This window comes from Mixophyes fleayi, chromosome 9 (assembly GCF_038048845.1).
Source record: "Mixophyes fleayi isolate aMixFle1 chromosome 9, aMixFle1.hap1, whole genome shotgun sequence".
NCBI lineage: Eukaryota > Metazoa > Chordata > Amphibia > Anura > Limnodynastidae > Mixophyes > Mixophyes fleayi.
The window spans coordinates 13,205,781-13,340,615 of record NC_134410.1 but is presented as its reverse complement, the minus strand read 5'-3'; the positions used below and the strand labels follow the sequence as shown (position 1 = coordinate 13,340,615).

The 134,835-nt window shown below is 41.1% G+C and overlaps 4 protein-coding genes across 5 annotated transcripts in view; 1 reads left to right on the top strand and 3 right to left on the bottom strand.

Moving 5' to 3' along the window:
- Positions 1-3,589, bottom strand: part of LOC142101990 (class I histocompatibility antigen, F10 alpha chain-like) — a 53,607-nt gene extending 50,018 nt beyond the window's left edge. Inside the window, exons 1-2 of the mRNA XM_075186491.1 lie at positions 3,412-3,589; positions 1,781-2,041 (exon numbers count right to left, since the gene is read on the bottom strand). Coding sequence (XP_075042592.1) covers positions 1,781-2,041; positions 3,412-3,466 — 316 coding nt within the window. The 5' untranslated portion in view covers positions 3,467-3,589. The remainder of the gene's footprint in view (positions 1-1,780; positions 2,042-3,411) is intronic.
- A 17,291-nt stretch (positions 3,590-20,880) lies between these two features.
- LOC142101987 (antigen peptide transporter 2-like) lies at positions 20,881-44,414 on the bottom strand. The gene is made up of 12 exons (XM_075186485.1): positions 44,233-44,414; positions 36,254-36,791; positions 34,720-34,834; positions 34,440-34,570; positions 33,049-33,254; positions 31,658-31,855; positions 30,578-30,706; positions 29,281-29,469; positions 25,489-25,662; positions 21,959-22,118; positions 21,652-21,788; positions 20,881-21,573 (listed from the first exon to the last, which is right to left on the bottom strand). The coding sequence occupies exons 2-12, from the start codon at positions 36,750-36,752 to the stop codon at positions 21,388-21,390; spliced, it is 2,124 nt and encodes a 707-aa protein (XP_075042586.1). The 5' UTR covers positions 36,753-36,791; positions 44,233-44,414; the 3' UTR covers positions 20,881-21,387.
- Positions 44,415-62,598: 18,184 nt separating this feature from the next.
- LOC142101993 (class I histocompatibility antigen, F10 alpha chain-like) lies at positions 62,599-102,126 on the bottom strand. Its single transcript, XM_075186496.1, has 7 exons — positions 101,991-102,126; positions 90,009-90,269; positions 83,700-83,978; positions 74,533-74,805; positions 72,506-72,613; positions 68,329-68,364; positions 62,599-63,389 (listed from the first exon to the last, which is right to left on the bottom strand). The coding sequence occupies exons 1-7, from the start codon at positions 102,043-102,045 to the stop codon at positions 63,385-63,387; spliced, it is 1,017 nt and encodes a 338-aa protein (XP_075042597.1). The 5' UTR covers positions 102,046-102,126; the 3' UTR covers positions 62,599-63,384.
- LOC142101991 (major histocompatibility complex class I-related protein 1-like) lies at positions 95,898-131,421 on the top strand. Of its 2 annotated transcripts, none has more exons than XM_075186493.1 (6): positions 95,898-96,067; positions 123,729-123,992; positions 127,148-127,432; positions 128,621-128,893; positions 129,156-129,247; positions 130,842-131,421. In XM_075186493.1, the coding sequence occupies exons 2-6, from the start codon at positions 123,803-123,805 to the stop codon at positions 130,875-130,877; spliced, it is 876 nt and encodes a 291-aa protein (XP_075042594.1). In that variant the 5' UTR covers positions 95,898-96,067; positions 123,729-123,802; the 3' UTR covers positions 130,878-131,421. The 2 variants fall into 2 exon arrangements, with proteins under 2 accessions (XP_075042594.1, XP_075042593.1); XM_075186492.1 differs by lacking the exon at positions 95,898-96,067 and adding an exon at positions 120,794-121,249.
- Positions 131,422-134,835: the final 3,414 nt, after the last annotated feature.

The following is a 134,835-nucleotide window of genomic DNA, read 5'->3' as shown; positions in this document are numbered from 1 at the left end:
TTATGTGTGTATACAGTGTAGTGTGTGTTATGTGTATATACAGTGTAGTGTGTATGTTATGTGTGTGTATACAGTGTAGTGTGTATGTTATGTGTGTGTATACAGTGTAGTGTGTATGTTATGTGTGTGTATACAGTGTAGTGTGTGTGTTATGTGTGTATACAGTGTAGTGTGTATGTTATGTGTGTGTATACAGTGTAGTGTGTATGTTATGTGTGTATACAGTGTAGTGTGTGTGTGTTATGTGTGTATACAGTGTAGTGTGTGTGTTATGTGTGTATACAGTGTAGTGTGTATGTTATGTGTGTGTATACAGTGTAGTGTGTATGTTATGTGTGTATACAGTGTAGTGTGTATGTTATGTGTGTATACAGTGTAGTGTGTATGTTATGTGTGTGTATACAGTGTAGTGTGTATGTTATGTGTGTATACAGTGTAGTGTGTGTTATGTGTGTGTATACAGTGTAGTGTGTATGTTATGTGTGTATACAGTGTAGTGTGTGTTATGTGTGTGTATACAGTGTAGTGTGTATGTTATGTGTGTATACAGTGTAGTGTGTGTTATGTGTGTGTATACAGTGTAGTGTGTATGTTATGTGTGTATACAGTGTAGTGTGTGTTATGTGTGTGTATACAGTGTAGTGTGTGTTATGTGTGTGTATACAGTGTAGTGTGTATGTTATGTGTGTATACAGTGTAGTGTGTATGTTATGTGTGTATACAGTGTAGTGTGTGTGTTATGTGTGTATACAGTGTAGTGTGTGTTATGTGTGTGTATACAGTGTAGTGTGTGTTATGTGTGTGTATACAGTGTAGTGTGTATGTTATGTGTGTATACAGTGTAGTGTGTATGTTATGTGTGTGTATAGAGAGTAGTATGTATGTTATGTGTGTGTATACAGTGTAGTGTGTATGTTATGTGTGTATACAGTGTAGTATGTATGTTATGCGTGTATACAGTGTAGTGTGTATGTTATGTGTGTGTATACAGTGTAGTGTGTATGTTATGTGTGTATACAGTGTAGTGTGTATGTTATGTGTGTATACAGTGTAGTGTGTATGTTATGTGTGTGTATAGAGAGTAGTATGTATGTTATGTGTGTGTATACAGTGTAGTGTGTATGTTATGTGTGTATACAGTGTAGTGTGTATGTAATGTGTGTGTATACAGTGTAGTGTGTGTGTTGTGTGTGTATACAGTGTAGTGTGTATGTTATGTGTGTATACAGTGTAGTGTGTATGTAATGTGTGTGTATACAGTGTAGTGTGTGTGTTGTGTGTGTATACAGTGTAGTGTGTATGTTATGTGTGTATACAGTGTAGTATGTATGTTATGTGTGTATACAGTGTAGTGTGTATGTTATGTGTGTGTATACAGTGTAGTGTGTGTTATGTGTGTATACAGTGTAGTGTGTATGTTATGTGTGTGTATACAGTGTAGTGTGTATGTTATGTGTGTGTATACAGTGTAGTGTGTATGTTATGTGTGTGTATACAGTGTAGTATGTATGTTATGCGTGTATACAGTGTAGTGTGTATGTTATGTGTGTATACAGTGTAGTGTGTATGTTATGTGTGTATACAGTGTAGTGTGTATGTAATGTGTGTATACAGTGTAGTGTGTGTGTTATGTGTGTGTATACAGTGTAGTGTGTATGTTATGCGTGTATACAGTGTAGTGTGTATGTTATGTGTGTATACAGTGTAGTGTGTGTGTTATGTGTGTGTATACAGTGTAGTGTGTATGTTATGCGTGTATACAGTGTAGTGTGTGTCTCACCTCCAGTCTGGTTGAAGCGATTCATCAGTATCCTCACACCAGCTTTGAATACAGGCTCAGTGCCTTTACCCTTCTGTGTCTCTCTCTCCCAGTACTCCGGTCCCTCTTTATCCATCCACGGAGCCACAGGACGGTAGAGATGAGAGTCACTGTTATAATTCACAATCTGCTGATCATCCACATATCCAGCTATAGAGAACTCAGGCAGCCCCGATCCTGTACCTGAGACCCCGGTGTTATAATACCGCAGAGTGTGACTGTCTGAGAGAGACATAGAGACTGTTACATATCACATATTATACACAGGAGAACTGACAACATCTATATAAAACACATCATCATCATACACTGTACATGTATTATACACTGTCTCTGTGTGTACACTAGTATACATCACTTTACCTGTTATTACTATTAATATTCTATGTGATAAATGTATCTATACAAGTTTGCACAGGTGTATACATTAGACATGAGCGTTTCGGATTCTGAGAAATCTGATTGATCTGAATTGTGGGTTTCTGTGTCGAACCATGCCAAATTTTGATCTGAAATCGCGACAAAATGTATTTCCGGTAAAATGTCAGATCTAGTGAGTTTTGGATCAATATCTTGTATATATAGCCCTTCCCCTATTCTCATCTGCCATGTTAGAAGTGATAGCATGTGAGTAGGAGTTTGGCTGCAATTCTGTGCTAAGAAAATGGCTTGGATAGGGTTTAATAGGGTGAAAGAGACAATTTATATTGCAATAGCTGTGATTTTACTGCAGTTTATTTAGAGATCAATCTGCTACAAATGTGTACTGATTAATTGGGTGTCCGAGAGTGAAGAGTAGACAAGCAGTGGCTACTGGTTGTTGTAATAGTTATTAAAGGTAAATAAGTGGATGTCTGATCTTGTTGTGGTTCCAAAGCACAAAAGGGTTATTTAGCAAATAAAAGTAAGTTCAAAAGTCAATATAGTACACGGCTAGTACCAGCATTGAGCATTCCAGCCATAATGCCCTGCTGTCCCAGGAGCAGAGCTGAGTCATTTATACACAAGAAGATAGAGGGCAGGTTGATTATATAACAGGAGGTTCCATCACAGTTTGCACTGGTCACTTTCCTAAAGGTCAAAGGCCTATAACACAGTTCACTAGTCAGTTCTTCAGTTCTTGAGGCATGGGTCTTTCTCCATAGTAACTGTGTATGTGACAAACTGCTCATACCCCCAGATAGATACTGATTAAACATGTAATTACACTCAGGCTCCCACCTTTAACGAGTTACACACTGTCCAGCCATTATGCTGGTAATCGGCTTGTTTCTCTATAGGGAGAAGAGTTAATAGTGGCTCCAATATTGGGTTTTTTTCTAATATTTGCCATTTTTCCGTCTTATGGGCTCTTATAGTAAAGTTATATATAGTTTTACTTCCCACAGCACCAGTGACAGCTTCTACAGGAGAACAGGATGGGGGATCAGTTAATGTAACTGGTAAAGGATTGTTATGTCTCCCCTCATCCCCTCCCCATAATAAGGATAAAACATCACATTACACAATGACAACCTACATACTGCAGATATATAACATACATAACCCACATACATATTACTGTATAACTGATCCCCTCCCCACATACTCACCAGAATACACCCCTGACACCCCCAGAATAAGCAGGAAGAGGGGGGACATCTTCATCCTCCTGTGTGTGATATATTGGGGGGACCTGGAACAATAATAACACAAACTTCCCCCAGAGAGGAACTGACAAGTGTAATAGTGTCACCCAGTGACTCAGGAACTGTACACAGGGGGTGTGGCTCTCACTGATGATTGGATGGTGCCTGGGCCTCTGACCAATAGGAAAATGAGCAGAGAGATGATCAGCAGTTACCAGGCAGACAGTGAGTGAGAAGGTTAGGATTCTATGGAGGCTGCTGAGAGAGAAAGTGAAAGTGAGATGTTACAGAGATAGATCCATGTATAGAGATCAGACACTGAGGACAGATCCTGGTGATGTGTGAGGTAGAGGGGACATTATTACTACATACAACTTGGAGATGAGCAAAGTTGTGTCTAAATTAAGCTTAAATCATATATCACAGTGGAACAGGCTGAGAGCAGTATTGGAAGTTTCTGTGATACAATCTCCTTGTTCTGCATGTGATTAGTTATTACACTGAATGGCATTTTGCACCTTATTTGTGCATTTGTATTACCGGTATGTGGAATTTATAGTCTATGGGGCATATTCAATTACGGTTCGCGGCCGCGTGGGTCCCGGTACCGCAACATTCGGGTGCGCACAGAAATCCGTGAATCGTAATTGAATATGCCCCTATGTGTAATAGCCCCGTGTGGTGTTATTTAGAGTAATACGTTGAAGTTGCACCTTACCAGTATTAGATAGTTTTCTTTCTGGTTTCAACACTTCAGATTTTATATGCACCAGAGAGGTAAGGAGAATTATCCACAGAGATTTAAAATTACATAAGTGTATTCTGAACTAACTTCCTTTTATTAGTAAGAATTACTCTGATATTTATTGTAATTCTATGTCTATGGATGTTTTCTGCCAGAATAAATTATTAATTGTCACATATATATATATATATATATATATATATATATATAATTACCTAACATTAATACATAACTTAACACGATAAAGAGATGAATTTCTCAATACAACTTTAAGACCTACATTAAATATTTTAATAACTATTAGTAGAAGTGGTGCACGTGGTTGGGGCCCATAAATTTATTTTTTTATCCCATTGAACTTTATAAATAGTCACTTTATTAAGTGGTTGCAGACATTCACAAGAAGATTTTGGTAAAACACTATTTCTGTATTTTTCCTGAAAAACTGATTCTTTTTTTGTAAGCAGTTGATGTATATAGCATACTTACCAACTTGACAAAGTGGGTTTCCGGGAGAGGTGGGCGTTATGGGGGCGGCCCCCCAAAAGGCGCGTCATTTTGGACCCGCCCCCTGTGACGGAATGACGCAAACGCGTCATTTGACAGCGGGGGGGCGGGGTCAAACGCCGCGATTCACCGTGAATCGCAGCGTTTGGGAGCTAATTCTGCCAACTTCACTAGGAAGTGGGAACTTCCTAGTGAGGTGGGCAGATCCGGGATATTGCCACACTCGCCCGGGAGTCCGGGAGACTCTCGCAAAATGCGGGAGTCTCCCGGACATTCCGGGAGAGTTGGCAAGTATGTTATATAGGGATCAGTAACATGTGTCTAAGTAACTGCTGATGTGCTCAGTGTCAGTGATGTAATGGTGGAGTTATACTGATCTGTGTCTGCTTAACTGTTATTGTACAACTCCAACTTGTCTCTGTCCTCTAACACTGTCCTCAGTACATAGCTCAGTCTCTGTTGTGTATTCACAGATCTCTCTACTGCTTAGTAATTTTCAACACTTTCCTTTTTCCTCACGCCTCTCTTTTGCTCACTTCTCTTCTTACACATTCTTCTTTCCTCTGCTTATATATCACTTTGTCCGATTTTCATTCTGTCCCTATTTTTTCTCTCTTAGTCTATCCAGACACAGAGATCTCTCTCAGCGGTCCTGAGTATCACACTCCTCTCTCCTGTTACCCCCGGCAACCACCAACCACTCCCCACTGTCACCCCCGGCAACCACCAACCACTCCCAACTGTCACCCCTGGCAACCATCAACCACTCCCCACTGTCACTCCTGGCAACCACCAACCACCCCCAACTGTCACCCCCGGCAACCACTCCCAACTGTCACCCCCGGCAACCACCAACCACCCCCAACTGTCACCCCCGGCAACCACCAACCACCCCCAACTGTCACCCCGGGCAACCACCAACCACCCCCGGCAACCACCAACCACCCCCAACTGTCACCCCCGGCAACCACCAACCACCCCCAACTGTCACCCCCGGCAACCACCAACCACCCCCGGCAACCACCAACCACCCCCAACTGTCAACCCCGGAACCAACATCCACTCCCAACTGACATTTTCCCTCAAGAAATCTTTTTTTTTTCTTTTTAATCTTTATAAACACTTATAACAATTAACAAATGTAACCAAATCTAAACAGGCAGGTACATGAGTACAGATATATATTTACATATAGATACACCTCCGGGTACTCAGGTTTAAAGGTATCACATCTGCAGTACTGGGCCCTGCATATCCCTATTCATCTCAACCCCCCCCCCCCCATTCACTGAATGGGAACAGATGAACTATGACTGGCTAGAGGATAATTTGGACAAGAATACAAACAACCCCCCCACCTCAAACTACAGCCAATTCACACACCAGGATAATGTTGTTCGTAAGGGCCCCTAACAAGTGGATCCTGTAAAACTAACAAGTACTCAGATCATTCTTACTGTGCTTTGCGCAGGGATCAGACAGTTAAACAGGAAAATCTCTTATCTCATTATTACAAAGGTGGAAGTTATAACCTGCATCGAGCAGCCTGTAAAAATTCAGTTTATAGAGTGCATCATATGTTGTTAGGTAGACACATTCTGTACATGTTAGGGAGATGAGGTTGTGATGTGATATGTACTTTGTCTTTAAAACATAAAAAGTGAGCAAAAGACTATTTTCCATGAACACCACAGACACAAGAACATAACCAAAAACATCATACATCCCAACTGTCCCGATTTAGCCAGGACATTCCTGATCTGAGGGAACTGTCTCAGTGATCAGGACCTTTGTCCAGATTCCAGGACAGTTAGAGATGTGTCCTGCTGATGGTGCCTCCTGGTGGTCATGGCCACATGCTGCAAAGACTACAGCAACAAAATGTAGAAGAATCTATTGACGCACCTAAAGAGGGAGATGATGACACCATGAATACCTTCCATGTCATCGACATTGGTTCTGCGTCACCTGTCTCAGCATGACGCCCCCACCCCACCCACAGATCCTGGTGATCCTGTTAGTACAAACCACACATCAAATAGCCAGAACCCACCAACCCCTCCCCCCCCCCCTGGTATCATCTTTTCATGGGATGCACTTTGCACATTTCAGCTACACTTCTGTGAAGGAGCATTTAGCCCAAAGTTTAAAAATACATTCAAACATATATATGTCCTACATGTAATAAAGACAGTCCAGATGTCCCCTCGCTCTGATGATTAATCAAAGAGGTAAATGAAGGTGAACTGAGCAGCATTTTAGAAGAAAAACTAACAAGTCTAAATAACATTTCCACTCATTGCACCAGGAGCTTTTTCTGAGTTTTCAATGAAATGCAAATTTAGATGCATTTCTGGATTGTTGTAAAGACCGGTAAGTAGGACTGCACCTTGAAGTGCATTGGAGAGGGGACAATTAGGTGCAAGAGATGTAATGTCTAATATTAAACAGAAAAGTAGCTTAATTTTTAGCTAAATTAAGCAGTTACTTATTAATTCACATAGTACATTACATTTCTACACCTGCTCAATATTTTCACCAAAAAGAAACAAAATGCAGTACAATAAAAGACCAGAGAATAAATATTATTAATGACAATCTCACAGCAATGCCCTGCTGTATTTAAAGTCTAAGCTGACCAATCAACATTTACTCAACATGGTGCATCGTCTGTTGCCAGGTAGATGTTACCTGTACAGGTTGGAAAAAGGAAACTCCGATGGGACTGGTATGGAAATAAAACTAGTCTGTGAAAACCCCACTACTACATAGGAGCATAGGATAAAGAGCAATTGTCTTTCTGATCCCTCTTTCTTCCATTTCCCTATGTGAGCAGCTCAGTACAGGCAAGTTTAGATAAGTTTATATGAATAAAAGGCTTAATACATTGCTTTCATAATGGTGACTGGACGGCAAAGGTCATTCAATCAGCATCATCAGCACACTGCACTAAGCGCTTTAATAATGTAACATCTCCCAGTTACTGAGCTACTTACACCCCATACTTACACCCCATAGCATGTGATATAATTCCTCCACTGGAACCCCATTTCTCTGTACTTTGGAGACCCCTGATGAAATTGTGCCTTCACAAAAGGGGTCCTCATGTCAAAAGCTTAAGGTTTAGGAGCTTGCTGTGCAGAATGCACACTGTCTACAATTATGGCAGTCCAATATGTTTTAAATAGAACTGAGTTGAGTGAAGGTCTAAAAAGTTTCATATTGGAAGACATTATTTTAATTTTGAATATAAACTATTTTTATTTCAAAGGTGAATATTACATCCAGAAAACTGGAACTGCTATGGGTACCAAGTTTGCCCTAAGCTATGCCAATCTTTTTATGACGTAGTGGCAACAGAAATACATAAGCAACAGGCTTGAGGCAAACCTGGTATCCTGGAGGCACTGTCTTCTTTTGGAAGGGAAGCAGAACCTCTTTGGATTTATTCTGATTGTCTACATTTCTTAGATTTGGAGATATATATAAATGAGGGTAAAATTTAACACTAAAGCTTTTTAAAAACCTACAGACACCAACACATGTATCCTACACAACAGTCAGCATCATAATCATCATCATTATCAACATTTATATAGCGCCAGCAGATTCCGTAGCGCTTTACAATTGGGATAACTGGCTTAGGGGAATTCCTTATGGCTAATTTCTCTGTCTCAAAAATAACTTTTTTTTTCATTGATGAAGCTGTTATTGGTGAATCGTATGTCCTGTAATTGACGTCATTATTAACGTCACGACCCGGAAGTGGGGCCGGCGAGCAGTGGTTCCGCAGAGCTCCGCTAATCAGCACATAACGTAAACAGATTTATAAGGAAATTATTATTTATCCCAATGCAAAGAAGGATTGATAGATGTTTCACACCCTAATACTTTCATACTCTAAGTTTAGGGATTTAATATTGGCCGATTACCAGATGTTAGTAATACGAGACCCTGAGATAGACTTGCTACTATGTCACAATATGAGACCTAGTGAGAATTCTAGCGAATGAGATAGATTGTTGATACATATTAGCAGGCTGGTCACTCAGAGGTAGTTTGATCGTTTAGAAAATATAGGTCTTATTTATAGGGTTGAGAATATTAGGATGGAGAGATATATCTTCCCAGTGTGTATAATATTGATCTATAATCCATAATCAGTCTACATAACAATATGACACTCTAAGTGCCATTTATTTTTCTAACATTAGGTGAAAATTGGGCAATAGAACCCTATGTAAGAGAGCATTGGTAGATAATTTAGATATTATATAATAAAAAGTATATGTGCTTTTGGGATGCTCAAATAATATTGTGTGTAACATTTTCAAACTCTAATGAACAGGCAGCAATCGATAACAATTTTTTTATATATGGTTGCAAAACAGAAAATTGTGTGAAATACATAGAGGGATATATGAATGTGTAGTGAAGAAATAAGGAATACACACAAAGATTGGATTATTTCAACACTTTATTAATAAAATTAAATTCACATTTTTTTCTCCACTTATCACTTTTCTATATATTTTAACAATATTTCACCATAGCAAAAATAGATATTCAAAATGGTCAGAAATATCTGTCCGATATTTTATACTTAATAACGATTATGTTGTTCATATTATTTCCCTCATACGGAACTGCAGTGCCTTCCTGTAGTACTATTTCTTTTCCTTTTTTCTTGTTCAAAAACAACTGTACAGAAGATGCCATACTGCCTGAGCAAATTGATAAAATGCTAAATAATTTTGAAGAAAAGGGCTATAAACCACAAGAACTAAAAATAGCAAGAAGAAGGGTTATAAAAATAGATAGATGGGAACTTCTATTCCCTAAGAGAAAAGAAATCAATACAGAAACACCTTTTGATGCCATAAAAAGATTGCCATAGCTTGGAGCAAACCTGGTACCTATAGCTGTTCCAGTTTTCTGGATGTAATATTCACCTTTGAAATAAGAATAGTTTATATTCAAAATAAAAGTAATGCCTTCCAATATGAAATTTTTAGACTGTCACTCAACTCCGTTCTATTTAAAAAATATTCTACTGAGTATAATAGCTGTCACAAACAGATTAAAAGGATTACCACTAAACATTGGGCAATCCTTAATAAATACCCATTTTTATCACAAATACTTCCTTCTAAACTACATTTTATATATAGATCAAGGAATGTAAAACACAAATTAGTTAAAGGTGCTCTCGTAGAGAATCATATGAGAGGAAGAATTAAATTAATGGGTTCTATAGATGCAGTGTATGTTCAGCCTGTAAGAAGATAAAAAGTAATCGGGGGAAAGTTCAAGAATTTTTAGTTCATTATTAATCCTATAAAATCAATCATTATATATCTTGTAACTTCAGGAATGTTGAAGAAGAGTATATATTAGGGTTAGGTTTGACCACTCCTTCTGGATTATCCTTTTGAAATTTTGTGCTTCCGACTCTGCTATTCATATTGACTACGTTGCCTTTCCCCCTTGTGTATCCGACACGGCTGACATTCTGTGTATCCGACCTGGCTATTCATATATACTTCTCTGCTGCCCGTGCTCCAGTGTATCCAACCCGGCTGTGCTCCTGGGTATCCGACCCTGCGACTCTCCTATCTGTGATATTGCTTCAGTGTATCTGACCCGGTACTTCACTGAGACGTGTCAGGAATCTTCACTCACTGCTGATCTATTTCAGCTACTTATCCTGCCCTGCTTTACCACTACAGAGTCTGCTCTCTGGATCTCTCATCTACAAGCCTCTCACTATTACGTCAGAGGGCTAACCTAGGGGCCGCGACCTGCGGGCCTCCGGCAGCAAAACCCATCCCGCCTTGCTGCGGTTTTTGGTGAAGACCAGGGGGTCCATTAGACTCCGCGCCATGGGAAGGCCTGTGTCAACTCTGACTAATAGAAGTCTCCCGTGAGACGTAACACTGGGAGACAAAAGCAAGGGCTATAAAAAGTACATGCTATAACACACATTTTGTGAGAAACGAGGGACAGACTGATTAGGGTGTTATCAAACTTGTTTCGTCACAACCTCTTAAAGTAAAAGGTGCTTCCAGGTACCACCACCTTGATGCTAATTTTATACAATCTTTGATTATAAAATCAAAGTACACATGTAAACTGTCGGAACTTAAAGTTTTTGTACAGCAGATACTGTGCTGGTGGATTCCACTGGCAGGAACAGTCTTGGGGAAAATGGTGCCTGAAAGGTAGTCATCCAAAAGCCAGGGGTTAAAGCCAGAGAGGTAGTTGTCCCAGATCCAGGGAAAAACACAGGAAAGCATCCAGGTAACTACAGGATCATGATAGCTGGTTCAAGGAGACAAGCTCAATAAACTGGCAATGTGCTGTTCAAAGGAAGCTGTTTATTTTTTTTCAAAACATTTTTATTGAAGACATTCAGACATCAATTATGTAATGCTGTTCATTTCACAAAAGAAGAGAAACATTCCATTGTAAATACAGTCAATATAAATGTACATGGGTATTATTACATTTTTTCCTTGGATGACTCTTGAGGAGGTTTGACGACCATAATACAAACATTCTAGAATATGTGTGTCTGATATTAATATATTATCGCTTTGAAATATAAGACAAAGCAAAATTGCAGTAATGGTAACATTAGTGGTGAAAATAAATACGCCATCATCTCTCAATAAAAGGAGCAGACATGACATTACAATTTCCCCTCCCCCTATCCACCATCAGGGTGCGAAGGGACCAGAGGAAGATGACAGGCCCGCCCCATCATCCCCTACGAAAATTGGGGGGTCTTGAAGGAATACTCTTGTTTCATACCACAGTGTCTGGTGAAAGCATTCATATAGTTGGTTGCGTAATTGGGAGGGTAGGATATTAATATAGCTTTCCCAAGTCTCAAAAAATTAGGGTACTTTTCTGAAGAGAAGCTTCCAGCCAATCCATTCTCAGGAGAAAGTACATTTTTTCTTTAAATAGCTCAAGTGTTGGAGGGGAGTTCTGGATCCACATATGGAGAATCGATTTCCTAGCCGCAGCAGATATTGCCATATGCAACTTTCTGCCTCCTGTAGATGTTCGCGTATCAAAAGGTAAAATACCCAGTATTGCCCAATCAGTAGTGAATGGCAAATAGTTAATTAAGTCTGTAGTTGCAAACCTCCATACCCGGGTCCAGAAAGCCTTGATAATAGGACATGCCCATAGACAATGAAATAGATCTGCCTGGGTTTCACCACATTTAGGACATCTAGAGTCAGCTGAGAGACCAATAATATTTCGGCGATGTGGTGAGAGGTAACTCCTGTGAAATATGTTGAGGAACAATTCTGCATATGTAGAAGCCGGGAAAAGCTTTATCGAGGTGGCTAATCCCTTCAGCAACATCTGTTCTGTTAATTGGGGGAAATGACGCAACCAACCACTTAGGCCCGATTTTATTTTAGTGTGATCTATTATGGTTCTCAGAAAAGCATAGTTGGATGAAATTGCTCCTCTCTTGGAGGATACTTTTAATAATAAAGTATCAAGAGGGTTATCCCAATCCACTGCTGTGAAGAGTGATATCACCCCTCGGACATAGTGCTGGACCTGAATGAAGGAAAGACCGCACGGGCCCAAAAATGGAAACAGCTCCAATGGCTCCGCGTGGCGGAGTGGCCTTCTCTCAGTCCTGTCCAGCAGCTGCCCAACTGACCGCAGTCCTTCCCTCTCCCACACAGTGAAGGGGCGAGCCGCCATGCCGTTCTGAAACTGGGGATTTTTGATAAACGGTAAATGTATAGACTTATATGGATTGAGGTGAAGTTTGTGTCTTAGTATATGCCAAATTTTTTTGACCGAAAGGACAAGAGGGTTTTCAAGAATATTAGAGGGCAATTCCCGGTCATGTAAGTGAAGAAAAGCTTTTGGATTAGTATCCAAAAGAAATTGTTTTTCTACTGCTAAGTTAGTGTAAATATTCTGATCCATTATCCAATCCTTCAGGTATCACAGATGAGCTGCATGGCTGTACTGAACTATGTCTGGGAAATTTATGCCTCCATTTGTCTTGGGTTGTTGGAGTTTAATAAGGCTAACCCTGGGGCGCTTCTTTTTCCAAATAAATTTACGGAAAAGATAATTAATTTGCTGTGAATCTTTTTATGTTAGAAGGAGTGGTAATGTTTGTAACGGGTATAGTAATCGCGGAAACGATATCATCTTCAGGAGGTTTGCCCTGCCTAAGTATGATAGATTGAGTCGTTCCCAGCCCTCCAGCTCCCTTTGCATATCAATTATGACTTTACTAATATTGAGATTATAGAGAGTGGCCATGTTCTTCGGGAGTTGGACCCCCAAATATGATATTGAACCATTTGCCCATTGAAGCCCAAGGGGCCTAGCCCAATGAGGTTCTGCTGGGCCTCTCCCTAAATAAACAGCCGTAGATTTTTCAAGATTTACTTCGAACCCTGAAACTGACCCTATTTCTTTAATCTTCTCCATCAGCGGACGCAGACAAGACTCTGGATTCGAGATGTGAAGCAGAATATCATCGGCAAATGCTGTTATTTTTGTGCACTCTGTGCCAACCGAGATGCCCTTCATCCGGGGCCACTGCTGGATAATTCTCAGCATAGGGTCTATTGATAAGTTAAACAGTGGAGACATTGGGCATCCCTGTCGGGTGCCTCTTGTCATTACTATTGGGTCTCCCAGTAATGTGTTGATGATTAGGGACGTTAATGGAGTTTCATAGAAATAATCTATCATTGCTATAAAATCTTGGCCAAATTCCCTCACATTCAATACGGCTGATAAAAAAGACCAGGATACTGTATCAAATGCCTTATGAGCATCTAAGCTGAGAAGCATGTTGGATGAGCGGGAATCTTGGGAAGAGGCAATTATTGATGCTATTGCCGTACGAATGCCACGTACCGAGTGGCGTCCGTGCACAAAGCCTAACTGGTGTGATGTCAACAGGGAGGGCAATATAGTTTGGAGGCGTTTGGCCATTATACGGGAAAGGATTTTAAAATCCAGGTTTAGTAAAGTTATGGGGCGATATGAAGACATTAACATAGGGTCTTTGTTTGGCTTTGGGATTAACGTAGTGTATGCCTGGTTGAAGGATGGGTAATGGGGACGGTGCCGGTGGATTGTCCGATATAGTTCCAGTAGAGTAGGGACTATCTCTATTTTTAGAAGTTTAAACTATTCACCTGTGAATCCATCAGGGCCAGGGGATTTATGGAGTTTCAGATCCGAGATAGTGTCCAAAATCTCTTGAGATGAAATCTCTAAGTTTAATAATTCCTGCTGTTCAGGAGATATTTTTGGTAAATTGGCTTCTTGCAATATTTCATTCAGGAGTGCATTGTTGGATGGAGTAGCCGTATATAATGTTTGGTAATATTTTAAGAAGGCTCCAGCTATTTCTTTGGATTTAGTGAGGGGCAGTGAAGATTCAGGAGTTTTGATAGCCACTATATGGCTTTTTCGTCTGAAGGGCTTTGAGAGGTTTGCCCAAAGTCTTCCAGTTCTATTGCCCCACCTGTAGTATCTGTTCTTAGTGTAGTCTATTCTAGATTGAGCTTGGGCCAGTAAGAAGTTTTCTAATGTTAGTTTTGCCTGCTTATAGCTAGCGTGTGTTATATCTTTAGGATCAGACAGATAGGCATTATACTGAGTTCGCATAGTTTGTGAGAGGGATTGGTAAATTTTATTTGATTCTTTTTTCCGATTGGCCATATATGCTATTATATTCCCTCGCAAGACTGCCTTAGATGCCTCCCAGAATAGTATAGGGTTGTCAAAGTATTCGATGTTATTGTCCTGGTAATCCAGCCAATGGTATTTAAGATGCTGTTTAAAGTTCTCTGAGGTATATAAATAGGATGGGAATCGCCAAGTAGAATTCCGTTGCCCTTCCAATGGCAAACGGAGCGTTATTGTTACAGGGGCATGATCAGATATAAGTATTGGGCTAATATCAGTTTTGATGAGTTCAGTTACCAAAGAATCAGCTATTAGTATATAGTCAAGTCTAGAAAAAGAATTATGCACCCCTGAATGAAATGTAAAAGATTTGTCAGAGGGATTTAGCAATCTCCATGGATCTGTGAGATTATGTGCCATCTTTAGGGTAGAGATTTGAGTCCATAGCTCCGATCTGATATTTTGGGGAATAGGGTTTTTGTCTACGGTTGGATCATCTACCACATTAAAATCACCCCCTATTATTAGATTTGGCGTTTCTCTTGAGGTGACCAATTGGGATATAGAGTGAAAGAATTCTTTTTGATTTACGTTAGGGGCATATATGTTTAGAAGTGTATATTTGTAATCATGGATTTGGACGTCAAGTAATATAAATCTGCCATTTGGATCAATTACTCTGTCTGAAATCGTATATGACACATTCCTCCCGAACAACACGGCCACTCCCCTGGACTTATTTTTGTATGGGGCTGATATACACTCAGCAATCCAAGTATCTTTAAGGCTAGAGTCATCCCCTGTTTTCCAATGTGTTTCCTGCAAGAAGATGATATCGGGCTTATGGCGCTTAAGGTATGTTATAACTCTTTTTCGCTTTATAGGGGTATTTAGGCCATCTACATTCCACGAAATTACCTTCAGCGGTGGAGGAGGACGAGGAGGGGAAACTATGTCAGGATGTGTAGACGACATGGCTAGCTCGCCCCCCCCACCCGGGGATTGGCTACTTACGAACTGCAGTCTTTCTTGATGTAGTTTTAAGGTGACAGGGGCTTTTACATTGTTTCCTCAAGTTCCAGCGCCAAGGGAATCAGAACACTTAAGTAATGGGTAAGTTGTTGACCCTTGATTGTCTCTGGGATACCTATGAAGCGGAGATTGTTTCTCCGGTTCCTGTTCTCCTGGTCATCAATCTTATCCATTAGTTGTTGTAAAGTTTGAGTGTGACCATCCACCTTGCCCTCTAACGATTGGTTTTTGTCTTCTACATCACTAGTTCGTTGTTCCAATTCGGCAATGCGGGTTGTATTAGCCGCAATAGTCGATAGGACACTTTCAACCCTATTATGCAGAGCCTGAAATTGTTTATCAATCTGAGGCATGAATATGGCCGAAAATTCCATTGCCGAAATAGAGGGGGAGGCACCCTGCGGTAAGGCCTCTGTGGGGTCAGGATTATTTAATTGAGCAGTATCTGACAATGGGAGGGATGGGGGAGAGGGAACGGGTTTGTTGGTTTGTGATTTTGGCTTTCCCATTGTGGAGAGGGAAATTTTAGGTGAACTTGTTCCTATTTTTTGTTTATGTAAGTATTTTTCCATGGGATGGACAAGATAACTGGAAAAGGGGAAGCCCCCGTTAAGGTGGTGTGCCTAGGTTGTCAGTTTTCAGGTAAGAGTTTACATTTACTTCTCTTCTTAAAAGATTACATTTACATTTATTTGAGTGAGTGGGTCACTTAATATAGTTGAATTACCTTTTAGTATTGTAATTTACATTGCCTTTTTCTTGTCAAGGGGCTGCATACAGAATTACATTTATATTATTTAGGTAAGCAGTAGGTATACAGAAGTTATATATTTATATATTTATTTTTTTTTGCTTTCAGGTTATACAGTTGCTAATGTAATTAAAACACCATATACTAACTTGAGGATATTTAGCGACTATTGCCACAAGGTGGCAGCAGAGTCACAACTTATTTTAAAATTGTAGCCTGTTTAAGGCTGCCTTGCAAGAATTTGTTACGTTCTCATTGTAAATCTTCGTGATAATGCAAACTAAACAGCTTTTCAAACAAATATTAGAATCTTGGAAGGCAGAATAAATTGTTTTATACTGGCTATATCAAAGGGATAGTAGAGAGAGAAAAAGACAAAGTTTTCTAGTATACAAATTCTACTCAATTGCAACAGAGATTTTTCTGAGGCATATGCAGTCAGCTACACAGAGTAAACCTAGACCTGGTTATCCGGGACTCAGCCAGAGGATGCAGAAATGTCTAGCGTCTCCAACCCTCACTGCCAATTCTCCTCTCCGGTAAGCTGATACATCTGGTAATATTAAACTAGGCAAGTTGTTTGTTTCTGGTATAGCGTTGTTCTCTGCTATCACGATGCAGGACAGGCTCTTTCTTCTCAATATACCGCTATAACCGTTGATCTTGCCCTAGAAAACTGTCTATCTCACTGCCGACCAGCGCTCCTGGGTTCTCGCTACTCACGGCTGCCGCCCAATCTCCGTCAGGATCTCCAGCTCTTTCACAGTGGCCCAATCTCCTCCTTGCGGTCTTCCCGAGTCTGTGTCACTGCACCTCCGCTTCTTCTAGCACAGCCGCCTCTCAGACTCCGTTGTCCACATCAGACCCTCCAGCGCGGATGCCAGTTAGTCTCTCCTCCCGCCACGCACCTTCTTTTCCGCTAGGGCACTCTCCAGGGCACAGTCCCAGCTCAACAGCCTCCGCTGGTGGTCGGATCCCCGACGCTGTTATCAGGTAGAGGAGGGGGGTGATGGCGCTCCTCACTCTACGCCTGACCCTCGCAGGTCGCTATCTGGGCAGCGCCAGACTCCTCTTTCACGCTCTCCGCTCGTAGTACTCCTGAGGGACCAAGCTGTGTGGTAAGTTTATTGTTTTAATGCCTTGGAGTTTTTTATTCGGTTTCCGCTTGCAATTAGAATTTGCTCCAGTCTGTGGGGTTCTGTTGCCGAGTGGCGGGAAAGTTGGTGTGGCTCTCACTTGGAGCCAGACTCCGGGGAAAAAGATATGCTCCGTGCCGTCATACAGACCCCAGAGAGATCTTCACACTCTTGAGCTTGATTTAAGCTTAGTTCTGTTGTTTTTTGGTGTGTTCTGATCTCCTGATGGTCTTGGATATCGAGCAGTTATACAGAGCCGGACTAAAAAGCGGCCATTCCAGATGCCCCGCCCACCGGAAGTCCAAGGAAGCTGTTTATATAGGTCTGAACCTGTGATAACGAGCCTCAGGTAATGGCAACTCATTACTATCAATAGCTTATTAGGCCATATCCTGATGCTGGTCTACACATAAAATGAAAAGAATGCAACAGGTTATTAACTGAGTTTGTGGTTCATTGTGCAGGGACTGCACTGCTGCAACTGAAAGTTGGCAGTTCGAGTCCAGAAGTCATGTCAGGTGGACTGAATGACCCTGTGACAGCGGAGCAGCCATTGCACATCAGAGAAGAGACATGATCTCAAATGGTGACCACTGTGTGCTAACAGTAACGCCTTCATGGCATTTGAAACTCATATTTTAAAGATACTAATTTTATTTATGACAATAGTCACAAAACATTGGTCACACAGCAAGTATTCCCAGCCATGGGATGGTGAGCATTCCCAGGATACAATTCTACAGTCACCAGCTGCACCTCCTAGGGCAGTATTTCTCAACTCCAGTCCTCACGCACCCCCAACAGCTCATGTTTTCAGGATTGTGTTTATCATGCACAGGTGACTTAGTCTACTTGGCTGGGTCAGTATTTATCCCACCTGCTTCCACAGACAGAAATCCTCAAAACATGAGCTGTTGCAGGTGTGTGAGGACTGGAGTCAAGAAACACTGTCATAGGGAATTAGTTTATTCCAAGAAAGACACCACCATGCTGCTTTGATTAAATATGGAATGATTGGAGAACAGTAAAGAAAAAGTAGACTTGTTTATTAAAAATTAATTAAAATAAGTTGCACTTATAAATACCAGGAATTAATTGAACAATTGGTATATCAATGATGTCCAAGCGATGCGGATCAGGTTAACCATGACCTGTGTCCCTGCTATGCGCTTTGGGGTAGCTCCCTTCAATAGCCAATGTGTATGACCTCCAGTTATAGGAGACATGATCAGAAATAGCTCTGTTTCCTATGTGAGATTATGTAAGTAATGAACTAGTAGCTAATTCTAGTGGAAGTATTGTGAGGGAAAGAGTAAAAGGTGTATTGTTCTCTAGTGGGTGTTGGTAACACCCTGGATGTATGAGTTGTAGAGAGTTTACTAAGCAGTCAGTAGCTATTGTATGGTATTGTGGATAGTATAGTGGATGTATTTACTTAATTAAATTATAACTCCGTTGTATAAGAGGCTGTTTATTGTCTTATCCAAGTGTCTCTCAATAGGCTAGGATTTCCTTCCACGCCAGTGAGATTCTTGCAGTTGGGCAATGTCAGGATTATACCATTTAAGTTTTTGTGGTATTTGTGGCTTTTCTTTCTTGTTTATTATATTGAGCCAATGAACATTTCAAGAAACAGATGATGCGGTTTGTTAGCCAATGCCATAAGTGGCAGCTACTTAATTTCCACATTATAACCCTTATATGATCCCTGAGAGTGAGGTCTTGGGGCAGATATTGTTTTTGTGTTACAACTACCGACTACTGACATTAACTTTTAGAACTGATAACAGATGTCTTCACCTATAACAGCCGCCTTTCCCATAGACTTGGTAGCTCTCACAGGTACTCAGATGCCCCCAGGACTAAACTCTAGTGTAGTAAAAGCTTATGCGCAGTTGCCATAATGCAGAGGTAGAAGGTAGTGGAACCAGCGACACAGCACACAGATAACCAGGAACAGGCCAGAGGTCGTGGGTCAGAAACAAGCCAGGGATCACAACAGGAGTCAATCAGAAACTGGCAGAGTATCCACAGGGAACAGGAGCAGGTTAGCAAATGTGTGGCACAAATGCTATAACCAGGAGGGAGGCTATGCCCTTCCTGCCTTAAATACTGAAGATGACCAATCAAAGGGCAGAGCAACAGTGACCCTAAACAGCTGCTGGAGGCTGTTAATTAATGATTGCGTCCCAGCTGTTAGGTTAAAGGCTTGGTCGCAACGGGGACAGAGGAGCGTCTCGGTTGTCCTGGCAATGACTGGGATGATATGGACGGAAGTGACGCGGCCATTAGTGAAACCAGCTGAGTCGTCGTGGCTAGAGCGGCAGCTCATAACATTTTGTGGTGTATTTATGTTTAATGAGCTATCATATATATAAATATAACCTTAGAAAATGTTACAATAAAGAATGGTGCATATGAGGTAACCATAATCTTAGAAAGTATAATGTCTTAAAAACTTGTAAAAATCATAGCATAGAACAATACGGGATAGTCATTATCTTTAATTAGGTGGAACTGGTTGGGAATGTCCCTACATCCTCTGGGTCCTCTGGAGAAGACTGTTGATAATAGTGTAGCAATATGTGAATCAAAGAAGATGAGTTTTCCATTATATATAACTGTCAATTTGGTTGGATATAACACTGCAAATTTTAGACCTCTAGCATAGAGCTCTTTAAAAATTGGAGAATATTTCATCATCTTCATCACTGCTTGGGAGGAGAAATCTTGAAATAACAGGAGCTTGTTGCCTTGATGTTGAAGATGTCACAGAAGGCTTCCATTCAATTCACTTTGGAGCACAATTCAAGATTCTTATGATGACAGTTCTGGGCCTGTGTTGGTTGTTTAGTTTCCTTCTATGGCGAAGTCTTTAAAGTATAGATGGTTCTGTTAGCATGTAGGCCTAGCTCTGTGGGAAGTCCTTGTGAGTTTTTTTCGATTGACTCTTGTTCTGAAGGCCTTAATTAGGGGTAGATAATTATGATATAGGTTATATTCTTTCAGCCCTGTCGGCTTTTTGGACAGTAGTGGTGATATAATTTTTGTAATTTCTTTAGATCTTTTGATGTTTTTGTGCTATTTATAACTGGGTCTGCTGTATATCTATAGGATTTTCTCCTGTGGATGAGGGTGGAGAACTAGCTTGTATGACTTTTATCCTACCTTCCCTTACTAGGGTAACTTCTGCATCTGCTCAGTTGTAGTTTATCTAGAAATTTGTCTTTTTCTATGGCGAATAAGTAGAGTTTTCAAATAACGTTTCTACATTCATCATGATGGTTGTCAAGGGAAACCTCCATTTTGCAGTCAAGATGCCAAAAGTGCATCTCACAAGGCACCTAACTCTGGTAAGTCTGCATTGGAGACTCAACGTCATACATCAAGATCACATTTGGAGAATGGTTTTGGTAAATATTACTGATAATACAAAAGTCTTGTCGGCTCTAAACCCACAAGGAAACAGTTCCTCACTCGTTCCTGGCACTAGCTCTGATAATGGCAAATTTAATGTACTGGTTTACCACCTATGCTGTTCTTGTTTAATAAGCGATATCCTACTGGTAAGTCAATTACATTTATTGCAAAAGGATTCAAAATACAAGAAAACAAATTGTACATTTTTCACTATGAATATCTCTCTTTATAATCAGGTCTAGTCAGAGCCGTTCTGAAGTAGCTCAGTGTCTTTTCTTTACTTGCTGCTAGCTGAGTACAGGGGAAATAGATTGTACAGGAGCAAATGTCTGTGCGCAGATCTCCTAGAATGTACAATAACTTAATATCAACCAATGAGGAACCTCTGAGGGTGGAGCAGCAGGACGGACAGAGCGGGATTTGTCAGTGCTGAGAACAAGATGGAACCAAGATGAGGCTACAACTGGTTACCTCTAATAGGATCCACAGATCCTGTTTTGAAATATATTGATCATGATGAAATCATTTTTAAATTTCTAGCGCTTGTCATGTATTAGTTTTACTAGGTCTTCCTCTGTTTCATATCGTCTCCTACTTTCCCTACTTTCCCAATCTGTGCCTTATTCTTCATGTGTCCGGTGGATAAGTGCGTCTCAGTCGCCGTTCTGCAGGAGCCTGTGATAAGCTCCTCTCTTCCTTACAAGGTCATCATGAGTCCCGCGCTCTACTATCCGGCCTCCCTCTAGGACTATAATCTGATCTGCGTTCCGTATACTGCGGAGCCGGTGAGCGATGATCAGCACAGAGAGACCCGGAATACTCTGCAGAGACCGCTGGATCTGTGAAAGAGACATAGTGAGACAGCACAGAAGAGGCACGAGACAGGAAAACAGGATAAAAGAGAGGTAATACTGTACCTCATGCTCTGTGTCTACATCCAGACAACTGGAGATCTCATCCAGAATGAGCAGCCGGGGTCTCAGGGCGAGAGCGCGTGCAAGAGCGACGCGCTGCTTCTGACCTGCACCCAACTGATTCCCGCTGTCACCGACATCTGAAGAGAAGGGTACAAGCTGGATCTCTCAGCTCATTTTTTAACTCTTCCTTTTAAAACTTTCTATTACAGTACAGCACATTTGCTGCAGTTAAATGCTCAGAATAATGATATAGTTGTGATGAAATGATGTGTGACCTGGGGGAGGCTGCCCCACATCATTCTCTCACCTGTGTCATATCCCTTGTCCAGGCCTGTGATGAAGATATCGGCCTTCGCCACTCTCGCTGCTGCTATCAGCTTCTGTTCATTAGGGTCCTGGAGTGCGTAAGCGATATTTTCTTTTACCGTCCCGGAAAATAAAACGGGATTTTGAGACACCAGCGCCACCTGGAAAGAATGTCGTCATCAACTCACTTTTGTTACAATAAGTACACTCTAAGGTAAAGGGCCGCTAAGCCTGAAATATAAGTTGATCCAGTATCAGGGCCGGCTCAAGGGCAGGACAACTACAGCAATTGCCTTATGTCTCATGTTGTTAAAGACTTCAATTAGTATATCAATAAGTTTAAATAAATTAATAAAAAGATTTAACACTTTGCTGTCCATATAATAACTAGTTCTTATCACATGAGAGGGTGGTAATATGACTTTTCAGCATCATAAATTAAAGTGTGTTCCTGTTCCCATGTATTCTGACATTATAGGATGAATAGGTTGCCTGATGCTTTATAGTTTTTGTCCCAGACACTGATTTTTTGTCCAAAATGAAAGGATATATTCTGACATCCAAAAAGACTTATGTATTACATCATTATTGTGCTCCTGGCCCATAATGAAAGAAAAACCCTCAGCATACTAAGAATTGGTTTTAAGTCCTGATAAAATTGCAGAAAATGTCAGGATACAAACTGACTACTCTAAAAGGACATTTATAAAAGTAAATACTCTGCAAACATCCAAACCTGTTCTTTATTCTTCTGGTCAGATGAAGGTTTATGTCACATTCATTTAGATTTTTTTCATACATTAAATATAACATGTATTGCCAAATTTTTTTTTCACCAGTAATATTTTAACCAAAGCCACCTCCCCCCACATAGAGGAACAGAGTACATTATAGATGTGGATCATCATCACTTAATGTACTTTATAAGGATATTTTGAAGCTACAGAGGCATTTTATGATAATATGCTGTGGTATATTATACCATCAAATATATACATTTTCTAGGCTTTATTTTTAACAGGTGTATTTATTTGAGTTAAAGATAATCATTAAACCATGAACTTAGTTTGTAAATAAATAGGTTGTTTTTCTTATCTTTTTAGTTTGTTGTGACATTTCTACACTTTAGAATTTGCTTTTAAACCAGCAGGTGTCACTATTGTAATACAAGTATAATATATAATGTAATAACAAAACTATAAATAGCAGCAATGCAGTATATTTTACTAATTAAATAAACTGCATTTTTAGATTATATTAATTTCACATCATTTTAAAATTTCAAACTGTTCTCCTTTAAATGGGGTTTTCCACATTTTGGAGCAGTTTTCACTTTTCCCCTTCATCCTGCAGAGTATTACACTGTATGTAAATCCTGCCATTTACATACTTCATCTGTCCCCTGAACTCCGTTGCATGGTCCCTGCAGGAAGTGCTGGAGGACAGAACGCCAGAAAGCTCCGGGATCCAATGCAGTGGTTGAAATAACCAGAGGCTACTGATTGGATGAATTCTGCAGCTCTCCGATCAGGAACCAGCTGCCATTACAACCAGTGCATTGGACCGCAGTGCTTTTATAACATTGTCCTGCAGCCAGAGAATACACGTGAATTAGGTAACAGCAGCATTGTGAAAGCAGCTGAGGAATGAGGCCAGGACTAAAACCTGTATAATAGTTTTTGGGGAAGAAGATAATGTTAAAACCTCATTTCCAGCCTAGGGGGAGAAATGAAAATATAACTATTTCAATGCTGAAAAGACTTTGCATACAATGGATGTATTGCAACAGGAGTAGATATATTCAAGATAATTATTATTAATAACTTTTCTGGCACATCTAGGGTCATTCCTTCAATGACACTAGATGAGAACCTTGTGTAAGGCAGCATTGTCCTAGAGGCTGCTGAGACGAGACTCTTACCACACTTCCTCTTCTCCAACATGCCTCTCCCCTCCTTCATGACTCTCCTATACAATCACTGTAGTGTGGAGACTGGCAGCATAAGAGGAGGGGGGTAAGGACAGGAGAGAGTGAGGAAATGTTCAATTTTCCTGCCCAACTCCTCTGATTGTGTCACCGCACTCATTCCTGTGAGTGAGCTATATAAGGCCAGAGAGAAAGACAGGTTAGCAATGCTTCAGTTGGCAGAAGATGGAAGAATACCCTTGAGCAGGCCATTGTCAAAGGTAGTTTTTGGATGAATCCAATATATTAGCATTAAATATATATGCATTGTTTTTTCTTATTTTATTACTAATATTTTATGTGATGTGGTATTTTTTTTCTGCAATTATATTTATCTGTGTGCTGAGAGATGTGAGCAGCCGTGGAAAAGTTATTTCTAAGAACAGATGTCCCCTATCAGTATTGCTGGTCAAAGAAATTTCTCATTTCTTAAAACTCCCATCGCAGACTTGGGACCTCAAGAGACTATGGAACACCTATATACTACTGCAACCAATTGTAATATGACATTTCAATTGTAATACAACCCACTGTTCACTGTTTATAAAATCAACTGTATTGTTTTTAGAAGGCAGAATTACAGACTTGAAATTTGATGATAATATTATCACAACACTAGCTTTATTTTGTTAATAAAACCTTTTATACTTTTTTTTAAAGTTATTTTGTTGCAGAAATTCAATTATTGCTTTTTCACCCTGTATACCCAAATGACTCAGTAAAGGCTAACTCCAGCTAAAATTTAGTTTTTGACTTATACCACTTTCATACTGCCGCCCCGGCAATATCCCGGGTAGTTAACCCGGGATATTGCCGAGGCACAGGGCAGTATAGATAAGAAGATTCCCGGGTCGGGCGGGTTCATACTGCACCTGCCCGACCCGGGTTTTAAAAAAAAAAAAGTGTAAAAAAAGATTTTAATTAATAAAAAGTATATAACAAATGTTTACTTACCTTATTTTCAGCCAGCGGTGTCTCCGGTGCGTTGCCGGCTGTCAGGGGGACCTCTGGGTACTAAAATTTCTAGTCCATTAGAAATTACGTCATTTTAGTACCCAGAGGTCCCCCTGACAGCCGGCAACGCACCGGAGACACCGCTGGCTGAAAATAAGGTAAGTAAACATTTGTTATATACTTTTTATTAATTAAAATCTTTTTTTTTTACATTGGAATTTTTTTTTTTTACAGTATGAATGGTGAGACCCGGGTATTACACGGGTTGCACCATTCATACTGCAGGCGAGCGGAGTCCAGCCCGGGAATTACCCCTCGCAAAATCCCGGGTCTAAGTCCCGGGATTTTAGACCCAGGATTTTGGGATTGGACTATTCATACTGCACCAAGACCCGGGTATTTCAGCGTGCCCCTGCAAAAACCCGGGTGCAGTATGAATGGGTATCATGCTCACCCTTAACAGAACGGAAATAAACAACTGGGAGAAGTTCAAATTAAAAAAGCACCTCTGTGGCTTCTGACCTTTTGACTGCCGCACAATCCCCCCGTTGGATTGTGGGTAAATATTACATTTTAGCTGGAGTTACCCCTAAACTTCCTCCTAGGATTACCGTGCTATGAAGATACTGATGCTTATAATCAGCTATTGGTTTTCCATCAAGCAGGATTTCCCCACTCTGTGGCTCGTAGAATCTCTCCAGCAGCGACACACAGGTTGTCTTACCACCTCCGGAGGGCCCAACAAGGGCAGTGACACTGCCAGGGGGAAGGGTGAAGGACACATCCTAAAGTGAGTATGAGTAACAAAAGGAAATTGGATGATAAGACAGAACATGGACATAGTCTGTGATGCAAATCAATGAAGAAAAACAAAAGGAAATGCCTCAAACTAAAGTCATGTCTACAGATTACATCATACACCACCTATTGTTCTCAGGATGTAGATCAGGACCAGAGGTAAGACCAATGAAGTCATTAAACCACCTGCTGGGACAATGAATACAATATATCTCCTGCTGTGCTATCTACAAAGGGGGAACTGCCACTAACCAGCTCCTCTCCCAGATATTCCAGGACCAGTTCCCCCACACAAATGAAGAGTGACAAGCTAGGACTCCTACTCTCCTACTTCTAGATAAATAAATTACCTATTTAAATGATTCCCCCAACTGTATTCCTAGTGGAATCTCCTCACAAATGCAGAGTGTATTAGTGTTAGCTCTGCGCGAAAATCTGGATTTGTGGTTCTTCTGTTCTTCTTTTTATGGCCATACTAGGGATACAGGCTCTCCGCCACGCCCTAGAGGGGAGTGCTGATATTGTGGATAGTTAAGCTTGAGGTTAACTGAATCCGTGGACGGATTTTTGTACTTACGTCAAATCCATTTCTCTGAATCTACTGAGGCAAACTGACAATTAGGTATAGAGATTCCTGGCAGGGGTTTGGTGCTTTTAAACTTCTATATCCCATCCCTGCTTTTTTGTATTGCATTTATAAAACAGAGAACTAGGTGGCTGCAGACACAACAGCTCAGCTGAGGCTCCATGCCATGCCTTCCAGTAGGCACTCAGATCTGGTACAATATGTGAGGAACAGGTTTCCTTGTCCCGATGATAGAAAGTTAGATTATTAAAGCAATCCATCTAGCAATTGTTTGCTTAGAGACAGACCAACCACTCTCGTGGGCAACAGATATGAACCCAGAGATCATCAGTTTCCTTAAACTCAAAAGTCATATAAACATAAATAGTCCTAACTACATCCAAAGGAGTGAAGAAATCTGCACTTCTGGTAAAGTGACACCCTCTCCTAAAAGAAGACAAGTGACAATGCTAGAACATTTAGTTCCACCCAATGGATGATCTTGTTGGTTCCTGCCATTGCTAAAGAACCCCTTGTTCCTCCTGATGGTTTATGAATACCACTACTGTGGCATTGACTGGCTAAGTCTTTATGGGCTTTCCCTGCAACAGATCATGTTTTCTGAAAAGAGCTTTTAGCACCACTCTTAGTTCTAGCTAGCACACCTAATTGCAAGCCTGGCTTGGAAGACCTTGAACCCACATAAAAGAGTGACAGCTCTCAGCACTGGAGGCTGGAATCTGAGGTCCGATTGTCCAATACCAAATTAGAGCTCTTGAGGCTGTCTACTCTGAGCAAGCAAAGGAGTGATTGGTGCATCTCTGGAGACAGTTTGATTAAATGGATGGCCATCTCTCGCACATGAGCTTGAAATAAAGCTCTGGACCCTGCCTCGATCAAGAGATCATCCAGATAAGGAATGATTGTTAGTCCCTTTGGATCCCAAAAGAGCGGACATGACTACCATGATCTTTGTGAAAGACAGAAACCTTGGACCTCGTACCTAGAGATTTTGACTGTCAAAAAATAGCTTTCTAGCTCCAATGAGCTCAGCATCCAGAGCTGCATCCTCCAAATATTTTGACACCTCCTGAATTTGTTTAACAAAGATTAATATTTCAGACCTGGATTTACCAGATTGCAAACCTTTCAAAAGCTGCACAGAACCATTTACCACCACCTTTTTAAACCATACAGAGGCTAAATAGGTCCTAGAGAGACCACAGCCGCAATATACATCAAACATCCCTGAGAGCTGCAGCATTTAAAATAGCAATAGTAGTGGTGTTGGACAATTGCACTATGGGGTGGGGATTCCTGTATATATTTGTCCACTCTAGGGAATGGATAAAGAGTCTACAATTTGCATGATAGCTGAAATCTGGGTTCAGGTTTTCCCCATGGTTTAGTAGTAAGTTCCATAAATGACGGAAATAAGGGAAGGAAATAAACAGTTTTTCTTCATTTTAAGCAGGGTATTGTTGGGCAGTGCTGACTCCTTGCGGTTTTGATTGTTTAATGCAACGTACAAAATTATATACATTCTGCTGTCTTGTGGAATCTTTCAAGTATGAGGAATCCTTATTGTTCGAGTCCACCTCGTCTTCCTCTTGAGAGGAGAACTGGGAGTCTGAGCCATCACAGGATTGGAGTACCAGAGGTCTCTGATGTTTCAGAGTCGTAGCTGGGGCGGTCGAATGTTGAATCCTCTCTAAAGAGGAGGAAACTAAGGTTCTAGACTGACATCCCTAGACATTGGGTCCAATCTGGCTTATCAGGTGGAGACAATACAAGGCCTTTTATGGGTCTTCAGATGAACTGACTCGTTTGCTAAGGTTTCAGTACAGGAGGCAGAAGGGAGGTTCTGTTCGCATACCCCACAGGAATGTGTAATGAGTGGTGTGAGTTCAGCAATAGGCTGGTTCAAAGATTTAGCCCAGGATGGTTTTGCCATATTTGGGAACTCCCTTGCAGGTGTGCAAACTGCGTAGAAAGACATTAGTGTTTGATAAACATGAGCTAATTTTGATTTACATTTGAACACTTATAAAATGTAACAGATGCCTCTATTCCAGATTCAATGCTGAAATTGCTCACCTTATCAAATAGACACAACCCCAGCAAAAGAGTGGAGGCAGAACCCACATAGAAAACTCCTATTACTCTAATACGTCCCTCTGAAAGATATAGAGGATGAGTAGGAACTGCAGATGTCTGTGTCTGACAGTTTTGGCAGACTTTTCTCAGTGAGGAAAGGAGGATGTGCTAGGCTGTCTGGAGTTTTGCACATCCCTCAGGGTCAGCACTAAACATGGCCACTGTCCAGAAGACAGACCCCTAATAGCCAAACTGTGGCTAGTGAGAGTCTTCTGTATACAGCAGCCCCAATCTGCAGGCCCAGTTGTTGCAGGTTGACCATGACCGTGGGCTGCCATGTCCCAGACAGGAGAAGGGAGTTCACCTCCAGTGTGTGTGGTCTGGTGTTGAGGTGCTCAATGGTGCGGTAGCAGCTTATGGTCTCACGGTCAGTAACTGGGGCAACAGTAACTCAAACCTCCTCAGAGGTAGTACCTTGTAGGGAGCGGGGAACAGCATGAGGAGGCATCAAAAGGGTACCTTTCCAGCCCACTCCTGGCACTCTGCATGAGGCTGTCAGGATTCTGCTGGCCACATTGGCTATAAAGAGATTAAATTAAATAAATAATATAAAATCCGTTGCTGCCAGAGGCAGCCCTGATGAACAGCATCCTACTCCTATGGGCACTTAGAAAAAATCTTGCAGGATTATCTTGGAGTCTGCACACTCATTACACTGTATGGATTGTATCCAGAATCCTATATATAGCTGATTTCCTGTTCCATGTATGTCTGAGATCAAGTGATCTTATACTGGTGTAGCCTATAAAACCATGAATGAGAGAGAATTAGACAAGACTGAGACCTCCTGAGTGACTTAGTGTCATGATTTTTATTAAAACATCTCTCAGTCTCTACCAGTTGTGTTTCAAGGTAATCTCCTACATAAGGTTAGTACACTCACCTTGAGGATGGTGGTATCTGGACGGGAAGGGTAGGAAAATGTCACATTCTTGAACTCAAATTCACCATGTAAATTTTCAGGACAGTGAGATCCAGATGTGGAAACCAGCGGCTCCCGATCCAGATAGTGAAAAACTTTGTTGGCAGCTCCAGCTGAATGTGTCATCTCACTCAGCATGTAAATCAGGGACTACGAGGACAACAGAGAAGGGTTTATGAGGATGAATATAGAGTAACATGGATCTATGATCATACACATGTGACAAATATTTGATAACAATGATTCCCTCTGGGAGAGCTCCATGATTCTCTCTAAAGAGCTCCATGACCCTCTATGAGAGAACTTCATGACCTTATCTGGAAGAGCTCCATGACCATCTCTGGGAGAGCTCCATGACTCTCTCTGGGAGAGCTTCATAATCTTCTCTGGGAAAGCTCCATGACCCTGTCTGGAAAGCTTCATTAGACTCTCTAGGAAAGCTGGATGATTTTCTCTGGGATTGCTCCATGTCCATCTCTTAGAGAGCTCCATGACCATCTCTGGGAATGCATCATGACCTTGTCTTGAAGAGCTCCATGACCATCTCTGGGAGCGCCCCAACACCATCTCTAGGAGAGCTTCATGACTCTCTGGGATTGCTCCATGCCCCTCTCTGGGAGAGCCCCATCACTATCTCTGGGAGAGCTTCATGACTCTCTCTGGGATTGCTCCATGCCCCTCTCTGGGAGAGCCCCATCACTATCTCTAGGAGAGCTTCATGACTCTCTCTCAGATTGCTCTATGACCCTCTCTGGGAGAGCCCCATCACTATCTCTGGGAGAGCTTCATGACTCTCTCTGGGATTGCTCCATGCCCCTCTCTGGGAGAGCTTCATGTCTTTCTCTGGGACTATGGTTCATGTTTAAATTAATAATTTATTTTCATTTAACACATTTACAGGCAGGGTCAATGGCACATGTTTACATGGATCACTTTAGCAGATGATGGTCACCACTAATAGAAGGGAGGATTAATAAGCAGTGTGATAATCACTGTATATAGCAAGTATGTGGCTGTATTGTCATTAACTTGGGCTTATGCGACCATAACAGAAATCAGGAGGGAAGAGAAAATATTCATAGTGAATGAGGACAAAGCTGGCCACTTGCAATGGGATTCTATTTTCACATAATGACATGTAATTATAAGTTTGTGAGGTGCAGCTACTGGGCCATGTACTACTGCTTGCCCCCCAGGCCAAATGTACTAGACTTCCCCTGTTTACTATAAAAGTTAGGCAATCTGTTTTGTCACTTACTCGTAAATAGTCTCCAGACTCCATCTGGTACAGGATGAAAGACACCATCGCCCCACTGCTCATTCCTCCACTTTTTATTAAATTGTGCCCAAGCCATAACATTAAAACCTGAGTTCCAAGATTAATGGTCTAAAGAAGAAAAAAACATGTTATTAATACATACACGTATAGATCCAAATAATTTAGTTTTTATTCTTACAAACATCCTAATTAATGTCTTATGTGAGGTCATAAATCTATTTATGACCACACCATGTCAGGAGTGCTTGCTCTGACACCATGCTACTGGGGCCAGCAAATAAGATAAGTTTAGCATTGGCAAACCGAGAGGGGGTCTCCTAGTGCCTGGAAACCCCCCTCCAAGCCTGGGGCACTGTATAATTGAAGTGGCTGGACCCTGCCCCCGCTTCACACAAAAAAGGGAGAGCTGCGTGCACCTAACAGTAGTGCACGCAGCATTGCTTTTATATAATATGGGGATAGGAAGAGTTGGAGAGCAGCCAAGCACTGTCTAAAATTATAGCTACGCCCCCATGCATGCTGGTCACGCCCACTGGCGGCATGGTTTGGAAACCCCCCTCTACAAATCCTGCGTTTGCCCCTGGGTACTGTGGTGAAGGTGAGACATGGGGTGAGGGAAAACAAATAAAAATAATAAGTGTGGGATTGTGCAGATATTTAGTAAGAGGTAGAGGGTGGGTGGAGTGACAGATGAGGCAGATATGAATGATGGATTTGAACAAGTGAAGGACAATGGGCAGAAAAGACATGGAGCCCACAAAGGGGAAGACAGGGAGAGGCAGAGATGTGGCCAGTAGCTTATTTGACTCAATGAAAAATCTGTGAATTGATTTTATTTTCCTTTAAAATCTTGGAAACATAAAACAAATATGTCTACTGAAAATGCATATCCCACTCTAACAGTGGTTTAAACTTTAGAACTGATAGACATATAGTACATATATACATATATATACATTATATATAGATTGAAATATTTCCTATTATTTCTTTTTCACCATTGTAATATGTCCTGTGGAGCTACAGACACAACGTGCATCGTCTGACAACCCTCCTCACCCTTATCGCCAGCAGATACAAAGCTCTGACCAGGTCCCTACGTGTCTGGAGATCATGTGTCTTCTTCAGAGACTCCTCGTATCTCTTCACCTCTTCTTCCTCAGCTGCAAAACATTGCACGGTCTTCACCGACTCAATAATCTCTTTCGCCAGATCACTGGAGCTAGCAATGGAATCCTGCACCTTTCTCACCAAGTCCTAGGTGACAACAGATTCAGTTATTCAGTTATTGTGTCTAAAGCATAAATATTAGAGTGTTAACTATTTACTTAAAGAAACCTCATAGAAACAAATATAGGTTAACAACACCTTGGGCCTGTTTGGAAGGACATAATATATGTATACAAAGTAGACACAAAAATACATCTGCAAACTTTCGCTGTGTTTGTAGTTTGTGTTGACCTTAAATCCATCGTATAAATGGGGCTGGTGCATAAAGATGAGGCTCAGAGTAAAGATACAAGATACACCAGTCATAATCAACTTCTTGAAGACATAATTAAACATGCGTAGCTCCTCCCTAAACTTTTAAACCAGCCATAGTACTAAACAGGCTGTACTGGGGTCCTCTTGAAAACTGGTATCCAGCAACAGGTTAGGACAGGCTGGTCTGGTTCCATTATAACAGGGAAATCTGCAGCATCGGGTCCCCTGACATAGTGGGAACCAGTCCAAGCCTAGTCAATCTGGGACTGGAGCTTTTATGGGGAGCAATAACCAAATGAGTGCCCTTTCCCTCCAGAAACCACCAGCCTTGGGCGGCATAGTCCCACTTGGGAGCAGAAGCTAGGGCACCCCAGTGGTCCCAGCTGCTGTGGCAGTACACGTGCCAGCATGCAGTGGCAGTCATTGACTATAAGTGCATGGTGTTGCTTACTGTACTACAAACACCAGCATGCCCATGACTGTTGGCATGGGCTGTGGAACATGCAGTTCCATTCATGTATTAAATAAAATTGACTAAGCAATTAATTGTGCCCCATTATATAAGTAATGTTGGCCCCTTAGTCAGTGAACTAAATATGGATTTGTCCCCTTTCTTATTTTTTATATTATTGGTCTCATACAGTTTTCTGAAGTGCAGTGTCTCTAATAAATACTTATCTTCTTCTTCAAAAAATGTAAAACCCTCATAGAAGAAGCAGACTGTTCCAGAGGAGTTAATGTCTGGTGTTACCCCCATTGCAGGACAGATAATAAATATGCATCAAGAGGTATCCACCTAGACTGTAAAACTTAACTTTTGCCTTCTCTCTATAATTTTAAGTGTCATTTAGCATAATGGATGGTGGCACCAGGCCAAAGGAAGGGGAAAGGTGACAGTCACAGGTGGTTATACAGTGCACACACACCATGGCACATACACATAATGCAGGCAGACACATACGTACCTGGTGGTATTTATCGTATAGGCTCTGTACAGCCCATATAAGAGGAGTGCTAATAAAGGTGAGAAGTGTCAGTCGCCAGGACAAGGTGATCATGAAGTAATAATGCCCAATACATTTCACCAGCATTCGCAGAGTGTAGTTCACATTGAGAGCAATAGATTCACTCGTCAGTACTGTGTCACGTGACAGTCGAGAATTTATGTCACCTACACAAGACCAATAATAGTATTATAACATAAACACCTAGAGTTGCGCTTTAATAACTAACAGTGACTTACTCAGGTGAGATGGAGAGATGTGGACTCACGTGAGATTGAGAGATGTGGACTTACATGAGATGGAGAGATGAGGACTTACATAGGTGAGATGGAGAGATGTGGATTTACTCACGTGAGATTGAGAGATGTGGACTTACAAAGGTGAGATGGAGAGATGTGGACTTACATGAGATTGAGAGATGTGGACTTAGGTGAGATGGAGACATGTAGATTTACACAGGTGAGGTGGAACCTTACACAAGTAAGACAGAGAGACGTGAACATACACAGATGTGGTGGAGAGATGTGGACATAGGTGAGGCGAAGAGAAGTGGACTTACTCAGATAAGATGGAGAGATGTAAACTGAGGTGTGGTGGAGAGATGGAGATGTGTGGGCAACCCTACACCTGCTTCTTTTTCCGAAACTCATATCTATATTACTAAAACTATAATGTGCAGTAAAATGCTGAAACCTCTTTTTCATGATCTTCCAAACCCAATGATATAACAATGTTATAACCCATCTAAACACACTGAATTTGGAGAAAAAAATAATATTATATAAATATTGCCCTCACCCATATAGCCAATCCTCTCATATCATTTCACATAACTCATACCACCACATTGGGTCCCCCACATGACACAGAGTACCCACATCAACTATTCAGGTGGGTCCTCAGGAGCAGTGTCAGCAGTAGGTCATTCTGTTGCTCCTCTTCAGTTATCTCTGTCAATTGGCCGGACAGTCTCAACTATTTAAAATAAATGTCACTGTGGGGCCGTATGACTTTGTAGTTTTGAATGCGTTTCTGTAATGTTTTAAAAAACAAATATTATATATTTACCCATGCTTTGCAATGGAAAACACTGGAGAAAAATATTGATTTCCTGATCTTGGTTATGCCTCTGTGCAATTAATAACCTTGGTACCAAGTACCATTTTTATGGCCCAGGTGGGAACACTAATAGGCATAAAAATATTATGGTGAACCTGAGCAAGTTATTTGGTAAAAAAATTACTATGTATTCCTGTTTGTGGCCCTCTGCATATTGCCATATCTATGTGAAATCTATTCCTCTTACCTGATTTTAAAGATTGTAAGATAATAATTGTAGGGCAGTCCAGTACCTGTTTTAGTAGCTTCAAAGAATCCAATGTCCTGTTTAATGAGAGCACGAAACAGATGGACCCGCAAACGTTGAGTGAGACGAGCCATACAGAACGTGAATAGTCCCCCTCTGCAGCCTGCGGAGATAGAGCTGTGCAGGGAGATACATATACATCAATATCCTTTAAAACTGTGCACATTACTGAAACAAATTTAAAATTGACGCTGCCTCCATCATTAGTATTGAGTATTGCCCAACCCACCCAATTATGTCCATTTATATACATGTAGATTACTGACCTTGTAATAGAATAAATGGCCATAAAGAATATAGTGAGCAAGAAGTCTGTCTTCTTGTAATTGGTGGACAAGATGTCAATCACACGCCCCATGTAGTAAGGGATCGACATTTCAACTGTGGAGGATAAAACAATTACAGCTTGTTCTTCATCTTTCCATATATCTGCACAAAATTACTTTCTATATCTCTGACTATACCTTATCACATGCTTTCTTTAAACATCTACTGTACTGTAAATACTCTTATTACAGACCTGCCTATTCCTATTGTGTAATATATTGTTTGGGAACATATCACAAAATCACTGGTGAAAGATCTCACCAGTAATCTAATAATACAAATTATTTGGGGCTGTTACAGTGTTAAGGTTGCACTTCCGATACTGAACGTCAAAGAGTTCAGAGTGCAGGTTGCTTCCCATTAGATTTTAAATTTTAGCAATTGAATAGCAGCATCATGGTGACCTTCAGATGATCTGTTTGGCTGAGTATGGGTTATGCTGATGTGAATGTGACGAGATCAGGCTGAAAATTAGTATATGTATGATGATCGTGGGTCTTCTCTGCCACACAACATATGTATTTATATAACGTGTCAGGATGGGATAATCTGCCACCCTATTGGTTCCCCGTATGAATGGGGTTTCTCTATCAGCCATCAATCTGTTGTCACTGACAACTCCCACTGGCGCCACTTGTCCACCAGCCACTAACTGACTGTGAGGGTCAACTGTGCACTAACTTGGTGCTCCTAGTGATGAAGAGTAATCTTAACAATCAAAAGCCCCTTCACCAGCACAAAGAGCTGCTTCGGTTTGTGGAGTTCTATGTAAGAAGTGCTGGCATAAATGCAAATAAGTACTTGATTGACTGGACCAATCTTATAGGTTGATGTGAGCAGGGTGGCCAATCTGGGAAAAGGTGTAGACTGAGCAACCCAATCAGGAATAAAATTGACTGGGCCAATGGGCAGGGACTTTTTGCTCATGTGCAGGTCATTTACCCTCTAGCCAGGCTTGAGGACAGAGCCTTCCACTTGGAAGCAGAAAGGCTTTCTACACAGCGATATAACATACTAACCATAGGCACCATGTTTTCTACCATTTCTGTCTCTCCAACAACGAAATCTAATTACACAATTAGAAAATGCGTATCCTTTCATTAGCCCTTCATACACAGGAAGAACTCTGCCTTAACAATGTGGTTGTCAGGAAACGCAATGTTTTAGACATGGTTAACATTGTTAAGATTTACCAAAGCTAAGTATATTAATTATGACACAGATTTATTATGTTACTATCTATTGTGAATTTGCCTGGAACATGTTATTTTTGGAACCCCTTCCTTACCTCTCAGGTTTGTTTATAAGTATTCAATCACATTGTTTTAGCCCTCTTACTTTGAAACTAAAATCTTGGTCTACAGAAGCTGCTGTAGATATTTCTGTCCAACTCATAAAATCACGTTGTCTGTGTAGCCATAAAACCACCTAGATTAACAGGATGACACTTATAGGAAGTTGTGTTAAACTCACATATCAGAGCCAGCGTCAGGAAGGTAAAAGCCAGGCACAGAGGCAGCCAGTCTGGTTTGGAATATTTTAGGAGCCTGATGAAATTTTTTCTGTCGCTTTGTTTTCCATTTCCGTCTTTGGATGAAGTCTCTCTTGGGAAAATAAGAGGTGAGACCAGATCCCAGAACAGACAGGATAGGGACAGGGGCAGGTGAGAGAGCAGAGTGTGGGACAGACCTGAGTGTAACTCCGGAGCCTGAGACGTGAGGAGGAACCTTAGATTCTGGTACAGAGGTGGCACCAGGCAAAGGGTCAGAGTGTAGAGAAGAGCAGATGGGATCCACTGTGGATGGGGCAGTTTAAGAGATATTACTCCAAGTACAGGGGCTTTAATGAGGTACACCAGCCACACAGTGTCCAGGAGATATATAGGATAATATGTGTATACAAGATAGGATGTTATATAACTTAGTGATGAGTCAAGTAAGAAGACGATGAGAGGGAAACATAAAGAGATCATTGTGCAGGCGGAGGAATATAGCAGATGCTTCTGGAAATCCTGAAAAACAAATTGAAGATTTGTAAATGGCCAAACACATAACATAACATTAGTTATAATAGTAGATGGGTGATGTATATTAGGCAGATATGTAAGAATATATTATAATAGATTTGACAAATCCACTGTAAATATTTTTAAATTATATTCCTAAGAGTCCTCAGGGATCATGCATTGTATTTTCAAAGAGCTGCAAACCCCATTGCAATTACAAACCCTAAACTGTTTGATGTCTCCTGATTTCACCCTCCAATCGCAGCTGCTGCACAGAATATGGTGAACACATCATATTAGCAGATTGTCGTTGGGTTCACCTAACAGAGGTTCTCTTGTGGGATGGCATATGCCCCCCGGCCAGTGACGCCATCAGAAATGAAGCAGGCAGGCATCCCCCCCATGAACCAGGGCCATCTTTCCGACTGGGCACGATGGGCAGGTGCCTTGGGGCCCAGGGGGAAAGGTGGCCCAAGGCAATGAAAAAAAAATCCTGTAGAAAAAAAAACCTAAAAAAAAACTTACCTTTTGTGGTCACGATCCGGCTCCCTCCCTGGTCCTCTCTTCCATGAAGGGGGTCGGACTTAGGCGATTGAAAGGTTAGTTAAGGGGGCCCCTAATATATATATATAATCACTTTTTACACATATATATATATATATATATATATATATATGTGTGTGTGTGTGTGCGCGCGTGTAAACAGTGATTTTATATATATATATATATATATATATATATATACATATATATACATATATATATATATATATATATATATATATATATATATATACATATATATTAGTATTAGGAGAGAGGGAGGGAGAGAGACACTTCAGGGCTTAACTCCCGCAGTGCGTTCCACCAACAGGAAGTTCTGCATTTGGAGCTTCCTGTTGGAATGCACATGCGTTCCACTGCGGGAGTTAAGGCTGAAGGTACAGTCCTTCAGCCCTGGCGTCTTCGCTGCTGTCTTCAGTCTGGCTGTCACAGTGACAGCCAGGCTGAAGATAGCGGGCCCCCTTGTAAGAGTGTGCCACCGGGCCCCCTGGTGAGCCCCGGGCCCGTTACAAGGGTACCTCCTGTACCCCCCTGATGGCGGCCCTGCCCCCGGCCACCTACAAGCATGCCCTGGCAGCAAGGGAAGCCTGGAACACAAACCTGCCTAATAGAAAAATAAATGAACATTGACTTTGAAAGATTTTTAATTGAACAATAATTCCCACAAAGGAATCCACAATCAAACCGTAATCCAAAGGGAAATAAAATTAAAAATCTTAGAGATAAATGTAACTGCTCTTTAGGAAACCCTGGTTATAAATGCCATAGACCTGATTAGACATCTATTTGTCAGTGTCTAGAACACAATATAGTACAATATTACTGTATGGTTTTTTTACCTGAGTGCAGTGTTATTTATGTGTTTATGTATATGCGGCATTGTCCATAACTGCTGTTGTGATATCTATTTGCTATTGCGTTCAGTATTCTGTTATGCATGTGATGCATTTCTCATACCTACTGTACCTAATAGGTAAATTCTGTAGACCAGAGTGGAGCCAGAGAAGCATTATACATGTAACAGTGCAATGTTATAACTACGTATGATGCACGTTTGTGCTGGACACATTAATACACCAGCATCTAAAATATGGTGTACATGACAGTATGTTGTTTTTTTTTAACCTGTGTGCACTATTGTTTTGCCTTTGATGCATTTTCCATACCTAATGTATCTGATAGCTAAATGCCATTGAACTGAATGGAGCCATTTACCGATACATGTATGTATGCATTTATTTGCAACGAATGCAGCAATACGTCAATATCTAAAACACAATATGGTACAATACTATAGTGTGTTTTTTTTTTTACCTAAGTACACGTTATTTGTATGACACATTTCCATATCTTCTGAGTCTATTGCACAAAATAGAGCCAGAGAAGCTTTATGTATCTTAGAGTGCAATATTATGTATCACATATGACGAATATTCATCAGCATCTGCACAGTGTGTTATTTTACCCAAGTACACTGTTGTGCTATTCATGTAACTCATTTTCCATACCTACTTGATCTTCTAGAGTACCGTGTTATCTATCAAAAAACATTACAGTGTAATATAAATATTTTACTGTGAAATAAAAAACAACTCAATAATACTCAATATTTAACATGAGATTAGGATGGTAAAGTTTACATTAGTTTTAGAAAAGAAACATAGGGAGTTATGCCCACTTACAATCTCAAATACTTGCTTAGAATTACTGTTGGAACCCTTCCCCTATGTCCTAGATGTCTATTGTCATTCAATTCATCTACTGAAAATCAAATACAACAGTCACTTTTGTGGATTCAAATTAAACTAAATGGAAAAAAGGTTTGTTACTAAATAGTTGTCAATGTAAATTACCTGCACTATTTTGTGTTGTATATGAGACACTTCCTATACTTATATTATGAGTATATAACATTACTACTGTTATTAACGAATGTCAGCTTACTGCTGAAATTTGGGAAGAAGATGTGATATATGTAAAATAATAATACATCAGATTTTGAATGAAACTAGAACTTTTATTAACAAACAAATAAATTATAAAGAACAATAATTATAGTAGTCATAAGATAACATTTATTTCTGTTGTCTTCCAGTTCCCTTATGGTGTTTCCTGTCTCCATCTGTCTATTACAAGATGCAACGTACTTTAGTGTAACATTATATATCATGTAACATGTATTAATACACCAGCATGAGCTTTACATATATCATGTACAGTAGTACTGTATTTCTTTAAAAACATGTCATAAATCTAGTCTTCTTCCAGCACTGTTTCAAAAGTTTCTAATGTTGTAGAATATGTAATTTGTAATTATGTAAATATTGTTTTATTCTTCGCCACATATGGAATGATTTTCTGTCTTCCCTCATTGCTAATTAATATACATTTAATATAAAGGCACAAATTGAACATGTTTCTTTGCAAATGCTCACTGAAGTTCTAGGGATAAGAATGTTTTTGTTCCACAAGAGCCGTAATCATTTTCACGACATTTACAGCTATAAGCATGTGCAATACAGAATCTAGTACAATGGCATTTTTAAGTGATTCAGTAAAGAGTTTTTGTGTAAATTACACTTGAGAGCAAATGTAGGAATGAGGGCAGAACATTGTGCTTTTGCTTCAGGTAGAGGGTAATAATTACCGAAGTTGCACATATACACACATATAGAATAAGCAATATTAAACATGTGAGCTTTACATTGTATATTATAGCTAATGTAGTGAATGTGTTTCTTATGTGTGAAAAGTGGAATTTACAATCTACATATTTATTTACATATTTTACATATTGTCTCATTTATAATTATATTTTAACTTATTTAATAATTTACACATATTTTCATACCTAATTCAATCATTTTGGGAGTATAAAAGTCAATTGTTAATTAAAAAAATACACATACAGGATGTAATATCAGTTTTTAAAAAAATAACATGTGACATGAGAAATTAAAATTAAAATGTTCATATATTATGTTACCCAGAGCAGTTAGCACGACAATGTTCCTTGGGGGAGGAGCTAGAGCACTTGGAGGAGAGGCCAGAAGAACCCAGAGCAGAGGTGACAGGACAGGAAGAGGCAGAGGTGGAACAGCAGGAGCAGGGGGAAGTGGAGGTCTTACAATAAATATTTTGCTGCTTCTCATACACAGGTGCTGGACACGTGAAGAGAGGTCAGTGTGTCCAAAAGCATAGAGCGCCTCTCAGGTATTTGGTCAAGTAGTTAGGGGCTGTGATATATACTCTTGGAAATATAACTAAGTACATGGAAGAGTTGGTTACATGCCAATTTTGTTACATATATTACTTTAATTTTTAATAATAAGTTAACATAGTTGTAATACACATAGTCATAATAAAAGGCTAGGAAGTGTCAGATATACAACACTGAATAGTATAAGCAAAATGTCATCTATTTATTTACAATTGCTACAACCTTCCCCCATTTCAGAGAAAAACTATTGTTTTATTTGTTTTTCACTTGATTAATAAATTAATTTACATGACAATAGATAGGACACATGAAAGGTACCAACCGTAATTCTAACATGAGTGTGAGCAAAAATGAGCCTAACACCATATGCTTTAATTCCTAAAACTTTTATTCCATGGACTAATGTAAACTTTACAACCCTGATCTTATATTACTTTTATAAACAATGAGTTCATTTTTATTCCACCTTAAAATATTTATGTTATATGGTTTTTTGATAGGTAAAACTGTACACTGTCAGATTCAGTAGTTATAGAAAATGCACCATATGCATAACATGTACATAGGTAAAAAGAAAAACATACTATAATATTGTATTACATTGTACTAAGTATGGTTGTGTCCAGCACATACTTTGCCCTGCGCTGTATATAACATTACTAAGGTTACATGTTGCATACAGGAAATATAACATACACTTTATGGATACGTAACAATTAATGAATAGTACAGTCATTGCTTCTTCTGCATCTATACAACACAACTGATACAAGTCTTTATACATTGTTAGTGTCCACGTCCCAGCCCAGGGTAAATATCTGTCACCAATCTTCTGATCTGTGACTTTTATCATCAGCCATTTTGTGTTCATCATAATTTCCAGCAACTGTATAAAATGTCCGACTACAGCAGATGAGGGGGAAACTGAAAGTTTTATACAAGCTACAAACTGGCGCAGAGCCAGCATCAGTAATAACGTGACTCATATACTTATGGGATGGTAACGATTGTATCAGAAGCAGGAAGGGAGGGAGGTGGGTAATGATCAGTCTGACTCATTCTATATATTAAACTACAGTATAACTATGACCCTGTGATCCCTCTTCCAGTACCGGCCGTCTGTAGGTGACACCTGCTGGTCTGCTAATCTCCTCTATGCTGCTGATACCTGGACGGGATCTGTGTGAGTTTTGGGGGCGTCATTTCTCCCACAGAAAATCTCTCTTGTGACATCTCAGACCAGACAGTAACATCAGTCAGATTATACTCTGTGTAAGCCCTGTGGAAGCTGGGAGATCACTATCAGGCCTGGATTTAAATTTATTCCCCTCTAATTCACATCCTCATCACAGCTCCATGTAGGGCAGCAACTCCCCCAATTTCCATTTTTATGAAGTCAATAAAAATTATTTACAGACAATATTACATACTGCAGGCGATATATAAACACCAGAACAATATGAAATAATATTCTGCATAAAAGTAAGATGTACAAAAATATATTTATAAACATGGAGTCAGGAGATGTACAGGTCTTCCCACCAGAGGCGGAACTAGTGAGCTGTGGGCCCGATGCAGGGAGGCGGGGAAGAAAGAACTGGGGCCCCTGACACTCTGCATCTGCCATGCATCGGGCCCCATTATCTCCATGGGCCCCGGTGCACTGTTTCAGCCGCACCAATGGTAGCTCCGACACTGCTTCCCACATATCTGGAGGAATAGCAATGTCAGACCTTAGACTATAATAGAAGAGCTTACAATCTAATTAGAAGCAGATTTGACTTTACCAGTGATCTACAGCAAGCTTTAAAAAAAATCATTAGGTTAACGCAGGGGAGGAACAGTGCAACACCGGGGCCCTTAGCCAAATTTGGGTTGGGACCCAGCCATCCTGTTCTTTTCTCCTGGGCACCCCGTTCTGGTCTCAATAGAGCAGAGCAGGATCCTCTTCTGAGCATGTGTCAATGGACTCAGCACATACTCAGAAGAGGCCTCTGTTTGGGGCCTCAGGGAGGAGCAGGGCCTCAAGGGGGAAGGGGCACTCCCTGCACCCACTATAGCTCCACCCCTGGGTATACGCTCACATTACGGATTTGAGAGCTGCCCCCGAAAAATCATTCTGCTTTACAATTGGAGATTTTGGATGAGACTGGGAAAGGTCATTGTGGAAGGAGTGAAAATGTCTCCTCACTGTAGGATTCTGTTCAGTTTATCCTCATTTACTGTAGGTCTTAAATTACCGAGAGTGAGGGGACCTCGGAACTATCAGTCTCTGTGACGTCATGCAGACCGTGACTTTTGATTGGTCCTTCTCCCCCCTCAGCAGCCAATCACAAGTTATTAATATAAATAACCTCATCCCACAAAACTAATTCTTATTGTTACACGTGGGAGCATAACGAGGCAGATTCATGAGCTAAGCAGCCACTCAGCAAGGAAAGGTCCTGACCCTCCTGCTCCTCCCAGGCAGAGTTGCTAAATATTGCACCTCGCAGACACCGCCATTTTTACCTACAGTATATTTGCCTGTGGGTGTATTTGCACGAGTCATCGCATGTTTTGCACTTTTGTAAATTAATATTTTACCTTATAATACAATAAACAAGTCCTACTGCAGCAACCTGTGATATATTTGAAGCGATCTAGCAGGGAAACAAAATTTAACAGGATCCAATATTATATATTGAGACTATTCATTATTTGTTGTTTACTAATAATCTACAGTTTAATAGAAGGTATCAGACCTCTTTATAGAACTTTTTGCCCCCTTTGTCTGTTTTTAAAATGTCAGATTTGTTATTAAAGTTTATAGCATCTGAGTTTGAACTAAATATTTTTAGCCCAGTGAGTAATTAATAAGTAAAATAAAACGTACTAATAACTGTTTCAGTGAGTGTGAACTGAAGTCTAACAGTAGCTGCCACTTGTCACTGAGGATCTGCTGCCACCTAGTGGTTCTTTCTAGGAGATTTCATTCATAGTTACAGCAGAAAGACACAACACATTCTGTACTCTGAGATCAATATTATACACTGTAACACATAACTAACCAACACACAATGGTACAATATTATACACTGTAACACATAACCAACACACAATGGTACAATATTATACACTGTAACACATAACCAACACACAATGGTACAATATTATACACTGTAACACATAACCAACACACAATGGTACAATATTATACACTGTAACACATAACCAACACACAATGGTACAATATTATACACTGTAACACATAACCAACACACAATGGTACAATATTATACACTGTAACACATAACCAACACACAATGGTACAATTTCAACAATCCAATAAAGTGAAATTAATATTTTTCTGGTGAAAAACAGATTATCAGCACAACACAACAAATGAAATGACAACTATTAAAACACAAGCCCTTGAAAACAATACAAAGATAATATAAAAGGTGTCAGTCTAGAAAGATATGCGGCTCTTCAGCAGCTGTGAATCCATGCTTGGATTTGTAGTTCCACAACATCTGAAGACCCACAGATTGTCTTCCTGTGATTTAGGAGTATAACTTTAGAATGAAGAGAAATTATGAAACTGTAAAAGCAAAAGTCCCCGAGAGGGGGGATATGTTTACTCCCCCCCCCCCCCCCTCCCTCCCTCCCCATTCTACTCACCTTCTATCTGCAGCGTCCTTTTGGATGAAACATGGGAACAGTTTGAGCTCGAACTTCTCAACACTATTTGCTGGAAGAAGTGGATATAATTTGGGATGTCTTTATTTAGAGGTCCTCAGAGCTGATACCAGTAATCGTCCACAGTTTATATCTGCAGCATATACAGAGTCAGACAGAGCTGGGGAGGGGGGAATGAATTACACATGAGTTCCTTTCACTTTCAGTTTACTGTAAATAAGATACAAGGGGATTTCTGGCTCACAGAAGAGCAGAGAGCAGCAGAAAAGACAGATATATTTATAAGGTTACTAACAACCCATACTTGCCTACTTTCCCGGAATTCCCAGAGTCCTCCTGAATTTCCCGGAGTCCTCCCAGACTCCCGGAAGAGTAGGCAAACCTCCCACATTCGCCGAAATTCTCGGCATTGCATGGTGGTGGCAGGGCTTTATCGCATCATTAAGCCCCCCTCCCGCTATTTAATGCCATGAATTTTTTGGGGGCGCCCCCTCCTACTGTCTGTCACATTAGTTGGCATGTATGTAACACCCTGTATAAATTCTCCCTATGTCCACTCTCTCATACCGACCTGGTCTCTTTATCCTGTCCCTCCTCATCCCGGTTTATCTATCTACACTGAGGAGCAGGACCTGAGAGAGGCATGAGGCAACTTAAACCTTTATACTGGTGATGAGTGACACATTGTGTACCGTATATACCATTCACATATACAATATAGGACCCTTTCCCATTTCAGCTACTTTGGCTCCTTATACGTCCACCTTGCACTTTTTTAACCATTGTCTCATTACATAACTTATTCATTATGTGTCATTTTGTAGCGGGTCATCCCTGTGCTCGAAGCATCAACCTGTGAAAAACTACTAACCTGACCACTGGAGCTTCAACAACCAAGAAGTCTTCACCAAAGAGAAACAGGTGAACATCTGGAAAAGCCGCACTGGGTGTGTATGGGCCGTGTAGCTGGGTTAAGGCACCTTGGCCAATCCCCATTTCTACTGTCCCGGTTGCTCTAGCCTGGACACAGGGGCTACAGGTATCCACCGTGGAAATTCCTTACTCGCAAAAATGCAAGAGCAAACCGGTAGCAAATGCTGCACAGGACCAGTGTTCTTCTCTGTGAGTTGCATCAGTTGATTGAAGGTCACCACCTCTTTCTGTCTCTCCAGCAACCAACACAGAACAAACGCTCCCACAGTGTGCTACACTTCTTACCCGGATAGTGTATACCACCCACACTAATCTAACAAGGCTCAATGACCCTGACTATAACTATGTGGTCACTGTGTTGAGCAGCTAACAACTACAGACTAGGTGTAGTGTACCCTAACTACTCCCATAACACCCTCACAATGCACAACTGAACAAAACTGTAACAAACAGCAGAAGTATAAGTAATCAATCAATGGATTATCACCTCAACCTACTTAACCACATGACACAGGGAAAGTAGGGAATTACAGGAAATGTCAAGCAGTGGGAAGCTCTTAAACAACTGCACAGGTTTGGTGGGGAAAAAAACTTAAGGTGTGGTCTCTGTAGAGGACCAATACCTACAAGACTATGGTGTTAAAGGACTTTGTCCTGATGATCACAGGTTTAAGGCCTGAATTATCTATGCCCCAGCCTCAAGGCCTGATTTCTCTGATGGCCGCAGACTCAATGCCAGATTTAATGTGGAGCCACAGGTAAAGTGCTTGATTAATGCGTTGGTCTCTGGCTTTAAGCCCAAATTACACATACCTTTGTCTGGCAGCTTTTGGCGGAACAGCTCCTAGACATCCTCCTGCTGTCTTCTGTTATCAGGTCTGGGGTTGTGGACACAACACCAGCTAAGATTAATACAGCCGGAGAGTTGTGGTGCGGAGTCTAAGTTACTAGCAGTATTCACCAGAGCATGCCCCAAAGCAGGATGGATTTGGCTACGTGTAGTAATCAGGTTGTAGTCCACTGAATTGGCCCTTAGTGTGGTGGGCAGAGCACTCAGGTTGTAGCTCTGGAGGAAGAATAGTCAGACAAGCCAAGGTCAGCAGGATGCGGGTAAACCAAACATAATCAGCAAATAGAGGAATAATCAGGAAAAGCTAAAGTTCGAGACCAATCTTTCCGCAGTACAAATTCAGGATCCAAGTTGTACGAAATAAGGAACAAGCCAGGTCAATAATCAGATATCACGCAGTAAACAGGAGCTCAGCACAGCAAAGCTGATACTCTGGCAAGAAATGACAGGCAGAGCAGGTTTATATACTGTTTGGAAGTTAATTCCCTGCCTCTGTGATGTCAGCAATCACCAGATTGCAACTCAGTAACTTGCATCAGTTGTACATACTATGCCATTCAGTGAGAATTAAATACGGAATCCTACATCTAAATACAGGATTCCTGGCATCGGTCTGTTCTTGCGGGCTGCTGACATCTTCTAGCTTGACTCGGCCTCTTCCTCTCATCTCAATTACTTTTTTTTTGAGCCCGAAGTCTTCTTGCTTGACTTGATAATGGGCTTCACTGCAGTTTTCTCTCTGGAGGTCTCTCTTCATCACTAGGGGGCTGGGTGATGATGCAGTGCTCCATTTCAAAGGTCACAGAATGTGGAAGTGAAGTAATTGGATGAAGTAAACTAAATTGATTAATATTGTTATACCGTGCGATTGCGATTAGTACACCACATGTAATGACGCAATCACATTGATTAATAACGCACATTTACATTTACACTTACACTTGTAAATGGCACATATTTATTAAGGTTCCAATCCACATTTATTTATTAGTAAAATGTATTAGAGATTATTTATACATAGATAAAATGATAGTAATGGTATTTATGGTTCAGGTCATCTAAGAGTTAAAGAGTTTGGGCTTATATCAAAGCTTATTTCACCAGCATAAACCCGGTTTCAACAGAGTAGCAATCACTTCTAGTGCTCCCAAGTTATGAGTAATATGAAATTAATACTCAAAATTACTTTGTTTATGGGTCAGTTTGAACTGGTTATTCGGCGGGAAGACACGTAGGCAACAGTTGGAGGAAGTTGCCCCCACCCTTGAAAAAATAACAATGTAACTGATAATCTGTATTAAGTGTGTAACTGTTCAGAAAGAGACAAGTAACTTATATGTATTTTTCTTTTATGTTTTGTTTCGGTTTGTGTCAAAATCCTGCAATAGAAGGGGCACTGATTGAATAAAGAAAAACATCCTGCAATAGAGGTACAGTTAGTGCAACATAGGCAAGACGAAATGGCAGTAATAGGTTTCTATTCCATTCAAGCTCAATATGTAAAGTGACATTCCCCACCTTATGTGGATAATTGCTAAAGTGCAGCCAGGGAAAAGAAGTGTGCCATGTATTAATACTACTAAAATAAGTTTGTAATGACTTGGTTTCAGAAATCCTAAAAGGAAAAATAAGGTTTCACATGTATGTACTATTAGTAGGTGAGAGATATCTATTGTGCAGAGGCAATGGTTTTATCTAATTAACCCTGGTTGCAATAAGGCTATAGAGTTAGAACAATACAAAAGACTAGAGATAACAGTTGCTAGGGAATTATTTACTTAAAGAAACAGTTGCTGTCAATGAATGGATACAGTCTGAGGTTTTTTTCTGCTGGTTTTTTGTTTTCTGATACTAATTAGACTTTGTTTTTGCTCTTCTTTAGAGAAGGAGAATCCAGAAAGAAATATATTTATTAACTATGGGGGTTGCAAGAGAAATACAAAGGATAACTTATTTGGCTGAGATTTATTATTTAAAATTAAGTGTGTATATACTGTGCTTCAAATGGTGTTTTTTATGTTTTCCAGGAAGACACATATGGGAGATACAGAGTATGCATCACAAGGGTTAATTTTTCTCTTCACTCTTATAGCTACAAGTCCATCACAGGTTGTATAGTTATTGTGATCAGAGATACCAGGCCCCTTGAGAATTAATGATGGACGAAACTGGATTAGATGGGTAATGTAACTCCCTGTTAGGTTTAAAAAGAATGGGGAAAGGGTATTAGATTAGTTAAGATTTAAGGGGAGTAGTGAAATAGTTGAGAGTCAATTCCCTGTAGTGCCCAATCCAGTTGTCATCTCGCTGTAAATCTCCTTTTCTGTTTTCCTGTTGTTCTGCCAGTCACTTCAGTATTATTATTATTCTTTGCTCTCTTATTTCCCGTTCTTACACTTATGACTGTCAGTATCTAATTCTTTTCTTATAAAGAGGTACAAAATATGTAGACACTGTCCCAAAGGTTTATAGGCAACCTCAATATACAAGGATACAAGCCTGGCCTGACTGTTTTCAATCTTTCCAACCAAATAAGGGATGCAGTATGAAAAATAGTATTACTTTGTCCTGATTTGTTTATATCATCAGTGTTAGAAACTAAATACTTGTTCATTCATTTCTCGGTAACAGGACATGAGGTTGCAAAAGGATGGATCACAGCCATGCCAGGCAAAGGTCCAATACTTGAGATTTTGTCTCACCCATGGGGCTAGGATATTTTTGACAAATGGACATAATTAGGGGTACACACACTACACTGACATAGTCACAAATGTTGCTAAAGGTTGTGTTTTTATGTTTATATAAGATGCTGATTTTTAAGCAGGAGTTTTGTTGTGAAAATATTATTCAAGCCTCTAGATGCACAAAGGATGGAAGGAGAAGAGGAGACTAGCTGAATATGAATTAGGCAGACATACAGATATGCAGGGTCGGACTGGCCCGCTGGGGAGCCGAGGTATCCCCCCGTAGGTCCGGCCCTGATGGCTCCCCTCTTCATTGGTGGGGGGAGTGGGGGTACCTGTGACAGGATGGACCGCCTATGCCACCCTGTCTGTTGTTGCTGGGAACCGGCTGGGCTTACTTTGCCACCGTTCCCTTTCGTTATCCCAAATGAGCCCTCTTGCCGCAGTAGGAGGGGCTTATAATGCTGCCACCACTGAACTCCTTTATGGCACTCAGAACCACGTTCCTTCTGGTTAACTGTCACTGCTAGTGTACTCCTGTGCTGGTACACTTGGACTGGTAACTCCGGACCTCTTAGTATGGATCCGGGTTGCTGTGGATGGATCCTCCCTGGCCTATCACAATGACCAGAGCTGCAGGTAGCAGACAGAGCGGTGGTACTGGAAAAGCTTGGATCCAAACCTCAGAATCAGCCGGAGAACGGATTAGATTTTAGGGTCTAATCGGCAGGTGACAGGATTACAGCGATATTGAAGTTGTCAAGCAGGTCTTTGAAGCAGAGTGATGTTTATTGCTCAAAAGTCCTGACAAGGACAGTCCCACTGATTTAAGGTATCAGTGGTCAAGTCAGATGGAACATCAGAATGATACATTTCAGTGTACGAGTCAGTGCATTTATACCTTTAAGACACATGCTATTTTTAGCATCAGGATATAGTCTATTTACACAACCTAGATTTAGCTGCATTGCAAAGCCACTCATATTTATATTTAGCTATGACATTCTGAAAACCCTTGCTGTGATTTCCTGGATCTTATTTCAGAAGCAGGAGACCCACTAGCAAGTCAAATGATCTGACTGGCATGAATACTTCAGACAGTCGCCGAATACCGATTCCCACAGAACAAAAAAAAAACCCAAAACAAGCTACTTCCCCACATCACAATATACCAAAGGCTTGGTAAACACAGGCTCATTGTATCAGATATATACATCAAAAATAGGCATATCCTATAGCAAAGTTAAACAAGAGACGTATTTCTTCCCCTGGTCTCAGAAATAACGATTTCCTATCTCACAATATACACAATATATATAAAAAAAAAGAAGTGCACGTGCAATTACATAAATAAGTGCCCTGCGCTATTTGCTTTAAATACATTTTTACCAAAAGTTATTTAATAGTGATCCAGTCACAGTACCTAAAAAAAATAGTAATAAAAAAAAATACTCACGTGATCACGGCACTGGTGCCCTCCTCTCTGCTCCGCTCGCACTGAATGTCGGGCGTGACGTCATCATGCCCAACGTTCAGTGAGGAGTGGCACAGAGAAGAGTAGGCAAGAAGACAAAAGCCAAGAAGAGAAGAAAATAGAAGAAAGAAGCCGACAGAAAAGATAAGTGAAGGAACGGAAGTAAGGATGAGCAAAGGCAGCATGGCAGAGTGTGAAGGGGGGCCAGAGCAGAATGGCAGAGTGTGAAGGGGGGCCAAGGCAGCATGGCAGAGTGTGAAGGGGGGCCAGAGCAGAATGGCAGAGTGTGAAGGGGGGCCAAGGCAGCATGGCAGAGTGTGAAGGGGGGCCAGAGCAGAATGGCAGAGTGTGAAGGGGGGCCAAGGCAGCATGGCAGAGTGTGAAGGGGGGCCAAAGCAGCATCGCACAAGGTGATGAAGGGGAGCCAGGAGAAGGGGGGAGCAAAAGCAGCATTGCTCAGGATGATAAAGGGGGGCCTGGAGGATGGGGGAGGAAAAGCAGCATGGATGGCGCAGTGTGATCATAAGGGGGCACAGCATGGTGATGAAGGGGCACAGTTATTTGTGTGTGTGACGGCACAGAGGGCTTGTGGAAATTTAATAGGTGGTGGCTAACTAATGGGTGCTATTTTGTATGTGGGGTGATAGTGGGGCATTTTAATTTTATAGTGGGGACTATTAGTTTAAGATGGGGTGGTTTGGGGGCTATTAATTGAATGTGGGGCTGAGTTTGAGGAGCATGAGGTCTATTTATGAAATGTGAATATGAATTATTTAATGGCAGTGATGGTTCCGGGGAATAGGTTTATTTATTATACGTAAATGCTATTAATTTATTGCTGAGGCTGTTTGGAGGGAGGGAAATAGGTTTATTTATTAAATGGGAATACTATTATTTTAATTTTGGGGCTGGAGGAAGGCCTAAGTATTATTCGTGGGTCCTATTGATTTAATGTTTGGCCTGGTTGGATTTTTCTAAATGTACCCATTTTTTTTCCAAATCGGGCCCCCAACATTCCAGGAGCCAGACAAGCTGTAACTAAAGAAACCAGCAGCCACGGGCAGTGAAAGTGACAAGAACAGGTAGGAGAGAGCAGGACAGTCTGTCAAATGTTCTGATTCTAGTGGGACAATCCCGATTTTTGGTGACTGTTCTGCCCAATCTAAGGGACAGGTTAAGACTATGCACCCTTTATATACACACTGCATTCTTTATATACTACACTATGGTGCTAGCTGTCCTTTGTGGGCTGACCACTCCCCCTCTAGTGTCTGGTCTCGCCTCTATGATGGCAGGCCACACCCCCTCTGATGGGCTAGTGTTGCCCTTCATGCCCCAGTCCGATACTGGAGATATGCATGACTGTGTGGAACATTTGAATAAGACTTTTGCCACAAGACCTGACATAAGTGACACCCCTTTAGAAAATGTAAAATGTTCATGTTTTTATATTTTTCATAGTTAGAAATATGTTCTGTATATTGTTATAAATGACAAAGGTGCTATAAAAACTGACCCCTTTGCCCTCCTCACTTAGCCAAGTAGCTGAACCTGTGGAATTGAGAATAACATGTGAGTTAGCAGAGGGTAAATCAGTTGCTATACACTGGTTTTAAGTACTTTTCTAGGATAGGGGGCGATGTTGAGGTGACAGAGGAACTTTTATGACAATAGCAGGACACAAGTACCACTCACATTACATGAAGGACTTGGGACAATGACACAGTTATCAAATGAAGTAGCTGTTATTTAATTTAAAGCCTACACACGTGACTTTAATAACAGTGCGGATGAAGTTGTCAAGTGGGCAGCAGGTTTAAATATGACAACCAACAAATAAATGTTTTTTTGTTTTTTTTCTAAATAATAACACAAGAATTAGTTAAAATATAATATTTGTGTGACCTGCAGATAAAAGACAATCTGGAAGACGAAGGGATGTGGTCAGGAGTCCTTTGGACTCTGGAGAGATGGACAAGGTATGCCATGGCTCCCCGAAAGTATCTTCCAGGCCTAGCTGAGGCACCACATGGTCTGACTCATCTGGGTAGAGAAGGTATGTGCCAGCTGGTAAGAGCATACTGGTGTGCACCAGACTTTTCTTCTCAGGCTAGTAGGAAGGCAATGTCCTGTCTTACTTGATTGAGGAAAAATGTTGGAAAAACAATACCAATAGAGCCATCCCATTTTCCTCCTACAGATGGACTTTTTCCAGGTAAAACAAATCAACTTCATCCAATTGCCACCTTGCAGGATGTTGGCGACCAGCATCACATCTCTAGGAGTAACAGAGAGACACTTGGACCCATTCCACCTACTGCAGAGGAGTCAACACCAGGAGAAGGTTCAAATTACAGCCGAGAATAACACTTGTGAATCTGTGCCGGGAGACCCAAGGTCGCAGTTAATAACATTTGAGCCAAGGACTTTGCAAAAGACTGTTATCCAGCATGGAGTAGCGGTTTTCTCTTTCCAGTGTTTCTCTCATCCTTCTTCTCTTTCCAGGACATTCATTTCTTTCATTGGTGATCAGGTGATGGAAACTGGTTCAGGTGGTGATACTGAGGATGTGGGGATGAAGAAGTTGTTAGTACAATCGGTCCAGCCAATTACAATATTCAATTCAGGGGTAAAGAAAAGTTTTGCTAACCTTGGAGCTCGGAAACAGTGTGAGTGGCTATTGTCTGAAGAATATTGTGTCTGTATGTACTGTGACCCAATATTTGAATATTTGAAGAGAGGTGCATCTAGTGATGCCAGTCCAGTAATATTCGGACTTGAACGAGCATCCATGACAATGATTATCATTCTTGGATCGGTTAGGTTTTAGACCAAACTGAGTGCTGGGTGTGCTCTCACGTGCCTCAAAGATTCTATCAAGTAGGACTAGTTCTCTTTCCACTAAATATTTCTGAGGTACTCGAATTATGGGGTGGGAGGCCAGTAGAGGGAAGGTAATACAGCTAGATCATGTAGTTTGAAGTCTTCCAATATTCAGCAGACCCATCACCGTTTCACGTACAAAAGAAATTTGAGTGTTGGGAGACTGGACAGAATGAACTGACAATAGCCATAAATGGTGATGAAAAACCCGTTGATATAGAGTGCATTTAACTCCTCTCGACTCTCTGCAATCAGAATTCTAAGGGTAATTACCCTCTTCTCCTACACACCCTTCACTCTATTGGCCTTCGTGACACAGTCCTTTCCTGGTTCACTTCCAACCTATCAGTCCGCTCCTTTAGTGTTTCTACCTCGGGCACATCCTCCCCTCCACTCCCACTATCTGTTGGGATCCCACAAGGTTCTGGTCTTAGCCCTTTATTTTTTGCATTGTTCACCTCTTCTCTTGGGGCACTAATTCACTCATTTGGCCTCCAACACCACCTCTACACTGATGACATCCAAATCTATATATCTTCCCCTGACCTCTCTCCTGTACTATCTCGTGTAACCAACTGTCTTTCTGCTATCTCCACATGGATGCCCCAACACTACCTAAAGTTCAACATATTCACAACAGAGCTTATTATCTTCCCTCCTGCCAGAGTCACCACCTGCCCTCAAATCTCCCTCACTGTCAATAACACCACAATTTTCTCAGTTTCCCAAGACCGCTGCCTCGGTGTCACACTTGACTCCGCCCTCTGCTCTATTCCTCACATCCAGACTTGGACCCAGTCCTGTCAACTCCACCTTAAAAACATTGCCAGAGTATGCCCTTTTCTAATTCAACATGCTACCAAAATGCTTATCCCTTCTCTCATCATCTCCTGCCTTGACTATTGCAACCTCCTGCTATCTGGCATTCCTGACACCCATATATCCACACTTCAATCCATCCTAAATGCTGCTGCAAGACTGATCTTCCTCTCTCACTGCTCCACATCTGCTGCACCACTTTGCAAATCCCTACACTGGCTCCCTGTGTCCTCCATAATCAAATTCAAATTACTCACCGTTACCTACAAATCTCTCAGCAACACCACCCCTGCATACATCTCAAACATATCAAAATGCTCTCCCTCCCGCCCTCTTAGATCTACCTCTGACCTGCGCCTTGTCTCCTCTCTGGTAACCACCTCTCACTCCCGCCTACAAGACTTCTCCTGTGCTGCTCCCCACTTATGGCGTTCCCTACCACACTCAATCAGACTTTCTCACAGCCTTCAAATCTTTAGATGCTCTTTGAAAACCCATCTCTTTATTAGAGTTGACCTTATCCCCAATAACTAATAAATAATCATCATTGACAACACATTTGGACTCTAGATATACATACATTAAATAACATCTTATAAAGAACCTATTTGGATCTCTAATAAAAACCATCTAATCTATATACTTCAATATATTGCATTATCAGCCTCACACTTGGATCAATTCTATATTCCAATACGTCATGTCTGAATTGTATTTATGTTTTTTGTGTCATCTTGTCTGCTTATCTCTGGCTCTTTCTCTATTACCATTTTTATTACTAATTGCATGCCTGTGTAATTATCTGTTTACTACATTCATAGCCTGGGATCATAAACAGCTATAAAACTGCCGATATATATATATATTGTCTAAATAAAATTTACACTAAAACTCATTTCATTGGTTGAAACTTATGCCAATCAAATTATGAAGTACCTATTGGTGGATAGTTACTTAAATAACCAGCCCGCATTACACACTGGTTGCCTCACAGTAGAAGCAATTAGTGAAACATATGTCAGGTGTTGTTTTTAGAAGGAGTCTGTGAGTCAGGTCAAGCAGGGAGTCCAGCATCTAGCTGGTTATAAGAGAATCATAGATATATCAGAATATAATTTTTGCTCTCTTAAGGAACTTCTCTATATGAATCTAGTGGTAGATAATTAAAGATGTCATTAACAGAAATTAAAGCAGATATACTGTGATGAAATTCTTAAAGGATTTTTTTATATAAATCAATCCAACTAGGTCTCTATTGTCTGTGTCAGAATGCTAGAAACACAAAACAAATTGTGACAGTATAAAAAACATCCCATAAAAATTATAGGAAAAAGATACGAAAATATTCATATAATTTAAGATTTATCTATCAGTCCTGGCTGCCAAACATCTGAGAACTAGCATTAGAACTGTGATTTATATAACTAATTAACCAGCTGTGATGAATATCAGCTGTAGAAAAAGTCTGTGTTTCTAACTGAATAGATACCAAATGGAACAGGGAACATGTAGCTAATTATGACAGTTTTGTCATTAATATACTAAAAATGAATTTTTTCCTACTATAATAAAATATTTTGCTACACTATCCCTTTCCTGACAGGCACTTATTTATTTATATACTATGATTAAGAAAGCATAATTGGTATACTATAAGGTGCTGTTCCTAGAAGGAGTCTGTGAGTCAGGTCAAGCAGGGAGTCCAGCATCAAGCTGGTTACAAAAGGATTCATATATATATATATATATATATATATATATATATATATATATATATATCAGAATATGATTTTTGCCCTCCAAAGGAACTCCTCTATATGAATCTAGTGGTAGACAATTAAAAATGTCATTAACAGAAAACAGATATACTGTGATGAAATCTATTCCAATCTAAGTCTCTATTATTTGTGTTAGAACACTGGAAACCCAAAATAAATTGTGACCATATAAAAAATACTCCATAAGAATCATAGGAAAAATATATGAGAATACCTATACAATTTAAGATTTATCTATCAGTCCTGGCTGCTAAACATCTGAGAAATAGCATTGGAACTGTGATTTGTATAACTAATTAACCAGCTGTGATGAATGGCAGTTGTAGAAAAAGTCTGTGTTTCTGAGTGAATATATACCAAACGAAATAGGGTATATGTAGCCAACTATGATAGTTTTGTCATAAATATAACAAATACGAACTTCATTTTACTAAAATATTTTGCTACACTACCCCTTTTCTGACAGATACCTCTATATATATATATATATATATATATATATATATATATATATATTTACTAAGATCAAGAAAGCATAATTGATATACTATAATCACATTTTTATAGATTCTCCAGTTCTTAAAAATGTTTTGAATTTCAGCTATGCGTGTCAGAACACTAGAGACTTTACCCAATTTGTGGCCACATAACAATGAGAATTAATGTGGGATATACAGCAATACTGCTTCAGCAGCACAGATGTATATATGATACCATTTGTATACAAGAACACATGTAGAATGTCCTTAACTGATGCTATACGTATTTAAACTCCAAAAAAAAGGAGATATACTAGCCTTGTACTGGTACAGCAGAACAGGTGTATACAAACATAAAATAATTTGCCATCTATATACCAACGTGGCAATTCGTGTGATTTGAAGATTAACACAGTAATACACTTACCAGGACTGTATATATTCCTTATTACTGTGGATCTCTTGGTCGTTACTGACATATTATAGTGACATACTCATCAAAGTGACACTGCCCCTATACCTCATCTGTGTAAACCACACGTGACTGTATGATTCTCATGTCCATATGATGGAAACACAATACACTTACCTTATATGATCACTATTCATGAATTGTTGGTATTTTCAAGACCCCATCACAAGACATCTGTATAATATAACTACCATAGATAGAGACTCCCGGTATATATTTACGGAACCAATTAAAGTGTATTGATCTTCTGAATATACGTTCCTGACCAAGACTCCGAAATTTTAATATTTCGCTTTTTAACCATACAGTTTTATTTGCATGACTAATATATAGTAGTTTTATAGTGTAGTGTCAATTTATTTTCTTGTTCATTTCTATCCACAATGAAGTGTCCCTTCAACAATACAGTATTTTCTCCATGAGTGTGCCTACCATATAAGTAGTACTTCTCCTTCTCTCCTATTATATACAATACATCACTACTGGAAGCAGCACCTCATACTATCAGACTAACATATTAAATCATATCTTGAAAATATACATTAATTGGAAAGATTTTTTCTTGTGCGGGAAATCATATGTATCCCCAATAACACAAATCACACTAATACACCCTCACAACTGTCCCAATCTCCACTCTGAGACACATCTGTTCCTCTTGTATCAGCTGTGCCCTCTTCCACTTAGAATATAAGCTCTCGTTGTGGCCCGGCAGCCAAGATGTTTGGTTCTCTTTTCTAACGGCTCTGCACAGCTATAGCATTCTCCCTCTGATATCTAACCCGCATCTAACCTTGCCAGTATATAACCTACAGCATCTGGTAGCGGACCCTCCACACCATCCCCGGCTGGGGTCATTTTGGAGTTTGCTGTCCCGGGGAATTACAATCTGCCTCTCTCTATACCCCTGCGAAGACCATTCTGCTGGCTCCGGTGGAGATTCTCTCCTGTGTATCGTCCAGTTGCCCGGAGCCCGTGCTCACCCGATTACTCAGGTTCTCTGGACTCCCTTTTGCACATTACGCTGCTTGAGGGGGGAGGGGGGATGAATGAAAGGGTTCTGAGTCTGCAGCGCTGAACAGACTTGCTCCAGTGCTGGTGGTGCCCTGACAGCCGCCCTATGGTGCCTGCCCTTACTTACCCACAGCAGCGGATGTCCTGGAAGTCTGTGTGGAATGGTTCCCTTACTGCCTGCCGCAGTTCCAGTGGACGCTGACCCGACTCCAGCTCCCTCCTGTGAGGTGCCCCTGGGGGGAGAGGGGTGGGGGGGGATGTCCGAGCACCCAAACGCCTCAGGGGGAGAAGGCCCCTGACTTCGTGTACAGGGCACTCGTTTTGCTGTAAGGGAAAGGGAGAATACGGGAGGGACAGCTCCACAAGGTGAGTGTACCCAGGGAACAGTCCTCGCCGCGGCTATACTCACGTACGCGACTCTCCGCGGATACCCCTGGACTTCCGCCTACTACCTTGTCTTCCGATCAGCGCCTGCAAGACAAGAAAGACAACACAACAACAGCCCTTCCCCAACACCTCTGTTACTTACCCAATCCCGAGGGAACGCTATGGACCTCACCACACCGTACCTACCTCGGACTGACCACTCTCGTGTCCTGAGACGCTATGCCCCCACAGGCCTACGCCCGAGCCCCGGCCGTTAAGCCCGCCTTGTCCTGGGGCTCAGGACTTAGGTGCCTTTCCGGACGGATGGAGGGGTTCTAAACACCGCTCCAGGACTCTACTTCGTACCTATGTAGGAACCAAGTGTTCCCTACTCTATGTCAGGACCTAGCATCCTGCTAGATCGGGGCCGAATGCCCACTGCCAACTACAAGGGCCTACTGCCCGCTCACCATCAGGGACCTTATGTCCCTCTACCAACAAGGACCCGGAGTCCTTGCTAAGCTACAGGGCAGCCGCCCTGCTAAGCTCACGGAAGCCTATCGCTTCCCTAACCAGAGGCCTATGCCTCTCTGCACTAGAGGGCCTTGTGCCCTTCTACCGTCCAGAGCCTTGCGCTCTGCTACGCTCAGGGCCTTGCGCCCTGCGGGGGAGCCGAGCTCCTACCTATTCAGGCCTACAGCCCGAAGCTACTTAAGGGTCTTGTGCCCTGTGGGGGTGGAGCCGCGCTCTTACCGGAGGGCCTTCTGCCCTGTACCCACCTGAGGGCCTCCTGCCCTGTAACAACTAGGGCTTCGTGCCCTCTAAAGACCAGGGCCTGGTGCCCTTCTAACTAACTAGGGCCTGGTGCCCGTTAAAGACTAGGGCCTTGTGCCCCACTAACTAAGGGCCTTGTGCCCTCCTAATGACTAGGGCCTTGTACCCTTTAAAGGAACTAGGGCCTTGTGCCCTCCTAACAACTAGGGCCTTGTGCCCTCCTAACAACTAGGGCCTTGTGCCCTTTAAAGAACTAGGGCCTTGTGCCCTTCCGAATACCTACAATGGCCGCCCCTACCTGCGCCACAGGCCTAGTGCCTGAAGGTGCCCCCGGGCCTTGTGCCCAACCTAAAAGAGTAATTGATACTCACCTGCTCCGCGCAGGAAACTCCGCTTGTCCCGCCGTCTTGAGTGAAGTCTTCTGGCGGCAGGGTAGCTCACAGCCCTTACAAGGGCTCCCTGCCGCTTCAGCCGCTGGAGCTCTGGTTCTTCTCAAGCAAAAAAGCATACCCTACAATCTGATTTGAAGTATCTGAAGTTCTTCTTTTGCTCTGATGCCATCATGTGGTCATTTCACAAATTGCATCATCCTTAATTCTTTTACCAGCAGGACAGCACCACCTGGTGCCTAGTTTGTATGCCAGATTGTATTAACTCTTTTTCCAGGAAAACAGCACCATCTTGTGTCCGTTAAATATATTACACAGATTGTTGTCTCTTATAGGGACTGCATCTTCTAAGAGACAAACTCTTACAAAACAGCGACCAGAATTCACCCTCACAGAGCTGTGTGTTTTGCTGGACCAACTCTGATTGTCCACGAGCACAGAACACATAGGCAACTGATCATATACAATTCTACTCAACCTGTTATTTGCTGCTATTACAATCACAGCATCTTGTGCTGATAATTCAAAATAAACGTGCTTTGCTACTCATACCTTGCCTGTATCACGGGACACTCTGTGATATGGCTAAAAAAATGTTATAGAATGTAAGCTCTCTAATGAGCAGGGTCCTCCATACCCTTTGTTTTTATGTCTGCATTTATTTTGTCTGCCTTGTATGTCCCTGTTTTATGTATGTCCTGTTTTCCCTGCTGTTCGGTGCTGCGGAGCACTATGGTACCTTACAAATCTACGATAATAATAGCAACACTAGTAACTCTCTGTAAGGTTGGCAGCTTTCTGTTAAAAGCGCAGTTTGCTCTGTGAGACTTACAGCTCTAAGGGATGGCCCTTCTCATCTTCTATATTTTCTCTATGCAGTCAACTCCTTTCATATATCTGTCTGGCTCTGTAGCACTTGGTCCCACAGTACTCACTTTAAAAGTGATGAACTTCTCCTCTGGCAGACTCAATGCCTGTAGCTGCACTGCTTCCCAAGTGTTTGCGGATTCTCAGGTTATTTTGCCAGTCCTTTTAATGACCGCGCCTACATCATCATCATCACCATTTATTTATATAGCGCTACTGATTCCGCAGCGCTGTACAGAGAACTCACTCACATCAGTCCCTGCCCCATTGGAGCTTACAGTCTAAATTCCCTAACACACACAGACACAGACAGAGAGAGAGACTAGGGTCAATTTTGTTAGCAGCCAATTAACCTACCAGTATGTTTTTGAGTGTGGGAGGAAACCGGAGCACCCGGAGGAAACCCACTCAAACACAGGGAGATCATACAAACTCCACACAGATAAGGCCATGGTCGGTAATTGAACTCATGACCCCAGCGCTGAGAGGCAGAAGTGCTAACCACTTAGCCACCGTGCTGCCCTACATCCTCTGCCTTTGTACTCCTGCACTACTTCTTCACTCTCTCTGGTACCATAATCCATACGTTTGACGCGCTCTGATGTAATATTCTGTGTCTTTGCTTCGCGGGCATGCTGGCACTGTAATTTCCTAATGCAAATTAGCATTGGACAATTCTATATTGCCGATGGCTCATCCTTCCCTATCACTAACTCCAGGGATCTGGAGATCTGCTAGACTGAGGGACCCTCTTCCCCTCACATATGTTTCTCCCTGTCCTCACTACTCACACAGACCATAGTCTACCCTATATTTAATATACACCCTCTCGACCTGGATACTCATCATCTACCCAAAAACAAGAGTATGAGGGAGAGTGTAGATGCATTTATAATTAGCCTTTATAATTTAGTTTAGTTGTAAAGCATTTATCAAGTTACTTTATTGAGTTAACTTATGTTATAAATGATAATCATAATAATTAGAAATAATTGAAGGACGTTCTTCCTAGTGCAAAACAAATATGCTAAATATTATTATTAAACAGAACAGTTTTGTTGTTGTGATGTACAGTATGTGAATAATGGGGAAAAAAACAAATAAACAGTTTATTCCACATTGTCTTTATTGTAACTTGCACTGTTCAATAAAAAAATATTTATATAGAAATAAAATAAATAAAGTCAATTCTATTGCCAGCGACCCAGTCCTATCCAATACTACTCACATGTAACAGTCTTTATGTTATCAATCTAATTATTTGCATTTTGATTATATCTATTGTTTTGCAATATTGGCATACACAGTACATAGGATTACTAGTCAGACATATGTATATAATTTTAGTTTTTTTGCTTGCTTTCAACCATGAAAGCAACAAAATAAAATAAAATATTTGTGAGGAATGTATAAAAAATATGTGAATTTGCATTTAAAAACGCACAGAACTTGAGCCCAATTTCATCCGTATTCGAGTCTGTGCTGATCTCAAGATGTATTTTTATTTGAATCTGGGTGTAAGTGCGCCCTGCCTAACGGTTACGTGCAGGATGATTACAGACAGAACACAGTACAGGATACACACATACATATGTGCAATGTAAAGTCACATGAGAATGCATTAATAATTATTAAAAAAAAAAAAAAAAGTGCCTAAAAAAATGTTTTTTAACTTTTTTTTACATTAGAACTTACAAGATACTCAGAATGCCGTCTGCCTGCCCTTACTGTAAATTGCCTTTGTTAGTCATCTCCTTCCGTCCCGGTTCTGTCCTTGAAGTTGTAGGTAGTTGTAAGTGTCATTTGCTTTGGTACATGAATTGCATTTATTGGCATAAGTCCAGATCTGCGCATGCGCAGAGCAAATTCAAGTAAGGTACGGCACACAAATAAGCTTATGTCCACAGATGAACCAAGACCTAAGTATCCATTTGTAGATTATTCTGCTCCAGCTAATAACAATGTATGTATGTATGTATGTATGTATATATATATATAGATATATATATATATAGATATATATATAGATATATATATATATATAGATATATATATAGATATATAGATATATATATATAGATATATAGATATATATATATAGATATATAGATATATAGATATACATACAGTATATATAATATTTGAGAGGCAGAACATTTTTCTAATGTATCCTGAAGAATATGACTCTTTCCCCTGTCTCCAGGGGGTGTTCTTAGGGGAGTGGAGGGAGATTAGGGGCAGCCTGTTGCTTCAGAAGTTAAGCATTCCCCTTGGGGGTGTAGCATACTCCAACCTGTCACGGTTACATACACTGCATGGTACGACCACACTCCCCCCAATTTCCACAATTACAATGTTGGGAGGTATGTGCTTAGCCTAACAAATTCATCATTTGGTGATATCACAAGAAACCATTTAAACAAAATATGCTTAATGACGTAAAAGATTAAGGTTATACATTTCAGTACAAAGTATTGGCCCAACGTAGGAGATTCACAGCATATGTCAGTGGACACCCAACAGGGGTCAATGGAAAAGGACACACAACACGGGTCGATGGAAGGGGACACCCAACACGGGGCAGTGGAAGGGGACACACAGTAGAGTCTCTCATTTAATTTATTAAAAGAAATAAAATGCTGTTCAATAAAGTAAAAATGTTTTTCGGCGAAACTGGGACCATATAACAGCTTTTGAAGTCTCTCCCTAAGGCCAGGTATGTGCTGGTGTTCGATTTGCATTTTTACTAGTACCTGGAGCTCACTAGAAGTTTCCCCAATCAGAGTATCCACGGTAAACACATTAAACAGATTAAAATACACAAATGGAATTCTACCAAGATGCTAGTACCAGCAGCAGAGGCTGCGGTGACAGTAGAAACAGTGGTTATATGTGTTGTACTAGTATTAAAAACACCAAGAACATGCATATAATAAACATCAATGGGTATGAATCCTACGTTGTAGCACAGGGGAAGCTTACACAGATATATTAAAATATAATATTTCTAATTTTTATATTATTTCTATCTACAACAAAGGGGAGAGATTCAATTGGCTGCGATGTACCACCAGACATCACAGCGGTGTCCAGCTGCGCACATTGCCGGCCTTTACAGTAAGAATTTTGCGCTCATTTTGCCTTGCACCTAAACATCGGAGCAATGTGTCTCCATGGACTGTGAATCACATTGCGCTGAATTGAATCTCCCCCAAAATGTCAGGAACAGTGTTGAAATAACTCTGTATAAGTCAGGTTCACTTTAAATCAGCAATAAAGATAAACATAAAACAAGTAGACAGAAGACGGCGTCTCTTTAGTTTCCTCTGTGATGCTCCTTAATGATTTCTTATGCTGTAAAGAAAGAGGATACATTTATATTGCTGGTATTTCCCTGTATGTACTTGTTCTGCTGCTCAGATGATAGATGTGATTACAGTAACCTGGACCTCACCATATTCCATCTGAATAACCCATCTATAGTGTCCTGTACTAACAGTGTGATGTCAGCAATGTAATGTGGACCTTCCATAGTCTCACACATCTCTGTGTACGGACAATGCAAATACTGGAAATACTTTTCTGTATACAAAGACTACAAATAACCTTATTACATTTCTCTCCGGATGCAGACGGTCATTTTATTTTTTACATTTTTACTTTGTTTTACGTTTTTCAGTAAACACATTTAGAAGCAATGCCCACACATGACCTTTATATCCACAGATATATGTAAAAGTATAAAATAACTGGTATGGAGAATGTAGTGTATTCTTACAGTGTAAATGTCACAAAAGGAAGAGGGTAAAGAATATAGGATACAGCAGATCCCGGCACTACAGAAACTCACTACACTACAGAAAGGAATAAGTATTCTATACATTTATGTACAGATATATATTATAATATTGATTTAATTATTGTTTATCTAATCTTATTATTGCTCTTACTATTACTATACATTCATATCTGGTTTCACCATTGCTTGCTATACATTAACTGACGTTTACTAAACCTTATTAAAGATACTTGTATAGAGAAAACAGAGTACAAGGATAATAAAGAGGGAACTATTTAGTGTAGGGAATAGAAGCTGGTGAACATAGGGTTAATGTAAGGCAGTGGTCAGTGTTGTCTGCATTCTGACATGAATTGACTGTAATTGCGCTCATTGGTGTAAGGCCCCTGTCAGGGCAACAATTTACGCAAGATATGTTATGTAAAGGGACTTACATCCAACATGAATCAACCTCACAGTATCCGCACACTTTAAAGACGAAGATAATTGCATACTTGCCATACTTTTGCGAGAGTCTCCCGGACTCCCGGGCTAGTGTGGCAATCTCCCGAATTCTGCCCACTTCACTAGGAAGTGCCCACTTCCTAGTGAAGTGGGCAGAATTAGATCCCAAACGCCGCGATTCCCAATGAATCGCTGCGTTTAGCCCCACTCCCCGCTGTCAAATGACGCAATTTGCGTCATGTTGTCACAGGGGGCGGGGCCGAAATGACGCGATTTTGGCTGCCCCGCCCCCTCACGCCCCCCTCCACTGGCTGGCTCCCGGAAGGGAGCTGAAGAATGTAGGTAAGTATGGATAATTGTGAAGTTACAGCTCTGAAAGGTTTTTGTGGAATAAATATGGTTAAAGGACAATGGAGAGAAAAAGATAATGGTGAAGATTTAGTTCAAATTAAAATGGGTCTTTTTTGTTAGATACTTTCTGCCCAAAAGTACTCAGTGCTGACTTTAGGTGCAGGTGGTTCTCATAGTGGCGTACAGCAGGATACCATGTATTGCAGAGAATGTGCATTTTAGATTTTTGTTTTATACGTTTCCATGGGAATGGGCTTAATGTATAATACGTATAAAGTGTCACATCCACAACAAAAGTAACATTTAGAACAAAGTCTTGAAACAGTGGACACAGGAATTCTAGTTATACTATATCGATAAGCACTTTTAATAAAGAGGAAAAAAAAATTTGTGTGAAGAATGGATTACCCAAAGTCATAGTTGTAATTGCAGTTGTCTGTGATTGGACCTGTGTATTAAAAAGGGGACTCAATCTGAATCTCCCACCATCTAGAAAGAAGTGGTAGCGGAAGCGCATCAAAGGATTGCAGAGAGTAAGGAAGGATCGACCTTCATACCACCTTCTATTCAGACTGTGTCCGGGACAATCCATCCTAGAAGTTCTGTATTGAAATGCACAGTATTGCTGGATAGTGGTACGATACTGGCAACACTCATGGGGGTTATTCGTGAGTGTTTTTATTAAGCAGAAATTATATGTTTGAATGTGTTGCAAGTGCATTGGAGGAATAAAATTGGTGCTTTTAAAGTTAATATACTGAGAGGGTTTCCTTTTTCTCTCCCTATTCAGTTGTGCCATGTAGGCAGCCGTATAATTGGAGTCATGAAGTTCATCTAAGTATGTTGAAGATTTCGTGGAGACAGAACATTTTCTGGGTTTTCGTCATAAAAAGAAATTAATATAAAGACTTTGTTTTTTTCACTAAAGCGTGTATAATATGAGATATATTATTGGATGCACCATTTAAAAATGGAACTTCACTTTATATGTTTTGGTCTTTTTATATTACATGAAAATTCACGTCTGGAAATCTCTAATCCTGGTTGCGATTCCTTTACAATATCTTCAGCACATAAATTGTGTTAAGCATCTGGGCCATTATGCCAGCTCATATCTTTTCTAAAGCTCCAACGTGGCTAATCTCCCGGGTAGGGCCTCCAGAGACTCTCTTCTTCCTCTTTAGGATTGCTGGTGTTGTGCTACAATGTTAATTCTATATGGTATAATGTACCACCAACTGTCCACCGAAAGTGCATTAGAAGTCACTGGAGAGTTCTGTGACCAGGCCGAGGGCTTTTATGCAGATTCCCAAACTCCAAGGTCACTTTTGTGAAAGAGTTAACTTGGTTTGTTCTGAAAAATATTGTTCAGGGTTCAGATCTACAGCTTTGCAAGTCACAATAGGCTTCAATTCTATTAACAAGTTCCATGGACATGCAAGAACTGCAACTATGATTTGTAACAGTTATGTCCAGTTTCACAGGACATGTATATCTTTCTTTGTTCTTTGTAATATTTGCTGATGCTGGATTTTGTGTTTCATGCTTGCGCAATGCTAAAATGTCTATGTGACTGAAACATTATTAATAGTTGGTTATTTGTCCTGATAAACTCAGCATATACTACACCCCACCTATGTGTGTATTTAATGTCTCACTGGACGTTATAATATAGCTTATCTGATCACTGACTACTTAAGTAATATCGCTATCATTTGTTATCCTCATACTGCAAAGTGTGGGGGGAGAAGCATTATTCTTATATGAGCAATCTTTTTGTCAAGCAAAGTAACACATTTTAATATTTTAATCATCATTCTATTAAAAATATTTTTAGTTTAGTATATACATAATTAATCTGAATATGATCTATTTTCTTGATTGCAATGGAAGAAAGGAAAGTTGTCCGTCTGTCACAAAGCTGAGTATTGTGAGATGAATCTATGACAGTTTGCTGCATGGGGAAGGATTCAATGCGGGACCAGGTGTAGGGGAAGAGATCTGTGAATTGTGAGCAGTATAATGTATAACTGTGGTAAATATAATGGAAAAAAGAGGAATGAAGCAGAGAAGCTGCAGGTATTGTTCTGTTCTAACACAATGTAGATCATTTATGAAGCGCAAAATTGCCAAGATGCAGCACAAAATGCTCTTTGGTTTTGCTATGTGCCTCAATTTGTATTAAAGCACATGGGATTGTGAAACAAGATGGAGCCATTTACAGAGGAGCAGAAGTTTGCACAGACAAATGGGAGACGTGTGGCTGGGTAGGGGCATTACTTGCAAAGTAGAGAGTAAGTGCACTGGTCCTTGTTGAGAAATGCAAAATATTTAATATTTCAGACCAAGATTATTGAAATGAGATAAATTGATGGGAAAGGCTTATTTTTAGGGGCATTTCTTGAGGTGCAGAAGAACCCATGGCCATTTTTTCGCTGGTGTCTTCCGGTCTACTACTATATTATTAATGGGTTGCATTTTGCGCTTTCACATAAAATTTCACTAGAGAAGTGCATTTATCACTCCGAGCAATGTTATAAAAAGCTTTACACACACAAAAGAGATACAGAATAAAATGGTCCCAATTTAACCTCATTCTGGCATCAGCAGGAAAAATGTCTGGATCTGTAATAATATATGAATGGAGCAAGCAGTCTAAGCCCCTTTATATGGGCACAGATATAACTCGCTTATTTCTTTATATTATTATTATTATCGTTTATTTGTAAAGCGCCACAAGGTTTCCGCAGCGCCGTACATGGTACAAACAGTAGACTATACAGGGTAAGACAATACAGAACAATAAACACAAAGTACCAGTATTTCAGAAACTCCAGGCCGGCAGATACAGTAGAGACGGAGCGGAAGAACAGGTGAGGAGACAGGAGGGAAGATGGGCCCTGCTCATACGAGCTTACATCCTAAGGGAGGGTAAACAGAATCAGGTACATAAGGGAGCCAGTGAAAAAAACGGGGAGAGAGAAAGGGGGCAGGGGAGAACCAGAAGAGGTGAGAGGTTAAGTGGATGGTTGGTAGGCCTTAAGGAACAGGTGAGTTTTAAGAGCCCGCTTGAAGGAGCACAGATTGGGTGAGAGACGAATGGAGCAAGGGAGGTCGTTCCAGTGCAGGGGGGCAGCACGGGAGAAGTCTTGGATTCTAGAGTGGGAAAAGGTGATCAGAGTGGAGGAGAGGCGGCGATCATTGGCTGAGCGCAGGGAGCGGGCGGGAGTGTGAATGGAGAGGAGGTTAGAGATGTAAGGAGCAGTAGACTGAGAGAGAGCCTTGTAAGTGGTGGTGAGGAGTTTAAAAAAGGATTCTGTAGGGGAAGGGGAGCCAGTGTAAGGAAAGACAGAGAGGGGAGGCCGAGGAGGAGCGGCGTGAGAGGAAGATGAGTCTCGCAGCCGCATTGAGTATAGAGCGGAGGGGGGCAAGGTGGGAGCAGGGGAGGCCATTAAGGAGAAGGTTGCAGTAGTCGAGACGGGAGATGAGAGCATGGATGATAGTTTTGGTGGCATCTTGAGAGAGGAAGGGACGGATGCGGGCAATGTTACGGAGTTGGAAGCGACAGGCTTGTGCAAGGGATTGAATGTGGGGGGCAAAAGAGAGAGAGAAGTCGAGAGTGACACCTAGACATAACACCTATAGCTCAGACACATGATACAATGCAGATGGGACAGCACAGATAACAATGTTACTTACTGGGGGTAGGAACATAAACATGGCCAGGATTCCTCCCTAAACAAACACAAGAGACTGAGTTAGGAACAGGAATCAGCAACAAACGTTTCTTCAATCCCTTCACATATGAGGTGTATGAACAGTGTCAGTCAGGGCTGTATTTCCAGCTGAATTCAGTCTTACACAATAATTGTCCTCACATGCTCAAACACTTACATCCAAATCCCCAGAGCTGGATTAAGGCTTTGGGGGGCCCGGGGCACTTAAGATAGGGGGGCCCCTAAGATCTAAAATTAATGCAGTGGTTCCCAAACTTTTGCAGTTTGCGGCACCCTTATAGAGTCTCCATAATTTTTTCAAGGCACCCCTCTAAAATAATTACCGAGCAGTACCGTTTTTTATAATTAGTCGGGTCAAAATAACGTAATAAGTATTTAGGTCAGGACGGACATACTTAGTAAGTTGTTGGCAAAAATAATACACATAAATCCAAGGGAAAATAATATTTTTATATATTTTTTTCTATTATATTTCTGTCAAAGAATAATTTACAGCTAACTCACTCTGTGCCCCTGCATCATCTCCACACACACTGTGCCCCTGCATCATCTCCACACACTCTGTGCCCCTCTGCGTCATCTCCACACACTCTGTGCCCCTCTGCGTCATCTCCACACACTCTGTGCCCCTGCATCATCTCCACACACTCTGTGCCCCTGCATCATTTCCACACACACTGTGCCCCTGCATCATCTCCACACACTCTGTGCCCCTCTGCGTCATCTCCACACACTCTGTGCCCCTCTGCGTCATCTCCACACACTCTGTGCCCCTCTGCGTCATCTCCACACACTCTGTGCCCCTCTGCGTCATCTCCACACACTCTGTGCCCCTCTGCATCATCTCCACACACTCTGTGCCCCTCTGCATCATCTCCACACACTCTGTGCCCGTGCACCATCTCCACACACTCTGTGCCCCTCTGCATCCACACACTCTGTGCCCCTCTGTATAAAACGCATGTAAAATAACGACATTGGGTATAAGGCTATAAGCCGGTGGTTCCCAAACTGTGCGCCGCGGCTCACAGGGGTGCCGCGGCGCTGTCTCAGGGGTGCCGCGGGCCAGCCATAATAAAAACAAACAGAAACACTTACCAATCCACGCGGCGCCGGGACCCACCATCCTCCTCTCTCACGCAGCTGTCATATCAGTGACAGCCGCTGCGTGAGAGAGGAGGATGCTGGGTCCCGGCGCCGCGTTGATTGGTAAGTGTTTCTGTTGGTTTTTTTTATGGCTGGCGCGCAGCAGAGGGGGCAAAGTGAGAGAGGGCAGAGGAGAGGGACAGAGGAGGCAAAGTGACAGCGTGACAGGAGAGGGACAAAGGAGGCAAAGTGACAGCGTGACAGGAGAGGGACAGAGGAGGCAAAGTGACAGCATGACAGGAGAGGGACAGAGGAGGCAAAGTGACAGCGTGACAGGAGAGGGACAGAGGAGAGTGACAGGAGAGGGACAGAGGAGAGTGACAGCGTGACAGGAGGGGGACAGAGGAGAGTGACAGCGTGACAGGAGAGGGACAGAGGTGGCAAAGTGACAGTGTGACAGGAGAGGGACAGAGGAGGCAAAGTGACAGTGTGACAGGAGAGGGACAGAGGAGGCAAAGTGACAGCGTGACAGGAGGGGGACAGAGGAGAGGGACAGCGTGGCAGGAGGGGGACAGAGGAGAGTGACAGGAGAGGGACAGAGGAGAGTGACAGTGTGACAGGAGGGGGACAGAGGAGAGGGACAGCGTGACAGGAGGGGGACTTAGGAGAGGGACAGCATGACAGGAAGGGGACAGAGGAGAGGGACAGCGTGACAGGAGGGGGACAGCGTGACAGAGGAGCTGGGACAGCGTGAGAGAGGGCAGAGGAGGGGGACAGCGAGAGAGAGGGCAGAGGAGGGGGACAGCGTGAGAGGGCAGAGGAGAGGGACAGAGGGCAGAGGAGGGGGACAGCGTGGCAGATGAGCTGGGACAGGGTGACAGAGGGCAGAGGAGGGGGACAGCGTGACAGAGGGGGCAGCGTGAGAGAGGGCAGAGTGTCTGGATGCAGTGGGGGCAGAGTGTCTGGATGCAGAGGGGGCATTTTTGCATACAACTAAATAAGCATTTCTGTCCTGACCTAAATATTTATTACAATTTTTTGACCCAACTACTTCTAAAACAGGACTGCCCGGTAATTATTTTGGAGGGGTGCCTTAAAAAAATTATGGAGACTCTAAGGGTGCCGCGAACTGCAAAAGTTTGGGAACCACTGCTATAAGCATTGACACATCTATATCATCTACAGCCCACAGTATGACACTTACAGCTCTCCCAGAGGGGCTCGCCTAAGTTGTCTGCATAAGACAAATCATTACTTACACAAACTAAAATACTGTACATTAAAGCAATCATCAAAAGCCCACATTAAAAATACCATTGATAACGTACACTAAAACTAACAATTATACCGCACGCTAATACTAGCACTGATACCGCACGCTTAAACTAGCACTGATAATGCACGCTAAAACTAGCACTGATACCGCACGCTAAAACTAGCACTGATACCACACGCTAAAAATACAATTTATAATGCACATTAAAAATAGCAATGATACCGCATATTAAAAATAGCAATGATACCGCAAATTAAAAATAGCAATGATACCGCAAATTAAAAAAAGCAATGATACCGCAAATTAAAAATACCATTGACAATGCACATTAAAACTAGCAATGATACCGCACATTTAAACATAAAAAATAAACATTGATAACGTAACACCAATTTTGACTATATATGTGTGTGTAGCTATGTATATCTGTGCATATTTATGTGTCATATATATATATATATATATATATATATATATATATATATATATATATATATATATATATTGTAATAATCATGCAGGACCCTCTATTTTATTAATCATTATTAAAGTTATTATCGAAGCCTGCCACTTATATTAAAGCTTTAATTAGACTACATAAATGTGTATATAAATAAATATAAATATAAATTATACATAATGTATTACAATTGTATTCGAACTTTAATATAACTGGACGGCATCAGTAATTACTTTACTAATGATTAATAAAATATAATCTGCAACTCAATTTGCTCTACCAGCCTAATATTAATGTTTAATGTATATTTATTAAACCACTACTGATAAAATAAATAATCATATTTAAGAAGACCCCTCATAGCATGATTATTGCTTGATTAAATATGTAAAATGTAGCCAGAAGATAGATTTTATATATATATATATATATATATATATATATATATATATATATATATATATAATGTACTCATACTATTATAGGTGGCAACATTTTACATATTTAATCAAGAAATACCCATGTTATTAAGGGTTTTGTATATATATTTAGTTTTAGACTAGTATAATTTTTTTTCACTCACCTGCTGTCTCTGGAGTCTTCATGCCGAGGAGGAGCTGCTGCATCTGCACATGTGCAGCAGCTCCATTTCGGCCATTTTAGATATTACAGCAGCCGCGGTGCTGCTAAGATAGAGTGGGCGCACATCGCGAATTGTCAGCTGTCAGATGGCCGTGGTTGCTGTCAGTTGCTGTTAGACAGCAACTGACAGCTAATTATCAACAGGAGAGGTAATGTGGGCGGTGAGGGGGGGGCGCCAGCCGCGGAGAGAGGGGGGCCTGGTGCGATTGCTGTCAGTATATTACTGACAGCAGATGAAGTCATACGGGCGGCGGGGGGCCCTCAGAGAGAGGGGGGCCCGGGGCACATGCCCCCTGTGCCCCCCCCTTAATCCGGCTATGCAAATCCCCCCTCTTATAATTTTACTGAAAAAGTAGGTGGTTATAAAAGACTAAGCAACAAAACTAAAACTGAAAGGAACAGAAGCTGCCTGCTGAACAGTACTATAGTAGATGTGTGTCTCTGTATGGCTGTAAGCGCGCATCTCTGTACGGCTGTATTCACGCATCTCGGTATGGCTGTAAGCGCACGTCTCTGTGCGGCTGTATGCCCGCGTCTCTGTACGGCTGTATGCGCGCGTCTCTGTACAGCTGTATGCGCGCGTCTCTGTACTGCTATAGATATGAGTCTAGTTTGCCACTAAGGTAAATACATCCCTGTTGTTTCTGTTTATCATCCTGTAAATGTCACACTCACCTGAGTGTTTCCTGTATAGAATGATTCCAATAACAGCAGCCAACACTAGAAGAACAGTAATAACGCCACCAATAATCCCAGGGTATGAAGGGCCATTGTCCTTAGGATCTAAAAGTGAAACATGTAGGAAATATGAGATGTGAGAATCCTATCTATTTAGGGATGGTAATCAGACATTTATATAGTAACACAGAAGGTGTCTTGTGGTATCTGGCACCAAGACATTAGCAGCAAATCTTTTAAGTTTTGTAAGGTGCGAGATGCGGCCTCCATGGCTCCTACATGTTTTCCAAGCACATCCCACAGATGCTCGATCATATTGTGTTCACTGGTACTCAGTTGACCCAGGTCTTGTACACGTAGATATAATGACTCACCAATATGACTACAAATGGCAACCAAAGTAAATATGAGAGGTCAGATTGGCCAAATAATACACAAGGGACAAAACAGTACTAAATCATCAGGAAAAAACTGAAGTCAAAACAATGGTCTGTAACAAAATGGTCATCGTGCTGGCAGCTCTCAGGAAAGAATCATTAGTCTTGAGAGGACTGGTTGTGAGATACAAGCTGAAGTCAAAGGATTGGAGAACGTAGAATAGTGATGGACGTAACCAAAGTCAAGGGATTTGAGAGGTAGAACAGCGTGGGTCGAAGCTGAGGTGGAAGAATTGGAAAAGGTAAATGTACAGTCAAACAAAACAAGTCTTCTTCAAAGTACAAGCAGAGACCTTTTCACTGACAGACTGATTGTTGATTAAAGATAGCTGTGCAGCAGTCCAGGTGAGGTGACAAGCTAGATTGCTGTTCTAGCAGAGTGCTGATTACGGGAATTGAAAGAAGGTATTTATAGCTGTCATTGTGAACAGTTTTCTGACAGCTGTCACCTGGAACTAGTGTTATGAAACCTTACAGTGAACCCAACTTTAAGAACAGACTGTCAAGCACAGGACCCACTGATCACCTGGTTGGGTCCGGCGCTCCCACCTACCTCTGACCGCCACTCTCCTCTCTCGGCGGATCCCCGGATACCCTAACAGAGGATTTTATATATCCTAATACTGTAGTTCTATTTCTATTTTGGCAGATGGCTCAGATACCACACTCCTGCAGTTTGGCAGGTGGCTCAGATACCACACACCTGCAGTTTGGCAGGTGGCTCAGATACCACACTTCTGCAGTTTGGCAGGTGGCTCAGATACCACACTCCTGCAGTTTGGCAGGTGGCTCAGATACCACACACCTGCAGTTTGGCAGGTGGCTCAGATACCACACTCATGCAGTTTGGCAGGTGACTCAGATACCACACTCCTGCAGTTTGGCAGGTGGCTCATATACCACAATGCTGCAGGTTGGCAGGTGACTCAGATATCACAAAGCTGTGGTTTGGCAGGTGACTTAGATGCCACAAAGCTGTGGTTTGGCAGGTGACTCAGATACCACACTCATGCAGTTTGGCAGATGACTCAGATACCACACTCCTGCAGTTTGGCAGATGGCTCAGATACCACACTCCTGCAGTTTGGCAGATGGCTCAGATACCACACTCCTGCAGTTTGGCAGATGGCTCAGATACCACACTCCTGCAGTTTGGCAGGTGACTCAGATACCACACTACTGCAGTTTGGCAGGTGACTCAGATACCACACTCCTGCAGTTTGGCAGATGGCTCGGATATCACACTCATGCTGTTTGGAGGCTCAGCTCTCTTTCTACATTCCATACTGTGAAATCCTATCTGGGCTAGGAAGAATTCAATTGCAACTAATCAGGACCAACTTAAAACAAATAAGAATTAGAATTAACTCAGACAGAAGCATATTACAGTAGGCAGAATATTCTAGAGGGAAACTCTACTACACCTGTATGAAATGAGCATTTTAAAAAGCATTAATACAGTAATATATAGAGATCTGACAGATTGTTTTTATTGTTTTGAGTGATAACTGGTACAATACAGAATGTAAGTACTGGGCTCCAATTCAGAGTTGCCCTAAAATTGCCCCATGTATGGCCGACACTCACCCCACAGGACACTGAGCATCTCCTCCAGGCTGCTGTGATCCACATAACAGGAGTAACTGTCCCCATCCCTGGGTATCACTTCCACAGTGACTCTGGTCTGATAGGTGCCGTCAGGGTTGGGGAGGATCTGTTGAACTTCATCTGAGAGAACCTCGTCTCTCCCATTCCTCATCCACTTCACATCCACATCACGGGGGTGAAACCCATAGACCAGACATTGGAGCTTTGTGTTATCACCTGACTGGTGACCTGAGACCTTCACGTCTGGGCGAACTGAGAGGAAGATACAAATATTACAGAGAATGATCTAGTGACAGCGTCAATCAGTGTTCTACATGTGAGAGCGCCGTGTGTACATGTGAGCGCTGTGTGTACATGTGTGAGCGCCGTGTCTACATGCGAGAGCGCCGTGTCTACATGCGAGAGTGCCGTGTCTACATGCGAGAGTGCCGTGTCTACATGTGTGAGCGCCGTGTCTACATGCGAGAGCGCCGTGTGTACATGCGAGCGCCGTGTCTACATGCGAGAGCGCCGTGTCTACATGCGAGAGCGCCGTGTCTACATGCGAGAGAGCTGTGTCTACATGTGAAAGCGCCATGTCTACATGTGAGAGTGCCGTGTCTACATGTGAGAGCGCCGTGTCTACATGCGAGAGCGCCGTGTCTACATGTGAGAGCGCTGTGTCTACATGCGAGAGAGCCGTGTCTACATGTGAGAGCGCCGTGTCTACATGTGAGAGCGCTGTGTCTACATGCGAGAGAGCCGTGTCTACATGTGAAAGCGCCGTGTCTACATGTGAGAGTGCCGTGTCTACATGTGAGAGCGCCGTGTCTACATGCGAGAGCGCCGTGTCTACATGCGAGAGCGCCGTGTCTACATGCGAGAGAGCCGTGTCTACATGCGAGAGCGCCGTGTCTACATGCGAGAGCGCCGTGTCTACATGCGAGAGCGCCGTGTCTACATGCGAGAGAGCCGTGTCTACATGCGAGAGCGCTGTGTCTACATGTGAGAGCCGTGTCTACATGTGAGAGCGCTGTGTCTACATGTGAGAGAGCCGTGTCTACATGTGAGCGCTGTGTCTACATGTGAGAGCGATGTGTCTACATGTGAGCCTGAAGTGATGGACGTAGGAAGTACACTGGCTGCATCTTATTCTCTCATGTGGTGCGAGTCGCTCTTCTGCTTCCCACTCAGTCACTCACATATCTCTCACTGACCCTGTTCTCTATCATGTAACTGGATACATGTTACGGTGCTGGTAGTTACAGGTCTGATAGTCAGAGCAGGCCTGTACACGACCAGATGCTGAGTCTACTAGGTTCAGAATAGGGAGGCAAGACACGATGTAGTTCTTCAATACTTCAATGAAAAACATATATATATATATATATATATATATAAATATGCAGATGATGATATGCAGATGTCAATTAGCCACGGCGGAGCGTGACAAGGTGGTAAACACAATAGCAGTCTATTCACAGCACAGATGATAATATGCAGGTGTCCAATAGCCACGGCGGAGCGTGACAAGGATAAACACAATAACAGTCTTGTTATATGCACATGAACAGACTTGCAGCAGGCTGTGAATCAGTAGAGGCACAATAGAGAGAAAACAAAGTCTTGGTAATATGCACAAGATGATACTTGCAGCAGGGAAATCCCAGTAGAAGTGCTCCAGCACTAGATAGAGAACTGAAACTCATACACAGGAAGACACAGGATACACAGGAGTCCAAGGAATCAGGCTAGCAACAAGTTGCACTGACAGTCAGCAGATGTCAGTGCTGAGTTTAAATAGAGCAGGTAAAGTGACCACGCCCTGAGGGTGAGTCATGTGATGCACAGAAAAACAGAGCAGACAGGGAAAGTAACAAAACCTGGTCATGATTGTTACAATATTCCCTGTGCTCTGCTTCCATTAGTCTTATACTATGTGATACCACTGACCTGTTCTCTATCATGTAACTGGATACATTCCCTGTGCTCCGCTTCCTTTAGTCTTATACTATGTGATACCACTGACCTGTTCTCTATCATTTAACTGGATACATTCCCTGTGCCCCGCTTCTATTAGTCTTATACTATGTGATACCACTGCCCTGTTCTCTATCATGTAACTGGATACATTCCCTGTGCCCTGCTTCCATTAGTTTTATACTATGTGATACCACTGACCCTGTTCTCTGTCATGTAACTGTTATGGTCACCAGTGCGGCATAAACTTGTAGAAGGGGTAGAGGTGTTCACCTTTAGCAGTCACCTTTCCTGTAGAGACTGGTTATGCTCGCAGGTACTCGGATGCCCCCAGGACTTATGCTCAGAGTAGTACAAGTTTATGCTTACACGGCGGCGCACAGGTACAGGAGATAATGCACAGAGTAGGATAGGCTAGAGATCTGCGGACTTGACAGAGTACTGGTGGAGATGTCAGGTACCAGCAGGGTCAGGGTCACAAGCACTGGTTCAGCATCCGGGTACAGGCAGAAGGTCAGGGTCACAGGCAATGGTTCAGAGTTCTGGTACAGGCAGAAGATCAGGGTCACAGGCAATGGTTCAGAGTCCGGTTACAGGCAGAAGAACAGGGTCACAGGCAATGGTTCAAAGTCCCGGAACAGGCAGAGGTCATACACGTGAAAGCAATCCAAGGAATTAACACCAATTCAAACACAAGAGCAGTTAGCAGTACTGTGGCAGAATGCTATAAGCGGCAGTGAGGCTCAGTCTGACTGCCCGCCGTGTGACAGTACCCCTCCCTTTAAAAGGAGGGCATTGCACGCCCAATGTTGGGCTTCATGGGGAACCTCTTGTGAAATCTCTTCAACAACAGAGGCGGAAGAATTTCGGAGGTACGCACCCAGGAGCGTTCTTCAGGGCCAAAACCCTTCAAGTCCACCAAATACTTCATTCCGCCTTTGTAGTACTTGGGAGTCCAAAATCTGCTTGAGTTCAAACCCCTCCTTCATGAATTTTGGGAATGGTGGAGGAGGATACAGATGAGAAGCGATTAATAATCAGTGGTTTCACCAGGGAAACATGGAAGGAATTAGAAATATGGAGGGAGGCAGGTAGCCGTAATTTAAAGCAAACAGGATTGATGACTCAGGAAATACTGTAAGGGCAAATGAAACAAGAAGCGAGTTTCATACAAAGCACCTTGAGATGTATATTCTTGGTGGATAACCACACCCTATCTCCGACATTGAAGACAGGAACTACCCGTTGCCTCTTATCTGCCGACAGTTTGCAGCGGTTGGAAGATTTCTTTAGACAACTCCGTACTTGGCTCCAGATGGTGGAGAAACTCCGGTGTAAAGCATTAACAGCAGAGACCTGGGTGGGAGGGAGGAAGAGAAGGAGGGCAGCACAGTGGCCTAGTGGTTAGCACATCTGCCTCACAGCGCTGGGGTCATGAGTTCAATTCCCAACCATGGCCTTATCTGTGTGGAGTTTGTATGTTCTCCCTGTGTTTGCGTGGGTTTCCTCCGGGTGCTCCGGTTTCCTCCCATACTCCAAAAACATACTGGTAGGTTAATTGGCTGCTATCAAAAAAAATTGACCCTAGTCCCTCTCTGTCTGTCTGTGTGTGAGTGTGTGTCTATATTAGGGAATTTAGACTGTAAGCTCCAATGGAGCAGGGACTGATGTGAATGAGTTCTCTGTACAGCGCTGCGTAATTAGTGGCGTTATATAAATAAATGATGATGATGATCCATAGACAACAAAAAAGGGTGAAGTAGTGGCAGACTCATGAAAGGCATTATTATGGGCGAATTCGGCCCAGGGTAGGAGGGCAGAAGAAAACATCCTGAGGTAAGTCTCTAAATCTTGGTTAACTAGTTTTGTCTATCCGTTGAAATGAGTATGGTAAGAGGAGGATAGATTCAGTTTAATCCCTAGAAGTTAACAGACAATGGTCCAAAACTTTGACATGAACTGGACGCCTCGGTCTGAGACTATTTCGGAGGGACAGCCATGCAGCCGAAATATCTCCTTAATGAAGTGAGATGCCAAAACCGGAGAGGACGGAAGGATGGAAAGAAGGATGAAATGGGCCACTTTAGAAAACCGGTCCACCACAACCCAGATGGTGTTACATTTCTTGCTGGGGGTAGAAGATCCTTAATAGAGTCCATACTGATATGGGTCCAAGGTTCCCATGGAATGAGTAAAGGAAGGAACTGGCCGAAGGGAGTCTGGCGAGAAGACTTATGTTGAGCACAAGTACTACCGGAGGAAACAAAATCCTTAACATCGGAGTGTAGACTTGGCCTCCAGTAGTTTGGTAGTTTTACAGGCCCCAGTGTGATCAGTGAAATGAGAAGAATGGAAGTACTTCAGGAGTCTTTTGCAGAGACCAGGGGAAACAAAGGTCTTTCCAGGTGGAGGAGTAGTAGATTTGAGCAACGTGGAGGATAAGAGGCATTTGGGGTCCAGGATGGGGCGAGAAGGAACGCCCTCCAATATAGTGTCCGAAGGAAACGCACGAGAGTGCGTCCGCTTTCTTATTCTTCTCCCTAGCATTGAAGGTTATGCAAAGGTCAAAACGGGAAAAGAGACTGACCACCGAACCTGCCTGGGATTAAGGCATTGTGCTGAATGTAGGTATAATAAGTTCTTGTGGTCAGTGAAAATAGTAACCGGGTGTCAAGCACCCTCCATGAGATAACACCATTCGGTAAGTGTTGCTTTGATGACAAGTAACTCTTTGCCTCCGATGGCATAATTCCTTTCTGCAGGGAGGAAATTCCAGGAGTAGAAGGCACAAGGGTGAAACTAATATCGGGGTGAGTTCTGCAAAAGGACTGCCCCAATGCCCGCATTAGAGGCATCGAACGCCAGAAAATATGGTAAGGAGTGCAGATTGTTTGAGGACAGGTGCTGAGGCGAAGGCGTTCTTGAGAAACTTGAAGGTCTCCAAGGTGACTGAAGACCAAGATTTGTGATTGGAACCCTTCCAGGTGAGTACCACAATGGGGGCCACAATGGTGGAAAAGCCTTTGATGAAACACCTATAATAATTAGCGAAACCCAGGAAATGTTGAATGGGCTTGACGCCAAGCGGAAGGGGCCAATCCAGATTTGCACTAACTTTATCTGGGCATTCGTAATCCAGAACCAGACACAATGTAACCAAGGAAAGGCATTTGTGGAAGTTCGAAGAAACACTTTTCAAGTTCACAAAAGATTTGGTTTTGGCGTAACCTGGAGAGGACTTCTGCTACATGGAGACGGTGGGAGGAGATATCTTGGGAAAATATCAAAATGTTGTTGAGGTAAACGACTGCACACACATGGAGGAGATCTCTAAATATTTCATTTACGAAACTTTGAAATACAGCGGTGGCATTATAGACCAAACGGCATTACAAGGTATTCGTAATGGCCGTCGCGTGTAATAAACACCGTCTTCCACTCATCCCCCGATCCGATTCTAATGAAATTATAGGCTCCACAAAAATCTAGTGTAGGGAAGATTTTGGCTCATTTGATACTATCGAAGAGCTCCGTGATGAGTGGAATGGGGTAACAATTTTTGATGGATATAGCGTTGAGCCCCCGGTAGTCTATACATGGCCTCAAAGAAACGTTTTTCTTCTTCACGAAAAAAAAAACCTGCACCCGCCGGCGAGGAGGGTCTGATGAAGCCCCATTGGAGATTTTCTTTGACATACTCAGACATGGCCAGTGTATCGGGTAAAGACAAGGGGTAAACTCGGCCTCGGGGAGGAGTCTTACCCAGCTGTAATTCGATGGGACAGTCCCACGGTCAGTGAGGAGGTAGATGATCCGAACGGATTTTATCGAAAACGTCCAAAAACGAAAGGTACTGATTGGGCAGCCTCGTGGACTTAGATTCGGGTAAGGTGGAGATGGTTCCGAGGGGTTGGATACGGGTGTGGCATCCACGAAAACAGGCAGAACCCCAAGACAGAATCTGGGAAGTGGTTCAATCCATTCGGGGAGAATGCCGTTGGAGCTACGGCAAGCCCAGGATGAAAGGAGTAGTGGTTAAAGGCAAGACATGGGGGTATATTTACTAAGCTGCGGGTTTGAAAAAGTGGGGATGTTGCCTATAGCAACCAATCAGATTCTAGCTGTCATTTTGTAGAAAGTACTACATAAATGAAAGCTAGAATCTGATTGTAAATCTAGCCCATGGAAATCTCGATGACTTGGAGAGTGATAGTTTGAGTACAAAATTCTACTGTTTCATTAGCTATGCGGAACCCATCGATGGCCGTAATAGAAACAGGAACCTCCAGGGGTACAACGGGTATGGAGCCCTGCAAAATTAAGGAGAGTGAAATAAAATTCCCGGCTGCTCCAGAGTCTAAAAGAACGGAGGTGTGAATGGAGCCTGAAGGCCCGTGGAGAATGACAGGAAAGAAGCAGATTTTAGGAATTTCAAGAGAGGGAGAGGTTTTAGAGACACCTAATCTGATTTCTCTGGAGCAGGTTCGGGCCTGGCGTTTCCTGATCTCTTAGGACAGGCATTTAGCAGATGATCAGGATCAACGCAATATAACCATAATTTGTTCTTAAGTCTCCTGACACCTTCTTCTGGGGTCAGATGAGAACGCTCTATTTGCATGGACTCATCTTCAGATAACGGGTGAAGAAAGCGAGGTGCTAATTTGACCACAGGACATCGGGAAGTATCCTTTTCAGAAAACCTTTCACGAAAATGGAGGTCCACTCGATTACATAGGGATACCATGGCATCTAAGTTGGTGGGAAGTTCCTGCGAGGCTAGGGAATCTGTTAATTTTGTCCGAGAGGCCTTGCCAAAAGGTGGTCACCAAAGCGTCATTATTCCAGCGAAGCTCAAATGATAAGGTCTTGATGTGAATGATGTATTGAGCCACTGAACTGGCTCAATCCTTGACGGAGAATACTGGATGCTGCAGAGGTAACTCGCCCGGGCTCATCGAAAATTTTATGAAATGCAGCAATGAAAGCTGCACTGACTGCAAGAAGTAGGTCATCCCGCTCCCAAAGGGGGGTGCCCAAGCTGCCACCTTGGATCTTTGAGTTGGGAAATTTTGTGGCTGTAACTCAAACTGTAGATTTAGAGTCCCCATCGAACTTAGAGGGAGCAGGAATCCGTAAGATAGAGGTAGAAGCTGAGGGCGCCTCTGGAGCAGGAGGATCTCCCACAGGGGCAGCAGGTGGCGTCTGCAAAGAATCCATGTGAGCAGAGAGGGTCTGGAAACACTGTTGATGTTGGACTGTGTCTTGCTGTTCTACTCGGTTGACCAAGTGCTGGAGCATATCTTTGGCTGGCGGTTCCCCGGCCGGATCCGACATGGCATGTTCTTGTTGTCACGGTTCAGGAGTTTGGATCCTAGGTTTGTCTAGATTTGCACTACCCCTAGTGAGGCGATATTCACCAGGTACCGCTGCAAGTTGGTTTGGCCTTAACTGTGTCTATTAGGCAGGTCGCGGCCCTCACTAAGAGTACCAGGCGAAACCTTTTAGGGAATATACAGAAATGGTCAGTGATTACAGACCGCATAGGAGAGGAGAACACGCTAGGAGATAAGATTTGATGGCAGCAGGTAACACAGGAATGCAGATACAGCTAGAATGCACGGAGGCATATAGTCGCGAACTTCAGGTAACACAGGAACGCTGATACAGCTGAGTGAGGAATAGTCTGCGGACTGCAGAGTTACCACTGGGATGGTGGAGAGTACATGGAGTTATTACAGTTGCGGACTTCAGGTAACACAGAAACACTGATACAGCTGAGTGAGGAATAGTCTGCACACTGCAGAGTTACCACTGGATGGTGGAAAATACATGTAGGTATTACAGTCGCGGACTTCAGGTAACACAGGAACAGCTGAGTGAGGAATGATCTGGGGATTGCAGGATTTCCAGTTGCAGAAGGGAGCCAGGTTCACCACCTAAAGGAAGGTAACTAAAAGAACAGGCACCGGATGTTAGGAGAAGGCGCCTTATAAAGTTGGAGCCAAAATGAACCAGCCAATAGGAGGAGAGCAAAGGAAATAAATAGATTGGGTCTGCACATGCGCAGATCCGAAAGGAAGATGGCGGCGGCCGAGACAGATTGCGGCAGTCAGCGAGGACCAGGTAAGTGTGCTGGGCGCCTGGTGCGCAGTGCGACTGCCCGGTGTATGACAGTACCTTAGAGAAACGCAAAGATTAAATCGGACGCTGCTGTGTGCGCTCGAGCTTGGCACACCCTTACTGTACATTAACTACGTGCATACGATAATTCCCCCTCCCGTTCCAGACCTGAAAGTATAGGCTGTAGTAAGGGTACTTTGTGCTCGAAGATTAATTGGTTGCTGCTGCGTTCTCTGGCGTCTGGTTCCTGTCTGGGCAGGCGCAGTGTGATTTTTCGCGAAATATGGCACGTATCGGAATTTACATGCCCCAATGAATCAGGCCCGTTGGATGTATGTGCAGGTCTGGAATAAGAGTTAGGAACTGTAGGCTGTATCTAGGGAAGCAGAGACTATGGCTTTTCTCTGCACAACGTGTGACAAACGTTGTCAGTAGAAAGAAACAATGAACTGAGGAATTCTGAAAACTAAACTGATATGGGTTTAATTAGGTTGTGCAACTTTTAAAGCAAACTGTGGATAGGGGGATGAAATGTAGGTGAGTTGATAAAGACAATGGGCCTGATTCATTAAGGAAAGTAAAGCAAAAATAATAAGTAACTTTGCACCTTTGCAAAACCATGTTGCATTGGAGGGGGAGGCAAATTTAAAATGTTATGGCATATTTATAGTTGGGGTAAGGCATGTTCTAAAGCAACTTTAAATTTCAGTGTACAAATAAAGCTATCAAGTTTGTGTGCTACATGAAAAAACAGCCAGTATTTAACTTATGTGCAAAATAATAAACTAATTTGCACCCCTTACATTGTAACATGGTTTTGTCCAGGAGAAAACTTACTATTTTTTTTTGCCTTACTTTCCTTAATGAATCAGGCCCACTGTGTATACTGTGTGGTGTCACCTCTCCTCTCTAGATCATCTCTCCCATTGCTACACCACTGAATACATGCCATTATAATGTAATGAGACACATGAGGAAATGATCAGTATAACTGATAGGAATGTATGATGATGTGTAATATAATGTAATACAGGTATAAAGATACTGTGTATAATGTGTGGTGTTACCTCTCCTCTCCAGATCATCTCTCCCATAGTCAATGTATTCCTTCAGCCACTCAATACAGATATTCTCCAGATACTTCTTGTGCAACTCCACCACTTGTTCTCCTGGGCTGTTCCATGTCTGTGTACTGAACTGAGCCTCATGCATGGTGGGGATATAAAGCCATCTCTCGGTGTCCAGGGACAGAAAATCTCTCCCGTCAAATCCCATCTGATATAACACTCCGATTCCACCGTCATCTCTAAGCTCACAGCCGTACATCACCTGGACAAAATGGAAACCTGCACACAGCACAGGAACATGTTACACAGGAGTAAAATGTTCGGTGTACAGCAATTTGTGTGTCACTTATAAAATATGGTATGTATGACGTCACACTTGTAACATTTTAGTAACACAGTAACAGATCGAAAAGGAGCAAGATGGGAACGGGGGAGGCCAGTGAGGAGAATGTTGCAGTAGTCGAGACGAGAAATAATCAGTGAGTGGGTAAGAGTTTTGGTGGCATCCTGGGAGCGGAAGGGTCCGATATGAGCAATGTTGCAGAGCAGGAAGCGGCAGGATTAGGCAAGAGATTGAATGTGAGGGGCAAAGGAGAGGGCGAAGTCAAGAATGACACCCAGGCCACGGAGGTGGGGAATGGAGGAAAGAGTGGAGTTGTCAACAGAGATAGAGAGGTTGGGAAGGGAGAAGGCTCTTGATGGAGGGAAGACAATGAGTTCAGTTTAGGCCATGTTAAGATGAGAAAGCGTACGGACATCCAGGAGGAGATGGTGGCGAGGCAACTTCCCTCCCCAGTGATGTATTTTGCCGCAGCGGTGAAAGACATCACTTCCATGACTGACCGGCTTGTATATACTGCGTATGTGCAGATTAAAAGTGCGGAGAGATTATGCTTAATGCCATCTTTGAGCTTTTTGCTGCTTGATAAATAGCTTTCCAGATAGATATCTGGACAGCTGTACTAAGCACTAAGTTAGTCGAATAAATCTATGACGTTATTGCTTTGATACAAGGACCTGATACTTAAAGTTGCCATATTCAGGCGGAAACAGAGGTTTCCATATGATTTTGGGTAAAAATATGCTTAATAAATATGCTTAATAAATAGACCCCTAAAACACAACTAAAGAGAGCAACTTGAGCTTTAATATGGTGTAGGTATTCTTAAGAGACAATTTATTGAATTGGTATTTATTAATATAAAAGTATATTAAGTGTTCATAAGATGATGGATGTTTCTACAACATGCAGTATCCCACATGCTTGTACTAATTTGTACAGTCATGTGTTAGGATGTATATTAGCAGAGGGTGGCTGGGCTGGGGGGCACCTGCCCCCCGGGCCGGTCCCATAGTGGGCTACCTTGGGCTGGGTCACCTGCATTTTTTTCCCTTTATAATGTCCCTGATAGGCTGCTGAGTTGAGTCTTGGCCCCTTGGATAAAATTTGTCAGCCCTCCCCTGTATATTAGAAATTTGTAGAGATATATCAGAGGCTGTGACTCATGGATACTTTATGTCCTTAGACCTACAATAGAAGCCAGCACAGATGACGCTTCCAGCTTAATAAATAACAAGGGATGGGTAGAATGATGTAAGAACAGACTTGTCTCTTTAGAAAACTATTTTGTTAAAAAAAAATCAATTACAAACGCCCAGATCAGTGCAATAAGTGTAGTGTGTATACAGTGTAGTGTGTATGTTATGTGTGTATACAGTGTAGTGTGTATGTTATGTGTGTATACAGTGTAGTGTGTATGTTATGTGTGTATACAATGTAGTGTGTATGTTATGTGTGTATACAGTGTAGTGTGTATGTTATGTGTGTATACAGTGTAGTGTGTATGTTATGTGTGTGTATAGAGAGTAGTGTGTATGTTATGTGTGGATACAGTGTTGTGTGTCCGTTTTGTGTGTATACAGTGTAGTGTGTATGTTATGTGTGTATACAGTGTAGTGTGTCCATTTTGTGTAATGTAGTGTGTATGTTATGTGTGTGTATACAGTGTAGTGTGTATGTTATGTGTGTGTATACAGTGTAGTGTGTATGTTATGTGTGTGTATACAGTGTAGTGTGTATGATATGTGTGTGTATACAGTGTAGTGTGTATGTATTGTGTGTATACAGTGTAGTGTGTATGTTATGTGTGTATACAGTGTAGTGTGTATGTTATGTGTGTATACAGTGTAGTGTGTATGTTATGTGTGTATACAGTGTAGTGTGTATGTTATGTGTGTGTATAGAGAGTAGTGTGTATGTTATGTGTGGATACAGTGTTGTGTGTCCGTTTTGTGTGTATACAGTGTAGTGTGTATGTTATGTGTGTATACAGTGTAGTGTGTCCATTTTGTGTGTATACAATGTAGTGTGTATGTTATGTGTGTGTATACAGTGTAGTGTGTATGATATGTGTGTGTATACAGTGTAGTGTGTATGTATTGTGTGTATACAGTGTAGTGTGTATGTTGTGTGTGTACACAGTGTAGTGTGTATGTTATGTGTGTGTACACAGTGTAGTGTGTATGTTGTGTGTGTGTGTATACAGTGTAGTGTGTATGTTATGTGTGTGTGTATACAGTGTAGGGTGTGTTATGTGTGTGTGTGTGTATACAGTGTAGTGTGTGTGTGTTATGTGTGTGCAAAATGTGTATGAATATACAGTGTAGTGTGTGTTATGTGTGTATACAGTCTAATGTGTATGTTATGTGTGTGTATACAGTGTAGTGCGTATGTTATATGTGTGTATACAGTGTAGTGTGTATGTTATGTGTGTGTATATACAGTGTAGTGTGTATGTTATGTGTGTGTATATACAGTGTAGTGTGTATGTTATGTGTGTATACAGTGTAGTGTGTATGTTATGTGTGTATACAGTGTAGTGTGTATGTTATGTGTGTATACAGTGTAGTGTGTATGTTATGTGTGTGTATAGAGAGTAGTGTGTATGTTATGTGTGGATACAGTGTTTTGTCCGTTTTGTGTGTATACAGTGTAGTGTGTATGTTATGTGTGTATACAGTGTAGTGTGTATGTTATGTGTGTATACAGTGTAGTGTGTATTTTATGTGTGTGTATAGAGAGTAGTGTGTATGTTATGTGTGGATACAGTGTAGTGTGTATGTTATGTGTGTGTATAGAGAGTAGTGTGTATGTTATGTGTGGATACAGTGTTGTGTGTCCGTTTTGTGTGTATACAGTGTAGTGTGTATGTTATGTGTGTATACAGTGTAGTGTGTATGTTATGTGTGTATACAGTGTAGTGTGTATGTTATGTGTGTATACAGTGTAGTGTGTATGTTATGTGTGTGTATAGAGAGTAGTGTGTATGTTATGTGTGGATACAGTGTTGTGTGTCCGTTTTGTGTGTATACAGTGTAGTGTGTATGTTATGTGTGTATACAGTGTAGTGTGTCCATTTTGTGTGTATACAATGTAGTGTGTATGTTATGTGTGTGTATACAGTGTAGTGTGTATGATATGTGTGTGTATACAGTGTAGTGTGTATGTATTGTGTGTATACAGTGTAGTGTGTATGTTGTGTGTGTACATAGTGTAGTGTGTATGTTATGTGTGTGTACACAGTGTAGTGTGTATGTTATGTGTGTGTGTGTGTGTGTGTGTGTATACAGTGTAGTGTGTATGTTATGTGTGTATACAGTGTAGTGTATGTTATGTGTGTGTATACAGTGTAGGGTGTGTTATGTGTGTGTGTATACAGTCTAATGTGTATGTTATGTGTGTGTATACAGTGTAGTGCGTATGTTATATGTGTGTATACAGTGTAGTGTGTATGTTATGTGTGTGTATATACAGTGTAGTGTGTATGTTATGTGTGTGTATATACAGTGTAGTGTGTATGTTATGTGTGTATACAGTGTAGTGTGTATGTTATGTGTGTATACAGTGTAGTGTGTATGTTATGTGTGTATACAGTGTAGTGTGTATGTTATGTGTGTGTATAGAGAGTAGTGTGTATGTTATGTGTGGATACAGTGTTTTGTCCGTTTTGTGTGTATACAGTGTAGTGTGTATGTTATGTGTGTATACAGTGTAGTGTGTATGTTATGTGTGTATACAGTGTAGTGTGTATTTTATGTGTGTGTATAGAGAGTAGTGTGTATGTTATGTGTGGATACAGTGTAGTGTGTATGTTATGTGTGTGTATAGAGAGTAGTGTGTATGTTATGTGTGGATACAGTGTTGTGTGTCCGTTTTGTGTGTATACAGTGTAGTGTGTATGTTATGTGTGTATACAGTGTAGTGTGTATGTTATGTGTGTATACAGTGTAGTGTGTATGTTATGTGTGTATACAGTGTAGTGTGTATGTTATGTGTGTGTATAGAGAGTAGTGTGTATGTTATGTGTGGATACAGTGTTGTGTGTCCGTTTTGTGTGTATACAGTGTAGTGTGTATGTTATGTGTGTATACAGTGTAGTGTGTCCATTTTGTGTGTATACAATGTAGTGTGTATGTTATGTGTGTGTATACAGTGTAGTGTGTATGATATGTGTGTGTATACAGTGTAGTGTGTATGTATTGTGTGTATACAGTGTAGTGTGTATGTTGTGTGTGTACACAGTGTAGTGTGTATGTTATGTGTGTGTACACAGTGTAGTGTGTATGTTATGTGTGTGTGTGTGTGTGTGTGTGTATACAGTGTAGTGTGTATGTTATGTGTGTATACAGTGTAGTGTATGTTATGTGTGTGTATACAGTGTAGGGTGTGTTATGTGTGTGTGTATACAGTGTAGTGTGTGTGTGTTATGTGTGTGCAAAATGTGTATGAATATACAGTGTAGTGTATGTTATGTGTGTGTATACAGTGTAGTGCGTATGTTATATGTGTTTATACAGTGTAGTGTGTATGTTATATGTGTGGATACAGTGTTATGTGTCCATTTTGTGTGTATACAATGTAGTGTGTATGATATGTGTGTGTATACAGTGTAGTGTATGTTATGTGTGTGTATACAGTGTAGGGTGTGTTATGTGTGTGTGTATACAGTGTAGTGTGTGTGTGTTATGTGTGTGCAAAATGTGTATGAATATACAGTGTAGTGTGTGTTATGTGTGTGTATACAGTGTAGTGTGTATGTTATGTGTGTATACAGTCTAATGTGTATGTTATGTGTGTGTATACAGTGTAGTGCGTATGTTATATGTGTGTATACAGTGTAGTGTGTATGTTATGTGTGTATATACAGTGTAGTGTGTATGTTATGTGTGTATACAGTGTAGTGTGTATGTTATGTGTGTATACAGTGTAGTGTGTATGTTATGTGTGTGTATAGAGAGTAGTGTGTATGTTATGTGTGGATACAGTGTAGTGTGTATGTATGTTATGTGTGTATACAGTGTAGTGTGTATGTTATGTGTGTGTATACAGTGTAGTGTGTATGTTATGTATGTATACAGTGTAGTGTGTATGTTATGTGTGTGTATAGAGAGTAGTGTGTATGTTATGTGTGGATACAGTGTTGTGTGTCCGTTTTGTGTGTATACAGTGTAGTGTGTATGTTATGTGTGTATACAGTGTAGTGTGTATGTTATGTGTGTATACAGTGTAGTGTGTATGTTATGTGTGTATAGAGAGTAGTGTGTATGTTATGTGTGGATACAGTGTTGTGTGTCCGTTTTGTGTGTATACAGTGTAGTGTGTATGTTATTTGTGTATACAGTGTAGTGTGTCCATTTTGTGTGTATACAATGTAGTGTGTATGTTATGTGTGTATACAGTGTAGTGTGTATGATATGTGTGTGTGTATACAGTGTAGTGTGTATGTATTGTGTGCATACAGTGTAGTGTGTATGTTGTGTGTGTACACAGTGTAGTGTGTATGTTATGTGTGTGTACACAGTGTAGTGTGTATGTTATGTGTGTGTGTGTGTGTATACAGTGTAGTGTGTATGTTATGTGTGTATACAGTGTAATGTATGTTATGTGTGTGTATACAGTGTAGGGTGTGTTATGTGTGTGTGTGTGTGTGTGTGTGTGTGTGTGTGTGTGTGTGTGTGTGTGTGTGTATACAGTGTAGTGTGTGTGTGTTATGTGTGTGCAAAATGTGTATGAATATACAGTGTAGTGTGTGTTGTGTGTGTATACAGTCTAATGTGTATGTTATGTGTGTGTATACAGTGTAGTGCATATGTTATATGTGTGTATATACAGTGTAGTGTGTGTGTTATGTGTGTATACAGTGTAGTGTGTATGTTATGTGTGTATATACAGTGTAGTGTGTATGTTATGTGTGTATATACAGTGTAGTGTGTGTGTTATTTGTGTACACGGTGTACTGTGTGTCTCACCTCCAGTCTGGTTAAAGCGACTCATCGCTGTCTTCAGTCTGCGCTGGTATGCAGTCTCAGTGCGTCTAGCAATCTTTGTCTGTCTATCCCAGTACTCCGGTCCCTCTTTATTCATCCACGGAGCCACAGGATGTAAGATATGAGACTCACTGTTATAATTCACAATCTGTTGATCATCCACATATCCAGCTATAGAGAACTCAGGCAGCCCCGATCCTGTACCTGAGACCCCCGTCAAATAATACTGTAGAGTGTGACTGTCTGAGAGAGACAGAGACTGTTACATATCACATTATACACAGGAGAACTGACCACATCCATGTAAAAATCATGATATTACATTTATGTTATACTATAATAATAATAACCACAACAGGTAACGTAACATATACTACTGTAGAGAGAGAGAGTGTCAGGCATATAAATACATATACAAAATAATGTAGATTAGTCTTTGTGACATTCGTGGTATAAATTAATTGTATGGTTAATAACCAGTGGCAAGCACTGCAGAATGTATAATACAAACAGTTCACTGCCACGTGAGCTTACAATCTACAGGGTCTATTTATTAAGATGCGATCAACCATAAAAACGAAGAAAACTGCATTTTTCCGTAAAACATCTATCGAATAATTTATGAAGGGTTCAATACTGGAGAAATCATAGGCTGCCAGTAAATAGCAAAATCAGTCCATGGAGGAGTGGGGTCTGCGCTGGGGCTCCCAGAATAACCCGTCATGGTAAACTGCAGCGGTGATTAAATATGTATCCCTGAGGTCTGCATATTAATTGACATGACAGGACTTTAATAAATAGACCCATAATGGAAAAGGGAAACCTGAAGCTGTTGGTGACACATTTATAGATCAAGCTGCAGCATTTATATATATATACATTGGGTGTAAAATAAGAAAAGCATTTCTATGTAATTTTTTTCACATTTCAGAATGGCATCTTTTTATTTATCGTCAGACTTTGGAAAACATCATATTGTGATCTAATTTCTTTGGAAAACTGTCTCAACTTATACAGCAACTTTGCCCAAAAAATATTCAGAATTGTTTATTAAATGTCTTCAGTCACAAATAAATGTCTATAGAAGTGAACAAGAGTCTGCAATGAGAGAATTTACATAAATGAGACTGAGACAACAAATAGCTATTTAAGGTCCAGCAGAAATTGAAAATCAAACCTTTCAAAAAAAGAGACCTGGAGCTAGATTTACTAAGCTGCGGGTTTGAAAAAGTAGGGAGGTTGCCTATAGCAACCAAACCTTGTGGAAGGTTTTGGAGGTGTTGCGTATAATACTGGTCATAAATTCCATTCAGTGAACCTGTCAAATCCTGGCGACCACGGTGGAGAAAGGGGAGGGAGAGACTTGCTTCCAGTCAGAGGCAATTTGGCATGTGGCATCAGAGAGGATGTGGCGAGCCAGTTTGTTTTGATGTTTGGAGGTTGAAGAGAATCCAAGGGGTAGATGGATGAATTTGTGTACAAAAGGAAGAGAAATTTGAACAAGGTCTGGGAATTCAATACCCATCCCCCTTTACCTAGGCTGTACCCCCCTCCTCTCCCTAAGGCTCTAATGGAGGTTTCTGCCACACCATGCCACAACTTTCTCCTTTTCCTCTCTTCCTTCATCGCCTCCTTTACGTTTTTCTTCTCTTTCTCATTCTCTATTGTCTATTTTCTTTTTATTCCTTTCACAACTTTCCCTCGCTCCTTTTTCTTTCCCCTTTCTTCCTCTGAGACTTTCTTAATTACATGAAAACCAACCGGTCACTCTATCCTCTCTTTTACATGGAGAGTATTGTTCCTTCCATTGTCTGAAGCAACCCTTTAATTGTATATGTCATGTCATTTACAAAACACCTCGGATTTCTGTTATTTCATACTCTTGACCATTAATGAAAACTTGGTTTAAAAAAAAAAAAGTTAATTATAAGAGATGGCAGAGATCAGTGGTTAACAGAGAGAAAGTTATATGAACATAAACTCACCAAAACGGGATAACCACAGCAAGTAACAGGAACGGGGCAGTGCTAGCTCCATACCCAGGGAAAGGATAAGTAAGGAGGAGGGCTGGACTTCTGGGTACAGTGGGAGGGGAAGTTAGCAAAGGAACATACGTGGGAGAGAGGATCTTGTGCTTTTTCTCCTGTTGGAGGCATTGTGCTTCCGCGGCGCACTTAGCAATATCACGTGGCACACCGGTGTACCGCGGCACACTGGTTGTGGAGCACTGCTCTAAATTCACGTGAGCTGCTTAGCCAAAGAGGAAGCTTTGGCTGGGGATGTTCCTCTCCCCTTCTCTGTGCTGTCTCCAAAATCTCATTTTCCTGCAAAAGACCAAATAACAAATTCCCAATCATCCACCCTCAAATTAATTACATTTGAAGGTGTTTAATATAGACCTTATTAGCCTGCGTAGACCAATGGCTGATGTGTATGCTAATCACGCCTGTACAAGGCAGCGTGTCGAGTCTGGGGATTTTTTTTTTAGCCCAAATCGTGGCGCTTTTAAAAATTGAATCTTCATACATACAGAGCTTTCAATGGTTAGAATGGCCAAACATTGGGACGGTGATTTGTAGCAATTTGTAGAATGGGTGTTTGGGTAAACACACTTTACTGGCGATTTACTTTCAGCTCGCACTTTCACACATTAGCGGGTTCAAAATCACCCGAGAGAATCACTGAAAAAGGCAAATCACAGCTTGATACATTTTGCCCCTGGAGTCTACAATACAATGGACACAGTTAGAATTTTTCTTGTTTGGATATTGTAAATGAATTTCATTCTGTCCCTTTTACACTCAAGGGATCAGAATAGATTTCCTTCGATTTTCCAGAATAACCATACTTGTATTGAAGACTCCCAATGGGATGGCTGAACAGTCCTCTCATTTGTTTTTTTAATAACATCTTGGCAAAGAGTCTGGTACCTTTCAATGTTAGTCAAGCAGTTTGTCAGTATGTAGATTATATATTAACACACATTATAACAGAGCAGGAACATGTAACAATTTTGGAAATGGTATGTCAGGCACTACTGGAAGAAAGTCTCAAATTAACTTCAGTTAATGAAACCTTCTGTATGAGTTACCCATCCCTACCACAATTTGTGTATTAATGAAATTCCTGCAACTGGTTAATTTCTGTAGAGATTTTATTGACAGTTATACTGAAAGTAAAATCAATTACAAACGCCCACATCAGTGCAATAAGTGTAGTGTGTATGTTATGTGTGTATACTCCATCTGTGTGGAGTTTGTATGTTCTCCCCGTGTTTGTGTGGGTTTTCTCCGGGTGCTCCGGTTTCCTCCCATACCCCAAAAACATACTGGTAGGTTAACTGGCTGCTATCAAGATTGACCCTAGTCTCTCTCTCTCTGTCTGTGTGTATGTTAGTGAATTTAGACTGTAAGCTCCAATGGGGCAGGGACTGATGTGTATGAGTTCTCTGTACAGCACTGCGGAATTAGTGGCACTAAATAAATAAATGATGATGATGATGGCTGTTCAATGGTTTGTAATGTGCAACATATTGTGGTATTCTCACCTATGATAATACAGACTCCACATACACCTCTAAATTTATTGCTAACAGAAAGACAAATGGGAATATCTCCATTAAGGTATGCCAAGTATCTTATAGGATTACAAGATAGAAAAAAGTGCAAGTAGGCGAAAAATATTACTTTCCACAGTTAATACAGTACGAGCGACAATTTCATGACTGTGAAGGAAGTCTCGTTGATTTTGACATCCCCTTATTCAGTTACTCTGTGTGAGTTTGGCATAGCAGTCTATGTAGGTGGGGCTAGATTCTTTCAGGAGGGACAATATCACACTGGCTATTGTGTGCGGGTACCTGTAGAGAATAAACTACTTATCATGTGTCTGCCGTCCTATATGTCGGCTGAGAGAGCAGAATTAGAAGCTGCGTTACACACTTTAAAAGCAAAACCAGGCAAGATTCATATTTATAGTGAGAGTATGTATCCAGTAACATCTCTTCTGTATCACTTAATGATATGGGATAAGAGGGACATGGTGGATTTATAGAATAAACCCGCACTGCATGCTGTAATATTACAGAAAGCTATAGATTTGGGGAAAAGGAAGAAGGGGATAGTTTCTATTGTTAAAATGAGAGAAGTGTTGCTATCAGACTAAACGTAGTTAAAATCATGCGGGTGAGTGACTTGCTGAATCACCTATAATATGTGGATTCCTAAGAGTGTCAGCCAATAGAGGCAGGAAGGCGATGGGACTTGTACACAGTTATAAGTCAGTGCAGACAGGACAGGGGTGTTCCTGCTTCCGGATTCCTCCCTCCCTCCCTCCCTCCCTTCAAGTTGTATGGGTGAGGTTTTTTACGTTTGGATCAGTGTGTTAGAGAGTAGGAGAGCAGTGTAGTCGGTAAGTGTGCATATGGTGCTCGGATGATCTTGTCATAGGTCACTACCCCTCTGGGGTTATGGTGTCATACCATGGTTGGTCCGCCTGTGAGGAGGACCCTTGGGCCGGTATTGTATGGTTTATACTGGCGGTTATAAAAGGGGGCGTAGTCTTGCCGTTGGACTTGATTTATAGCACCGGCCAATAGATAAGGTATGATCCTGGGTTGGTGGTACTATGGTCTGACCTTTCCACCTTTATTGGTTTTGCTGTTGCTGACTGCCCTGCTCTCGTCCGCCTTACAGTCCTCTTTAGTTTAAAGTTCATATTCCAATTTAATAAATCCCGTCATTCATTCCAACTTTAATTTGGTGTCCGTGTCTTTATTGGGTATGGTATAGGGTTATGCCACAGTTTTGGTGTGATTCGGGGGAAACTTCCCCGCTATGCATTTTAAAGCTCACCAATCATTAAAAAACAGGAGACCCTCATATGAAGGAAAATGCCATAACAGATGAACATGCAAAATGGGCTTATGTTAATGGCTCCCCTCGTTAGCCATTGCAGCTTGTCTTTTTAATTGCCAAAATCATAAAAGTTACTGTGAGCAAGAAAAATGACAATCACCTGTCAGATCTGACTGAATACCAGCAGCTCTCACTCTCTCTACTGCGGTGTAGAGAGATAGAAGGATAATGATAACAACTTTATACCTTACATCCTTAAACAACTTTAAAAACCAATGATTAAAATTAAACAAACACTCATGTTGCAAAAAAAATGATATCACAAAGATTTATGTTCATAGTGCACAGAAGTACAAGATGAATGTTTAGTTTTTGGCTTATACTAATCCCACAGTCACTGATGGCCATGATGGTGTCATCCCCATACCTGGAATAAAATCCTATAAGGGATCGAAACGCGTTGGTTCCAAGAGAATTAACGCAATTGGACTTTTCATCATTTTTGGGGATAATCAGATGACAGAGGTCTTGGGATCTGATCACTGATCCTTCCGTTTACAATGTGATCTGTCCTCAGAGTATCTGCCTAGGAAATCTTGGTGCACTTTTCCCTGAGGGGTTAGATATGCTCAGATATTGTGTTTGAAATGTGAGCGTATTTTTATACTAAAGTGTTTATGAAGTTTTAAGGACAATGCAGCCAGATCTTGGTTTTCTCCCTCTCCCCTTGGAGTTTTGATGGTATATAGATAAAAATAGATGCAATAGAGGAGTGAGGACAAATGTGGAAGTGCATCACCAAGGATAATATCTCAGAGGTGTTTGTACTGTAAACATGGGCACAAAAGGGGTATATAGAGAATATTGGATACTCACACTCCATGTGATTATTGGTGTACACATATCACAATAGGAATGAAATTGATTTGAGATTTTTTGTTACAGACATACTTCACCGTATGAGTCTATTATCTTTTTTTTTTTATATTTCAGAATCTTGTCTGTTTCGGATGTTTTTGAAGATGAAGAAGAGCATACTTACCAACTTTTGACAAATGTTTTCCGGGAGATGGGCATGACTGGAGGGCGGGTGGGGGCGGGGCATTGCAAACGGGTCATTTTGCCCCCCCCCCTTCCCGCGACGAAAATAGCGTGATTCACCGCAAATTGAGTCATTTTGAGAAGGTAATTCACAGATGCGGGAGACTTGCCAACTTTCCCGGGAGTCCGTGAGACCGACCCGAATTTCGGGAGTCTTGGCAAGTATGAAGGAGAGTATATAGATTATTGCTTAAAGAACTTGTTGTGGGACATTGAGTTTTATAAGATGGACTTATGAAATGTATTATTGGTTATACCATTAGTGACTACATAAGCCTTATGAGATACGTTATAGTGCCTAAAATTTCTGCCAGTATTTATTTATATTTGTTATATTGTCAGTAAGTTAGAACTCATTGGTGTGATCAGGCTGCTAGTTCTGAGAACTTAAGCCCTCTATGAAGTGTTATATTTCTAAGAATGAAAAAAAATTGTCTGAAATTCAAATAGATTACATTGGGCCACTTCCCATGGAGGTTACAAATATGATCTGATGGTAGTCAGGGGTTTCACTGAATGGGTGGAAGCTTTTCCTACTAGTAATAACACTGCTCTTATAACAGCACAGATTTTATAAGACCTAGGGCCTGATTCATTAATCAAGGGGTGCAAATTAGTATTCTGTTTTGCACATAAGTTAAATACTGACTGCTTTTTCATGTAGCACACAAATACTTGATAGCTTATATGTACACTGAAATTTAAAGTTGATATCTGTGTGTTACATGAAAAAACAGTCAGTATTTAACTTATGTGCGAAACAGAATACTAATTTGCACCCCTTGCATTGTAACATGGTTTTGTCCAAGAGACTGAAATAAAGGGCTAGATTTACTAAACTGTGGGTTTGACAAAGAGGAGATGTTGCCTATAGCAACCAATCAGATTCTAGCTATCATTTATTTAGTACATGGTACAAAATGACAGCAAGAATCTGATTGGCTGCTATAGGCAACATCTCCACTTTTTCAAACCTGCAGTTTAGTAAATATACCCCAAGGAGTTTCTTCAGTTAAGATCCTTAATGAATCAGGCCCCTAGAGGTGTTGAAAAATAGGTTAGGTAACTTAGCTAGAAAAATAGGAGAAGGAGTTAAAACACAACTTGCTGTAAACCATGTCCTAGAGAATGTACAACATGCTCACATTTATAACACTGCACCCTTACCGAAACTGGTTTGAGCCAGTACAGGAAGAGATGCAACGTGCTTTCTCTTGTACCCAGGTGCAGGGGGAGTTATCGCAAGATCTAAAACTAACGATTGCATCACTGTTAACTGGAAATTTTCCTTTCATTTAAGGAAAGTAGCAGAAAAGACAATGTCTGATTTTGCTAGAAGTCATATAAATTGGTGACTGGTACAATATCATGGTTTCCGTGGTTTAATCTGGGGTTTGGAGCAAATTTTTAAAACTTGTTATTGGACTATGGGAAAGGAGTGAAATCATGAGAATCCTAAAACCTACAGAGAACCAAGCTACACTACGTCTTGAACTTGATAAAGAGAGATTATTAATATTAATGCTAAGTAATCAATTATACACGCACTTCATTCATACACTTCACGATTTGAAGAAATTAACTTGAAAAAATAGCTAATGCTGTCACAAAAATACAAACAGATTTAAGCGTCTACTTATTAATATGCAGAGATAAGGCTATTTATTTACTGTATTGTACTGTTATACCATGTACTGTCTTGCTGTTTGCTCTCTGTAAGGTGCTGCAGACCTCGTGTGGCAATAAATAAATAAAAATCACCTTTAGCTGAAATTGTTTAATAATGATGGGGCCAGCTGAGCGATACTAATCTGCCTGGGTGATAGTGACCCGGCATAATTTACTGATTTGTCAGGCCAGTTGGAGGAGATACAGCATTCATGAACCAGAATAAGGATTATAATCTGACAATTCTACAATCATGACAAACTAAAATATTTTATTCTAATGTTTGTGGATTTAGAAGTTTTGTCACATTTTAGAACAAGCACTGACGTTTTCTGCCTCTATTTAAAAACTGTTCATTCCATGCAAGGTTATGTACCACCCTCTTGTTTCTTAATAAACGTAATAAAATAACATTAATATGCAATTTATATATATATATATATATGCAGTGGTCAAAGTGGAAATTTAGAATTGCTGGTATGGAAAATGTTAGTGAATGGAATTTGGCAGAAGAAAAAGTGGCAGTATGGCATACCCCAGTATACCAGCCCACTTCCACCCCTGCATATATGTAATATAATATGAAGCACAGTGGTTAGTATTGCTGCCTCACACTGCTGGGTTGATGGGATAGATTCCAACCAGGCCAATCTGTGTGGAGTCTGTATGTTCCCCCTGTGTTTTTGTGGGTTTCTTCCAACACTCCAAAAATTCATACATGGTAGGTAATTGGCTTCTGACAAATTTAACCCTAGTGCTCATCTGTCAGTACGGTATAGAATATAGACTGTAAGCTCCACCACAGCAGGGACAGATGTGAATGATTAAATATTCTCTATAAAGTGCTGCATAATATGTTGGCGCTATATAAAAAAAACAACCTGTTAACATAAAACATTTAATGAAATACACAGCTATCACAGGGTATGGGTGAAAACCGGAATTGCTGGAATGCCGAAATGATTTGGCTCCCTGCAGTGTCCTCTGCTGCTTGGTGTCTTGTTGTCTTTCCTCTGCCTCTGCATTCTGTTCTGCTACACAGATATGTTCTCTGTAATATATGCAACAACTATTACACATATTATATTGCATTGTGTGTGTATGTATACATAAATTATATATATACAAACACACACATTTGTAGGTATGTATATATATATACATACACACACACACACTATATTTCTGTGTATCATAGCTTTATATTCTAGTTATCCGTTCTACCTGCCTGAATGTATTTTGGAATGGAGCGCTGAGTGCATTGCACATCTATTCCGGCTGCCGGAATGGAGCTCCGAGGACCTTAGCCATTCATTCCAGCTGGCGGAATGGGTCTGCCAGTACCGTAACCATTCATTCCAGCTGCCGGAATGGAGCTCCGAGGACCTTAGCCATTCATTCCAGCTGCCAGAATGGGTCTGCCAGTACCGTAACCATTCATTCCAGCTGCCAGAATGGAGCTCCGAGGACCTTAGCCATTCATTCCGGCTGCCGGAATGGGTCTGCCAGTACTTAACCATTCATTCCAGCTGCCGGAATGGAGCTCCGAGGACCTTAGCCATTCATTCCAGGTGCCGGAATGGATGCCCGAGTACCTTAGTCATGCATCCTGGCTGCCAGAATTAGACTCTAAGTATCTTATACAACTATTGCAAGTGCTGAAATGGGGATCTGAGTACCTTAGCCATCCATTCCAGGTGCCAGAGTAGATGTTTGAGTATCTTAGCGATCCATTCCGGGTGCCGGAATGGAAGAGTAATGTACTGTCGGACCCAGTCTGGCAGCCGGAATGAATGGCTAAGGTCCTCGGAGCTCCATTCCAGCAGCGAGAATGAATGATTATGGTACTGGCAGCCCCATTCCGGCAACCGGAATGAATGGCTAAGGTCCTCGGAGCTCCATTCCGTCAGCAGGAATGGATGTGTAATGCACTCAGCGCTCCATTCTCACATACATTCAGGCAGGTTGAACAGATAACTACAATATATAGCTATGATATACAGAAATATATATAAATATATATTTACACACATACACACAATATAATATATATCCAATATAATATGTGTAATAGTTGTTCCATATATTACAGAGAACATATCAGTGTAGCAGAGTAGAATGCACTATACAGGCAGAGAAAACACAGCAAGCATCACTCATGACACCAAGCAGCAGAGGGCGCTGTAGTAAGCTGACTCATTCCGGCGTTCCGGCAGTTCCGGCTTTTACCTAATCCCGCTATCACATTAGCTAAAATATAAAATTAAATGAATTAATGAAACTTACACACATTTTATAGAATAGATGTGCAAACATGCAGCTAATATCTATATGTAAAGAAAATATTAAATAAAATACAGCTACCACAAAGACATGGAACTAAAGCAATTTATGAACTTACCTATACCAAAAGGAGTAATGCCTTTCTCTACATCACATTAATGTCGCCCTCACTCTGGTGCTCAAAAAATAACATATATGCAAGCTCTGCCTACTTGTAGACTCAAGCAGCCTCCGGCAACAGTGTGACTACATATTATGGGCTTAGCAACATTGTCAAGGTTCCTTCTAAACACAAAAGTGGTTGTCATGGATGATGAGAACAACCAAAGCGTTCATCTTATTAGACACACTGGCCCTGAGTCATTAAGGAAAGTAAGGTAAAGAAAGGAGTAAATATTCTCCGGGACAAACCATGTTACAATGCAAGGGGTGCACCTTAGCTTATTATTTTGCACATAAGTGAAATACTGGCTGCTATTTCATCTAGCACACAAATACTTGATAGCTTTATTTTTACACTGAAATGTAAATTTGATTTAGGACATGCCCTACCCCAACTATAAATCTGTCCCCACATTTTAAACTTACCTCCCCCTCCAATGCAACATGGTTTTGCCCAGGTGCACAGTTACTTCTTTTTTATGCTTTGCTCTCCTTAATGACTCAGACCCAGTCCCTCATTATCTCTATAGTGCACTGATCAAGGGAGATCCAGAGGGTGTCACAGTAAAGCAGTGTCTTATTAAGTGCCATATTAGTATAGCAGTCCCCCTGCAATGATGGGACCCTTGAGATCCTTAGCAGCCACATTGTCTGCTAGGGCCATAGATATATATATATATATATATATATATATATATATATATACCATCATCATAATCACCATTTATTTATATAGCGCCGCTAATTCCACAGCGCTGTACAGAGAACTCACTCACATCAGTCCTTGCCCCATTGGGGCTTACAGTCTAAATTCCCTAACACACACTGTGAGGATACCACCCTTAGTTGGGATGGCAGTTACCCTCTGTGGAATTCAGCTCACTCAGGTAGACCAGAATATATCCAACATAAGACTTTATTATGACATCACAACACCACAAGAGGTTCACAAGATACAGGGTAAATGGTAGCATGTATCCTCCAGCAGCCTCTTGCAGTCAGCACTCCAAAGTAATAATCTCAGTCTCTTTCAGGGTCTTATCCTCCCGCAATATTATCACTACCGATTAGAAAAACAATTATGGTGTCGTCCAGCCTGGGTTACTGGCTCACACCGACCCTGTACTGGTAGGGTTTCCACCACAATGCCTGGCCCAGAGTCCTTTTCGCTGATGTCTTGTACATCAGGATCCTCCAAGCTAAAATAGCTCTCTTGGCATTCTCTTCTCCCTATATTCTTCGCTGTATACACAGGGAGTCGGGTCAAATGTCTCAATCCTCCCCCTTACAGCAGGGGTCTCTCAGTGGACACTTTAGCTGCTAGACATACTGTCCCTGTTACCTTGATTATACAATGAAATGGCTGGACTCAATTAGCTATTTTGGCTTGATACACTAAACATGGGGTTACAGTATTACAGCAGGGAATGACACTGTACCTAATAACATGAAATAATAATACACATAATACACTGATGCTCTGGTGTATATACTTAGACTGGGCCAAGGGTTAAAAAGTACATTAAAACCGTGAGAAACGGGTGATGAATACAAAGTTCTCAGTCCAGTAGCACCCCGTTTCCTCACATACACTAGGGTCAATTTGTTAGCAGCCAATTAACCTACCACTATGTTTTCGGAGAGTGGGAGGAACCCAGAGTACCCAGAGGAAACCCATGCAAACACAGGGAGAACATACAAACTCCTCACAGATAAGGCCATGGTCAGGGATTGAACTCTTGAAGGCACTATACAAACAGCATGTCACCACCTAATGTGACAAAAAACAGAGCAGGTGTGAGCAGATTCACCAGTGCCCTACATAATGCAAAATATCTCTTTCATAACCCACATACATATTACTGTATAACTGATCCCCTCCCCACATACTCACCAGAATACACCCCTGACACCCCCAGAATAAGCAGGAAGAGGGGGGACATCTTCATCCTCCTGTGTGTGATATATAGGGAGAACCTGGAGCAATAATAACACAAACTTCCTCTCGAGGAAATGTATGATAATGATTACTCAGTGAGTCAGTAACTCTGTGTGCAGGGAGTCTGGTTCTCCCTGCTGATTGGATGGTGACTGGGTCTCTGTCCAATAGAGACTGACGATCAGCAGTTACAATACAGACAGTAAATTGAATGGAAGAATAGGAACACAAAGAGAAAGTGAAAGTGAGTGGATTCAGAAATAAAACACATTTATAGTGATCAGACACTCTTAAAGGCCACATCCTATGCAAGGTTTAATGTAGGAAATGATAGGAAATTCTTAGCACATATTAGAGATGAGTGAAGTCTGATCCGAATTAAGAAAATGCCGTTTTATTTTTAATGGTAATTACTACAGCCTTATTGCAAGTTGTCCTTTCACTGTTTGTTTGTTTAAACATTTTACTGCTAAGGTTTGTTGGGGGGGGGGGTGGTTTATTGAGGGCTTGATTGAAGTACTCTGATCACATGTGTCTGTTAACCAGATATATTCATAGTAGAATGGCTGCAAAGCCAGTGATGGCTGCATAGGTAGTGTGTATAGCTCTAAGTGTGTATAGATACAAGTATGAAACATAAAATTTAAACAGCATAATTCGGAGTTATACTAGAGTTGAACAGGAGGAAAACATTCTGCCTATTAACTCAGCTTCACAAGGACAACTGTCAGTATTCACCTGAAAATCCATATTCTACCTCTGATGTTTTCAACTCACTCTGGCTACAAGCTACATGCAACATGCAACATGAGGACTGTTTTGGACTCTGATCTCATTTTCCTCTCATCTCATGAAAGTTTGTTCTATTTGTCAGTTTGTTTTCAATGCAAAATCCACTCTTTTTAATCAGACTGCTGTACTACTTGCTCAACCACTCCCTACCCATGCTACAGTTATTTGTGTCCCCTATCTCACCACTGTACTTCAATTCTATTTAAGCTTTGTCTCTCTTTACAAGTAGGAAGAAATTATACTGTCTTTCAACCAATCTCCTCTCTCATGAGTCTGCAAAATCTCAGCTACTCAATTACCTGCTCTTTATTACTCTCCATTCAACACTTCCATTCCCCCACATGGCTCCCCACATCATTACACTGGACATTGCAATTAGGCAATTCCTTTAACTCCTAATTTTTGCTATTTGACTACTAGTCCCAATGCTTGCCAAAATATTTTTCTTTCTCTCTTTTCATGGTATTATCTTTAGGACTATATCATCCCTCACCCATCCTGCAACACACACCTCTGTCCACATTGTCCCTTCATAACTTCACTCACCTCTAGTGAACACTCATGAACTCTTTTGCTATTTAAATTCAATAACTTTAACAGCCTCACCCTGCCGCCAGAAACTAAAAGGACACACATCTTACAATCATCTTTCCTACCTTTCTTCCTCCCTGCTTCTATTAGCTGGTGATATATCACCTAATCCAGGTTCCCCCTCACTGAGCAGGGCCATCTCTCCTCCTGTTTCCACCACTCCTAACTCTGCTCTCCAGCTACTTAGCCCTCCTCCTCGAGGACCCTCCACCCCCCGTCCCCTCTGGGGGTCTCCATGTCTTCCACACCCTCCTTCTTGGGCTCCGTTGTTTGCGGATCCTCCCTCCCCCTTCCCTGCCCTCTCTAGATGTGCATTGAGCTTACTGAGTTACTATGCTTACTGTTTACTGTACTGTGCTGTCTCACCTTGTACTGTAACTCGTTTGTCCCTGTATGGCGCTACGGACACCTTGTGGCGCCCTATAAATAAAAATTAATAATAATAAATAATAATAGGGCCTGATTCATTAAGGAAAGTTAAGCAAAAGTAAGTAAGGCAAAACCATGTTGCATTGGAGGGGTAGATAAATTTAAAATGTGATGACAGAGTTATAGCCGGGGTAAGACATGTCCTAGATCAACTTTAAATTTCAGTGTACAAATAAGCTATCAAGTGTTTGTGTGCTAGATGAAAAAAACAGCCAGTATTTTCCTTATGTGTAAAATAATAAACTTATTTGCACCCCTTGCATTGTAACATGGCTTTGTCCAGAAAACTTGAGTAGGAAAACTTACTCAATTTTTTGCTTTGACATTCTGGGAGAGAAGACAAGTATGTTGAAAAATATTTTTTATAGTTTAGTAGCCCTTAAAGGGGTTAAAAATATTTTCCAAATAATTTTAGATCTGAAACATAGCTTTTAAGCAGAGGTGTGGGGGGGCAGCAGGTGCAGGAGCAGGAGCCTGGCGTGCAGAGAAGTTGGAGAAAGAATGTAATACCAACCTGGAAAAAATATCAGATGATGAAGAGGCAGAATTAAGATCAAGAAAAAAAATAAAGTTGTTGGGGTATCGGGGTTCACCGATACTTCTATCAATCACCTTCAATGTCAGTCAGATCTTCAATGATTTTCAGTCGACTGGTAAACAGAAATATACCCAACGCATGTACGATATAATGCTGAGTAATTTTGATTGTGTTCCAACCAGAGCTTACTTCAGGGCCTTTATTTATACAGTGGAATATTAGAGGTATAGAAGCTTAACAACTAATTTTAAGACAGTAGATTATGAAAACAACATGAAAACAACAAGCTAAATATACATTATGCGTACTCTGCAATTTGTAAGTTTAAACAAATCTTTCTTGTTTATGCTTTTATCTTCTCAGGTATTCTGCCACCAGTCTTGTTGTTACTTTACATAGAATGTTCAGCTGTGCATCCTTGGATTGTTCATGTTCTCGGAGAACATCTTGTTGTAACATTTCTCAAGGCTTCAATCTTTTTCTCTTCTGATTCTGAGTAAAATATCTGCTAATTTCTTTTTTAAGGCTATAGCATAACATATTCGTTTCTAAAGCTTAATACATGATAGATATTCAATCAATAATCATACAAATTTACCCTTACACTCCCCTCTTTTGATTAAATATCTACTTCTAACTCCTACCTATCAGTCATGATGATAATCAGCAGAAGAGAGTTAGCACTTACCTTTACACTATATGGTATTTTAAGGACCCCACATAGTTAGAATAATAATTCATTCAGCATGTATCTTTATCACCATAACTCTTCTTTCCCAATTTAATGTTTTATCAAGGTGTATAGAGGGGAATAATTTGCTGATATCTATTTAGAATTTTCCTTATATTACATGTAAGGTAATAGTTCCACATAATCATTATAGTCAATGCAAGAAGGATTAGTAACAATGGATAAATCAAGATATTCATTGTTTTCTTCATGGAATAAGATCCATTAACAAATATGTCCCACTAATGATGTGACAATCCATTTTTCAATTCCATCCCACAATTGTTTGGCCATTCTGCTCATAGGTTTTTTTAACCAACTTAGTATCTGACCCGGGGTCCACGTCTGCCTAGGACTCTCATCAATCCTATCACAAAAAGGATATAAATTTTCAATCAGGTTTCTCATTGGTCACTGTCAATCTCTTGTTGCAGACTGTGCAGTTTTTTGGTTTGATTGCTGACCATTGTTCATAATGTTCACTGTTTGCCTCAGGCATTAAACTTGTAGAAATTTCTGTGATCATTACTGGTTCAAGAAGCTCATTATTTTTCCTGCAGGAACAACAATCAAGTGTCAGTAATTTCTTAATCAGCCATATAACAATTTTCACTACCACATATACGATCAGGATTGCCAAACCCTTTGCTACTAATGCCAATATTCCCAATATCCAAAATGAATCATTACTGACAACTTTGCCAATGAGGTTAAGCATCTACACAAAGGCATTTTCAGAGTTTACTCTGCTATGAGTGCAAATTTTTGAGCACTCCTTCCCCTTCTGCATAGAAAATGTGACACTTATCTGTCTGTTTCACACTGGGTTAGGGAGGCCTTGATCCCTACTTCAGTCACAACTATTCTGGTAAGACATATCAATACCATAAGACAGTACATTTCTATTTATCAGAACAAGACTGCCCTGATATGAAGACTTTGCAGTGTGATGCGTAAATCCAGGTGTCTATTTTCCTGTACTTTCACTACCATGGGAGTTGTCAACAGGACTTGATAAGGACCCTTCTATCTGGGTTTAAGAATTCTTCTGACGTGCTTTCTCATGACCACCCAGTCCCCAGGTTGCAGTCTTGCGGTACCTGTATCAAAATTCGGGTCTGGAATGGAAGAGAACACTTGATCATGTATTTCAGTGAGTTGTTTCTGTAATAAGGCAACATATTCAACAAATCACCATGTACATGGAAAATAACAGCCTGTTCTGTGTGCTTTGCCAAACAGAATCTCATATATGCTGTTAAACCTGTGTCTTTACTAGGAGTGTTTCTTACCGAGTGCAGGGCCATAGGTAAACATGAGATCCATGGCAGGCCTGTTTCAGCCATTATTTTCTGCATTTGCTTTTCTGCATGCCCACGTCTCCACCCAGCAACTGAAAAGGTTGAGACACACAAGTACATTTTCATACCCTGAGCATTTGGGAAGCTGAATAAAATCTGAATCCTTTGAAAAGCATACAGTGTCTGAGGGGTGCTTTTCTGTGGAGTTGGGACAGACTTACCCGGGTTGTTTTGTGCACAGATTAGGCAACCAGCCACTAATACCTGCGGTGCTTGGGCAAACCCTGGTGCTATCCAGTATTTATTTGTTAGTGCTACCATAGCATCCTTCCCCAGGTACACTTTCCCATGTATTATATTGGCTATAATCGGGTAAAGTGTGTTTGGCAGACATAATTGCTGACCTTTACACCATTCTCCTTGAACTTCTAGTGCACCTAGTCTAGTCCAAGCTCCTTTCTCATTCTCTGTTGCTTGCTTTTGCATAGCTTGGTTCGGTCAAACTTGGGGTCTGGGGCTACCACGTAGGCAACTTTCCCTTCTGGGATTGGTGTTACAGCAGCTTCTCGAGCAGTTTGGTCTACCAGTCTATTTCCCTCTGCCTTGGGCATTGTTTCCTTGGAGTGTGCTTACACCTTAATCACTGACAGTTTGGCAGGCATCTGAAAGGCAGTAAACAATTCTCTTATGTGGTTTGCATGTTTTATGGGTCTGCCCGATGACCCCATAAAGTTTCTGCTATTCCATATTAGGCCATAGTCATAAGCTATATCATAGGCATAGCGTGAGTCTGTGTAAATGTTGACTTTTTGTCCTTCAGCGTATATACAGGCTAACGTCAATGCTGTTAACTCAGCTTCCTGTGCTGACATATGCTGGATCAATTTGTGTGTCTGTGTAGTAACAGCACAACCTGTATACGGTGTGCCGTTTATGTAGTAGCGTGAGCCATCTACATATAGATCTATGTCAGCATCAGTGAGTGGTGTATCATGTATATTTGTTAGGCCCAAAGCCTCCAATTACATGAGTTAAATACAATTTAACAATTATGAAATAAAGCTTTTTGTTTGTGTATTTCTTCAGTTTCTACATTAGATGCTTCATTCAAGTCCTCATATCCCCTGTCTGATGATTCATCTCCTTTGTGACTCCCCTCTTTTGAATCATCAATGGGGAGCAGGGTTGCTGGATTGAGGACTGTGCATCTGGTAATTGTTACGTGTGAGGCGCTAAACAAGGCTACCTCATATTTAGTTAGTCTAGCTGCAGACAAATGTTTTGTCCTTGTTTGATTGAGAATTTCTGTGACTGCATGTGGAACTTGAACAACAAGTACATTATTATTATTATTATTATCATTTATTTGTTAGGCGCCACAAGGTGTCCGCAGCGCCGTACATAGTACAAACAGTAAACCATACAGGGTTAAACAGTACAGAACAGTAAACACAAAGTACCAGTGCTTCAGAAACTCCGGGACAGACAAATGGAGTAAGGACGGAGCAGAAGAACAGGTGTGGAGACACGAGGGAAGAAGTGCCCTGCTCAAATGAGCTTACATCCTAAGGGAGGGTGGATGAAACAGACACAAGAGGGAGCGATGATACCAGGGGAGAGAGGGAAGAGCGAGCAGAGTAGGTGAGGGGTTAGGTGGATGATTGGTAGGCTTTAAAGGAACAGGTGAGTTTTAAGTGCTCGTTTGAAGGAGCACAGCTTGGGAGCGAGACGGATGGAGCGAGGGAGGTCATTCAAATGTAGGGGGGCAGCTCTGGAGAAGTCTTGGATTCTGGAGTGGGAAGTGGTAATGAGAGTGGAAGAGAGGCGACGGTCAGTGGCAGAGCGCAGGGATCGGGCAGGAGTGCGAATGGTGAGGAGGTCGGAGATGTAGGGGGCAGTAGACTGGGAGAGATACATGGTCCAATACCATATCTGCTACCTTTTCTTTCAGTATTACTGCTGCTGCTACTGCTTTAATACATGATTGAGAGCCTCTTATAACTGGGTCGAGTTGTGCCGAATAATAGGCCAGTGGCCTTTGTTTCGTTCCATGTTTCTGTGTGAGGACCCCTAGAGCATGTGTACTGACTTCATGACAAAATAATATGAAAGGCCTGTCAAAATCTGGCAAAGTCAGTGCTTGCGCTGAAGTTACTTCAGCTTAAAATTGTTTAAACATTTGGTTCTGCTCAGAGGAGAGTGCAAATGGCTTACTATCATCCAGAAGTGCTAATGCAGGAGCACGGATGATAGCTCAAAAAGTTTTAAGTCTTTTTTCATTTATGTGCAAACATTGAATTCCCATCAATGTATTACCATACCCACGATACAAAGATGTATTTACAGTATATGATGATTACAGTATAGTAAATAAGGGCAGTGAATGTGTTTACAGCACTTGACTGACTCAAAACTATTATGAGGATAAAATAAAAACTTTCTGCTATCTACCATAATTTGACATTACATTGCATTACTTTCTTTCAAACCATCTAATATAAAATATGGTTAAAAAACAAAAATAAACCAAAACATCATTTCATATTCAACTATGTTAGTCCATTTCTCCTTTTCTTTTCAAAAACATACCTTCTGACCTTCTACAACATACAGAAAAACTACCTAGTTCATGCATTTGCTATGCGAATAGGCCATAAAGTCTAATATATTTTCTAAAACACAGTAGTCATTACTCAATCGAGTCTATGTTATATAAATCCTTCACTAGTTTTTACTTATGTTTGTTGTAGCTGTAGACCAATACATATTGCAAACTTCTATTCATTGGAAGTTGGATAAATTCAATCTGGATTGCCTAAAGGGTCTTTCTCTGTAGCTGGAGACCTTCTGTGAAGAGAAAAAAACTTTTGCATAGTGATTAACATTTATTCACCAGGAATTACTGTAACTGTAACATGCTTGTCAGTATCAGTACACCATTATAAGGTAACCAGTAAACATTTTTGTGCAGTGAACAACTGCTAATAATACACCTGTTTATGTGTTTCTCTGTGTAGCTTTACTGTGACACTATGCATTCCATGTTATGAAAACATGATTTCCACAAAGGGGCAGTCCTTAATCTCACAAACAGGGAATGTCATAGTGATGTGACCTGGGCAAGTGTTCAAAGCCCCTCCTTTCTCATCATCACCTAGTACAGCCCCCTTGAATGACTCTAATGTGTTTTCCGGGTTTACAAACATTCAATGAAAAACAGCCCTCTCTAAAGGTTCCAGACATTCAGCCATTTTGAAAGCAACACTGCTTCTCTCATAAATCAGAGTACTCTTGTTAGACACCTCGCATTGTATCTGAAAATCACTCAGTATTTTCTCAACAGAATCTCCCATCACCAAATATTCAAACATATTTCCAGATTCTGTGATTTCTGTGTCGAAAGTGCAACTATATTCACTTAAACAAGTCTCGCTCACAGATGGCATTTTATCTCATAACATTTCTTTATGGGCATAACATACCCCCCTGATTTCTGAGAACATTCATCAGCGCCATTTTCACACAAATTAAAACCGCTTGTAAAATCTACATGCAAAAGCTCACTACCACCTTTCTCTTTTAACTTAAAGTGAAAGCTATTTTTCCTCAAATTCACAGATAAAATTATTTTGTTCAATTACAGAAACAACTCGCTGGACCCCAGCCAACTGGAGGTCAGTGTTTTCTTCTGACACTATCTGTACATTATTTACAATTTTGCCCGTTCACTGAATCGTGCAGTGAGGAAACAAAGATTTTAGAACCTTTTTTTGCATCTCTTCAAAAGCTTACAATTAAGCAATGCAGGCATTACATTTACAAATGTACAACTTTTTCAACCTTGAAACATGTCTCTTGTAGAACAGTCAAGACAGACAAACACGGATCTCCCTCGCACGCAGTAAGACGGAGACAAAACTCACATACAGGAAGAAAAATTAACTGATATCTTCCAGCCTACTGCTGTTGAACTACAAGTCCCAGCATTAAACTAAATACAAGTCAGCTTCTCCCCATATCTGTACGGATATGGGGAGAGCGATTTACAGTTTTCCCGCTGCTCATAGCCCCCTTCTTATCTCAACACACTGAAATCTTTTACACAGAATAATGGGGGGGGGGCACATTTCAATCTTTCAGCTGTGCAGCATCAAACATACATTTGTAGTACACAACCTACTTGATTCATTATATCATTCAGCTTCTCATGCATTTAGCATATCCACATATTGACCTGATCTTCATAGCCAAGCCTTTTTATCCATTCTTTATAATTCAAATAAAACCAAGACCATTGCTCCAAGTCTAATGTCCTTTCTGAGGGAAATCCTTCTCTTTTGAGTACTTTATGAATCCCTTTAAGAGCTTTACTACCTTCTCTTTCCCACAGAGATCACCCAGCACACTGCTATAGCCAGCAACATAAAGTAGAAGAGAAACTCCTAGGCGCTGTGACAATCAAAACAAACAAAAAAACAAAAAGCCAAAGCAAATAAAAAACGGGATAAAAACATGTGTATTGCAGCAAACAAGTTATATCTAAAACATTAAACACAAAACGCTTCTGGCCAGATAGCGACATAAGTCATTCAAATGTCAATATCAGCATAAAAAATGTAATAATGAAAAAATAGTTCAAAAAAATATAATAGAAAAATATTTGGCTCCTTCGAAATAAAAAATTGACTCCATATAAAATGACTAGAAAGTCACCAATACCAATCCACAGAAGGCTTTCCCGTCCTTATCCAAAACCACAGAGGGGGAACCGTCACTCCAACTTTCCAGCGAGAGCAAGATAAAGAAGCATAAAGGTAAGTACTTACTATACCTATATGGAAGTCCAGCGTTAAAACAGTAACCAAAACAATCAGCTACTCCTGCGGCTGTGATGGATTCCTGTATGAAGTTACCAACCATCCGGCACAGCTGATATCGTAGAGCTTCAGCGATCTAGTGCAGGATAGTTCTATGCAAGCAAAAAAAACCTGCCGTATATAAAACTTGTATATCAAACCCCTAAAAATGTATAAACGTATATAAACGTATATCAAACCCGTGACTGATCTCTCCTCTGTATCATAGTTATATTCTGAGGTCATTCTGAATATTACCCCCTGACTGATCTCTCCTCTGTATCATACAGTTATACTCTGAGGTAATTCAGTATATTACCCCTGACTGATCTCTCCTCTGTATCATAGTTATATTCTGAGGTCATTCTGAATATTACCCCCTGACTGATCTCTCCTCTGTATCATACAGTTATACTCTGAGGTAATTCAGTATATTACCCCTGACTGATCTCTCCTCTGTATCATAGTTATATTCTGAGGTCATTCTGAATATTACCCCTGACTGATCTCTCCTCTGTATCATACAGTTATATTCTGAGGTAATTCAGTATATTACCCCCTGACTGATCTCTCCTCTGTATCATACAGTTATATTCTGAGGTAATTCAGTATATTACCCACTGACTGATCTCTCCTCTGTATTATACAGTTATATTCTGAGGTAATTCAGTATATTACCCCTGACTGATCTCTCCTCTGTATTATACAGTTATATTCTGAGGTAATTCAGTATATTACCCCCTGACTGATCTCTCCTCTGTATTATACAGTTATATTCTGAGGTAATTCAGTATATTACCCCTGACTGATCTCTCCTCTGTATCATACAGTTATATTCTAAGGTAATTCAGTATATTACCCCCTGACTGATCTCTCCTCTGTATCATACAGTTATATTCTGAGGTAATTCAGTATATTACCCCTGACTGATCTCTCCTCTGTATTATACAGTTATATTCTGAGGTAATTCAGTATATTACCCCCTGACTGATCTCTCCTCTGTATCATACAGTTATATTCTGAGGTAATTCAGTATATTACCCCTGACTGATCTCTCCTCTGTATCATACAGTTATATTCTAAGGTAATTCAGTATATTACCCCCTGACTGATCTCTCCTCTGTATCATAGTTATATTCTGAGGTAATTCAGTATATTACCCCTGACTGATCTCTCCTCTGTATCATACAGTTATATTCTAAGGTAATTCAGTATATTACCCCTGACTGATCTCTCCTCTGTATCATACAGTTATATTCTGAGGTAATTCAGTATATTACCCCTGACTGATCTCTCCTCTGTATTATACAGTTATATTCTGAGGTAATTCAGTATATTACCCCTGACTGATCTCTCCTCTGTATCATACAGTTATATTCTGAGGTAATTCAGTATATTACCCCCTGACTGATCTCTCCTCTGTATCATAGTTATATTCTGAGGTAATTCAGTATATTACCCCTGACTGATCTCTCCTCTGTATTATACAGTTATATTCTGAGGTAATTCAGTATATTACCCCCTGACTGATCTCTCCTCTGTATTATACAGTTATATTCTGAGGTAATTCAGTATATTACCCCCTGACTGAGCTCTCCTCTGTATCATACAGTTATATTCTGAGGTAATTCAGTATATTACCCCTGACTGATCTCTCCTCTGTATCATACAGTTATATTCTGAGGTAATTCAGTATATTACCCCCTGACTGAGCTCTCCTCTGTATCATACAGTTATATTCTGAGGTAATTCAGTATATTACCCCCTGACTGATCTCTCCTCTGTATTATACAGTTATATTCTGAGGTAATTCAGTATATTACCCCCTGACTGATCTCTCCTCTGTATCATACAGTTATACTCTGAGGTAATTCAGTATATTACCCATGACTGATCTCTCCTCTGTATCATACAGTTATATTCTGAGGTAATTCAGTATATTACCCATGACTGATCTCTCCTCTGTATCATACAGTTATATTCTGAGGTAATTCAGTATATTACCCCCTGACTGATCTCTCCTCTGTATCATAGTTATATTCTGAGGTAATTCAGTATATTACCCCCTGACTGATCTCTCCTCTGTATTATACAGTTATATTCTGAGGTAATTCAGTATATTACCCCCTGACTGATCTCTCCTCTGTATCATGCAGTTATATTCTGAGGTAATTCAGTATATTACCCCCTGACTGATCTCTCCTCTGTATCATAGTTATATTCTGAGGTAATTCAGTATATTACCCCCTGACTGATCTCTCCTCTGTATTATACAGTTATATTCTGAGGTAATTCAGTATATTACCCCCTGACTGATCTCTCCTCTGTATCATACAGTTATATTCTGAGGTAATTCAGTATATTACCCCCTGACTGATCTCTCCTCTGTATCATACAGTTATATTCTGAGGTAATTCAGTATAGGACCCCTGACTGATCTCTCCTCTGTATCATACAGTTATATTCTGAGGTAATTCAGTATATTACCCCCTGTCTGATCTCTCCTCTGTATTATACAGTTATATTCTGAGGTAATTCAGTATATTACCCCTGACTGATCTCTCCTCTGTATTATAGTTATATTCTGAGGTAATTCAGTATATTACCCCCTGACTGATCTCTCCTCTGTATCATAGTTATATTCTGAGGTAATTCAGTATATTACCCCTGACTGATCTCTCCTCTGTATCATACAGTTATATTCTGAGGTAATTCAGTATATTACCCCTGACTGATCTCTCCTCTGTATTATACAGTTATATTCTGAGGTAATTCAGTATATTACCCCTGACTGATCTCTCCTCTGTATTATACAGTTATATTCTGAGGTAATTCAGTATATTACCCCTGACTGATCTCTCCTCTGTATCATACAGTTATATTCTGAGGTAATTCAGTATATTACCCCTGACTGATCTCTCCTCTGTATCATACAGTTATATTCTGAGGTAATTCAGTATATTACCCCCTGACTGATCTCTCCTCTGTATCATACAGTTATATTCTGAGGTAATTCAGTATATTACCCACTGACTGATCTCTCCTCTGTATCATACAGTTATATTCTGAGGTAATTCAGTATATTACCCCCTGACTGATCTCTCCTCTGTATCATACAGTTATATTCTAAGGTAATTCAGTATATTACCCCTGACTGATCTCTCCTCTGTATCATACAGTTATATTCTAAGGTAATTCAGTATATTACCCCTGACTGATCTCTCCTCTGTATCATACAGTTATATTCTAAGGTAATTCAGTATATTACCCCTGACTGATCTCTCCTCTGTATCATACAGTTATATTCTGAGGTAATTCAGTATATTACCCCTGACTGATCTCTCCTCTGTATCATACAGTTATATTCTGAGGTAATTCAGTATATTACCCCTGACTGATCTCTCCTCTGTATCATACAGTTATATTCTGAGGTAATTCAGTATATTACCCCCTGTCTGAGCTCATGAACCGGCTCAAGTCTCTATTATTTGGCCCCTCCTCGGGGACCCACCTTTCATCATTGGCCTAGGCCCCTTCTCCCCTATCTGTGTGGCTTGTCACATGGGACACGCACCTGTTGAAAAAATACTGACTGTTTTCTCATGTAACACACAAATATCAACTTTAAATTTCAGTGTACAAATATGCTATAAAGTATTTGTGTGCTACATGAGAAAACAGCCAGCATTTAACTGCAAAACAGAAAACTAATTTAATCAGGCCCCTTGTCTGTGCCACACAAATAGTAATACACACATTGGAAGTTGTTTAATCAATGTATAAGCCGCAGGTGCTACAAAAGGAGGGGTCACCTGGAAAGGTAACGAACAACAATCCCCCAAAACAATACCTTGCAACTGTGCCGATTTTAGTGGGACATCCTGATTCGTGGGTTGCAAAAGGGGTGTGGCTTAATAGGAAAATTGAAAAGTTCTGCCCAAGTATATCCATTTGGGGATGGAGTTTGAGTATAATTGGGGCATGGTTTATGTTGTGTGGGCACATGCCTATGCAGACTGGCACTTACGCCCACCTGTGCTGAAACACATTAAACTGCAGAATAACTATCAATGTGCTTGTATTTTGTTGTATTGCATGTCCATGTACAGCATGCTGTGTAAGGGAATACTGTGACAAGGTGCATGCGCCCTTCAGTGGTTTGGAAATGTTATTTATTTTGTACCAGTAATATATTTTCAAGTCTAGTATCTTGTACTGTTTTATTATATAAATGTCTGTACATGATTAATCTAAAGTGGTTATCTCAGCAACTTTTCACTGTGCGAGGGCAATTTTCAGGGTGCCAACTGAAGGCAGATAAAGAGTTAACCCTGTGGAGTGTGAAACTGTATATTAATAAGTAGGATTTCCTGTGTGTGCTTAATGATGTTTGGCCTGTACACCATCACTGGAATAAAATCTTACCCCACAATAAATGTATTCACAAAGAAATAGACCAATCACAAAATCGAACCTCCTTTTCTTTATTATTCATAAAATATGTCTTAACGCAATCAATTTTATGAGTCACCATTACGTATAACACTGAAATATTAGAAAACAAATGACTTAAAATATAGTAAATGTGCTTCTGAAAAAAGAGACTTAATATGTATTAATTAAAAAAAAATTGTGTGGGACCCTATCCTTATAACCAAAAGTATTCAAAAAGGAATTATATATATTCATTTAGTTTTATCATAAGTTTAGTGCCCAGATGTATTAATTTATATTATATACATATAGGGCCTGATTCATTAAGGAAAGATAAGCAAAAAATTGAGTATGTTTTCTTACTCAAGTTTACTGGACAACACCATGGTACAGTGCAAGGGGTGCAAATTAGTTCATTATTTTGCATATAAAGTAAAAAGTATAAAGTAAAATACTGTCTGTTTTTTTCATGTAGCACACAAATACTTGATAGCTTATTTGTACACTGAAATTTAAAGTTGATCTATGACATGCCTTACCCCAACTATAAATCTGCCATCACATTTTAAATTTACCTCCCCATCAAATGCAACATGGCTTTGCCTTACTTACTTTTGCTTAACTTTCCTTAGTGAATCAGACCCATAGGGCCTCATTCTTAATCAGACACAACCTGTACACAAGTTGCGTTTTAAAAAAAGAGTAAATGCAAGCGTATCTCAAGATACTTTTCAATTTCTATCTGGGTGTAAGTACACTCTGCCTAAGTGTTATATCCCATATGTAGACAGACAGAACAGACTGCAGTATATACACAAGCATCCAATAAAAGGTCACATCAGAATACATAACAACAAATTTCTATTTTTTATTTACATTAAATAGATGAATCAAAATCCTTTTAATGCGTACTGGACATACAATATGTTTTTAAAATCTATCTTCCTTGCACACATGTGTTCTGTGCTGGCTAATTACATGCATATGTGTAGTTTTTAATACAAGGACTGTGACATGTCAGTCATCACTATCAGTCTGCACTTACATCTGCCCTGTAGCTGGTGCAAGTGATACGGCTGGAAACGGATGTTTAACCGGTCGCATCCACGTCGGCAGCCCTTAGTGTATATGGCCTATGTTAATGGACCCCTTACCTCTCCCCCTTTCTGCCTCTCAAGTCGTAGGCAGTTGTAAGTGTCAGCTGCGTTCAGACATGAATTGCATGCATCTGCGTTCATTGGTGTAAGGTCTCTTTCTGGGCTTACTCAGACCTATTTCACACAAAATACAGCATGGAAATGGACTTACATCCGATCATGAAACAGGTCCATAGTCTTTATATAGTCTTCACCTAGAGAGTTAATCAGAGAAATAGATTTATTGCAGTGAAATGTTTAACCAAATTTACTCAGATTTGGCAGCAGATCACTGTGTGATTAGTAAGAGGGTAGTAAGAGATTTTCTTAATATTCATTGTATTATTTATTTATATTGTTCATAAACCTATTGTTTACTCCCAGCAAACAGTGGATCTTTGAAATGCACAATATAGGTAATTGCACAGTAGCACCGTATCAGTGTTATATCTCTAATCCTATTTTATATTTATACCTGTCACTGGGTCTGGCAGATGTGTAGTGTTGTGTGTTATAATTTATTTGAATGATTGTATTATTTCCACTTTATTGATATTATTCTCTTACCAGATTTACCACAGATCGTTTTAATCCTAATTCTCATATCAGTTCATTTATCACTACCCACTTCACACTGACTTGTATATATTTACCTTATTTGTATCACTTTCTATCAAACCACCAGTTCTTATACCATAATTATCATCCCTCAGTGGTTATAACTGTTACAATACAAGAAACTCAACTTGTTACCCCATTCCACATTTAACACCCTGTGAAATTCATTTTGCCACAAACTTTGGCAGCAGTGACCCCATCTGGTGACTAGAGGCCTCAGATCCACACATGTAATGACAAAACCTTTATACAAGAGACGTGCAATATATAATAGATCACAGACGTGCTAGGCTTGCAGGTCTGTACATTTGATAGACAACCTGCACTTGGCCTCCAATGGTGACCTTTGCTAGTAAGATTCCTTGTCCCTAAGCAGGGCCGTATTAAGGCAATGGAGGACCCTGGACTAGGGGTACTGTGAAACCCCCATATATATATATATATATAGCACTTTCCTGGTCCTCTTCCTGCTGCCCATGCGGACAAGGTGGGCAGAGCACTGCTTAGTGAGGAGATCTAGTGTAACTATGAGTCACAGCCTCACAAGATCTTCGCTCTAGCAGAGCAATGTGCCCCGCCGCCGCCGCACTGACAGCAGGGCAGCTAACAGCATCAGATTTGCTGTTAGCTGCGCCTGTCTAGAATGAATGGGAGGCCGCCCCGACCCGATTGCCAAAAATATAACATAAAAATATTTGTTAGGGCCCCATAGCTGCCCGAGATCCCTGGGCTATAACCCACTAAGACCATTAGATTTATCTGGCTCTGTCCCTAACTAGCTGCCATTTAACTCCTGATGCTTGTTCTACGCAGAAGCACTTATTAGTATCACGGACGGCTGACATTGCTGTCCCGACGCTGAACTCCGGCTAGAGTCCTGTACTGATGCACTCTGGAAGGATTACTGTTGCTTCAGAATCAATGTATTTTATTCTGAGACATCTAATCTGTAGGACATTTTTACTAGCGCTATTTTAATACAGTGACTGTTTCTCTAGTCTCCATCCTGTCCCTCCGTTTGGAGATTTACCAGAGTCCTTTGGGAGCTGTGCCTGGAGGTTTCTGTGCTGTTCTCTATCGAGGAGACTTCAGCATTATTAAAATACCAGAATATTTCTGTTCCATCTGGATGTAAGGCCGCCTCTGTTCCAGACCAACCTTCACCCTCAGATCAGGTCTGCATTTCTTATACACTTACTATATAAGTATATTGTTGACCGGGGAGGGCAAGCAAATTTTAGATTTGACTCAGTAGCCTATCAGGAATATTTTAAAAGAAAAAAAAATGCAGCCCAAGGTAGCCCACTATGGGACCGGCCCGGGGGGCTGATGCCCCAACACCCCCCAGCCCAGGCTGATTGTGGATCTATACAGAGACTGGGTACTTGGGCATCAGGCGTTACCAGCCATTGGGGTCTCATTCTTGTGATCCCATTAACTGGCAGATCCCTGACACCTTTCATGGGCTCAGATGCGCTCCACAGTGTACCTACCTCCTCCTTCCCCAGGTGCACGTTTGTCATGAACGTCTCCAAGCATTTAGGTAGTGTGATCAGGACTGCACTGTAGCAAATCACCACAGGGGGGCCTGAGTCACTAGGAGCCTCCTGATTGGCTCCCCGCACTTTATAGTGCAGAAAGCTTCATACTGCAGTGTTGCTATTCCTGTGAAATGTCGGCCTGTCAGCTTGCCTGTTTTCTTTTTAAATGGAGATGTAAAAATAACTGCTTAAGTTGAATCTGTTCAGTATTTAAATTTTTTAAGGCATTTGGGACTTGTAGATCAACAGATGAATGATGTAAGATAGGCATCAATACATGGACATAGGACACAGTTTCTGAACTGTCATCATGCCACAGATGGCGAAGCCAACCACGTCTTGTACTGGCTCAGCATCAGGGAGAATGCCAGACTCTTCAGGGAGTGAGGGAGATCACCCCTATTTCAGGGAGTCTCCCTGACATTCAGGGAGAGTTGCCAAGTATGGTAGTGACCCACTTATCAAATACTCCACTTAAAGATCAAGCGATGGTTCCTGTACATGTCTCTCTTCCACACACCCAAAATATACATGAATTAATTAAACTATTATCAATGCACTGTCCTTTAGTTGGTGCACATGATGCACCTAGCAGGGCTGAATGATTCTTCTCACAGTGAAATATAATTATGGATCTTGGAAGTGGGAAACCTTTTTCAGCATTTCCTTATAATGCTTTCAGTCTTTTATTGTGTTTAATATCTCCCAGTATGTGAATAATGTCTTTGTGCTTTGTGTAAAAAAGAATTTTGTATAACTATGGTATTTTACTGATGGTTACGATAAATTAGCTCTCTTGAATGATAAGTCTCTTCCATATATTCCATATTACACAAAGTTACGGAACAATATGACAGTAGTACTATACAGGTATAAAGGTGACATACTTGCAGGGGCTGGCTGGGCTGGGGGGCATCTGCCCCGGGCCGGAACCATAGTGGGCTACCTTAGGCTGGGTCACTGGGCCATGTGAATTTTTTTTCATTTAAAATAGGCTGCTGTGTTGAGTCTTTTGCCCTCCAGGCTGAAATTTGCCAGCCTTCCAATGCATACTTATCTGCGGTGTAATGTTTGCAGCGTTTACTTATCTGTTTGTCTTTTCCGTATATATCTCTCCTGGAAACACACAGATTTTTTTTTTAATCGCTAGATTTCACTTCAGTTCTGTTTCTGTCACGGTAAACACTGAACACCAGTATATGTAAAGCATACTTGCCAACTCTCCCGGAATGTCCAGGAGACTCCCGCATCTTGCGAGAGTCTCACGGATTCCCGGGAGAGTGTGGCAATCTCCCGGATCTGCCCATTTCCTAGTGAAGTGGGCAGAATTAGGCCCCAAACACCGCGAATCCCGGTGAATCGCGGCGTCTGGCCCCGCCCCCGCTGTCAAATGACGCGTCATGACGTCACGGGGGCCGGGTCCAAAATGACGCACATTTTGGAGGCCCGCCCCCATCACGCCCACCTCCACCGGCAGGCTCCCGGAAAACAACTGTAGAAAGTTGGTAAGTATGATGTAAAGTTAAAGTCCAATAATAATTCTTCGTTTCCATTCTGCTTTCTTCTGTTCTTGTAGTTGTTCTTTATTATATAACTCTCGCTGCTGCTCTGACAAGCTTTATAATCTTTATTAATACCTCGTTACTCTTATCCTTACCCTTCATTCACTCTCTCCTCACTGACGTCTCCTTCCAGGACTTCACTCTCCAACCACATTTACCAACTTCCTCCAATCAACTGCCCACAACTGAGCTCTGCATACTCACTAACTGCCATGGCTCATGCCAGCTCCTTCCTCCTCTCCTCCCTCAAAGCATGCTGGGAGTTGTAGTTCTCAAAATGCACAAGCATGCTATGTCACATGGTACAGACAATGTTAAGTGATACCACAGTTCCAGGATATTACATCCCCCCTCCTCTTTATGTGAGAACTGGGAACAGGGAAGTTAATCAGCTGAAGCTGCACTGAATGAAAGTGAAAGTAAATTTGCAGCCAGAATGTTCCCTTCTTGTTCTCTCCCATGATCCCAGTTTGGTCCCAGCTGATTGGTCAGTGCAGCACTTAGACGCCCACACACATTTCCTCAGCTGCAGATCTGGCTTGTTGTATATACTGTACATATAGGGCTCTCAGCATCACTATTGTCTTAGATGCTTTCAATGGAAAAACTGAGAGGGACAGTCTGGTGTACGGTGACAAGACTCATTTACTTTCTAATCCTGAGGCTGCACATGACATGCTCCTCTGGTGAGTATGTCATTTACTGTATTCAACTTATTTTTAAACTGTATCTACTTCAGATAGATTAAGCCACTTTGTGTGCTGAAGCAATGTTTGTAAGAATATAGCTAGTGACATCTCTGTGACATGAGACACAAATGAGAACAGATACTGAGAATTACAGCCAGATAATAAAACTACAGAATAGTAACAGAAAGGGATAATAATACCCTGAAAACAGAACTAGGAGAAGTGGCGCTGTGTTGTTGTTCATGAATACAGAATAAGAACAGATACTGAACATTATGTCCCTCATAGCTCACAAGAGAAGTGCTCTTGTCCATGCATACAGAATGCAGCTCACTTAGAGTTGGACGCATTTCCATATTTGTGCACATGTATTATATACACAATAGAATAGTGTCTTCACATTTATTAATAAAAGTCTCATTATCATATAAAATGTAATGAAAAACAAACACAAATTAAATGAAGTTAAACTAAATACAAACATCTGTCCTTTTCCCCTTTAAAACTCCAGTCACAATCTTCTTACCTGCAGTAGACCAAATAGAAATGTCAATTAAGTATTGTTAGCAGATGACTGTGACTTCATACACTATAGCCACAACGCTGAGCAGCCGGAGGGGTCTATACGCAATTAGCCAATCAGAAGCAGCTGATTTTGCTCTATAGATCTCTAAAATGTTGCCAATTTCCACCTGACAAGTATTTGTACATGTGATGTGAAATGAGGGATAAAAGTACTGAAGAGGCTTTGAACTGCAGTGTTCTCTGGCTGAAAATATTCTTCTCTATAGTCCTCGTCAACTGGGCCCATTTGGGCTGATTGTTGTCTGTAGAATCAGTGATTTTTTTTTTATTAAGGCTTTAAAATCCATGCGTGAGTTTGGGCTAATTAAAAGGCCTTTGATAAATAGATCCAATTCCTTAGTGAGGGTTCTGGTTGTCACCCGACAATGACAATCCTGCCGTCAGGTATTATTGTCTATGTATGGGAGATACTGATTTATGGATTTAAGGCAAGAACAGTCTTCATAAGAGAAGGATGAGTCTGAGAACTCATGGAATATCAAGTCCAGAGAATAGGCAGAGTCCAGAGCTAGAGAAGTAGCCCTCTGAGAGCCAGCCTAAGAGACAGACAGGTAGTCATCTAAGATCCAGAGGTCAGAAGCAAAAGAGTTAGTCATCTGAGAGCCATGGGTCAAGAACCAGAGATGTAATCATCTGCAAGCCAGGGGTCAAACAAAGAAAGATAGTCAGGAATGTACAGGATACAGAATGCTGGTGTGATAAACTGCGCAATTAGGTTGTGCAGTTTGTGACTTTGATGATTAATCCTGATGGCTGGTGGCCACTCTATGACAAACACTGGGTTCTAATAGTAAAGAGTTCAGTTTAGTACACAGGAATATGATGAGGCACCGTAGGCAAAGCCAGTGGTCTGGTACACTGGAGAACAAAGGTCTGGTCAGGAGCAATAGTCAGGGTCAAAGCCAAATATTCAGTACACAGGAATGAGCTTAAGATGTTAGTCAGCACCGCAGGGGTTAATACCCTAGACTCAGTACATACTAATATAGGGATACAGCAGGATTTGTAATCTGGCAACCCTGTAACCGGGTTTGCCGAGTTACTATAGTGGATGAGGTACACCAGACGCCAATGATGATGCAACACCTGGGTCATTAAGAACAACTTCGCTTCATCCTAATACTTGTCTGGTATGCACAGCTAATTGATAAGTGTCGTTGGCCGCTACCGGCAGCCAGGACCCACAGCACCTTCTCTTCCTGCTCCACAGCCTGGACACTTATCAACGAGAAAGTATGTGATTTGTATCTAAAAAATAGCTTGTTATGGAGACCACCTTTGAGAGCTTAAGTTACTTTGGCCTGCAAGACAGAATTAGGCACAACTAGGGCTACAGTTTGAGACAGCTGGTTCATAGAAACAATCAGCATAAACTGGCAATATTGTCACAGGAAGCTCCTTATATAGGCCTGAGTCTGTGGTAACAATAGATGTAACCAACTCATTACTAACAGCGGGTCATTAGGTCATTCCCTGACGCAGGTCTGCACACATGTACTGATAATAAAGGATAATAAAACGGGTGCAGTAGGTTGTTAACTGAGCCTGTGGCTAACTGCGTAGATGCTGCCCTGTTGTACACCAGAGTTCGCCGTTTGAGTCTCACCATCACCAGACTCTTCCTGGGTATTGTTGGTACATAAAAGTCTCTGTCTATGGCATTGGATAAGCTGCACAGTGTTAGAATAGAGGCTTGCTAACAGAGGGCATATGAAATAGATAGAGGGTAAGTCTGGGACTGAACATATGCAGGGATAGGCTTGAGGGTAAGTCAGTTAAACATGTCTTTATAAATTCATGCCAGATACTTATGTATTACAAACATTTAACATGTATACATTACCACTTATCATTCTGATGTTTACTTCTTGTCATTTCATCTTGTCTTTAGGAAGACACACCCTTATATACTATTCTACCACAGTCCCTGCCCCCAGTCCTGGGCTGCCTGTGTATGCATATGATATGTATCTGGATGATGTAAAGATCATGGCCTACAGCAGTGACACGCACCGTATACAGCCCATGTTCCCGTGGCTGGAGAAGCATGTTAGGGCAGAGCACTGGGAAATGCATAACATGTTTGGACAACGCCATGAGATTGAAAACCAGCAGCATGCAAACCTCATACAGGATCTTTTCAACATGTCACATGGTAAGGATTACCTGTTCCCGCAACATTTCCTGAGTCTGTAATACGGTAACACATATACATTTGTTCCAACACTTAAAGCAACAATCATTCCTTAAAAGTTTTTACCGTGGATGTGAGCGGAAGAAGCATTAGTAAGCTAAAAGCCATGTGCTACTTCATTATGGTCCAGACAGCCACGACCCCCCTTTGTAGCTTCACATATACCCAGCATTTGGCCGGAGAGAGCATGAACCAAAGGTTGATGTTGGGGACCGGATAGAGTGATAGATTATTTTCACCGTAATTGGGAATGTGGTGTTAATTATTTATTCTCCTTTTGAAATTTATCACCGTCTTCACATATGCTTTGATTTGATGCCTAATGGTGCAAGTTTAAACAAATGGGAAGATGAAAACATACCGCAAACCTTCAAAAAGTTTTAAAAAATGTTCATTGCAACAATCACAGAGGAACGAAGAGATAATTACAGTATTGTTGGTGTTTTTATACTCAGATTGACAGTTTTTTTTATATGACAGTGAAAAGTAAAACTCCAAAACTGCAAGTAAAAATATTATTTAGAGAGAGAACTCTTTTCCCAACTAGTAGAACTGAGAGGGTCTCAGATTTGGGACTTTACAACTTGGAGATATCTAGTCCACCAGTACTGCATCTGGCTCATGGAAAGCGTTTGAATATAAACCACCTTTATGTTTGGTATAATGTTTTTTGTAAACCAAAATAAAAGTCTGAGTTTTTCTATGTTTCCTCCAAAAAAACAGTATGTGCTGTATCCATTAACCTTTCTAAATGTAGGCATTTTATTTACTATATAGCCACTATGGTGAGCTCTGTACCAGGCCTGCCAAGTTAACGGAATGTTCTAGTAGAAGAGGTGTGGCTAGCGTGTGGGGTGGGGCTTAGGGCGACAAGAGTTGTGTTCCTAAATGTTCCAGTCATATACATTCAGTCCTGCCCCATTGGGTTTTTTGCATGGGACAAAAAGGAGAAGCATAAATTTTAGCAAATTGCATGAAGTTGTAACGTATGTCACCAACTATTAAATAAACCTATAGAAAAGAAGGTCTGGTCTTCACCTATAGTAGTCCCTATTTCCCGTAGGGCTGAATATGCTCACTGGTATTCACCTGCTCCCCGGTCTTGTGCGATAATATAGGTTTATATTTATAGGCAGGTGCATACAAATATAGAAGAAGGTTCCTTGATAATACTAAACAGCAAATTAGAGAATTGCAATATATACACATGCTATGAAAACCAAGGTATAACCAAACAGAAGTCAGTGTGAGTAATAAGTAGGGATAACTGTAACAATCTGAAGTCCATGCAAGGGCCAGAATTCCTGTAAGAAGCTGAAGTCATGAGAACAGCAGACAAGAATAACTGTAACAATCTGAAGACAGTGCAAACAGCAAACCAGAGTAACTGAGAAGAGGCAGGACAAGTCAGGGCAGGCGGCAGATCAGACTATCCTATAACAATCTGAGGTCAGTGCAGGCAGCATTTAAAGAGTAAATGTTAAACAAGCACAGTGAGTACAGGTGGCAGACAGAGTAATCATTGAACTAGCAGGGTTAAAACATGAACATACTATAATAACACAGAACATGAACACCAGGGTAGCAAACTCTATAACTGGCAATTTATGAATTGCACTGAGAGCCTAATAAAGCTACCAGATCATTAGGGGTCTCATAGCATATAGGTTACTGTGAAGAAACAGTGTCTCCCGAGGCTGAACAACCGACCGAGTTCCCCTGTATGTAGGTGAAGACTCACACCCAGTGTCACGACTGTTAGTGGGTGTATGACTGGTAGAAGGTACCTGCTGTTGTTGGCGCAACTCAGAGGAAGGCGCGGAGTCTAACGTGCCCCTGGTATTCACCAGGAACCCCCGCAAGGAAGTATGGACTCCGCTGCAGGGACACGCAGGTCGCGGTCCTTCCTAGAGTCCACAGCGAGATACAAGGGGGTGTCAGACAGGCCGGTTCAGCAACGTTCAGGTAGAGGAGGTACAAAAGGGAAATCCAGAAGAATGGTGAGGCAAGCCGAGTCGGTAATCTTCAGGGAGCGCAGTACAAAGGCAGAATCCAGATAGGGGTGGTCAAACGGTCCGGGTCAAAAGGGTCACAGGCAGCACGAGGAAGGTCAGGAACAATATAGCAACTGGTACACAGAAACGCTGGAGGCAGGAAGACCTGATACTCTGGCACTGACTAGAGGACAGGAAGGGGTTTAAATAATGTGAGGATCCAATCAGCTTCAGCGCTGAGCGCTGTCATGCCTGCCGCCGGGAATACATAGCGTCCCGTTGCCTAGCAACGGGGCGCGTCATACTGCGGGGGAAATGGATGGCAGGGGGAATCCGGAAATGACGCGTCTGGTTGCCTAGCAACCAGACGCGCGATCACACAGTCAGGCGGCCGTGCGGACGGCGCCTGACACCCAGGCAGATATCCAACTTAACCAATGGCAGCTTTTACTGACAGAATAACAACTGGCACAAAACCAACAAATATACAGAAGTAATTGTTACAGGTTCATTCAACACAATACCAGTCCCATTATGGTTACCTTGGGAAATCTGACTATATGCTTAAACTTTGTTACCAACTCTTTCTACGCTTCTTAGCACAAGTCCCAGGATTGCTGAGCTCTGATCCTTCTGCCATTCTTCAGTCAGCTGGCAGGAGCATTACTCCCTACACCAGCCTGACAGATAGCATCACACTCTGATGGTCAGTACGCTGGCCCTGAACTGCTCTCTGTTGTTTCTTCTTATACCCCCAGAAAAGCCTCAGGCTTCAGGGATATGTTTGGCTTTCCTCTGTGTTGTAGGTTCTTAAGGTATAAGAATACAATACATGTTTCCTAATTAAGGTCATTAAATCAGGCACACAGTGCCGCCATGTCTGGCTTGTCAATACACCCCCAACCCTTTACTAGTTTGCCTAGCAATGTAGTTACCAGCACAATCTTACAGTCCTTAATCGTCCTTTAATGTACTGTGATTTATTTAGCAGATTTCTTGAGAAAACTATATGTCAGTAATATTTGTATGAAACCCGAAAAAAGACAAAACCGATTTACTCTTTTCTAATACTAGAAATGCCAAAGTAAACCTAAGTAATGACTTGTTTGTTTTTTATTACAGGACGATCAAACTCTTACACATACCAGATAAAATGGTCCTGTCATCTGCATGAAGTTGGCTTGATTACTGGCTCCAAAGAGTTTGGTTTTGACGGACAGGTCTTGATTACTTTTGACAAGGATCTGATGATGTTCATACCGGTGTCACAGAAAGCAGAGCTGGTAACCCAGATATGGAACCATCAGCAGGTTTGGATTCAGAGGACCAAGGCTTGTATTGAGACAGATTGTCCTGAGTGGATAAGTGATTACTTGAGACATGGTGAAGAAGAATGGGAGAGAAAAGGTAAGTGAAGACAACAGTGATACACATTGGAACATTGATAATAACTGATACTCTTCTTTAGTGGCCATGTGAAATTTAGGTTGATATTAAAAACAAGTGGAACATATGAACATCTTATAAAGATACATTTTACTCCACAATCTTCTCAAATCAGTTTGTCAGGCACCTTGTATCAGAACTCTGTGCTGTTGGAGTACCCTGCTCCTTCCACTAATTAGTCTGTGGCTTCCCGCTTGCCTCCCCTCCTCACATGGTGACACTACCCGTGTCACATGCAGTCCTGTCCTCACTAATCATACGAGTAGACACTGCAATGCCTCTCACAACCTGTGGAATAGTCTGTACTGCTTTAGAAATACTGATGGGTTGATTGGCTGAAAGTGGCTTTCTTCAAAACTGTAGATATAAAAGATGAGCAGAAGATAAAGATTGAATATATAAGGTTCCAACCTATATTGCAAAAAAACTAGGAAAAGGCACAATTTTCCACAAATAGAAAACGTTTCCACTGTTGTTTGGAGCATGACTAATCATGGATCCACTGTACATCATTTTACATTTCAGGAAAAAGAAAAGTTTGTTGCCAAAGGCTTGACATCATCAATAACCTGTTACAAAGTTCTAAAAGGTGATGCAACCCAGATTAACCAGACATTTGCTTTTATTAATCTAACATTCACCACTGATCGAAGTGTGTTTTTGCTTTTTCCTAAAATTGTATATATCTCTTGGTTTTATACTTTGTTATTATTGTATATTCCATGAGCATTTACACAGAGTACTTACCAGTACAGCTAGCCTTTGTTTCTCCTGGTTTAAAAGAAATTAAGAGGTTTGTTACTAAACCTTGAGGCAATGGGGACTGAATACCCCATAGAGAGTAATCTGTATTTCCACCTCCTGACAGAACCTTTCTAATATGTTTCCAGATGTGGAGAAAAAGCAATTTATGCTCATGACTGTCTGATTGTACTGATAAATTAATATAGGAGCTCAGAACTTTTTCCACTTTGGTCATTTTTATCATGAATAAGAAAGGTTCCTCCAGCCAAGTTATATGACTTGTTATGAGTCTCATTGTTGCCAACAGAAGTTCCATCTTGTCATAAGGGAGGATGATATGATTATGTCTCTAATCATCCTTAAGGGAATCCAATAAATGTAACACCTACTTTCTCCTCATATCAGTTCCCCCAGAGGTGAAGATTATCAGTCGCCAGTCAGATAGGGTCACAAAGCTTCACTGTTGGGTTTACGGGTTTTACCCCCGAGCTGTAGATGTAAAGTGGATGAAGAACGAGACAGACGAGGTTACCTCAGATGAGGACAAACAGATCCTCCCCAATCCTGACCGCACCTATCAGACCAGGGTCACCATAGAAGTGCCAGCCGGGGAGGAGGAGCGTTACTCCTGTCATGTGGATCACAGCAGCCTGGAGAAGACACTTGTTGTAAAGTTAGGTAAGTTTTACTTTGTTTATTTGGGAATAAGAAACTGAAATATTTTTACAGCTTTAATAATACTTTTTTGTTTGGTGGGCAATGCCTTACCACACCAGCAGATATTACATCTATACATTATATCTAGACTTTGTATTTGTGGATTTACCCTCCATAAATCACATGGGGCAACATACTAATATTTTTCGTCAACAGCAAAACACATCAACAGTTGACAAAGACTAATGACCACTCTTTCTGGTGTATCTCCCTATGTTCCCAGATACAGCGCTCACAGACACCTATCTGTACCTGTCAATCAGTGGCGTTGTTACTCTTATCTGCATGGCTGTGCTGGGAGTATTTATTCACAGGGTGAGTACGAACAGGATATACACAAATGAGTAAACACACTAAAGGGACATAAAATTATATCTACAGTTGAGTTTTAAAAAGAAGATTTTTCTAGAGCTATATTTAGTGTATAAATCTTTGGAGGCTTATGGTAAGGCTACCACTATGAAATAAAAGTATGTAGTTTTATTCACAGCACAGTAAACTTTCACACTTAAACACATTCCCATAGTGTTCTGAGGATGAGACAGTTGCAAACTGTGGGTCAGTATGTGAACTTCAATAGCTATGACTTGCTACCTGTGATCCTTAATTCATCTGCACATCATATATGGAGTGGCATAAACATGGGGCTAATAAGTTAAATGATATGTTGCATTTCTTTGATGCAGCATCTGGTGCCATGATTATTATTGCAATTCATCAGATAACACAGCGCCTTACATCAAACTGCGCAATAAGTCTAAGAGAGATATTAACTACTAAGTTATATGAGAGAAAAGGTAGGAGGTAACCCTCATTCAGTGTGTTCGTCTTCACTACGCCAATGCATTCCCATCATGGAATATTTTTTCCTAACAAACCATTTTTACACTAGTAGGTACGATTTCTTTTAATAAGTACGTACTGACAGGCCGGCCAAGAGAGCAGAGGCATATAACAGGTGGTTCACACTTTTGGCAAAATGATCATGTCCATTTTAAATTGGTACCTTCTACTCTAAACACAAACAAATTTGCAGTCACAATTATACTCAATTTACAATAATTGCTTATGAGAGTCATACAACTTCAACTTATACCGCCTCCTATCTCGCTTCTAGCAATTTAATATAATATAATTCATGCATTGCTCTCTGGGGTCAGGCTCACATCTTACCTGCACACAGGCAGTACCAGGGATTCCTTACCCCTCCGGCACCACCGCCACTCCGTCAGTTGGCGGACGGCATCGTGGATTCTTCGGGCATGCCCGTTCTATATATCACATAGGGTCTTTGCTGATTGGCTCCTGCCTTCCTATGCCTCCCCTATATATATGGCCCATCTGACAGAGGGTGACAGAAGATTCAGTCTAGTTCCTGACCCTTGATCCTGGCTCCAGTTGTATCCTGAGTATACTTACCTCCTGTGCCTAGTGTGTCCATGTTACTCAACCCACGCCAGTGTGTCCTGGTTATTTCATCGATGCCAGTGAATTCCAGATTATCTACCATCTTGTCTGCTTCTCATTATTTTAGACTCCTAACTCCTGCCAGTCATGGGCTGTGTGTCGAACACCTACCCCTCGTTAGTCTCCGCATCTCCATGTAGGTGGTGTCAAATTTGTCCGGCCGCTGAATCCTGCAAGTTTCAATGTGATTCCTGACACTACCTGTACTGTTCTTAGCTATTATTACCTTGATCTCACTGAAAACTTAAAATTATATTATAACTCATTGGACTCCACCCATAAACAAATGTTATTGGTTGGTTAAAATTTCTAATAGCTTTTATTAAAATTGTTACTATAATTTTTCCCTGTAAGTCAATGCTTTGCTTTGTGTAATGAATACTTGCATTCTTTTTAATTATTCTAATATTATTTATAACACTGACATATTTTCTCTCTCTAGAGATATACAAGTCAGAGGCGACAGACTGGTATCTGAATCTTCATCAGTCTCCATATTGTCCGACGCACCAGACATAACCAGATACCTTTTTCTTATTGACTGAGATACAGCTTTCATAGTGTCCTACAGGGGGCGCTGTGGCCATCACTAGAAACAATATGGGGCAATTGCTTAATTTCCGTGTTTAAACACAGTTAATGCTCTTATGCACTCCATGTTTCCATTTACCTGATGTAAAGTGGTGCGCTCCATTATATGGATGTACATAAAAATAGGGATACTTGATTACAATGAAAATTGCCCCACTATACACATATAGATACAAATGTAGTCATAGCAAAGGAAGACATGTAAATAGCATACACTAATTTATTGTATTTATGCTCTGTCCTGAATTTGGTATGAATGCCAATGTGTCCTTATTTTATATTACTGTGTATAATGTAATGGAACACACTGACAATGTGTACGAGCTCTTAAATGGTTTAGAACTGTTATTTATTTTGTACAGATAATATATTCACAATATTTAATATCTTGCACTTTTTTATTTTACAAATAAACGTTTGTACATGTTGAAGGTGATGTGGTTATCTCTGCAACTTGGGCCTCATGTACAGTTTTACGCAATTTACGCTTATAACGTACACTACAGCTCCCAGCATGTCCAGGCCACCATATGCTTGGGCATGCTGGCGACTGTAGTACTACAAGTGCCAGCATACCCATGACTGCCAGGGCATGCAGGCACTTGGTGAACTATAAGTGCCAGCATGCCCTGGCAACCGGGCCCACTGGGTCCTGCAGTGCACAAATAATAAATGTCAATAATACCCATACCCACAATTTTAAAAATACATTTATTTGAAATAAAAACATCCGTTCAACACCCTCTTTATTGCTCACCTGTATCCATGTGGGAATCCATGGCATCCTCTACCTCTGTTATAGACGTGGTTCTAAAAGGCGTTTTCTGTGCTTACGAGTCGGACTTACGTCCCAATATACATAACCTCCTGATTGGACAATTTGCAAAAACCTATAGCTTTAGCCAGCTGATAGGGCAAATAAAGAGTTTATTATGTGGATCGTGTAAATGCATTTTAATAAGTAGGATTTTCTGTGTTGCAGAGGTACGTCCCCCTGTCCGGCAGCTAAAACCAGTTTGATAAGACGTGTTTACTACTTAAACTATGTTAAACCCATAAGCTTAATTATTTTTGAATTGTATTAGCCTGCATCAACCTCACCTGCAATCTACTGATGGACAATTTTTTGAATCTACAAAGTGATTTCATACCAATAGCTGAAGTACCAATTGTATCAGTATGTACTAGTATGTGTTTATTGGTTCTTTGGTTGGGTGGGGGCATTCCCTTGTGCATAGTATAATGCTACCATGTGTAGTATGATGCATTAATCCACATGTGCAGACCTCATACCATTCACAATCATCAGGTAGTGTTGACAGATTTAACCGGGTGTTGAAAAATAGAAATATAAAATATGTGCTGAATCTGCTCTCAATGTCCAGACCCTTGTCACTGGCCCCGATGAACATAACTAGCGCTCCAGCGGGTGAAGTCAAAGGGGCTGATGTAGAGTTGAGCACAAAATGGGAGTAAATTAATGTTAAAGAAGGAAAGCACAAAGAATAGCATATTTCCACCCATATGTAGAGCCCTCAACATCACGAGATGCATCTGCATCAGCTGCGCAGGTGCTTGGCTAACGTCATCATCATCATCATCATCATCATCAGTGAGTATTTGCACCTTCTCTATAGCAGGTGCAAAACCATACGCTTCCTAATAGGTGTAATTGACCGACTTTGGAACGTCCGTTCTCTCCCCCATCCTGCCTCCTCAGCCGCAAGGAGTCGTGTCGGATAACCCTCTACTTCTAGAGACTGATGAACTGTTGTCAGATGAAAGGGTGAACTGATCGCAATCCTCTGGTCAATCGTCATTTTCTAAAGCGCTACATTACAAATCTTCGTCCTGATTTTTAGCCACTATAGGAATGCAAATTGTGAGATGTATGAAGCAGAGTTTTTGTAAACCGCCTGGTACCCACTGGATAAACGACAAGATACATAGAGGTTGTTCTGATAGGCGAGATTGCAAAAATCTGACATCACCGATCTTGGCTCATTATAGGATACTCTGGTCTGCTGCCCGCCCTGACTTCAGCTTATCTTGCACTGACTTTAGATTGTTACAGTTATACTTACTTACTTGTTTTCACTGACGACAGTTTGTCTTAGTTACTCTGGTTTGCCATTTGTTACAGTTATTCCTACCTACTGACTTCAGTTTGGTTATACCTTATAGTTTTCTGTTTATTTTGTTTCAGAGTTTAGTCTTCTATATTTATTGTATGCACCAGCCTATAATTATAAACCTGTACTATTGCACAAGAGCCTGGTATAACTGAGTACCAGCTATATGGGAAATAGGGGCTGCTATAGGTGAAGACTGGGCCTTCAGTTCTATAGGTTTATTTAGTAGCTGGTGGCATACATTACATGCATCAGGTTACTCCCCTTTAGTCCAGTTTAGGAACTTGTTGGAGTGTGCTGATATTCATCTGTCAGTGTCACTTATCTATCTAGTCGGCCAGAGTTTGGTTTGAAGTTCTTGAATGCCTCAGTCCTCCTGTGGACAATAGTGTCCATTGAGTTTTCATCTTGAGGGTTCAAGACGCAAACAGTCAGAACTGACTAGAGAGTGCTGCTGATCGTCATCAGCATTGCTTCTCGCTACACCAGCCCTCCAGCCCCGCAAGAGATAGGCCTCATGGCAGGTGTAAGTGCATCCAGGTCTACCTCAGTCGCTCTGTGAATACGTGAACATACCCTTACTGTACTCAGCTTACGCTGACTGGCACCACTCTATTATGCCAAGGGCAAGGAGTCATAATTGTGAGATGCGACAAAATTTGCATGCAGATATATGCGTACACATTTTTTGCCGAGCATACACAATAAGGAAATATGTATTTTATGCAGCAAAAACAGGCGTGCGTCAACTCTACCAGACCCCCTTGGTATTTTAAAGATAAAATATTGTTCATGGGCAGTACATCGTAAAATAATAGCACTGAGCTCCAGTGCCCCCATCACCTATTCAAATGCCAGTAACTGTATGCAGACCCAACACATGTGTTTTTCTTGCACCTTGCATTGCTGAGGCTGGACCCTCCTGATTTCTGCAGTCCCTGTCTTTATTTTTCCAGCAGTGTTGTTGTCTTCCACCCTGCCACAACCAGCAAGAAGTAGGGCATAGCATAGTAGAGAGTAGCAGGGTGCGAATTACAGCATAGGGCCTAGCTTTCCAAACAGAGGACCCCAGTAATTAATCTCGGGGAGGGGCTAGATAGATGGACATTCTACCAAAAAATGCCAGACCACAAGAAGAAATATGGGTTACACATTACTCGTAATCTGGCACAATATCAATTCTTATACCTTGCTCTTCCCTCCTCTTTATACAACCAAAACTATGTTTTTACAGATTAACAGCCCCCCCCCCCCCCCGACTCCCCCAGTTTACAGATCCATGGTGGTGACAGGTTTCCCCCAGTTCCTGGAAACTACCCTCTGTCTATGGTACCGGTCACTGCTCCAAAGTTGGCTTCTTTTGGTTTAAAGTGCAGCTTTAAACCAAAAGACTCATCAATATATATAGATTTATTTTTTTCTGAGGAAAGTAAGCGACATATATAATCACAGTGAGAGCGTCTACAAAACATGTATGTGTATTCATTTTTATTTGTCTATAGCTCTTCATTTATTTATGGTGATATTGGCAGTTTTTATAGAGTTCTATCACTTATTATGACATCTATTTTACATCAGTTAATGTGATTTTTTGATGATGATAATAATAATAATGATAATAATGATTTAAAAAGATCCCCCGGGCAATTTATCGTTCAACTTATTATTTGTAGTTACTCACCATATACTGACCACTTTCTTGACATATTTAAT

Bases quoted from the DNA above. Each gene is read 5' to 3' on its own strand.
- LOC142101987 (XM_075186485.1), bottom strand. From the start codon at position 36,752: ATGATCTCTTTATGTTTCCCTCTCATCGTCTTCTTACTTGACTCATCA. The intron at 29,470-30,577 runs GTAAGTGACAAA...TTGTCCTCGTAG, and splicing joins AGTCTGGAGACTATTTACGA to TCCCTGATTTACATGCTGAG. The intron at 25,663-29,280 runs GTGAGTGTACTA...TACTCACTTTAG, and splicing joins CAGATACCACCATCCTCAAG to GATGTGTCCTTCACCCTTCC.
- LOC142101993 (XM_075186496.1), bottom strand. From the start codon at position 102,045: ATGAAGATGTCCCCCCTCTTCCTGCTTATTCTGGGGGTGTCAGGGGTG. The intron at 72,614-74,532 runs GTGAGTGTCGGC...TTTCACTTTTAG, and splicing joins GATGCTCAGTGTCCTGTGGG to ATCCTAAGGACAATGGCCCT. The intron at 68,365-72,505 runs GTGAGTGTGACA...GTGTTTGTTTAG, and splicing joins TCTATACAGGAAACACTCAG to GGAGGAATCCTGGCCATGTT.
- LOC142101991 (XM_075186492.1), top strand. From the start codon at position 121,153: ATGCTTTCAATGGAAAAACTGAGAGGGACAGTCTGGTGTACGGTGACA. The intron at 121,250-123,728 runs GTGAGTATGTCA...TCTTGTCTTTAG, and splicing joins GCACATGACATGCTCCTCTG to GAAGACACACCCTTATATAC. The intron at 123,993-127,147 runs GTAAGGATTACC...TTTTTATTACAG, and splicing joins TCTTTTCAACATGTCACATG to GACGATCAAACTCTTACACA.